At 44.5% G+C, this 143172-nt stretch overlaps 5 protein-coding genes and 1 long non-coding RNA gene across 10 annotated transcripts; 3 read left to right on the forward strand and 3 right to left on the reverse strand.

Moving 5' to 3' along the window:
- The first annotated feature begins 22944 nt into the window (after nt 1-22944).
- On the forward strand, nt 22945-55213 carry itga5 (integrin, alpha 5 (fibronectin receptor, alpha polypeptide)). The gene is made up of 30 exons (XM_034590201.1): nt 22945-23381; nt 32236-32366; nt 36202-36302; nt 36824-36947; nt 37092-37153; nt 37622-37667; nt 37781-37906; nt 37994-38038; nt 38220-38263; nt 38490-38546; nt 39108-39160; nt 39320-39528; nt 39780-39971; nt 40069-40114; nt 40476-40589; nt 41886-41941; nt 42328-42485; nt 42625-42762; nt 45210-45277; nt 46599-46749; nt 46872-46964; nt 47588-47667; nt 47803-47883; nt 47987-48092; nt 48403-48561; nt 49338-49445; nt 52006-52119; nt 52729-52830; nt 52926-53048; nt 53514-55213. The coding sequence occupies exons 1-30, from the start codon at nt 23179-23181 to the stop codon at nt 53595-53597; spliced, it is 3174 nt and encodes a 1057-aa protein (XP_034446092.1). The 5' UTR covers nt 22945-23178; the 3' UTR covers nt 53598-55213.
- A 1204-nt stretch (nt 55214-56417) lies between these two features.
- Nucleotides 56418-78315, reverse strand: rapgef3 (Rap guanine nucleotide exchange factor (GEF) 3). Of its 5 annotated transcripts, none has more exons than XM_034590204.1 (30): nt 78207-78315; nt 76288-76331; nt 75599-75684; nt 70667-70711; nt 66650-66756; nt 66438-66559; nt 64556-64733; nt 64375-64459; nt 63967-64027; nt 63733-63809; nt 63501-63647; nt 63308-63414; nt 61737-61825; nt 61525-61603; nt 61026-61176; nt 60821-60903; nt 60667-60697; nt 60453-60528; nt 60157-60294; nt 59917-60014; nt 59711-59836; nt 59184-59365; nt 58455-58545; nt 58036-58086; nt 57847-57934; nt 57679-57743; nt 57522-57576; nt 57358-57429; nt 56968-57084; nt 56418-56823 (listed from the first exon to the last, which is right to left on the reverse strand). In XM_034590204.1, the coding sequence occupies exons 1-29, from the start codon at nt 78260-78262 to the stop codon at nt 56969-56971; spliced, it is 2706 nt and encodes a 901-aa protein (XP_034446095.1). In that variant the 5' UTR covers nt 78263-78315; the 3' UTR covers nt 56418-56823; nt 56968. The 5 variants fall into 5 exon arrangements, with proteins under 5 accessions (XP_034446095.1, XP_034446094.1, XP_034446096.1 ...); XM_034590203.1 differs by having other exon boundaries at nt 56418-56818; nt 56963-57084; XM_034590205.1 differs by having other exon boundaries at nt 56418-57084; nt 63314-63414.
- A 1506-nt stretch (nt 78316-79821) lies between these two features.
- Nucleotides 79822-82989, forward strand: slc48a1a (solute carrier family 48 member 1a). The gene is made up of 3 exons (XM_034590944.1): nt 79822-80396; nt 81354-81521; nt 81602-82989. Exons 1-3 carry the CDS (start codon nt 80267-80269, stop codon nt 81736-81738), a joined length of 435 nt encoding a protein of 144 aa, XP_034446835.1. The 5' UTR covers nt 79822-80266; the 3' UTR covers nt 81739-82989.
- Nucleotides 82990-83924: 935 nt separating this feature from the next.
- Nucleotides 83925-90179, forward strand: LOC117765045 (solute carrier family 26 member 9-like). The gene is made up of 21 exons (XM_034591271.1): nt 83925-84049; nt 84638-84777; nt 84933-85043; nt 85203-85378; nt 85459-85623; nt 85704-85856; nt 85985-86067; nt 86176-86323; nt 86399-86512; nt 86996-87073; nt 87164-87259; nt 87347-87453; nt 87563-87632; nt 87719-87811; nt 87914-87982; nt 88016-88081; nt 88179-88430; nt 89092-89146; nt 89294-89430; nt 89856-89915; nt 90035-90179. The coding sequence occupies exons 1-21, from the start codon at nt 83925-83927 to the stop codon at nt 90044-90046; spliced, it is 2310 nt and encodes a 769-aa protein (XP_034447162.1). The 3' UTR covers nt 90047-90179.
- Nucleotides 90180-99045: 8866 nt separating this feature from the next.
- LOC117764781 (transmembrane and death domain protein 1-like) lies at nt 99046-101656 on the reverse strand. Its single transcript, XM_034590853.1, has 5 exons — nt 101593-101656; nt 101109-101300; nt 100719-100838; nt 99718-99867; nt 99046-99289 (listed from the first exon to the last, which is right to left on the reverse strand). The coding sequence occupies exons 1-5, from the start codon at nt 101654-101656 to the stop codon at nt 99060-99062; spliced, it is 756 nt and encodes a 251-aa protein (XP_034446744.1). The 3' UTR covers nt 99046-99059.
- Nucleotides 101657-103920: 2264 nt separating this feature from the next.
- LOC117764527 lies at nt 103921-105244 on the reverse strand. The gene is made up of 2 exons (XR_004614406.1): nt 105120-105244; nt 103921-104290 (listed from the first exon to the last, which is right to left on the reverse strand). It is a non-coding gene; the product is annotated as an uncharacterized LOC117764527 (long non-coding RNA).
- Nucleotides 105245-143172: the final 37928 nt, after the last annotated feature.

Below are 143172 nucleotides of genomic sequence, written 5' to 3' on the forward strand. Positions count from 1 at the left end.
TTTTTTCTTTTCAGATATATTTGTTATTCAAAAGTGCTCCTGTGTAACTGTCACTGTGTCTGTTGTCAGGCCTTTGCAGTTTCGTTGTATGAATCAAGTAGGCTACCAGTAAAATACTGGATGGTTACTGGTGGTTAAATGTAGGTAGAGTGTAAGTAAAGTGAAGGAAACAAAGAAAATATCTTTACTGCTTCAATTTCACCCAGTTTGCATTAAAAAAATTCATTAAAATTCATGTCATTCATGCCAGTCACCTTGTGTGTGTGTGTGTGTGTTTCATGGCTCAGGAAACACAAACACCACACACATGCAGATTACCTCTGGAACCTGTGGAACAATTGTAGCAGCGACACAATGCTCAGACAACTATGCACCGACTGCTAAACCTTTCTGGTCTCTGCTTTTCTATTGTTTCACATCTGCAATGGCCGGAAGAATTCATCAGCCTTCAGCTCTCAGAGCTGATGATGGAGCAGATCAGGAGCCTGTGGAAAGACTTTAAAACCCCCGTCACAGTCAGGGGACAGAGCGGCTCCCACAGTCTCCTCAGAGCACGATGACAGATGTGCAAAATCACCAGCGTTACCAGAGTCTGACTGTTGTGACTGGACAGGAGAGCGACTGGGCATTAGGAGGGATGGGGTTGGGAGTGACGTACGGGAACTGGAAGGCTTCCACACCACCTCGCTCCAGTCTACTTGTCTGAAAGTGCTGCTCCAGCGCCTGGAAAGAATTCTCGCTCTTTTTCCCTCTCTCTCCCTGTGACGCCAGCGCCGTGGCATCATTAAGGCCCTCACCGAAACCAATCCCTTTTAAATGGCGCTATTCATAAAACTGGCTCACGGTGCTTCCACTCGTCTGCCCTGCAGTTCACGTGCTGGCTGAGACGTGGTGGGAAACCCAGACCTCCAGCAGAAAGTTCATTCTGTGTGCTCAGGAGGAGGGCTCACAAGTGAAATGATAAAACATCTCCCTGTGCTCATCTACACATTCGGTGCTTGTATCATAAAAATAAATAAGGTAAACAGATGCATTTCCATAAGAGTGTTATAGAGGCCTGAGTCCTGCAGCAGCTGCGGGTTTTTTGCTATGACCAAGGTGAGAATGGTGAAAATGCTTTATGTTTTATTCAATTCCACTTTATTTATATCACAACATACATTATTTCAAGGCACTTTACACGAGACCTAACAAGATTAGGGATAAGATAAGATAAGAAGTCCTTTATTAGTCCCACAATGGGGACATTAGCAGCAGAAGACATCACACAAGTAGCTTGCAGTACTTGTGTGAAGGAGTATAAAGAAATAGAAATATACAACAATATATAAAAAAACATAAATGTGATTAAACTGGTATACACAGTGTAACCCAACAATTCTTACAATGAGCAAATCCTTGGCCACTGTGGAGAGAAACAACTCCTGTTTAACACGGAGAAACCTCCAGATCCTTCCACCAAGTTTCGTGGAAAACTGTTGAGTTGTTTTTGTGTAATCTAGTTTACAAACAAATAAACAAACCAATAAACAAGTGGACATCAGGGGTGGAAACATAACCTCCTTGTGGTAGCTCATTCTATATCAAGTAGCAGATCTTTTATAACCGTTTCCATGACACCTTTGGTCCATATTACTGTTTCCTCAGTAGTGAGAACTGACAACACCATGATGACATCCTGTTTGAAAGAAGATAAAATCTAAACACTAGAGTCTGTTTGTTTTCTGTTTGTTGCATGAAAAACCTTGCAAGTGATTAATTTGTGACAGTTGGCTATTTAGCATTGAATGAAAAATAAGTTTGAACGAGCAAGAAGCCGAAACCTTTTCATTCAGGTCGTCCTCCTCTGGGTTAAAGATGGCACGGCCAGAACCAGCACATATTTTTAAAAAAAAGAGGAAACTGAAGCCTGGCAGCTCAGCAGAGTCTCTGCAGAACCAGAAAAACAGCTGTGTCCACAGTTGTGTGAAATATGTTGTGTCTTTACTCTGCCTGCTGGTCCCCAAGGACATGTCAGTCATCGCTGCATCCAAGTTCCCTAACGACAACTCTGACTTAACACACACAAGGGAAGTCACTGAAAAAAAACAACCTCAGCATGTAGTTTGTGTTGCGTGCATGTTTCCTCCTGTTGTTTTTTAATGTTACACGCTCTCGCTTCCTTTCAGGCCTGTAATAAAAACCATCCCGTTAGCTGAGCAGCTGGCCGCGTGCCCAGCTTTTCCTCGAGGTGGAAGTTTAAATATCTATATGATTACATCGTCTCCCAACAACAACCAGTGGATACGCTCATCTGAATGACTTCATATCAGAGGTATCTGGAGAAACGGGGGATCTGACTCAGGAGGCTCCAATTCCACTTTGAATCTGCGTGAACAAAACTGTTATCCGGACAAATTGGCTGCTGTTAATTTGGTAAAGGTGGTTTAGGGATTTTAGTTGTTGACTGTTTGTCCTTGTTTGGGCTTTTCATCACATCTCTTTGTTTAAACGTCTCAAACAGCAGCGGAATAATTGCAGGAGATGACGTGAGCGAGACAAATTGACGAGGTCCAGAGATCGATCGTGATGTCATCCCCCTGGTGTGGTAACATCATGTCATTAAAGATAATGTTTTCACAATATGACATGATGCTCTCACTCCCTAAACTCTGGTGATGGCACTGTCACGTCTTCAGTCGACCACTTTGACTTCTTACCTCAACTTTATTTGATGGATTTGTAGTTAAATATTCCACAGTCATGGTGCCCAGAGGCTGAATCCTGATATATTAGACGATCTCCTCACATTTTATCAAGTGACACCAGCAGGTGAAATGTATTCAGTGAAATGTTTCCACAGTAATTTGTGGTTCCTTGTGATAAGTTGCAGGATTAGGTTCTAATTCTCTTTAGGTTCAGTCGTCACAGGGATTTTGTGAACATGTTTATTATAGTCACATTAAGTTCTAGTTAAGTTGTAATTACCAATTGTTGCTATCAACATCATGTATAGAATCATTGCATGCTAACATGCTAACATAGCTCAAAACCCCACCACGCCGGAGGAGAGTTATTAGTGTTTATTTCATTTTGTGTTTTCATCCTATGAAACTGTATTAAAGTCTGACAATAAAACTGAAACTGAAGGAAAATTGTCGTGTTTTGTTTGAATTACATTTAAACAGATGTGTCTTTGTCTTGTTCTCAAATTGAGTTATGTGCTACGTTGCCAGGGGGTCTGTGGAAATTTTAATTTAATCTTTTAAAAAAAAATCATTATGATAAATGGGTATTCTGTGTTGACATGATGGAAATAATTTTAATAATCTTTCTGAGACATTTCTCTTAACTATAAGAATACAAAGCTACGTATAACAGGCTATGTCAAATTATTCCAAGGGACATAAACTGTCCTCAGGGCTATTTTCTGTCTCGTAGGGGTCCTCTGGTGTAGATGAGCTAACATGTTATTATCCTTCTGCTCTCGCTCTGTTCTGCTGTTGTTCCTGTTGCTGCTGAGGCCTCGGGCTAAACTGATCAACAGCTTGTTTGTGTGTGCGTGTGTGTGTGTGTGTGTGTGTGTGTGGGGGGGGGGGGGGGGGGGGGGTCCCACTTGGTGCTGTAGAGTTGGTGGGAATAAGAAGGACATGGGTCGTTTTGCAAATCTGAGAAAGGATGTGGAATCACTTCCTGTCCGTGTGCGTTTATTCCCTGATGGACGTTTCAGTGAATCATATAAAAAGTCCCAGCTTGTGGCGAATGTGTAACCCCCATCACGTCAGGCCGGGCGCTCCTCGGCCTTAATGAATTCCATATTCCTGCAGTGCTGTTTGTGTTTCCCTTTCTCTCTCCTCCCTCGGTGGATGGAGCTGGCAGCGATGGTCGCTCGCAGCAGGGGCCGGGCTGCGCGCTGATGTTTACAGTGGGCCCGCTCAGTGTTTAGTAGAGGTCTTACAACACAGATCGTTTTATCCAAATGACCTAATTTCCTGTAACAAAGAGTTTCACTGCTTTTACCTGTGAAAACAATGCTTCGCCCCTGCATGTCGTCTGCGTGGGTAAGAGTTTCCACTGTGAGCTTTCTCCCCTTCTCATCACCCGTGGTGTCATGGAAACATGAGGCAAGAGGCAGGCGTGGTGTGTGTGTGTGGGCGTGGTGTGTGTGTGTGTGTGTGTGTGTGTGTGTGTGTGTGTGTGTGTGTGTGTGTGTGTGTGTGTGTGTGTGCGTGTGTGTGTGTACAGATATCCTTGTCAGGACCATTTTGAGTTCAGACCCGACGGAGTGAGGACATTTTGTGAAAGTAAGAACATTCTGGCTGATCCTCACTGTCTGACCCACTTTCAATGGCCTGTTTGAGGGTTAACACTTGTTTTTAGGGTTAGAATTCGGTTAAGGGTAAAGTCAGGGTAAGGATTTGGGTGAGGCATTTATGGTTAAGGTTAGGGTAAGAGGCCTGTTAATGCATTATGTCAATGAGTGTCCTCACTAAGAAGTACAAGGGTGTGTGCTTACTTTTGTTACCTCTGTGGGACCTTTCCCCCTTTGTCCTAATGAGGCAAAAGGTCATTTCTGAGGTCCTGGTTAAGGTATCCTGGTTTAGGGATTAGTTTTTTTTTGGTTTAGATGTCCACAATGAATGGAAGTCAATGCAAAGTCCTAATAAGGATAGCTGCACAAACCTGTGTGTGTGTGTGTGTGTGTCAGTGGGTGGAGGGAACTTTCCATTTCTGTGGCGTAATCTGAACGGGGAGGGGGGGGGGGAGTTTACTCAGGAAATGTGGTGTTTAAGGTTAAAGGTGCAGATTAGTGCAACACGGATAAGAAATGATCTTGTGTTTTGGCAAAGTGCATCTTCTTCCCCCTGTAGAAGCTGTGATAACATATAAATGTTTACCTCGGTTGTCATGATAAACACGTTCAGTTTATTTAAAGGTTAAAATGTTTCCTCCTGGTTTGTTTAGAACACGTTGAACCTGGTTCCTGCCTTTGGAAAGATCCTGTTTTTGAGGGAAAGACTATTTTCTTCAATAAAAGAAACCAAAAAATCTCATAGAATATCTGAATTCTGTCGAGCAGAAAGATTATTTCTTACGTGCTCTGTCATCGGAGCTGATGTGTGCTGGGAGTCAGGGCCTGGTCTCGGGTTGCTGCTGGGAAAACAGGCATAGCATGAGTCCAACAGGTGATGGGCCTGATGGAGGGGCTTGTCATAACACTGCAGCGCTCCGTCACAGGGCAGCCCCGCCTGAAAATTAATTACACATCAGGGCTGACGTTCGGAAAAATTATTAATAGCCTCTCCCGGGGGGGTTCAGTGGAAAGGGGATCCCCTCGGAGAGAGAATGGATGTTTCCTCCAAGAATAAACCGCTCGTCTGGAGACTGAGCAACAAACCACGCGCCCTGTGGACGGAGCAAAGTGCAGCGAGGTCAGTCAGGGTTTGGCTCTTTGGAGAATCTGCTCTGCATCTGTGAGCTGATGTCAAGTTTGAAGTGTTAGCAATGAGTAACAGATAACGTCTCTGTTCAGCCCAATCAGCGCGAGGTTAAGCTCTCTGATGCTCCGGAATGCTGGCTAGTTTCAACTCAGTCTTCCCTCAAATGGGTCGTTTTTAAGGTTTATGTTTAAAATAAATCACTAAAACACAAAGCAGGTGCAGGACGAAGACTGTGCTATGTGTCGTTTTCACCCTCGTCAACCCTGAAAGAAAGATGAAGCTGCAGGACTCAGAAGAAATGGCGTGCGGAGTCACCTGAGCTGTGTTAGAACCGGCGGAGAGGGGGAGAGAGTTAGAGCCACAGCGGTGCTCAATGTCAATTTGATCTCCTTCTTCATCCTTTAATGGCCACTCGCTCCCAGCTGCTCCCAGAGATGTCAGGGTTCAGCACTTCCGTGAGATGTGACGGCCCCCCCCACCCCCCCCTGCCGGGTCCTCAAAGGGAAATGGACCTGAAGAAATCACTGGGGATCTTCATTTGTCTGGGGTTTTTTTTTTTTTTTGAAGAGACGACTGGAATTGACGAGGCGTTTCTGAAAGACTTCAGAGGCCTCCGCTGCGATCGCGCTGCAGATTTACTCGACAGCATCTGGGAGCTGATAAAATATTTGAAAAGAAACCCAAGACACCCCCACCCCCACCCCCACCCCCACCCACCCACACACCCACACACATACACATTCCCCTACAGGAATTAAACACCAGGGGATAAAAAGAGAGACAGGAGGAGAGATGAGGAATTCAAACTGCCACACATTCTTGGCGCAGCGACGTGACGGATTGGTTAATGATTAGAATATTTCCTGATAGGCCTCGTTTCACCCTGTTTCCCACAGGGCCCTGTTTTTCCCTTCATGTTGTTAAAACTCGTTACTTGGGCACGAAAGCTTAAAACAGGAAGTGTCTCCTTCCTGTGCGAATAAAAAACGAGTGAAACCTTTGCCAGTGTGTATTTTTGGTGTTGAAGGACCTGAGGAATGTGTGTTAGTGGGTACAGACTTCTCAGGGATGTTTGGGATGCAGACGACATGGCTAACGTCCCAGTGAGCAATGGGTGATCCCCATATTTCATATTCTTAGCTAAAGGATTTTTTCCGACTTCTTCCACCATGAGGCCATAAAAGCACTTTCATGTGGTTTCACGTATGATTTAGCCAAAGTGCCCTTTAAAGGGTTTGGTTCGTCCAGACAAAGTTAAAACATATTTTTCCCGTTTACCTCCAGTACTTTATCAATGCAGGATGTGTTTTGGGGATTTGCTCGTGAAGATAATGTAATATGATTTAATAAAATCAGAAGTTGGATCTCGAGATGAGACCGTTTTTAGCCAACAGCTAATTTTAGTTTTAATTAGTAATTTAATATGTTCTAATTGTGTTTGTCATGTCTAAATCTGTCTGGATATAGATGGAAACTCCTGTTACCAAAAAGGAGATTAGAAGAAATGTTTTTATGGGAATAATAAATAATCCTCGTGAATAGGTTGACATGATAGGAAGTCAGCTTTATTATGAGAGTCACATGAGAGGGTCGATTACCTCTTTCATATCTGTGTGTGAAGTATGAAGCTACATCCAGCAGGATATTAGCTTGAATTCGAATAAAGACCATAAACAAGGAAACGTTCAAAGTAGTTTCTGAATATCTGCAAACACCAGAACCTCAAAAATCCACACGCAAATGTGGTGCGTATTTACATTTACAACAATTTAGTGTTCAACATCTTGCACGGGAACACTGTGGCAGGAGGACTCGGGCATCAAACCTCTAGTTTGTGGACGACCTGCTTTACCTCCTGAGCTTGTACCTCGCCGATAGAGTTCCAGTCCATAAAACAACATCTCTGTTTTTGCAAAGATTCGACAAAATAAAATCAGAGTTTGCTGATCAGTACATATTTAAGATGCTTGTGGGTCGATTTAAAACATATATATTTCAATATTGCGCCCAACAGATATTGTCCAGGTCCATCTGTACGTCCGTGTCACTGGAGGGGAAGTTAGAAAAGATGTTTTTCGGCAACTTTGGTGAACCAAACCTTTGAAGAACACTTAATGCTGAATCATAAGGTCTCACACACACACACACACACACACACACACACACACACACACACACACACACACACACACACACACACACACACACACACACACACACGTGTCCGCCCCACTGTTGTCTGTGTTGATTAGACGGTTGTGCAGTTTCTCCCTATCACCAGCATCTGAGCCTTCAGGCCCTTCATTAGGCTCCTGCAGAGTGTGACCACCTCACCCAGGGAGGGGAGGTCGTTGGTCTCCCAGGTCTTTACTACTCCCCCCCCCCCTCCTCCTCCTCCTCCCCCCGAGCAGCCAGCCCCTCACCAGCAGCTGGCAGGTGAATCAACGCACTCTTTGTTGAATCACCTGAAGGTCTGTTTTTCCCCCCGAGTCAGTTTTTTTGCTGATTACAGGGTAAAAAGCAGTGAGTCAGAGAGGCAGCTCTGTTGGGTTTGAACTCGCGGCTGCTCGTAATGCATTACTTTTCATTTCTGTCATCACAGAGGAGCATTGTATGGTATGTTTTTGTGTGTAATGCGGTTACACATGCGTGTTCATGTTTAATTAGAATGAGCAATCCTCCAAATACCTGAATCTTTGCCAAACAAATCAATGTATGGAACAAGAACAAGTGATACACTGGAAAATCTGATGACATATTAATGAGGGATAGAGGAGGGATGACGCTGGATGGGAGAAGGAGGCAGAAGACGATGAGCGCAGGGCTGTGACAGACCTGATATATGGACGTGGAAGCTGCAGGAACCCCGGCTGTTACTGCTTTGGCTTTAAATCACGGTTACAGCAGGGCGGGTTCCTATTAGAGAATAACAGAATTTAGAGCGCCATGCTGTGCTAATGAGGGAACCCGGTGCCCGAACACAGCAGGTTGGCTCCTGCACGCAGAGGAGGTTGCGGGAAAATTGAGCAACGGAATGAGGAAGTCGACCAAAAGGCAACTTAGTAAAATATTGTGGAGGGGGGGCTCCGAGCACGTCCAGGTGAACCAGAGGTGACAGCTGAGAGTAGTCGGCCAATGAACTCTCCCTGGATTCAAAAGGCAGCAGCTGATCTGCCAGGGGAGAGGAAGAGACTGAAGAGACGACACACACACACACACACACACACACACACACACACACACACACACACACACACACACACACACACACACACACACACACACACACACACACACACACACACACACAGAGGACACTGGAGAATATAAGTTGAGTTGTTTGAATTTATGTTTTCACCTGTGTTTCAGAATTAAAAGATGCTGAATAGCAAATTGTTCGTCTCTGTCTGTGTTTGGGAGACACCGGTGGCAACGTCTCTTAACACAAATATGTTTTACATGATACACACAATAAGGATGTGATCTCAAACTGACTTGGACACAGGAAGAACCACTGCTGTTTAGTTATTTAATGATAAGGCACCAAAGATGTTGCATCATAAAACACTAGTATCTATGTTAAGCTAACTGACATTTAGCTTGTAAAGCCATGATGCACCGCAGTGGTCTTCTCATGCAATCCAGTCTCGTAGAATTTATATTGTATTTATAATATAATAATATCTAATGAAATGTATCAGATAAAGTAGATATTTGTCCTCATGGGAAAGTTTGTTTCAGCAGCTTTAAAGTCAGACGTGCAGTTTTCTGTCATGTTTTTCTCTGAGTAAACAAAAGAGGCTTCTCACTGTAACAACTCCAGGAAGTCAAAGTCACAGGTGGAGAAATAGTTATTGTGACTCCCTGTTAAACCGCGACGTGTTTGCGTTGCATCACCGACACTTGCGACTCAGCAGAACCTCATCCATGAACAGCGTCTCGTCGCTCAGACGCTGGAGATGAGTCGTCGTGGAGTCACAGACGGTCGACACTCACAACTTCCTCCTTCTCTGTTCCGGAACACTTGGCTCTCTTTAATGTTAGTGAAACCGAACCCCTTTAACAATGCATTCAATTGTGTTTTTAACAAATGATGTGACTGTAGAACCTTTTGTGTGGGTAACGTCAGCAGGGAAAGTGCCCGCAGATTAGTGGTAATATGATGAATTAACACTCCAGATCCCGGGAGTGGGGAACAATTGGCTGTTGTTCTCATGAACTCATTGTTCCAGAGAGGTTTGATGTGGGGAGAAGAAAGAAAAGTTGGTATCAGATAATGATTTCAATTTCTTTTGTTCCAGTGCTCCACAAGAAAGATGCACATGTTTGTCCTGGTATCACCTCGAATCATCTCTGACCACAGACCGGAGGTGGGAACACCTGGATGATCCAGGTCAGACGATCCAGGTGAGAGACTCGGCCTCCGTGCACGTGCTGCCAGGGTTTGAACCTTCAAACACCTGGAGTCTGAACACTGAGTTCATTCTGTTCCTCTATAAATATCCGTCTTTGAGGGTTTATCAGACTGACTCGTGTTGATAAGTGGGAAAAATAAATCTCTTATCCAGAAGCTTCCAGCAGATGAAACAGATCTAACTTGAAGCTTGATACTCTGGCAAATCTCTTCGTTTTAACATCTGAGTCCTTTCACAGATCAGAAAGCGGCACCAGGTTTTTCATGCAGTGAATTAAACTCATTTCTTTTTGGCTGAGTGTGCGGGTGACTTTAATTGGCTGTGGGAGGTTGTGGTCCAGGACGTACGGACGCCCCACGTGACTGCAGTGGAAACAGCCCGTTAAGAGTGAAGGAAAAAGCGTTACTCACAGAGACGTCTCCCCGGTTGTGTCATCGCCGTGTGGGGACTCTCAGCTGGGAGAATGGGCGCTGCACAGCCAGTAAATGACCCCACCCAGCTGTTCTCCGTTGTCCTGGTGCAGAACCTCCCCTCTCCACCTCTCACTAACATCATCAGTATGGCCCGCACCACAACTGAGAGACATGGAAGCAATTACAGCAGCAGGCACGGGAACATGCAGTGGTGAAGTCAAATCTGAGCGGCAGAGGAAAATCAAAGCCTTGCATGGTCATTTATTCAAAGGGAGCATCAGGACAGATGGTTTTATGAGAAATAAAACTATTTTTATGAATGTGTCGCAGCTGAAAATATGGGATTCAAGCATATGTTTGTATTAAAAAGACGATGATTTTATACATGTTCATCAGAGATCACAACTCTCTGTGGGGGAAACTGTTGTATATCGACTTTTGTTGCTCAGGGTTTTATAAAAAGAGAAAAAACAGCCCTGAACATTGAAACTGTTCTTACTTGATGTCATCATTACCTCATCACCCCAGTCTGTTGAAGCAAGATTACACAATTTCATGAGTTACCACGAAAACTGGGTGGAAGGGTGAAGCGTCGGTCCGGGAGCAGCCCAGTAAATGATGCTGCAGTTCCATGGAATAATTCCTGTTATTTAGGAAGTGATACCTATGAGTGGGTGAATTTTGGTGCAGCTAGTTGAATTTAAGACGACTGTTGGGCACTGAGCTTCCTTTCAGTTCTTTCTCTTATGACCTTTCAACTCCCATCGTAAGAGATGAGGACAAAATCCACACTTCTGGTTCCTTGCAAACCATTTTTTAAAATTTGAATCTATTATGAGGCTTCAGGAGTTTGGGTTAGAGAGTTTAAGTAACTTCCACAGTTATTGTAAAAAAGACTCAATGGAACACAACATGAACTTAGCCTGCTGAAGCCTAATATTAAAAATATATGTACGCAAATGTCCGAGTCAGTTGCTCTGGACATTCTCCGGAGTTTCTCCTGCCAGCGCGCTCACAAAAACTCTGGATAATGTCCGAATGAGACTAAATGAGAATTCAGCAGGACGGAGAACGAGATGTCATAGACGTAGAAGATGCTGAAGATGAGATGACGTCGAGTTGTGAAGACGACGAGATTCGAGAGCTTTCGGTGACGTGAATGCTCCGGAGATGATCCTGCTGTTGTGAACACGTCCGACCCAGACGATCTCCTGCTGCACTCTTCACATGTGAAAGGAAAAGTTTTCAGACATGAACTTTAAATGTCCAGACCTCATTGTCTATATATTTCTAACTATTTATTTAGATTTTATGTAAAGTCAAGGTTATCCCAACTTGCGAAAAACCTAAGATTTAGACATAATATAGATTTGTGTCTCTGGAGCTTGACTTTCCAACATAGCGCTTCCAAATTTTAAGATTTCCACTTTCCTGCAAAGCTATAAATCCTCTTTAAGAACAAATCAGAGCAGTTTAACCCGACTGAATCACCATCAAAAAAAGGTTTGTAAGTCTCAGTCTTAGTCCTTAAGGCTTGAAGTGAAGCTGCCTGTGACGGAAGCATATTAATCTAAGAGCTTGTGGTGCTGTGGTCCTCTGAGAACTTGTTTGAAAAGGGTCAGGAGGGATGTAAAGCACACGTAGCTTGTAGTTAATGGGCGATGGAAATACCAGGTCAAAGATATGGTCCCTGAAATCACGTTTTGTCTCTGGATCCACACCAGCGGCTTTGATTCTCACAGGATCCATGTAATTATTTCTGGATCCAGATGATAATTTTTTCTCACCACTTATTTCTCACTGGCTCATCCAACATGTCTCTGATCCTCCCACCATATACCAGGACTATATTTTCCTGCCTCCGCTCTTCCGACCGAGCAGAGGTCATTATCATTCACATCACATGGGGTAAAACAAGACAACCCCTCAGTGGCTGCGGTTCTGCCAGATACTGATTGGCTGAGGTGGGTCCGTCCAAAAGAGCCGGACGCGCCCATGACAGCAGCTCCTCGGGGAGTCCACCCCTCCTTGTTACTCATGGAAACCAGCATGCTAACACACTCACGTTCACTGGGAGACTCAAATGTTCCGGGCTGTCCGTGTCTCCGAGCAGCAGGCGTGGGACAGATGGGGGGGGGGGGCATCATACATGCTGTTTTGTGCATGTGTGTGTGAGTCAAAGTGAGTGAGACAGACTGAGGGACGGGGGGGACGGGGGGGCTGTGTTGTAAAAAGGGAAAATTTCTGCCTTAACAGCTCCCGTACCTTCGCAGAACGCACGCACAGGCCAACGCCAAATCTCTAATGGAAACCAGACACAGGAGGAGCGAGGCTTTCAATGCACAGCTCCGGAGGGAACCGGTGGAGGAGTGATGGGGGGGGGGGGAGGAGGAGGAGGAGGAGATGGGAACATGGGAAGAGAAAGAAATGAAGACAGAAAGAATGAATGAAGGAAGTGGATGGATGGATAACAAACTTTTAGCCGTTGTTTGCCCTCGGAGGAGATGGCACTGTTGACTCCCTGCGGTTTCTCCATCCACTAACAGGATGAGTGGACTGATAAGGGCAAAGCCAGCATTGCACTTAACTGAGATAAGCAAAAAAGCTGCTGTACATGTGAGAAAATACTCGGCTGCTTGACGTTTTATTGATTCGACACCAAACTACAAACACGTGCAGACACATATGTAGATAAAGCCCCGAGTCTCACCCTGGAGCTCACTGACAGCTCGTTGAGATGGAGCCAGGCAGCGGGTTGGAAAATAAGCAGGGGACGTATAGAAATGTGAAAAGTTGAGTTTATGGTGTTTTCTTTATCGTCGGACAAATTGTGTTTGGAATGGAACCGAGTGGGAAGAACTGGGAGAAGTTAAAGAGCGATGTGAGACATTGAGACGTCGGATGAGATGATTCATAGGGATTTAGTGGATCTGATGTTTTCTCAAGAGCAACGAGACCCTTTACCCTCTTCCTCTTCCTCTTCCTCTTCCTCTTCCTCTTCCTCTTCTTCTTTCTATCACATCATATCATGTCATATCATATCATATTATATTATATCTTATTATATTATATATGTTCCTCTACATTTAATCTCATCTCATTTAATCTCATCTCATTTAATCTCATCTCATTTGATCTCATCTTCATCTTCATCTTCATCTTCATCTTCCTCTACTTCTTCCTCTTCCTCTTCCTCTTCCTCTTCCTCTTCCTCTTCCTCTTCTTCTTTCTATCACATCATATCATGTCATATTATATCATCTTCCTCTCATTTCATCTGCTCTTATCTTCATCTTCCTCTTTCTCTCGTATCATATCATATCATATAATATTCCTCTACATATAATCTAATCTCATCTTCCTCTTTCTATCATATCATATCATATTATATAATGTTCCTCTGCCTCTCCTCTCCTCTCCTCTCCTCTCCTCTCCTCTCCTCTCCTCTCTTCTCCTCTCCTCTCCTCTCCTCTCCTCTCCTCTCCTCTCCTCTCCTCTCCTCTCCTCTCCTCTCCCTCTCCTCTTCCTCTCCTCTCCTCTCTTCCCCAGCTCCAGGCTGGTCATGTGTGAGACATCCAGCGAGTAGGAACAGAGGCTCCAGTCTCTCGCAGCCTGCGCTGGATGCCAGGTCACAGGCAGGGACAGTGAGTGCTATGAGAGGGGAACGTGCTGATAAACGTTACAGAGAAATACCCTGCCTTATTTAGAATCACACTCAGATGAGGGCTTGAGTCACAAGGCGGCGGCGGCACCGGTCGCTCCTGAGGGAATTCATTAACGAGGGTGAATCAGCATTTTAACACAAACATTACATGTTTATGCTCAGCAGCCTTTGGGATGGATGTATTACCATGAATGGTCAACTCCTTGTTGCAGTGAGACATTTAGTCTCCAGGTGGTGGAGATGAATCAGCAGTTAGATCCGTTCTGTCACTGCCCGGCTAACTGGAAACAGAAATGTCATGTCCAACTGGATTTCCCCGTCGAGCTGTTTGTAATGTAGTGAAGAAATAAATAAATTGCTTTGTCGTGTCTCTCAATACTTATCTCGAAACTGAAATCTTGGAATCTGGGACATGTCGCAGTTTAACTTGTGGGACTTTCCAGTGTGTGATGTTGTCAAGTTGCTGGTGTCAAAAAAAAGCAAAACAAGAAAGTGAACGGAAGAAACTGATTTGAAAACACCATCAGTAGCCAGGAGACATTACTGTTGTTTCCCACTGTTTATATGTGTTTTCAGTGAAATAGGAGCTCTGTTGTTCAAGATGTATATTTTAACATTTACTCCACAGGGAAGATGCAAACTGCTGCTGTGGTGTAGGTGGTCCCTCACTGAGCCCCGAGCTGTGTTACATTACCTCTTAAGAGTGGTCCTAAAAATTAATTTAGTCAACGCTATAACCATAATGCATTTAACATAATTACAGCAGTACTACACAAATAGCACGTTAAAGTAAATTTGTACTAATAACAGAAATAATGCTGCATTGTTTTTTTTATGGCTGCAGAAAGAGCAGACACACAAAATGGAGACATCGGGGACATTCGGTGTAATTAGTCCACGTTTTTTTTTATCAGAGCTCGATTCCTCGACACATACACGCAAGGAGACTGGGATTGTGATTATGGGATTGTTAGCTGCAATGTTTCACTGTGGGAAAATGGCACACGGCTAATTATGCAGCATGTGTTCCGTATAACATGTTGAGATTTAACTGATTTCTACAGAGCGACTGCAAACTAGAGCTCAGCTGCCAGAGTTTAACAAGAACCAACAGACGGGATCACATCGCTCTTGTTTCAGGATCTTACTGTCACACTGGCTCCCAGTATGTTGTAGAATTGATTTTAAGGTTTTGCTCACTGGCTCGTTTACCTTTAGATCCTCGGGCAGTGGTCGGCTATCTTATTCTGTTTATTATCATTAAGACCAGGCTGAAAATTAAAGAGGACAGAGGGTTTGCAGTCGGGGCCCCTGAAGCTCTGGAATGATACTGTCGGCTGAATCATTCATTTCTAAAGACACTTTTATCTGCACTGAAAATATCAAATTGATGGAGAAACAAAAAATGTGTTTAAATTGGTAACACACAAAGGAATAAAGATGATTTAACTTAACAAGTTATATTGAATCAATTAAAAAAAAATTGTAATTAATTTGTGTGTTACCTATAGGAGAAAATCTTTTAAGTTGGTAAACTCATTTTCACTGTGAGAGCCTTTCCTGCTTTAACTTGAATTTAAATTTCTTTAAACTCTCTAATAACTTCCTACAACTATTCAGTTATCATCCACACATAAGGCTTATGAGGACTATACGACCCAGTTCTGAGTTTTAAATGAGGGTTTGGATAAATCTACCTTTACAGAACAAAAGATGCAGGATCTATTTTTAGTCCAGAGGCTGTTTGAATCCTGGATTCCTCGCAGCAAAGAGAGCAGACACACACAAGCTGCTGCTGATTCAGTACTATCGACTGTCGCGAAGCAAAACAAAAACCCTATAAAAGATTTTCCATGGAGATGTCCCAGAGCTGGAGGCAACAGCAATAAAAATACCTGCTTGATAGTTTCTTTCCTACCGGCTATGGCTTGTGTTTCAATGAGCGTTTTGTTCATGTTATATACGAGTGTCTGCCGAGCACAACTTGTGTTGCCTCATCGGGTCGAAGGCTCGAATCATGTCAGCAAACAGATAAACTCAGAGAACAGGTGGAGATTCGGTGAAGATCCTTCTTGGTTATTTAAGACATGAGCCTTTAAGGGATGAGTCAGATTTCAAGAGGAGGAAAAAAAAAACCCTGCAGTTGAACCATAATAATGCTACTGACCTCGCAGCCCTTCATTAGAGGAGACACTTCACTTCCCCTCTGCTCTGTTTGCTTGTGTGTCTTTGGGTTTGTTTGGGATGTAACCCTATCCACGCAGAGGGCATGCTACGTGCCGAGTGCTGCTTTAACGGCCTTCATCAATCTTTACCTTCACCCAAAAAAAAAAGGAAAAACAGGCTAATACCAATGCCAATAACTTTCCCAGGACCCCCTCACCCTGCGTCCCGGTGGACTGGGACCCTTACTCATATAAGGGAGTGGAGTGAGCTTCACCAGCACCACCACCTCTGCATGTGACCTGGCTTTGACTCGTACATTAGCGAGATGACAGAGTACCCTCTGCGTGTTGGTTCACACCGGCTGATACGCCTGATCATAAACCTCCGATGGCTTCTATATAAGGCTGCGCAACTGTGTGTGACACCTCTGTGGTCTGGACAGCATTAATATCAACATTGACTTATAAGGAGGAGGAGCAGGACAGATTACAGGGAGTCGGGGGGGTAGGTGTAACTTTTTAATGGGCATTGTGACTCACCATCCCAAACATTGTTTCTTGTTGTTTACAGTAAGTGACACAGCTGAGGTATGGTACATTCTTTTGGGGCCGCCACATCGTTAAGGACCCGCTATGTTGTTCATCGACCTCGGCTAAGCAAAGTCTGGACAGGATGTAGCACACAATGCATCAGGAAGTAGTCAGATGGGAGATATTGGGAATAATCACAGTTTTTAAAACTGAGTCACCAGATCATGTTAAAAGTTACAGGTTGTGTAATCCGGTCCACCGTTTTGGTCCAGACTAAAATAACCTGAATGATGAATAGTTGAATAGGAGTTCATGGTTCCCAGTTAAAGAATACAAAAATTACAGTAACTCAGGTTTTCCCCCGACTCTTCTTCTGCTGCTTTAAACAGGTCAAGAATTTCATTGAATATCTCAACAGCTATTGGATGGATAGCCGTGAAATTTGGGTTAAGTAGCGATATAGATGATAGTTGTATGGTTGGATTCTTGGCGTCCTCAGGATGAAACATAACTACTTTGGGTAAACGACCCTTTCACTTTTCAAACGGAGCCATCATTGGGCGCAGCGATTGATTAATGAGCAAAAACTAAAACCAGCGTCGCCACAAGTGATTGATTACGAGCAGATGCTAGCATGCAAACAGGCGAACGAACAAGATCAACATTGTAGCCGTGTCCCGATTCAGAGGACGCGGTCAACAGTTGGACATAATTTAAGATTTAACGCCCCTTGGTTTTTAACATTTGTAACGTAAACTGTTGAAGTTGAAGCCTGATACATTGGAAATATTGGTCTTGTCGCTTGCCGCCACCATCATCTCATTGAAAAACATTTCAAAACCGAAACGCAATGAATCCTGGGATAGGTTTACCGAATAGGGATCCATCCACTGGAGCGTTCATTGTTCAAGGATGAAAGGACGTTTGACGGATCCTTCAAAATGGGACAGCGTAGTCGTGCCTCTGTGACACAACAGGTCTTCAAATGCAGTCCCTAAATTGGGACACAGCTCATATCTGCTAAATGGTAGTGGTGTGATCGTGAGCATGTTATTACACTGATGTTAGCATTTTGCTCAAAGCCAATGAAGGAGTGCAAGTGGCTGCAGACGCTTTACCCTGAATAAAAAGCAAAAAAAGATTCAGCACAAGCAGTTAGCGTGATGTGAGATAAATGTCAACTTTGACCACACTCTAAAAACACTGTGTTCTTACTGCAAAAACACAGAGGAGACATCATGGGAAGCCTTTGTGTCATCAGTCATCATCGTTTCCTCCGTCTCATCCATCTTATATGTGTGTGTGTGTTTAAAACAGCGCTGGTTGAATCCCGGCCGTGCTGTTTTTGCGACATTAATATCAGGAAGTAAGGTTAAAAAAAGAAAATGTTTATGTTTATGTCTACGAATAAAAGAAGACACTCTATTGTTTACGTGTCTATTTTCACTTGAAGCGCAGTTTGCTTTTGCCGCGGGAAGCCGGGTGTGACTGTTTTTGTTTTGCTTTGTGTCAAACGTCTTCGACCGAGGGGAGTGGGTGTGGGAACCCAGCGGAGACAAATTGGAGGGAATGTGTGAATGGTTATACGTGTGTGTGTGTGAAACAATAACCCGAGGCTCTCCAGTGATCACACTGATTCACTGCCCTCTCCTGCTGTACCCCCAGATCCACACATTTAACAGCCACATTCCTTCCCTGCGAGGCCCGGCGGAGGCCCCGCAGCACGCCCGCCTCAATAGCACAACACAGGAGGGGGTCAGGGGGCACGCCATTACTCCCAGAGACAAATAGGCCATCTAAATAAAACATGACACCCCGAACACGGGACCTGAATGCAAAACCGGACGACGGGCTGTGAACACACGTCTTATTCAACGTCATCTTTACAGCTTGAACGTCCCTGTTCACGAGATCTCGCAATGGAATCAGACCCCCTGCAGTTCATTTGTTACCCTCCCATCATGATAACCTGCAGCTATTCCCTGCTATGATCCAGCTCCAGTGTTTCTTAAAGGATTTTCTTTTGCTCCTTGCACCTTGAGAGCTTGCATCTTGTCTTGCCTCGTCAGCCTGGTCACACTGACCTGCCATTAAATGATGTCAAGCCTTTTATGCCTCCTCGTAAAACGATGTGTTTCTAAGAAAACAAATTCATTGAGGCAGGGCTGAGCGCCAGCTGAACACGCAGGCAGGTTGCAGTCACCGTGCAGGGACACTTGTGAGTGTTGTGAACTCAGGAATGACGGTGAAGGAGCTGGTGGTGGTGAAGGAGCTGCTGCTTTACTGTTCTGCTCCTTCAGTCCCGATTAGCAGATGTACATAAAAACACAACTGCTCATTTTCAGGCGTTTTGTGGCTGTTTTAATGAGCCAACTAAACAATGGACACTGTTTGGATCATCCTGCTCCCCACACACGTTGCTGCAGCGAGGCGGGTGATCTGCGCCTTGTAAAGAACCTCAGGGATAACTTTCTAAACAGTCTAAAACAATCATATGATTCACTCCGGCACTTGGTTGCTAGGAGCTTGTGTTGGAAACAATGGACAGTCCACTCAGCAGCAGCACGGGCCAGCTCACGACTTCCACTCCTGACAAAACTGTCATCCAGTGAGAAACGTCTCAGAGCGGCTGGAGCGATCAACAGCACCTCACCGCCCTTCCTCCTTGAATGTGGGGAATGTTGCAGAAAACAGCAGGGAAAACAAAATGTGCGCACGTATGTAGTTTGTGTTTGAGTGCAACAGAGACACAAAGAGTAGGGACCCGGCAAAACAGGAAGCACAGGCTGGCTTTTACATCGGAGAGGAATTTCCTGCCCGGTAAGATGTGTATCGCTCCGTTTGTACAATTGGGCAAAGACGGAGAGGGGACGAAGTAGGCAGGAAGGAAAGTTTGTTCTGTTATGGGCAAAAAGAAAGGCAGGTTTCAGACGTGAGGGGAAGATCAAGAGAAGCCATTCTTCTCTCAGTTATGAGCTGACCCTCCGTTTTTCAGACACCACATTTCCCATCATTAACCCCAGTTGCTTTGTTCAACAAGAGTTTTTATCAGCAGCTAAATTGAACACAAATCCGACAGGAACTGGCAAACTGCCCTCAAGGAACAAACAGCAGCTGAGTTCGGCTGATTGTTGTGACTGGTGACTCGTGTGTGTACAAACTATCGAGTTGCCTGTTGTGTCCTTTATTTGCTGTCTGTTCCCGAGTGGTAAAGTTGTGTTTATCCTGCTACTTAAAAGGCCAACAGTTGCCTAATGGCAGCCATCAGTGTGTCTCCCCACCCCGCCCCCCCCGGAGCCCACCAGTGTCGGCCCACTGTTTGTGCTACAAAGAGAAATGAGATGGGGAGGGGAGGAGGCCGGTGCCTCTGGGATTAAGGATCTTTTTAAGATGCTTCCAGACGAGCTCTGAACTCCGAAGATCCTCCGCAGTTTCTCCAGAGGAGCGTGAACGCAAATGTCCCAGTGAGAGCTTCTGGAGTTTCAACGTAGAAAGTCAGCAGAAAGTTTGCAGAAGTTCATGTGAGAACACAAACGGAGATACTCGACAGAGGAGCGGAGCCCAGCCTGTGGTTTATGCTAAGCTACGCTAATGTTGCCCGGCTTTAATTAAATGAAATAAAAATAGAGTGTTTATTCTCTCGTCTAAGTCTCCGCAAGAAAATTGATTTGTATTTTCTCCCAAAATGTCTCGATTATTTCTATCGAATGCATTTGCAAATGGCCGACATCTGTAGCCAAACCTGTTTGACTGACATGAAGAAAACGAAGAAGCTGCGAGACTCATTCACACCTTCAAATCTTAACACTACTGTGTGAAGATAATGTGGCCCTCAGCAAGTGCTATTAATAATTTGCTCCACTGTATCGGAAAACATGCTCAGTAACCAAAGAGCGAGCCAGTCCATGTACATGTGTGTGTGTGTGTGTGTGTGTGTGTGTGTGTGTGTGTGTGTGTGTGTGTGTGTGTGTGTGTGTGTGTGTGTGTGTGTGTGTGTGTGTGTGTGTGTGTGTGTGTGTGTGTGTGTGTGTGTGTGTGTCTTTGTGTGTTTGCATGAACCACATATATGACCGGTCTTGCAGAAGTGCCAATGTGTCAGGTCTATATTTAAAAAAGGACGGATCTAGAGTCCTGTGAAATGCTCTGTACGTGTTTTGCTGCACCTCAGATCTGTTGCCATAGCGGCTGAATGATGATGTCAAAGCAGAGGCATTGCAAGAAATCCACACCCCCCCCCTGTTTTCAGCGGAAATTACGGTTGCAGCGAGATGGAAAATACTATTCAGTTCGCCAGCAGAACAAGCTCTGGCCTCACACACACCAAATATGCTTAACGCGACACGTTTGCATGGGCGGACACCGGCTGGTAGTTTCACTTCCTACTGGACGACACACACAAGAGAGAGTGAGGGATTTAACAGTTGAGAGTAAAATATTTCTCCCGTCTCCTGGTCTGATCCTGTGAGAGGTCGGGCAGATAACAGCGGGTGGTTGGATAACACAAGAGCTGTGCTGCACTATTAGACAGACACCGAGGAAGACAGTGACGAAGAGCTGATACCTCGCTCGCTCCCCCTGGATGACTTCATGCATGAGGTCACTGGTCTATGTGTAGATAAGCTCAGGGTTCCAGAAGATACAGAAACACAAGTGTCGGGGGAAATCGTTTCAATTCATCTCTATTTACGACTTTCAGAGTTTGCAAAAAAACAAAATCATAACTTCAGTGGGAAAGTTTGGCCTCCATACAAACCACCGACTCTGGCTGTCATTCATCTACAGTCTCATCCCGACAGCCTAAAAACAGCATGAGGCCCGTCCAGGATTAGGGCTTTGAACCATCAAGTGCCCCCAACAGCTGTGAACTGCCCCCCCCCCCCCCCTCCTGCTGCCTCCACACACTCTGGATCCCTCCCATCAGTCTGGTAAAACCTCGCTCCCTTTGTCGGATATAAATACGAGCAGCACTTGACAGAGAGAGTTCATGTTGCTACTGCGACAGAGCCAAATTTGGCCCCCGTGTTCAATCCCAGAGGCCTCAAGTGAATCAGCTAAACCAACAGTCACTAATTCCAGCCGGTCTGGATAGGTTTATTAAAGGTCTCGTTTTCTGGCGAGCAGTTGCTTTTCACGGCCTGACCACGTTCCCTGGTCTCGTGTGACTCAGAGGCAGGAGCACCAAATCCTCCCACATCATCACCGCCGCCCCCCCAAGAACACATCGTGTGCCCGAATCAGATGTAACGCTGTAATTAGATAGAAATACATGTGGATCACACATTTAGTTCCAAGTGGAGCGTGATGAAGGTATAATTAGTGTGGAGTTGTGCAAATAAGTCGCGGCTTTGTTGTTCCACATTTGGGGCCGTTTATTTGAGGCGGATGATATTCCTGGTGTTGTTGAAGATGCAGAATATCAAAATACAAACACTGAACTCTGTTATTATCATTATTGTTTGTGTTATTATTACCTACGCCATGAAGTGTCCATTTGTGTATTGGTTGGTTTGTTTGCTTCTAAGATTACACTTCACAGATTTCCTTGACACTTGGGTGGAGGGGGTGCGGTATCGGGGAAGAACCCAGGAAATTTCGCTGCGGACCCAGGAAATGTTTTTCTAACTTTCTTCAACCTTGTGAGAAAGGGCGTTTTTCAACTTTTCCCGAGGGAATCGTTCGTGGAATCTTGATGAGAAGAAATCTCGCACATTTAGGGAACTGATGAGTGTGTGAAATTTGGTGCAGCCGGTTTGAATTTAACTACTTGAATGTGCTCTGCTGCCATTCTAGTTATTTGGTTGGGGTTAGTGCTATCAGTGCCCACAAAGGACAGACAGCGCTTCACAACAGTTTGAATTCCTGACTTATCAGTGAATAAAACCTCAAGGGAGAGAGATGCACACGATTATCAAACCATGGACAGCAGAGGCTTTTAAACAGCTATTGGTTGGACATGTGGAGATTCATTGAATCTCCACATGAACTTTCCATCACCTATAAAGCTGCCCTCTCTGACACCACTCATTCTCAGAGGGAGGGTCAAGATAACTGTGAGATAAAAGCAAAAGAAGGGTTATGGATCCAATGTTTTCCTTTGGTTAATAATCTCAGTGTTGCAGATAAGAAAGCCTTGGAAATCAAAACTGCAAATGTTTTTCACCTCGTTTAGTAAACACACACACACAGTCTGAGATAATGGATGAGAAGAGCCCTCTTCAAAGTTTTTTTTTTTTTTTTTATCCTTTCAGGGAATCACAGGCTCCTCCTCTCCCCAAACTTTGTCACGGCTGTGGGAACTCCCTGCTCCGTGTATCATGATGAGGGGAGCAGAGGAGGCGTGCGCCCTGCGAGACGCACAGAGCCAGAGGCAGAGTGAGGACGCACAGAGGAGCTGACGGAGCGTTAATGAGACACTGGCCAGAGTCACAGGGATGCAGTTTGTAGTCACACTCCACCACTGTTCTCAGGCCTGATCTGTGGACTCCAGAGCGCGGACACTGGGACCTTACCCCCCACCCAATTTTTTGTTTTACAAAGCAAACTTTTAGTGGATTTAATTTATTCGCAGAAATGGGATTGGAACGGTTTTGCGCAAAGACGCCGAGGATGGCGGCGCGTCTCTCCCGCTCGCTCCTTTGTATCGTCGGGCTCTCGCTCACTCTCTCTGTCTGCGACGCGTTCAACTTGGACGTGGAGAATCCAGCTGTTTACAGCGGTGCTCCAGGGAGCTACTTCGGATATGCTGTGGACTTTTATTTGGCCGATTCCTCCAGGTGAGTGTCTTTTACGCACAACTAATGTAAAGGTTCCTTGTAAGAAGAGTGTTTCAGCATCGAGCTCCAACAGAAGACATTTGTTTATGAATCCATCTGGGCTCCTCGGACCCGGTTGTACATAAATGTGAAACTTTCCATATCGGAGGGTTTATGCCAAACTGCAGAACATCTACAAATCCCCCCCTGTTAAAGTTACAGAGCAAGTTTCCAATAGGAAAAGGACGAGATGGTCTTTTCACTCGGACAGTAAATCAGGGTTTTGAGTGTTTACTCTGCCTTTTGGACGCATTCTTTACGCACAGCGCACAGGGAGTGTAACCCACTGTAATTGGATATATTGAGGAAATTGCATTTATGTTCTGAAGGACTCCTACATGAAAGCCGGGGTAATGCCAATAGAAAAGAGTGTCTGTTTCATCACAGTAAAGGAAGAAGTTAAAGAAGCTTTTGGAATGGCCCCCTCAAATCCTAATCCAATTTTCGAAAACGACATAATTCTGACCTCTTAATCTTCCCCTCGCTCGCCCCTTGACTGTAACCCACAGCAGTCACATCTTACTGGAATGAGACGTTGCTGCTGATTGTGATGCTTTCTGGCTCAGTGGAGATGGGATCCCTGTAACACTCAGTATGCTGCTACAATCCCAGCATTCTTCCTCAGGAGATTTTGGCACCAGTCGGTTTTTGGACTTTATATCATGCGTGACATGCCTGTGGTCAGGTCTAATACCCCGGCTGTCTGAGGAGAATATAATAGTGTGGGACATGTTGACTGTCCTGGGAGCATGTTGTCTTTGTACGAGCTGGGATACAGGGAAAAAAAAGCAAGGCATGGGTTAACCCAGTCCCTGACAGATTTGCATTTGTGTAGACTCTGGTGGGCTGTGGACCCAACCCTGTAATCGTAATAATCATTAAGAAAAGGTTATGCGGCCGCAGTCAAGGTTTCTCTCAGACACGATCAGACTTCCTGGCTGAGACCCCGTCTGCCGAGCTCTAACGGTGTCTCCGGCCCACCGTTTAACCAGCCAGCATGCTGGGCTTTGAGAAAGGGCTTTGTGCCGAGTGGGCCGCCAGCAGCAGCTCTGGTTTCCCCTGCTTCTCCTCCCTGCTTCCCTGGACGACAGCCTCTCAGACATGGGGAGATTTCCCCCCCTCTTCCCCCTGGCCCCCACTGTCTCTTTAAAAGCCTGCAGCCATTGCTCTTCATGTCTCTTGCCTGAGAAGCTGGGCCTTCAGGAGAGAGCGGTATGATTTAGTATGTGGGGCTCGTATGCGTGGACCCCACTTTTCTCTCCAACATCCCCCTCCTCACTTCCTCCCATGCTGATGTCATTCTGCAGAGCTTTTTAATTCATCGTTCCCCTCGACCACCGCCACCCCCACTACCCCATCATCTCTCTTTGTCCCATTAAGCATGAGGCGGAGTGGACCTCGTCTTGCTAATGACATAATGTGAACTTTTCTACACTTACACAGGAGGAGATGAGACAATGGTTTGTATGTGCAGACTAGGAACAGCGTCTAAATGTAGCGTCCTGCCCTGTAATTTCCCTGTGGATGATATGTATTCAGAAGTCAAGTGTCAAACAAAACAAAGAACGAGAGAGCCGATTTCAGAAGGTGAATCATGGCTTTATCTGCACACCGCTTGTACGTGACACTTTTCATCCACAGCTTCCTAGAAAACCTATCGGTGGAGTCCTGAGATGAGTTTCTGTTATCTGCGGGTTTTTGCCGTCACATCATCATGACCCACGCTTTGGAGACATGCACGGGGAGGTGGGGGAGTAGCTGGAATCCCAGGGTGAGGTCAGTTTGAGGGAGTTTATGAGCTGCTGTGAGCTTGGCTCCGACCCCGTGAGTAAAAACACTGTTGTCTAGATCACAGGTTAGACCGCAGTGTTGTTTTACAGAAATGAGACTGATGGTAGATATAGATGCAGAGACAAGGGAGGAAAATATACTTTCCCCTCATCCATAAATGGCTCTGCCTGCAAACACAAAGGCCCCCTCTCTCCCGCTTTGACATTCATCTCTGACAACTGAGTTTGTATGTGTGGGTCTGTCGTGCCCTTCGGCCCGGCGTAATAAAATTAAGTTTGGACACTGGCAGACGGCCCACCGTGGAAGAACGCCCGAGGACAGTGTCTGTGAACCGCGTGACGGCCCCTGTCAGAAGCACACAGGAAGGGCAAGAGGATATATGGTCCCCTCTCGTGTGTGTGTGTTATTCCACATTGAGAGATGATGAGCTGCTTAAAGTCAACAGTCACTCACACCCTCCCCTGCGTTGAGGGGAGAGCTCCGTCTCCCTTCAAACGCTTCATAATCAAACACTGACTGACTCTGCCATGACTTTCTCCGGTGCCAGGCAGGGATGAGGGAGCGGATCATGCCGAGATAGAAAGGGTCAAAGGTCGGGGGCTGTAAATAATAACAGACCTCGCCTGGTGTGTATGAGAGGATGAGGCAGCTTCTGACAAGTGAAGGCGGTTATGTTGTTATGAAATATGCCTCAAAGCTCCCCCAGTATTTTGTTATAACTTACATTTAAACACCCTTTGACTTTTCTATCTACATCACTGTGAAATGATGGAGGATGGTCTGATGGAGAGAGTTACATGTTCCAGTCCACGCACGTCTTGGACCGACATGTCTCTGATGTGCATTAAGTCACGGATGGTTGGGCCATGACGAGCACATGCTGAGGTCAGCCGGTCCATGTAGGTCACCCTCCTGAAGTTTACCCTCTCAAACAGGGTTAGAGTTGAACTAACATTGACATTGGGACTGGGGTCTCCTTTGGCCACTAAAGCAGCCGTGTGTTTTCTCTGTGTCAACACCGAGTTCCCTCTCCATATATGATCAGTCTCGTTTCTCTTATTGTTTTCATTGGTGTCCTTTTCCTGGGACCTTTGTCTAAGATCAGACCCCTGAAGTGTCCGAGCTGCAGGGGCGCAGCTTGTATATTTGGACGAGCTTTGCTTCATCCAGGTTCTATGTGTGCAGACAATAGGGCTCTTTGTCTGATGGCAGCAATTGTTGACTGTTTTTAATTGGAGGAACTTCAATAAAGATTCTTTCGTAATTTATTGGCCTTGTGAAAAGCTGCTTTAATTATCTGTTGTCATACTTTGTGTGCCGCCCTGACGGGTTTGAGAAGCCTGTAGGTTGGGAACATTAGTGTCTGTTGCTGTAAAGGTCAGTGAGGATAAACTTAGAATGGCTATACTGCGTCTGTCTCAAACATGGAGTGCCTGTCTAACTGTTACCGGTTTTAAATAAAGAGACTGTGTGGGTTTTGCCTGAAGAAGACGTCAGTGTGGATGGTGACAGTGTGTTTAAAGGGCTTGTGAACCCTGCTGTCACATCAGTGCAGTGCTGGGTTGGGAATGCCCGCAGGACGTCATGTCTACTTTGGAATGGAGTGGCCCATCGGTCAGGGTCGTCCTGACTCATACTTTGCTAGATTTAATCTATGACTGCCAGAAGGCCTGGTTTGCTTTAACCCCAGGTCAGAAAATGACTCACATCCACGGTAACTTGATAAAGGCTTTTCTTTATACACCAGTAAGCGTATGACGCCATGGTCCAGTGGCGCACTACTGGCTGAGATTCAAATTTGCATCACTTCTCATATTTGAGATGGAAATTGGAAGTAACCTCCATGAATGTGTGTTTGTATGCATGCATGTGTGGGTGTGGCTGGGGATTCTGGGTGCACAGACAAAGCGTCTCAACAGCTGCGTCAACCCCCCACCAGCACATTTAATACAACGGCCTCTCTATACGGAGGTGAGAGGTACGGACCCCCTGACGTGGGCATTGTGGAGGGAGGTGTGAACCACCGGCAGTTAAACTCCCTGCAGGAGGATTTTAGGGAGGCTGGGGTGTGAAGGGGTGGGGGAGAAGTTCTGTATGAGAAAACACATAGAAACAAGTCATTCTACAGCAGCAGGAGGATGCTTCATTTTTTTTACACTTGCTCTTTTCTTAGTGACATGTTGGTTTTGACAAAGCTGCTGCTGGTTTTCACACATTAGCTGTAAAACATGCGATGATATAATACACGTATAAAAAGGACTGTTACTTGCTGAAAGGTTGGAAAAACAACGAGTGCAGAATCCGCAGGGTCTCGACTTTCTAATTCATTTACCAAACTCCGAACCCCCGCTGCAGAGTCATGTAAAATCCTCACGTCAAAACTGTGTGACGATAAACCACGGTATTTGGCGAACCAGGCTAGCAGCACTTTTATTTTGCAAGCCACCTGTTGCCCTAACTCTAGATACTGAGGGAATGTAGATTTATATTAGATTCAACGTTTTATCTGTTGATTGATGCTGATTCAAATCTCCTTTTTAAAACCCGCCCCTGGCCTGTGGGAATTCAAATCTATAAATTGTTCTAAGACACGTGACTTGCTCCAGGCCTGAGGAGCAACATATACAGATCCTTCTCTGTGACATACAGTACCATCTGAAAATGTGGCTTCAGCTCAGCACAGTAGACCGTCTGTAGTCAGCACACGCCATCCCAGCAGGCACTGCTACTCTCATCATCTTCTGTCTCCTGGACAGCAGCACAGAGAACACGTGTGTGTGTGTGTGTGAGCAGACGAGCGTCCATATGGCAGCCGTACGGAATCAAACAGCTCCTGTCTGGCCTTGGCTCTGGGAGGACATGCGACTGTTGGTGTGGCTCCATGTGGTCTAGAATAAGTCATCACATACCACTTGCACTTCTCATTTCTGTCTTTCAGCTGATCTCACTCTAAGTGCCCACGCAGGCTTTGAAAAGTCAATATTGCCGCTGTTGGATGATGTCATCCTGCAGCATCAAGCCGTCCATTAATTTGCTGAACATGTCAAATCACCGTTCAGCTCCACATTTCCACTCTCAGCGATCCAGGTGTCCTATAATTTTGTTGCTTAAGTGATTCCTCAGAGTCAAACGGGGGGGGGGGGGGGTATTTGGCTTTATTCCGGCGTCCTCTCCTCTGCAGGAATGGGCGCGGTGAAGGTCAAGAGCTGCCCGTGGCTCCTATCAGGTCCCTGCATCCGAGTTCCTTTCACTGATATGGAACCACTTCAGTGTTTAAGCATGTGTTGATAGCTCCGTGTAAACTCCATGGGTCAGCATACATGTTTTTACTTAGGTGTTTCGGAGGATTGACGGCCACTACTCGGGTATTTCCCCCCAGCCGTTTCCCTCTGCGCCTGTGCCGTATCGTTCGCTGAGCTGTGTTTACGACTGCAGATGGTGACTGTAGCCAGCACTGGCAGGCTGAACAAATGTGCATGTGATTTCCCCCCCCCCCCCTCTCTTTCTAGCGTGAAACATTTATAATAGTGTTCAAGTGACATCAGCTTTTGCAGCTGGGTGGAAGACAATTAAATGTGGAATGGGGGCGTCGAGGGAGTGGTGTGTGTGTGTGGGTATGAACAGGAGGGGGTAACAGAAGAATTTGCCCCCTCCTGTAACCTCATCATAAACTGTATTAGCCTTGGCCACTCAACATAGCGTCACATCAGCAAGTTCCAGTGCTCTGCATCGGCCCTAATTTCTCAAGTCCACATAAAATATGGTGAGAGTCTGGCAATTATGGTGCGCTGAGGGATTTCGTCCTCTTGATTGCCTGAGCTTCAAATAAGAAGGAAAAAAAACCCCAGTCCTCCACTGTTGTTTACACATTCCTCACTCGCAGCCCAAGTCACTTACTGTATCTTAATTAATGTTTAATTGTGAGCCGGGTGGTGGAGGTCATTAGTGGCTGCTGAACGGCAGCTGGTGGGGTCGACCGTGCGAGACATGGTGAAGCCACTAATGCTTCTCATACTCCCCCTCTGGAAGGATATTGCTCAAGTGTATTGGGTAATGCATTTGCTATTTGTCCGTTGCAACATGACAACCGAGCCCAAGCAGCCAAAAACATTTCAGTGAGCAGTGCTGAAGTATTGAGTAAAGTGTCAGACACTAGCAGGCCACAGCCACTATGTTTGAATAGGAGGTTTTCAAACTAAAACAATCTCTGTTCGCAGGAGAATCTTGTCTCCATATAAGTTTGAATTCCCGTCCATGCTAACACGCCTGAAAAACGCACATCACATGACCCCTCACATACACTGCACATGCTGCTGTACACAGGAATTACTGCTGCATCCTTGTAAAATGCAGAATTTTAACAGTACAACAGCTGTTAGCAAAGACAACAGTGCTTGTAATTGAGTGTCCACATTATGTTCTACACTGGTGGCCGAGGCTAATGCCAGTTGTGGGTCATGTGGTCATGTGATAGGAGCCTGACGAATCAGCGAAGGCTACGTCGTGACCAAAGATATGTAATCGTTTTCAACAATCTGAAATGGGGCATGGCAGCGTTTCCAAACTATAAGTAGCAGAATCGATATGCGTTTTCAAATGTATGCAGTCGTACAGATGCAGAAGAGATTTGTATGATTCTCCCGTAGCCAAAACATTCCCGTGAGCAGCGCTGGAGTATTGGTGTGTCTGAGAGAATCAGAAGAGGCTTTCCATTCCTTTCCATATACACACTGAGCTACATCTGTCAGCAAGGCTTTCCTTATCCCCGCCGTGATCCCTATCAAACCTGCGATGGTGCTGATTTCACTCCCACCATCAACAGCCTTTTGTCTAGAGACCCACTTGGTTCTCGACCCGACGAGCACGTCTGTCCTTCAGCTGAACAGCTGAGTATTTCTCACCCCCTTCTAATTACATATATTTGCATACCCAGCCCCGGAGGCCTTACTTTTACAAAGGAATTTGTTATGCAGCACTCAGTCGACTGCAGTTAGAGCTTCATTAAATGCTAATGATACTAAAGCTTCTACCTTTTCAGTCCAGCAGATAAGGAGAAGGGGTGGGTGGGGGGGATGCCAGCTAGAACTCGACTGATCCTCACCAGATAGAGACCCATTAAATGCTAATTCCTCCACATTCACAGCACTTTCAGATCGCTATCTACGCACGTTTGTGTGTGACCGTGTCTCCCCACATCTGCATTTGTCTGTGCAAGGTAGTGAAAATCTGCCTCGACCGCAGAGTCGCTGATTAAAGCGCAATCCGCTTGTTTGGTTATTTCCTGTCTTTCTTCTTTTTTTGAAAAGCCGCCATGGCCAACTCTGTCTGGCCTCCGTTCAGATCAGATTAAACAAAAGATGCTGCGGCCTCCAATTTCCTCGGCCTTTTTATTGTGAACATGCTGTTTATTGCGTAAATGTGCTTGCCCTCAGATGATTTTTGAATTTCACCATGGAAACATCAGCTGAATCAAATGTCGCAAATTCATCTTCAAATATATTATATTGTGAGCTTCTGGGTGATGAGCGTTTTAAGAGTGTGGTCTGTTGATTTGTTGAATATTTATTGTCTGCCTGGATATTTGTGCATGAACGTTCAGGGATAGAAAGAAGAAGATCCGGAGCTGAAGGAAGCCTCTCTGTGATTTAGATTATCGCACAGGTGGAGCGCCGCTGCTCCGCTGGGATATTCCTGCATGCGTCTGCACATGTGGTCAGAAATAAAAAGGGGGGACACTGTCTGTTGCTTTCCAAGTGAGACCGGTTTGTTTCTCTTCCTCCCTTCCAACACAAACCAGGAGTTTCTGTTCCACATTTGGAATTGGCATCAGACTGTATCTCTCCTGAGGTATTGAGGCCACGGTGACGGGGTAATATTAAACTAATACCTTCGTCTCTGGGGCCTTTGTTCTCCCACAGATGTGTGGTTTACAAACCGTGGATGCTGCGATGATGTGAGAGCTTTGTCCGGACCACCAACGCACCCTGGGCCATTGTTGTAACATTTTATTTCCACAAGCCATCTCATGATGTCTTGTCATACGAGGTAATAGATTGGTTCAGTGGGATTAACTATTGTGGATTAGGAGGCCTTGGATTTGCACGGTTTAATTGTTGGACTCATGTTGGCTCGTTCATCTTCCTCTGGACACTGCTGGGTAATCACCCTTGGGGGCGGGATGCTAACTAGCCGAAATGTAAACTTTTATGCCCTATTGGAAGATCTGGGACAGGAAAGGGTGTGCTCTTCCTGTCTTGGAGGCCCCTAGACGATCTCTGGTCTCAATGGTTCCATGCCTCCTTTACCCACATCAGTGCCAGCGACTGTATCTGTGATGCTTGTCAGGTCAAGTGGTTCCAGAATGAGGTAATGGCAAAAAAAATCCGCTCCAGTCAAATTATCCACTGGGGGATTTAACCATACCCAACATCAATGTATAATCGCTGTCTGCCTTCCTCTCTTTCATCTGTGAAGTACATCCATGTTTTTAGTCTTGAAACGCACCTGTAACCTCACTGGTTCGCCTGTCTGTTGAAATGGTTGGTTGCCCTTCCTGTAGCTGTAACAGAGCAGCTCCAAGGACATGGATGTTTAGTGTGACAGCTGTAGAAACAAGAGTGTGACTCCACTTAGCCCGTCTGCTTTCTTGTTTTCCTATTGAATCTGCCCCACAGGGGCTGCATGTGTGACTGTGCAAGAGTTTCTCCATGTGTGTCCGACTGCACTCCACTGCACTGAGTGTGTCTGTGAATAAACCGTGCACAACATGTCAGAGGCGCAGTTCATTGTTTGCTGCAGTAATGTTTGGCTCCTGAGTCCCAATGAAGCTCGCTGAGCAGGAAAATGTGCAAACTGCATCATGTTTGAAGCTGTTGAGTGGAAAGCATGTTTTAATTGAGGCCAGGCTAAGAACTAACAAAGCTGAGCAATGGTTTCTTAAAGAGACTCAGGTTTATAAGCGCCGGGTTTGTGTTGTAATGTTTGATTCACAGCACGTTGTCTCTTTGTGTCTCTTCCCTCACAGTGCAAGCGTGGTGATAGGAGCTCCCAAGGCCAACACGAGGCAGGTCAATGTGACAGAAGGAGGATCTGTATTCTACTGTCCATGGATCCTCAACCAAACAGATTGTCACACCATTGACTTTGACACGAAAGGTAAGTCTCTTGTTTGACACGCAGACAAAAAGTGCATCCATGTGGTGTCGGGGAGTTGTGACCTTTGGGGATTTTTAAGGCCACTGGGAAATAAAAACGTTATATTTAACTCTAATTGTGCTTCAGGACAAATACCACACAAATGCTTTCTTTGTGACTTCTGATCCAACTGATAAGACCCGGATACAGTCTCATTACATGGTCCCTTGAGAGGGTTAGAAACTGAAGATGGTGTTTGAACCCTCTTGAAATGGCTGAGCTTTGTTTTCCGCTGCTCTGTTCACTTCTGAAGCCATCGGAGCATTTCCCTTCGGCTCCTTTTGTCAGCAGCAGACCTGGATCAGGCGTCAGTGTTCCACTCCACTGATCTGTTGTTGGCTACATGGCTCCTGGACTCGGGATGATCCTGTCTTCCTGTTTGTGTCTGCTTTTTTGGGGATGAAAAGGATAATGGGCTGTTGAAGGTTTTTTTTTGATGGGTACTCCTTCCTTCCTCCAGGTCGTGTTTGTCTTGCCTCTGCCCAGGAACTATAGTGAGATAAGCGAGCAATAAACAAATATGTCAGACAAAGAGACAACCTGGTGAAGCAGCTGACAAAAAGGATCCAGTTGGGTCGGATGTAGGTAAAGTAGTTTTGGGGAACATGAGGAAGTGCGTGAGGGTCTAATGAGTAGATTCTTGTTTCAGGGTGTTGACAGGGCGTCTGTCAGCCTGGTCTGAACAATGGTGAAGTGAGGAAAGGGGCAATTGGAAGTACAAAGACTTCGTAGGAACTGTCTTTTAGATTGAACATGCCCTGAAAACACATACTCGCACACTCGCGCACGTAAGGGGACATTAACCGCACCACTTTTGGCGTCTTTCCTGAGAAATCAAAAGTTAGCGCTGCGAGGAGCCAACTTAAATTTACAATCCGTAATGTACAGTGGGGAGAAATATTCCACTGAGTGTTTCACAAGCCTGGTTTAACGGCGTTCCTTCATTGGACGCCGCTGCCTGATACCTTTTTTTTTTTACACTGTTTTCCTTGCAACATAAAATGTGCTGCGCATCCCTCGGCGTTGGCTGGAGGCTACGAGGAGTGATGTCATGTGCGAGCAGCGCGGCCCCACGGGGAAGGTTAGTCCCCCGGGTTGTCAGACAGCGTCCTTCATATTTTCAGGGCTTTGAAGCAGCTGATTAGAGTGCCAGAGCTGGTTCCAACATCTGGATCGTGGCACAGCGGATGAACACTCAATACACGGACATCTGCATGCAAATGTGCCCAGTGCCAAACAGCTGTTAAATGGATGATATTTACTGCTGCAATTCATTTACTGTAGCTGTGACGGTTCTCTTTGCCAGTCCTGATAGTAAAAGCAAGAGCAATAAAAAAATAACATTAAATGATGATGCTGGCGGTTACATATTTTTAAAACTTTTTCCACGCTGGATGCTCGAAGAAACGAGTACTGCTACATTACTTTTATCTTCCACCGGAGTATCGGTATCTAATATATTGCTAAAACAAAGTGGTGTCGTAGGTCTCAGTATCTGTTGGTGTGTTTGAGCTCTGACCCGCAGGCCACAGACCCTCTTAATTAGCCGGTCTAATTGGGTCAAAGTGGCCAGAGGCCCCCTCCCATCCACTTCCTCTTCCATTGAGATAAGAGGCTGTCTATGGATCTGGGAGGAGGAGGAGAGGGTAGCGAGGGCGGTAGGGAGGGTGTGAGAGGGGCACATGCAGGATGGGAGGAAGGGAGGGAGGGTAAGAAGGCCAGAGGGAAGGGGGGGGGGAACCAGAGCCCTGTTCCTCCGCTCTGTCCCACTCTGGTCTCCTGCTGTCAGTACTCCCACAGGGGCGGCTGATGTGATGAGTGAATTTGGCCATTTGTCTCTTTCCCCACTGACACACACAAAAATACACACACACACACACACACACACACACACACACACACTCACTGTGAGAGGCTCTAACCCCGCTAATGGCTGTCCTCTCACACACAGTTCAAAGGCGGGGGTGAGTGTATGGATGCAGTCCAGACCCCCACGCTCCTCTGCTGTGTCCCACGGGAAACTGGGCCCTGGCACCGAGTCACATCGGCACGCAGCGCCGAGCGGCCTCCCAACGGGACGTCCGTCTGACGACATGTTGTCGTGGGCCCGTCTCTGGCTTCCCCTCCTCTCTGTTTCCATCCCAGAGCCTTTCACGTGACTGCAGTCGGCCGCCTTCAGACAACAAACAGAGCTTTTCAGCTGCATTAGAGTGACACAGAGCTAATGCCCGAACTAATGCTGCCATGTGAGAACTTCGCTCAGCGTCTTTGGGCGATTACGTCAATGCACCCCCATGATTTTATATAGTGAGATGACTAATAACTCAGTATGAATCACAAGATGACGTTTCTGCTGCCGGTCTTGGTTGCATCGCTGCAAAGTCTTAAAATCGGCACAGTCACTGTTCAACTTCTACCTTTCACCGGCAGCTTTACATCGGCCTTATCCAAACAAAGACCCCTGAGTTAGGAAAATATTAAAAAGGTGTATGCTTTAAGAGAAAGTATAGCTCGCTGCTAAGGTAGATTAGTTAAGGTAACATGATTATAAGGAGTCGTTTGAAGCGCTGCTCATGTTATTGCCTGTATGGCTAAAGCACTTGTTTTCACACATGGACTTACCGCGTTGGGGGCAGGGCCGGCTGCTGTTGGACCACGATGAATAACTTCAGCAGGAAAGCCCAGACATGGAGATTAAGCAGAAATACAGGCGGGTTATTAAAAAACTATAATCTCTCTGCTTACCGTCTTGGGGCGAGGGGAGGCCGAGCTCCCTGAAAGCAGAAGGAGGGAAAGCGTTGTTTGGACATGGAGACTTGGGCGAGATAGTGTAAGAAAAATGAGTAGAACGACGGAGATAATGTTGAAAGTGAAAATAGGGAATGAGAGAGAGAAGTGTGTGTCTAAACAGAGATTACTGGGAGGTTGCTACGAGGAAGCTGAGGCCAGAGTGTGTATGTTTTCCTTGGACCCCAGCCTCTCCGCTGTTTCCATAAAGACAAGGAGCAGCCCCTTCACCCCCAGCTCCAGGCTGCCTAGTTGGCTGGGAATAAAGACCAGGGGCGGGCGGTCATGGAGAGGGGAGGCCTGACGCACAGCCCGCTTTCTTCACATCCACGCAGGTCACGATCTCTTGCAGCATATATCAGGCCCTGGGAGATGCTGCCCTGCTCTTTTGCAACACACCCGTGGTTTGCCGGAGTCTAGAGGGGAAACGTGTGTGAGGACTGCACAAAGGTCAGGGAGGAGTGGTTCCTCAGCCCTCACATTTGCACTTCCTTCACAAATGCCAACTGAAATGTCAGCCCTCTGTGCAGCGTGGGACGTAACATCCTTGCCAAATCAATTTGTTTGGATTTCGTTCTCCGTTGCCGCACAGATGTAACATCTGTCTTCCAATAAAGTTGCGTTTAAACCGACTCCTCGGACCATCTGTCACGTCACCTGCTGCTGTCATACGGTCAAGGAGGGAGATCAGTGTAAGTGGCCAGGTGGTCAAACAGAGTAAGGGGTCAGCGGGGTTAAGCTCGGCCAGTCCAAACTCCCTATCTGCTTCGCCGTGGCAGTGTAGCAAATACCGTTCTGTTCAAATTCTCACTCTGATCTTTGCATGGAAAATCGTCAAACTTCGGTTTTACAGCCTGCTCTCTGCCAACTGTCCAGATGTTTCCAAGGACTCGGGGAGGGAGGGGAAGGCAGCATTAGGATACTGAACGTCCAGCTGAAGGAATGCATGTTTTATCAGAGCTGCTATAAATCACTCATTGTCATTTTCCTTGTGTCTTTTTTCCTGCAGGGGATCGCACTATTTCACTCCAGGACACAGAGCAACAGGTTGATTTCAAGTCCCACCAATGGTTCGGCGCCACCGTGCGTTCCCACGGTGACACAATCCTGGTAAGGGGACCCTCGCCGGGATGATTCTGGGGGTTGGGAAGGGAAGGACTAGGGTTTCGGTTCCACTGCTGCTCCCCACTTGTTATGATAAGGACTCTCATTGAAGTCTGCTCTCTGACACACGGCTGTGGGAAACCTCCTACCTGAACAGACGTCTCAGGAGGAATGTGTACGCTCCTCTGTAGAAAGTTGTATCTCACGTTACCGTCTACCTACTGTACAGTTTTCATCATTAAGAAATGTTTAGTGCCCCCCCCCCCCCCCCACGCCCCGCCATGACATGAAAGTAGAGCTGCCGGTTGTTTAGCCCGATGGTCCTGGTTGTGACCTGGGTTGAGTTATCAGTTACCTTGCTCCAGATGTACCACTGACCCCAGCCCGGGTGTCCTCCTGAGTTCATCAGGGTATTGTTGCAAGTGGAAAAACATCACCCACCTAAAAGCTCACCCTATTTATCATGACTTCTCCTCCCTCCCTCCTTTCCTCCCCGTCGTTCTCCACCTCCTCTCTGTGTACCCCAGGCTTGTGCCCCTCTCTACTCTTGGCGGACTGAAAAAGACACCCCCCACTCTGACGCTACAGGAACCTGCTACCTCTCGGTCCATAATTTCACCAAATTCGTGGAGTACGCTCCCTGTCGCACAGGTAACGTGTCACCTCCTCAAATCTGAGCTTAAACATTGATCAGTGATTCCTCTCTGAATTATCGACAGCTGTCCTCTACATGGGAGATTGATAAGAACATTTTTAATAATTCATGGGGCATTGCTCCAATCTTTTTTCTTTCAGAGATCAGTGAAGCTGGGGGACAAGGGTACTGTCAGGGAGGATTCAGCGCCGACTTCACAAAGGTAAAAACAATCTTCCTGTTTGCGAACCATCAACCTCGGAGCCCATCGGCTATCGTCTGGCGACAAATAAGCCTCTGGGGGCAACGGACAATATTTTGTGGCTTCTGGTGTTGACAGCAGATATCTGGGCTAAGACTGCATCACTTTTTACAGTCCGACTAGGTTCTTTAATCACATGAGTCGAACATTTCTTCTCACAATACACACAGTCATACTTTTCGTAGGTGTTTTAGGTCCAAATGACATTAAGGCTAATCTCCATTAACGGCTCTTTTGCTCGCACCTGCAGGCAACAAAACTCAAAACAAAAACCAGAAGGCTTTCGACCCCAAAAAACTTGTCCCTCGCCCACAGATTCTTCATATTTACATGTAGCTTCTGTTTATAGAGGTTAATCACAGATACCAGGACAATCTTGTATTTATTTCATTATAGTAATTTGCTGGATTTCTTTCTCTAATCTTTCAGGATGGCAAAGTGGTGTTGGGCGGGCCGGGCAGCTACTTCTGGCAAGGTAAAGTCTGGCACACTAACCGACCTTTTGAAAATCAGGAAATCCAATCCACGAAATGTCCTTTCAAGTCTATTTTCACATTCATACGTTCTGTTTTTCTGTTTTTACTTTAGGTCAGGTGATTTCTGCAGCCAAGGAGGACATTATCAAAGCGTACTACCCAGGTTATTTCATGCAGTCTGTGAAGGGCCAGATCCAGACCAAACAGGTCCAGGTCCAGCATGACGACAGCTACCAGGGTAAGAGATAAATGCATATTGACGTACTCCTCAACTTGTTTGCCGTGCAAGCTGAAGATGACCTCGGTGCTCCTTCTGCTTTTACAGGCTACTCTGTTGCTGTTGGGGAATTCAGTGGCGATCAAGTGGAAGGTAAGTCCATAAAATATGGAGTTACACAGCAATGCAAATATTACAGTTGGAGTAAACACAAACCAAAGTCATTTGCAGTATTTTACATGATTATTGAGCTGGAAATGTCATCACTACAGGAATTCTGTGCCGTGTATTTTCCCTCCTAAATCTTTGCTTCGTCTCTCTGTGCACCTTTCAGATTTTGTGGCCGGTGTTCCAAAAGGACTCATGCTTTATGGTTTGGTAAGAAAGCTTCATCATCACAGTTTTGGCTTTCATTTTGGTCCTTTTAGAATGGGAGACCTGGGCTTTAGACTTGGGACCGATGCAGGAAAATAAAAGTTTGAAAGCAGCCTTAGTGGGGTGATCACAGTGGGAATTATTTGTGCAGCGAATTCCATACCAGAGACTGTGCTTATATTAGAACCAATAAAAAAGATGTTCACCACATGTGGCTGCTGTCCCGCAGGTGTGTATTCTGAATGGTACAGATCTGAAGGCCATGATTAACTACACTGGCGAGCAGGTGAGTCTGAGAACTCCTCTATCTTCTCCCCCTTTAAGAAATCTCCTCCATGCTTCACTCCCTTTGTATTTACTTTGCTCAACTCCTCCTGAGAGCTCTTAATTTGTTGAGTCGGTTTAAGCAAAATTAATTTCCTTTGCCTCGTTCTCTGTGCTTGACTTTGGTCTCTTTCGTGGTTCGCTGTGAAGCTCGGGTTTTTTTGGGGGGGGGGAACGTGCAGATGTAATTTTGTACAAATGAGTCTGGGAATAGAGAAGCGCTGAGCTTGTTCGAACAATCATGATTTACTCAGCTGGATAAATAAAAATCAGGAGTGAATCTGTTGCAGTACACGCTGCTTCTACAAAGTTTTTTACAGTGACTTTCATGACAGAGCTGGAACAAGCACAGAACCAAACTGGGGCTAACCTGTAAAACCCATCAGGCCTTTATGTTTCCTTCCAGCTTTGCTTTATTCTAGTAATGCAGAAAGCACGTCTGAAGATCACAGCACCGTGACTATTCTTTATGATGTTAATAACTTTTCATTCGCTAAAGTCAAGGAAACACCTTTATTTTCAGATGGGGTCATATTTCGGCTACGCAGTGGCAACGACTGACATCAACAGCGACGGGTGAGTCGTCCCTGGGCCTGTTTTTCTCACCCTCTCTGTATCTCTCTGAAACAATGAGTCGACTGAATCCAGATTGGATGCCACCAACAACTCATTACAGCTGGAACCATGTGTCCGATCCTAAATGAGTTTGTGTGACCTTCCTCTCTGGTTTTTCAGGATGGCCGACCTGCTGGTGGGAGCTCCCATGTTCATGGTGCGGGGCTCTGACGGCCGCCTGGAGGAGATGGGCCGGGTCTATGTTTACCTGCAGCGTGGGCCCCTGAGCCTGGAGCTACAGCTGCCGCACCTCACTGGCACCGAGGCGTTTGGGAGATTCGGCAGCACCATTGCACCACTGGGAGACCTGAACCAGGATGGTTTCAATGGTGAGGATGACGAGGGACTGATTGAATTTATGAAATAAATCGAATTAGAATCATGATCCATTTGCTTTTTTATATAACTTCTTGCATGTGAATCCATTTTTACTGAAAGGAAATGGTCAGGCTTTTGCCATTATTATTTTTCCACAGGAGAAAGATCTTAACAAAGATCTTTACATCAGAGACATGTGGTAGATCCATGAAATCTAAATTTAAAAATCGAATACGTTTCCTGAACTTTTGCGCTTTTGCAGACGTGGCCATTAGCTGTCCGTTCGGAGGGGACGACCGGCGGGGACTGGTCTACATCTTTAACGGATACTCAGAAGGACTCAGGGAAAAGCCATCTCAGGTGATCACCGGCCAGTGGGCTGCTGGAATGATTCCCGCCAGCTTTGGATTCGCTCTCAGAGGTGCTAAGGACCTGGACATGAATGGATACCCTGGTGAGGGACTCTAGAAGTTTTTTATGACGATCATAGACTTTTTTTTTTACCTTTTTTTGTTTGTAAATTTTCTAATTCTTTTCTTTTGTCTCCTCAGATCTCATCGTTGGAGCTTTTGGTGTCGATAAAGCAGTTCTCTATAGGTATGTTGATTGAAATATATATTTAAACTATGCTTTACTGCCTCTCTACACTGAAAATGAACATTGTGCTTCCAAACGAGGATCTTAACTTAGCATAAAGACTAGAAACGGGAAAACAGCTAACCTGGTTTTAACAGCACCTTTAAAGCTCATTTTCTAATTTATACATGGTATCTATTATTATTAATCTGTTTAAAAACAGATGTGATGGGGTTCAGGATGAGAGCGTGGCATCAATCTGCTCATCTCACCCTCAGGAAGCGAATTGACATGTTTCCCAAAATGTAGGAAATGCAGGAAATATGGAAATTAACACTTTGACCACCGAGCCTTCAATCCACATCCTTTCCGTTACCCACAGATCTCGCCCCATAGTGAACACCAGTGCCTCTCTGACCGTTTACCCCACCATGATCAACCCTGAGGAGAAGAACTGCATTGTCACCAGCGGAAACACCAGCGTCCCTGTTTCCTGGTGAGTGGTCGCTACCCACCACTCTGTATTTGTTTTATCCAACTGCAAAAAGATCGGCTTCCCCCCATACACAAACACTGCTATCCTGGCAGGAAGCCCCGATAAGGAATATCCTTTCCATCGGCAGTCACGTTATTCATTTGCTCTTATCTGACCTATTTCCAAAATGTCCTCATATCACAATGTTTCTGTTGAGGCGCAGAGAAATAACCTGCTGAATAGCAGCATTGTCGGCCCCATGTCTTTTGGCGTCTCCCAAATGTGCACAGTGTTTGATTCCAGAAGAGGGGAGAGGAAACAGATGACTGTTGCTCGCTGCTCAACATGGTTGACACTGTGCTCATGTGTCTGCCCCCCCCCCCCCCTTCTCCAGATCCTGATCCATAAAGGAAACTCTTGTATACACATGTGTCTTGATTATGCTACGTTGCCTGGTGATGAGGAGTTTTTTGGGTGGGGGTGCAGGGAGAGCAGCGGGGATAATGGGAGAGAGTGTGGGAGGGGAGGGGCTGCAAGGTTTTTCGGAGTTGCTTTGAATGAGATATTGTTTGGTGGTGGAACACAGCTGGGAAACATCAGGACACGTAGACTGTGTGAGCGTGCGCACACAGCTGTGCAGAGACAGGCTGACACAGGAGTACACAAAGTTTGTACTCAAATGGAGTCCTTGTATTCTTTGTGTCTTTCTGTCTCGTTTTTTCACTTCTCTTCCCTTTCCTGGGTTTTTTTCCCAACACACTCCTGCTTTTGTTTTCCCAACTCTCCCAGTTTCTGCTACTTTACTAGTAAAAGGGACTATGGGATTGGGGGGGGGGGGGGGGGGGGGGGGGGGGGGGGGGTTGCAGGCTTTTGGACAGTGTTGTGCGGCTGATGTCATGGGAGCGAGCTACAGGCTTATATAGACAGCCATTGACTGGTCAGCACTGTAACCCGAGTCGTTGCCCAATTTCACCCTTCTTAACTCTGCTATTCCTTTGTGTGCGGCGTGGTCGCCGGGTGGAAAACGGAGACGCGACGATTTATCTGCCTGGCTCGGCGAAAGCATGCAGATGCCAGCATGTCTCCGAGCATTTGGCATTTTTTTCATATTAATCATTGTATTCCCATTACGCCCCGTGTCTTGTAACGTGAGCCATGTAAGGAGCTGACACGGGAAAAGTAGAGCAGGAGAGAAAGTGGAGAGAACAGGCGAGGGCAAGTGAGGTGTCTTCTGTGCGCGCTTTGTTTATACTGAATCTCTGCCATCAAACGAATATGCTTCCCTCATCATGTCCTTGTCCCCTCCGTCCAAAACAGTGTCAACCTGAGTTTCTGCATATCGGCAGATGGGAAGCACCTTCCAGACGTTCTAGGTGAGCCAAGAAGTTTCCTGCATTTGCTCTTTATTACAAGTGAAGAAACCTGTCAAATAATAGCAACACCGGTAAAAACACTGGTGATGTTTTAAATCCACAACGACCTGTAGGTTAATATCTACTGTGATCCACCTTAAACGATCCAGCCTCTCAGTTTCTTTCTCTATCAACAATCCCCCGTTATCATCTCTGACTCCTTCCTCTGTAACAAACTGTTCCCTGTGTGATTATGTTAAAGTTACACTGTGAGTGCTTTCGGGTATTTATGGAGGTCAGAGTATTTATGGGGGTCTTTTCTTTTCTTTTTTTTAAAGCTGTCATTAGGGTACTCCAGTACATTCATCACGCCATGAATGCTCATTTGTGTGTGTTATGTGTTCCAGATTTCCAGGTGGAGGTGCAGCTCGACAGTCATAAGCACAAGCAGAAAGGTGCCGTGAAGAGGGCTCTGTTCTTGGACTCCCAGCTGCCCACGCTCCAGAGAAGTGTGAGGGTTCGCCACGGCGAGCGTGTCTGCAACCACACAAAGATCTACCTAAGGGTATGCCCCCTCTCTGGCTAATAAAAAAGCCTCAATGAATGTGATTATACATTCTGTGAAATAAATCAATGGCTGTGGTTGTTTTCCTGGTAGTTTTGTTTTTCTTAAAACCCTGATCTGTGTGTTTCTTTGGCTGCAGGATGATAAGGACTTCAGGGATAAGCTCTCCTCCATCTATGTGGCCGTGAACTTCAGCTTGGATCCGAGCGCTGCGGCCGACTCCCGCGGCCTGCGTCCCATCCTCAACTATCAGACCACCAACGTAATCGAGCAGAAGGTACATTCCCTCCCTCTTCTATCCAGCACGTTTTTAACTGAACCCAGGAGTGATGCACAAAACTTGGATCACCATATATAGTGGAGCAGTGTTCCTCTGATAATGAACATGTGGTTCTTTGATTGCTCAGACTCACGCTCTCTGAGCTGATGATAAGAATATCCGTCACGTTGAGTAATCCCTTCTCACATCACCTGCCAGCGACTCACCAACTCGCTCCTGTCCCTGATGAAAGAGTCAGCCTGTTCTTTTTAATCTGCATTCTGAACCACTCCACTGGGACCAGGTCCAGACTGTCTGGAAATCGGTTTCCAAAATGAAAATGTGAGGCATATGTACGGTGGAGTGTTTCCCTGTACCAGCCCTCATTCCGCCTGGCTGCGTAACGGTACGTAGGTGAGTCATTCCAGAGCTGGGGTGGTGGATGTTTCAGGGTGGGGCACAGCCGGGCTATTTTCCCATCTGGTTGAAATCTTTTGGTAGTCCGCCGGGGCTCCTCAGGCAGCGAGTGGAGCTGGCTCAACATGTGGGCATCCTTTCAGCTGTGGCACAGCGTGCACCATATGTGAGCTCAGCAACAGCCACCGGCTCAGAGCATTTGGGAAACGCAACAGCAAAGTTTTTACCCCCGCCCGTTCTCTCTATCTCAAAACTTCTCTGAATCCTGGTCTCTTTCTATCTCATTCCTGCTGGATCAGAACTGAACCCGACCATCGATGCCCTTCCTAGATATTTACAGCTGTCGGGCCTCCAACAGATGTGGTTTGTTGCCGAACCGAGACCTTGAGATGAGCCTGAGCTAAAACATCAGCCTTAAATTGCCCAAAAAGAGTGCAAGCAGGATCTGGTATGTGTGTGTAAAACCGGAGTGGGAGAAATGTCCGGCTGCCAACATATTTCATTAATCTTCCTGTAGAATGTGTGAATGTATCAGAGCATAAACAGACCATTATATCACTGGCCTTGATCAGACACATGATGCCCTATTGATTTCCACATATGCTGTGAGAAAATCTGTGGCCGGCCATGTAACATTTCCGTGACTCTGCCAAGGTCTTACTCTCTTCAAGCTGCAGTGAGAATGAGATATGGTTTATGTGCTCGACACAGCCTCGTTCTCTCTTGATGCATTCCACATGTTTCTATGGAGAGTTATGGCATCACGACGGCCTATTAATTGCCTCGATTCTCAGAGGAGATGCGCTTGTTGCAAAAGCAGAAACGGTCTCAGTCGTTGTCACATCTTTGGGAAATTTGAAATGGCTGAAACGGCCTCAAAGCCCCCATTGTTCTTAATATAACAACATCCGACCAAATAAGTGGGACTTTGATTAATGGGCACACGCTTATTGGCAAGTTAACATGTTGATTCCACTGCCTGATGCTTGCCCTCATTTTGTCACATGTCGATATCAGTGGTGATGTTGTTTATCAACTGCGATGGGCCTGCGCATGTTGTTTTCTTGCCCTGTGCACACGCGCATGGACCCGGGTGCACATGTGGCCATGTTCGCGTGGTGGTTACCGTGGTGTCCATAATTAGAGCCCCTGGATGGTGTAATGACAAGGGGGGCGTTCGGCTCTCTTTAATCTCCTCCTCCATTTCTATTTATTATCCTCATCGTCATGAGCATCATCGCACTGTGACAGTCGCAGCGGGATGCAATTTAGCGATCCGCAGGGCCGTCCCCCGCCGCCGCTCTGCCACACGTTCAGCGGTCGATCCACTTATCCGCCAGTGTTTCTTTTTCTTCCTTGTCTTTCCCTCCACTGTAATCTCTGAGCCTCCGCATCTGATATTCAGGTCAACAGAGAGATCCTGTGTCTCAGAAAGTTCCTCTAGGATGCAGGCTTCCCCTTTTCCATATGATCATACGCTGTGGTTCGCTGGGGGGCGTAGCGTGTGGTGGAAGCGTGGTCTGCCACACGTCGCTGTGATGTGGGGCGCTGAGGAGAGCTGGCAGCTTTAGGCTCAGCTCAGTGCGTCCTCCAGCGAGGACTCAGGCTCGGACGCCGTTCATCATCTCCTTCTCTTACGTCTCGAGTGCGAGCGAGTGTGTGTGTCTGTGCCGTGGACAGCTGGCTCAGGGTTCAGCGTGTCTGCGTCTGGCATGACCTCACCGATTCTGTCATTGTCCCCCTGAGCCATGACATTGTTTTGTTTGACGTGCAGGGATGATGTGTTGTAAATAAGAGGGAGTGCGGTGCAGGTGTGTGTTGTGGGTGGTTATCAGGAGGCCGGGGGTCGGAATGCATTAGTCATCGTACCACATGTCGCATCTTGCTACACACATCCTGTTGTCACCATTAAACACACATCTGATTTATCTTGTGTGCGTAATCTTTTTCACATGTGAAAGGAGGCTGTTCTCAGTCAGAACCCACAGTCAGGTCATCAGGGTCTGCAGCCCCTCTTAACTTTTATCTCCCCCAATTCATTCTCCTAGGCTCAGATTCTGTTGGACTGCGGAGAGGACAATATCTGTGTTCCTGACTTGAAGCTGTCAGTTCAAGGGTGAGTCTGTTCACTTCCTCATGTATTCCTAAAAATCCCAGCCCACGTGATCACGGTGAACTCTTCACCTCTTTCTATACAGATGGGACCGTGGAAATTGCAAAAGCATAAATACATCTGTTTTTGTTGTTCTGTTGCTTTTGTTAAGTTTAGCAATGCAGAGGGGGGGGGGGGGGGGGGGCTGTTAATAGCCCCAGTGCTGCAGCAGCGTCACTCTGAAAACAGGACGCAGCTCTGCTCCACAGGTGCCCGCGACAAACAGCTAGAGAGGAAAACACAGAGAGAGAAGAGAAGGGATCGGTTTGTAAACTCTCTGAGAGCCGAGTCCCAACCTCGCCTCGCTTCTGAAGCCGTCAGGGGAGCTCGGCCCGCCACACTTTGATTCAAGCAATCTGTTAGCATTTTCCTCAAACATAACAGCCTCCCTGATACTCCCTTTCTCTGCTCTGTCATTTCGATCTCACATTCCTATATTTATCTACCATCTGCCCCCATTTCTCTCAATGTATGTCTGATCCATCACGCGTAGAATAACCTGCTGCGAGCGTTGCGTCTTTCCCAGAGATTGGGATTAGTGCAGGTAAAATAAAAACTGGATGTTTCCGTCTGCTCTGTTGCAAATTATTGAAGCCTAATAGCTTTTAGGGGAGCTGATGGGATGGGCATGATTTAATGGAATTTCAGTAAAAAACGTATCCATCATTCCTGCACTGTTGATTCTTCTATTCCGCTGCCAAAGCACATAACCTTGCAGACCGAGCGTCCCTGTGGGAACCTTTAAGGTTTTGTGGTGTTTTCTAGTTTTCGGCCTCTGTTTGGTTTAAAGAGTGCACTGCCAGTGAGAATCAGACGAAGGTTGACTGTCGGGCCGGCAGAGGATCAGCTTCAGAAATCCTCCCTCGCTCCACTCTCCTGCTTTGCTTCATGAGCTGTAATTAAAAGCGTCTGTGTGGCGCTGCACATGGCGTTTCTCATTGTTCTGAGCAGAGAGAGGTGCAGGCAGCGAGAGCAGGAAAGAAAAGGGAGGTGTTGCACAGTCCTGTATGACTTCATTACCACATTGGAAAAAGTTTGAATTTAATTGGGGGAGCTTTGTGAAATGGATCCATTAGATAATTAGCACGGCTCTAAACAAAATAGTTTTAAAAGCCTGAACATTATTAGTTTCATTAACAGTTTATTGCCAACTGCGACTGCCAGCAAACACAAACAAAGAATATCATTGTTTCCTCATTATTCCCTTGTTTGTCCGAGCAGTCCTGACACTGTTTAACCTGATAATTGGCCACATTAGTGATCACCTCTCTGTCTGGCTCCTCAGGGACAGGAAGGAAGTCTACCTGGGTGACGACAACTCGCTGACCTTGACCTTTAACGCCAAGAACGAGGGCGAGGGAGGCGCTTACGAAGCCGAGCTGTACGTGGTGCTGCCTCCTGAAGCTGACTACAGCGGAATTGCTCGCAATAATGAGGTGAGTAGAACTGCAAACAGAGTGAAAAGCTACAACTTGCAGGTCGTATCTTGGGAATTTCTGTTTCCCTGATGTTTTTTCCACTGCTGTGGTTTGACACACGTGTTCTCTTGGTTCCCCAGAGCCTGACGCAGCTCACCTGCAGCTACGAGACTGAGAACCAGACTCGATACCTCAGCTGCGATTTGGGAAACCCGATGAAGTCTGCTACCAGTGTAAGAACGAACACCACTTCCTTATTGTTATCGTAGTATGTGACGCTGAATTTAAAGTGTATTTTGAACTGATTTGTGGTTCGACGCCCCATCATGGTTTCCTGCCTTGTTGGAAAAAGTCGGTGTCATCCTCTCGCTTGGTATGAACAACACAGGAAAAGTCAGTGTGTGTCAGGAAGTGTTGTGACACGAACTACAGACGCCATCTGTGCCCTCAGCTCCCCGCAGCGTTTCCCTTTTTAATGATGGAGTCACGAGCTGGCATGTGTTTAATAGGTCTGTAAAGGAAGACTGTCAAAGACGTGTTAACTGACACATTTATCCCATTAAAAAGAAACTGGTTGTTGTCACATAATCTGCTCAGAATTTAGTATTATTCATCTTAATTGACCTGAAAGGTAAAAGCAGAGAGATTTAATTAATTAATTAAATGGAGACAACTAAATTATAATGCAGGATTTTGGAACACACCTATAGAGTATCCCATCTATGTCATAAAAATCTTTTACAACCTACATAACCCACTCGAGGAAAGTATGGAAAATATTACTAAGACCTTTTTTCTGATGATGACTAATAATGAAGGATTATTAATAATGAATGTCTGATCTTTGTCTTTGCAGCTGTGGGCGGGTCTGCGCTTCACGGTGCCACGGCTGAAGGACACGCACAAAAACGTGCAGTTCGAGCTGCAGATCCGCAGGTACAGCTTCACGCGAACAACCGAGACGCTAAGAGTTAATGGGAAAACGTGTGGATTCCGATCCAGCTGTCCTGACCTCTCATGGCTCTCGAATGTTGTGAGCTAATCAGAATCTCTTTCACTTTGTTTTCACAGTAAAAATGAGAATAATTCCCACAGTGAGGTTGTACCCTACAAGCTGGAGGTGGTCGTCCAAGCTGAGGTCATTCTGCAGGGGTGAGCTGAGGTTTCGGATTTCCTCATTTGAACCGAGGGAACTTTATCGAGTCTCCCGGGCCACTCGATACATGTTGTCACACCTCCGCTTCTCTTTCTTCAGCGTGTCTCGACCAGATAAGGTCTTCTTCCCGCCGGCCAACTGGAAGGTGACCAAAAACTACGGGGCGGAGCAGGACGTGGGGCCCGCGATGGAACATGTCTATGAGGTAATCAGCCAACGCTGTGCCGAGTCATTGGGTCTGAGCAGATTGTGTTGGGAAGCAGATCATATATACTGTTCATAAAGTGAGGCAATTTCTCGAGACAGCAGCGAAAGGAAAACTAGTCCAGTGTGATTTATTCTCAGGCTGTGTCAAATCCACTTTCACCCTGGTGACGATAAACAGTGCTCTGCTTTAGAACAGCCTATTGGTAGAGTAAACGGATATGTCAGATTTTAAAGTTTCAGCATGGGGGGGTGGGTGGAAACTGCAGCTCACATGCCTAACTTTATTTGACCTATTTCCAATTTTCCAGTTGGTGAACAACGGGCCCAGTCGGATCAGCCACACCCTTCTGGAGCTGCGCTGCCCCCTCAGTGTCCAGGGCCACAATCTCCTCTACCCGCTGGAGTTCTCCACTAAAGGAAACATCAACTGCACCGCCGACAAGAACATGAACCACCTACACCTCAAAGTGAGTAAAGCAGTTTTCAGACATTGAACTGCGCAGGATGTGTCGCACAACTGGGTCTGGACTTTCTCCAGAGGGAGTTTCTCTTTAAAAGCTCTCTTGACATCTGTCTTTAAACTCTGGAGAAACTCTGGAAAGAGCCCGGCTGCTCTCTGGAGTTTAACACATTTCTAAAAGCAGCTTAATATGCAGATGTGCACAGACGCTCACCTCTCAGGGTCGAAATGAGGCAAAATCAGTCAGCGAAGGCCTCCCACTGATTCCCAGTCGGACGTATGATTAACGGTTCGCTCGCTGCTGGGTCCACACCCACCTCCTCCTCCCAGCTTCACGGCCCCACCCAGGACACTTACCCTACCACCGCTTTGAAGCTGCAGATCTTCCCTTTTTTCTCTGCACAGCTTGATGAGCACACTTACTGATCTTTGACAACCCGTGATGCACCCCCCTTTTATACCAAGTGTTATCTTTAGGATTTTGTGGGCAGAACATACAGTTGTTTGTGTTTACTTTTGAAGCCTGACAGATGTTGAGCGGGGGCCGTGAGTGGTCATCCGTCTTAGCTAATGTTTTTATTTTCCCCTGGTGAATCGCTAAGTACGGCGTATTTCCACGGGAATCCATGCGTAGCCGGGCTCACATGCTTCTGATTAATGACAAAAAAGTCTCAGGGTCACGCTAGCATTAGGCCTTATATTGACAGAAAGGGTGGTGTGCTCCTCTGCCTGGTGTGTGTTGTCCTAATGGCTAACGTGTTTTTGCTCTCTCTCTTCCCGTAGCTCCAGCGCACGTCCACAGAAACTCCGATCCTGGCTCTGAAGGCCCCGGAGCACCGCGTGGAGAGGAGGGACGTCCACAGGAATCAGCTCGCTCATTTGACCAACCTGGTGAGATGCTCACAAAAGAATTCTCCCAGTCTATGAATAAAGCATGAATAAATGGTGTCGGGCCAAAAGGTGAAGTCTAATGCAATAGGTGACTGATTGGAGACTTGAAAGTGAGGGAATAAGGAGCTTGAGTTTACAGTTTAGGGTGAATGCTGTTATGCTGTTAAAACCTTTTTGTGCCACTTACACAGCAGATCGAGACTCGGAGTTAAACACAGAAGCAGAAGGTTGAAACGATTTTAATGCAGTACCTTAAATCTGCAAATCTGGACCTGACATTAACCCCCGCACTTCCATGAGGCCCCTGGGATTGGCTAATTAGGTTATGATGTCATTAAAAGGGAGGGGTCAAAGGTGACACAGGCTTGTCCCTTTGTGGTGATTAACATTAAAGAGCCTTGAGTAGTGGTGGCGGAGGGGAGGAGAGGCTGAGGAGACGTCAGACATGCAAGGCCTTTTTTGTCCGTGACGCTCTGCTAGCTTTGCAGACTGCTCTCTAATTTTTTGGCCCTGGGTGTTGTGGGGGGCCCCCGGAGCCCTCGCACACTGGGGCCATTGATCAACCCACCTGCACGTCGCCGCTGCCTCTGCCTCCGCCTGTGGATACCTGCCTCCGCCAATGAAGTCTTTGTCCGCGCGCCCGTCGCTCCTAACCGCGCTCGTTTGTCAAGCATGTCCAACGGCACGTTAGCATGAAGGAGCCCATTCTCCTGCGTCCACTGTGTCTGCACTTTTTCTGTTTTTTACGCTCAGCGGGACAAGCCCCCCCCCGGTCAAAGTGTCTCCTGATTAAAGTGTGTTTGTGTTTTGCAATGCTTGGGTGACGCTGTCGGCCCATAGGTCATAGTATGAGAACTCAAAATGACCTGCTCAGGCTTTGAAGAGCTTAGCTGTGCAGGGAGAACAAAGAAGTGGCTATGATGGACACTAAAAATGGACAAAATTATCACTAGGATACTTTTCAATTGCTGTTATTTTGCTGTCCTTGAGTTATTTTTAAATACTTATGTTTTGGCCATTGCTGTTTTAGAGCAAGTGATATACTTTTTAGTGCTACGTGATAAAAGCTTTGTAAACTGTAAGTACTGCAGAGTTTCCGGGCTGTGAAAAATATCGTCTCGCAGGTGTTTGTCCTGCAGCGCGACACGTCTTTTTTATCTCCTTCATTCGTCCGGACCATGTGATGGACCACCTGTTGTAAAACCTGCAGAGAATCTGCACCAAAGTCTGTTCATTAGCAAATGATTAACACATGTAACTGAAGCCGTGACAATTTTTTAGAAAGTGTGAATCCCACAAGTATTTATGAAGGGAAAACAAACATGTATAACTGCATTATTACAAAATACAAAGGATTAACAGCAGTCAAACATATTTTTACACAAGCTGTCAGAGATGAGATGCTTGTTAATTGCTTATGAAGATTTATAATGCATTAGTTAATGTGTATTAATCCTTTATAATTCCATTCGCTGCAACTATAACCTCTATATAAAGGATGTCCTATCAGACAGTGGTACCATATATTTTAGATAGTAAATATATTTCCTGTTACTTATAATTTGTGGGTTTTTTGGGTCCAAATTAAGTAAAGTAAATATACAAAGTTATAACTTTACTTTACTTTGCTGGCTTGTTTTACAGAATGATAGTTGATCAGTTTCTTTACGTGTGAACCTACACAGACTGTGTGCGTGCAGCAGCTGTGTCGTCAGGCCAGACTGGGATTTTATGTAGTTGTGGGAACAGCTTCCACCCCCCCCGCCCACCCCCCAGCTCCAGATCTTGACCACGTAATTCCACCAGGGAGGATATGTGGGTCTTTAGTCTGAAGCATCTTTGGCACTGGACCATGTTCATGTCATTTCCACAGAAACCTCTGTGGCCCCACTGCCCTGGGGCATGGAGGAGGTCTACCAGGAAGAAGTGGACTGATATGCTCCCTGACTGTCTGAATACCCTCATTAAGTCCGTCTAAGACTCAGCCTGGAGGAGCTGGGAGGGCACTCTCCCCTCTCCTCCCCTCTCCTCTCCTCTCCTCTCCTCCTGTGTTTGCCCAACTCGGTGTAATAAGTAAACTAATGCACTCCCGCAGGAAACCCGCTGAAACCTCTCAGTCTGGGGGTGGTCTGGCTACAGCCCCGGCTCTGCAACACAATGTGTGCACGTTTTAAAAACCTTTTAAACCCAACCAAGCGGCATTACGAGCACCTAATTAAGATTGTGTATTCTGCAGTCTTGAGAAAAATGGGCCGGTTTTAGTGGTTGGACAATAATGTGGAGAGTGGTGCATGTTGCATTTTTACAGTCTCATGACATTCCTTCAATCTAATTCGAAGCAGGCGTGGAAAAGGGATCATAACATTGGACTCTTTGTTATATTTATTCGACCTGCAGCATTAACAGGGCTGTTATTTGTCCCTCAAGTCTGTGCTCAGACAGTTTTCACTTGTATTTCACCTACATTTAATTCCTTTTTTGGATATTATCTTTGCAGAAGAATGCCTCAAAACATATTCATCATTTCATTAACACTGTCCTAATGTCTTTGTTTCCACAGTCGTGCTCTAATGTGGAGTGCTGGTCGCTCCAGTGCAAAGTGGGTCTCCTGGAGAAAGGGACCACTGCGATCGTCAATGTGCGATCCCGCGTCTGGGCCGAGACCTTCATGGAGGTTTGTGGGAGAAGACTCTTTTGTTACACACTCACAAGACATGTCCCTTTCATTAACACACAGTCACGGCAGAGGGAACCACCGCAGACTATAGATCAGTGAATTTTGTAATGTCGTGGTTCAGTTGGAAGTAAAAACATTGAGAGTTAAAACCTCAAATGTGCTGCTAGAACAGACAAATGGCTGCAACATTCCGTCTCACACACTGGTTTGTGTTGACGAGGCATCTGCATCGCGCCTGAATCAGTTCGCAACGCTGCCAGTTCGCCTGCTCTCCCATATTTGCCTTAACAAATGGGATGACAGTTGCTAACTGAGCATGATGATCGCTCCAGACTGGCGGTGCAGACTGTAGTTTCTATCAGTTGACATCACCGCCTTCCTGCCATGTCTCAGCTACACACACATTATTTACCACCATGCATCCGCTAACACAAGGCATATGTGTGAAAGTATTGAAAATTCATTATCTGGTCGTCGCGGCTGCTCATGGGATCGGAATGCTGAGAGGATTTTTCTCTGCTGGATGCATCCGGTCTCTGGCGCCATCTAGTGCACATGCATGCGTTTTGAATATGATGGAGTAACACTTGACATTCCGTCCTTCAGAGGCCCTACAAGCAGTATGTGCTGGAGTGCCTGGCCAGGTACAGTGTGGAGAAGATGCCTTACGCCATCCTCCCCAAACATGCACCCAGCGGACACAAAAAGGTACGAAACATGTCTATTCATTCTATGGAGGTGTTGTCTTACTATAATTTTTTGGGTTAAAGTGAGTTAACGTCAACCTGCGCCCTCCTCCTCAGGTGGTGACCCCCATCGTGTGGAACAAGCCAGACATCGAGAACTCAGTTCCTCTGTGGATCATCATCTTGGCCATTCTGGCTGGTTTGCTGCTTCTGGCGTTACTCATCTACGTTCTTTACAAGGTCAGTGCTGCCGAGAAACACAGGATGCTCTTTCAGTTTGTCAGAGCGTTATATAGAGTGTTTTGTGAAAGGTCTAGAAAGTTTAACAAGCCCAAAGTTCTTCTGCATCACTGTGATTCTATCTGACAACACTGGTTAGTAGGAGTAGTGGCCGACATTTCCTACGGTCATTGGGATTGGTTGATCAATCACAGCAGACTGGGCTTTATTGGGGGGGGGGGGCTTAAAGAAACAGGAGCTAAATCTAAGTGTTTCAGACAGAGGCTGATAAGAGGAGCTGCAGCAATGGACAGTCTGAAGAAAGTGATGTGTTGTCTGAACATTAGAGCGTGTAAACCTTTACAAGTAATAACCCAGATTAAAATTATGAACCTGTATATGAACTTAAGAGTCAACCTGAGAGTGTCTGTGCATGTTTTAATTTTCTGCCTTTCTGAAAACATCGTCCTCTCTTTTGTTTTGCAGTTTGGCTTCTTTAAGCGATCTCTACCTTACGGCACCGCCATGGAGAAAGCACAGCTGAAACCGCAGGCTGCCTCCGAGGCCTAGAAGACTCCCCAGCCTCAGCAGAACCACAGAACCTGGCCGTATGATTGCAACAGACGGACACAATGGAACGTGGAACGTGGATCAGGAAGCAGACCACTGGAACTCCACTGTGCTGCGCTAGAGAAAAGACAAAAAGAAATCCAAAGATCTTCAAACCAAATGAATGTTTTTTTTTAATTTATGTTTGATGGCAGGTTGGGATTGTTACCAAATAGGACTTGTCCTCAGTTCCTCGAGGCGAACATGAGAACGTCAGCCTGCAGATGCAGCGAGATAGTTTCCTTTTGTGGACTCTTGCGACCGAGAGTTCAGTGATTCTTGTTAAACTGCTTTATTTTGGTGCTAAGGATGTGACGTGTTCACTGCCTCTGACAGGATATGTCCTCGTGTAGCTTGTGGCAGCCGGGAGCTGTGAATTGCTCCGCCCGCTGAGGCCTGAAAGGGTTCTTCTGATACGTCCAGAACATATACACATATTTCCTTTATTGGCAGAAGACCACGAAATAGGTTTCAGGCAAATGCAATACTTCAAACCCAAATGTCGAAAAAGCTAATCTGTCCGATAGCTTTGTTGAAAGATTCTTTTTAGATAATATAAATCCTGACCTGTCTGAGACGTTCCCCTGGTTCCGTTGCTGGGTCCGGCTCCAGCAGCTCGCAGCCCGGAACAGGGAAAGCGGGTATTGAAAATGGATGAAATGATCTCTCTCTGCCTCAGGCTGGTGGACAGCGCTGGGTTGAGTTGGTTTTTTTTTTGCACTCAAAGGAAATCTACTGATATATTTCCAGAAAAACACACCAGAGACTCACTGATTGACCTTCCTTTGAGTTCTGACTCCTACTGATCACTTTGTATGAAGCCTGTTTGTCGTCGCTCAGAGTTACCAGTGCTGCCATCGTCCTCGTTGTTGTGTAGTCCACTGGGATGGGACTGGAACCACCACGGACCTGTGGCACCTCGCGTTAGGCTTGAAGCAGTGTGGTGCTTCTGGCAAAAACTATTTGCCAAAGAATACATTTTTCTTTGCTGTCTTCACTCCTGCTCGGTTTGGGTTAAGCTCATACAGCGCGGGGGGGGGGAGTCAGGTGTAAACGATGACTTGATCCAAAGACGTGACAATCAGCAGCGTTGTAGCCTCGACAGATCACAGCAGGATCGTCGCTCTTTGCGTGTGTGTGCGTGTGTGTGTGCGACTGTGCGACTGTGAGTTACTGTATTTGTGATTTGTCTCTTTGAGTAAAAGCTGCCCCCTGTTTAGGAAGAGAAGCGGCTCGAGTCTCCCCACAAACCAAACGACTACAGGGACTGAACATTTCAATGCTTTGTATTGGTTTCTTGCATTTGTCCTGTACATAGATGTTACGTGCCTTAAATGTAAATACTAAATGTCTGTGGGTGAGAGTTAGCGTTGCGTGTGTTCACGTGTGACTTCACGCACACATGCATTTGTGTGAATGGTGTATTTATGAATGTTTGTTTCCTGTATGAGTCGGTTAAACCTTTCCCACTGCCTCGTCCTGTTTATCCCTGCCGCCGTTGTAGCTTGAGTTCATTCAGGTTAAGCATATTGAACAATGATAATTACACTACACATCCAGGAGAATAACTTTTGATCCACACACCTGAAGCTTCAGTTAAAAGATTTATTTGCGAAACATCTCGGACAAATGAATGAAAATTGAACGTTTTGGCAAATAAATCCTTTAATGGGAGCTTCAGGGGTTCAGATTTTCTCTTTTTCAAACGTTTCATGACTTGTTTAACAGCGCAACATGAATTTAATCATTTATAACCTCACAATAAATCACAATAAGGCTGCCGTCCAGATGTTAGCATCCTCTTCTGGATGTGTTGTACCTCTCACGAAGGGATAACAGCTCGGCACTGGGAATTCTCTGTTGTCTGGAAGTGCAATATTTATATTCACTCTGTTTTTTTTATTTTTAATATTACAGTGCTTTCTTTTGTTTTATGTATTTGTTGTGGACTGACTTGTGAAAAACCAGAACGTTGTGTGTTAAAACATGTGATAAGCACATCGAGTGTTCTGGCTTTTCACTTTCACTTGCTTTTCTCACTACGATTTTATTTTCTTTTGGGACTTGAGATGTATTCACCACTCGCTGGACCACTTTCCAGATTTTCTTTTTTTAAAAACCACCTCCAGGACATATCTGAGTTGAACTTGGACATGTTGACACACTTTGGTAATTTATGTGCTCTGCTGTTGCACCTGTCCAAACACCCCCCCCCCCCCCCCCCCCCATTATTCCAACCATGTGTTTTACATTTGTTTGCCTCATTACACTTTCAATATGCCCCCCCCCCCCCCACCTCTTATTGGATAGCGATTTACTATTTTTTCAACTGGGCCATGAAATCCCCCATTTGATAATTGATTTAAATCCTTTAACACCGTCTACGTGAAATTTTCTTTTCTGAACAGGTCGACTCATTATTTATAATGACAGGGGATCGTTTCACCACGTCCTCCACGGTGACATCAGGAGAAGGCACTGTGTGTTTTTTTTGTTGTTTTTTTTCTGTTTTTCAATTTTCTCTCTCCGGGACTTTCAAAAAAGAAGTTGTACATATTTAAAGATGAGGAGACTAATGAATTCAATTGATAACTGATTTGTTGTGAATTTTTCTCACCCCATATTGGGGGGAACACTTCTGTCGGGTGGGGAGGACGGGGACGATATGGGGGGGGGGGTGTATTTGAAGATCAATTTTTACCTGTTACAGTTTGTACTTTAAATAAAAAAAACATTTCTCTTTTTAAGACATTCTTGTGCTTTCATTGAATACACACGTGGCTGAGAAAATAATTTATTTAGAAAACAACATTGTATGAAATTATGTGCAAAAAATCCTGATACAACACTTTAATGTGAAAATACAAGAGCTGACCTGACGTGATTAGTCGTGAAGAAGATGTGCAGCATTATGAGTCTGTTGTGGAGCCACCGGTGTGGTTGTGGACCAAAGACGAACATATTTGTCAAACTGTAATTGTTGTAACATTGTGTGTGTGTGTGTGTGTGTGTGGGTGTGGGGGGGGGGAGATTGATTTCCACAGTGGCACATACACTAGACATATTTACAGGCTGTGAGACGTATTGAATAAAAGTGTCGTGAAAGTCCAGTGGGTGGTTCAGGATTAGAGGTCATTACTGTGCCGTCTGCACGTGTTCGCTCTCTGTGCACAAAGCTTCTCCGTGAACCCCCCCCCCCCCCCCCCCACCTCCAGAGGTCCGGCTCATCGAAAGAGAAGCGTGGAAACATTTGTTCATAGATAGAATCCCTTCTTCGGGTTCAGATGCGTGCTACAGTGTCTGCAGTCTGTGTGCGTTCGCAGGCTCGTGACCTATTCTAACGTTCTCGATAGCTGTGTTAGCGTGCGCTGGTTGTCGATCACCTTCAGGTTCTGGATGTGGTGTCGGATGTTGCTGGGACTGCGCAGAGGGAGGGCGTGGTCCGAGTCTGGATCAGAGGAAATGAATACATATAAATACACAGTGTATAAAGATGGACGATATTAAAGCTCCCACAAGTGAAGCCAAATCATCTCAATCGCCCCCTGGTGGCTGACGGCAGTAAAGGTCATAAACCACACCTCCTCCGTGATTGCAGATGGGACATGGACCCAAAGTCCAAGTACAGGTTAAATAAGTAAACAGGTGGAAGTGAAAACACAATTTATTTTCATAAACAGTCAATGTTTTGTTGAAGTATGAAAAAAGGGAACACGCTTACACGTGGATATGCGAGTAGCAGGTCCTTCCAGAAACATCCGATCTGCGAGGCCCCTCTGCGGAGACGAAGGCACTGAGGACGAGAAACTGAAATTAACCTGATATCTACACATGCTTCACTCATTTTTTGACTTTGGGTCTGCTAGTTGTCCGACAAGCTCTCACCATACGGCTGGCTTCTGCATCCGCGTACTACTTTCACCGTCTTGGCGATCATTCGCTGTGGCGGCGGGAGGAAAAGGAACCATGTCACATTAATCTCACACTGAGGAGAAGACGAGTGAGAATCATCGAGCTGATAAGAAACATTCCTCTGTCTTACCATCTTCTCAAAATTGACCAGTTTGTCTACGTAGTTGGAGTTTCCCTCATGGATGAAAGTCATGTCTGCGCAAAGACAGAAGCAGAAAACGACACAGTTATCTGATAGATTTATATTTTACATGATATCCACATGTACCAGCTGTACCAGGTACAGTTTCCCAGTTACCTTTGAGCAGCAGGGGCATGAAGGGGATGTACGGAGGCCCGAGTTTGGCCACAGTCAGTCTGTAGGCCCTGTGGTTACGTGAAGGATCCTAATTAACACACGTTAGAATATAAGATTAACTGGAGATATCGCAAACTGTGACTGTTAAGAGGCAGGAAACTGTAGGTGATAGAACATAATGCAACTTACCATCAACCTCTCGTAAGCACAGTAAATTCTTTTCATTTTACTGGATATTCTCTGTGTCAGACAAGAAAAAAAATGATAAATGAGTAAAAGATCCAAAAGCTGATTGATATTATTGACACAACTTTCATCATCCTCCACAGACTTTATATAAAGATGGACGACACGATGGCTCAACTGAAAGTGAAGCCAAACCATCAGGATCCCCCTCCCCCTGGTGGTTGGCTGCAATATAGGTCATGAAACCCAGCCTCCTCCATGGTAGGGGATGGGACATGGATCAAACTAAAGTCAAATTTTATTACAAGTGCAAGATGGCCGCCCCCGTATTTCGCCTGAATGTTTTAGCTTCACTTTTGTACATCCATCTTTATTTAGAGTCTATGTCGTCATCATGCCTGCAGCTTTCGGGGGCCTCTCACCTCCCAGGTCTTGTAGAGCCTCTGCACGGCACTGTTGCTCAAACCAAACATCACAGCAAAGAATGAATTGAGATTCTTCTGCTCCTTCAGGCTGCGAGAAAGACGACACATGATTAGAAGTGATTCTTTTGAGGTTTTAAAGATGGCTACATGCAAACACCACCACAGTCTACATTCATCAGACCAGCAGCTCTAAATGGCTGATGTCTGACGACGTTTACCTGTGTTTCCTTGTGTTTGTGTTCAGTTGTTTCTTTCTGAGTTCTGTGTTTCCTGTTTTATTTTTGAAGTTTTGCTCCTCGTGTGTTTCTAACTTGACTTCCTGTCTTTGTCCTGTTTCCCGCCCCTGTGATTGTCTGCACCGGTTCCTCATGTGTCTCACCTGTGTTCACTCACCCTCCCCTGTGTTTATAAGTCTCTGTGCTTAATAATACTCGCCATCTGAGTTTATTGTCTTAGACTGGCTAATTTGCACTGTACAGTTGAGGCTGATGGGAATGTCATTAGTTTTGCAGGTATTTTGTTCATAGACTATATAATCATAAACGTTACCACAATTAATCCTGTGGGGACAATTTATGAATCAAAGTGTCAACCTCATGGTGGCGCTAGATTGACAGTCAGACAATTACCAGGTCAGTATAGGCTTCAATTGTACAAGATGTAATTGCATCCTATCCAAAAGATGTTGAGATATTTCAATGCAGTCTAAAATCGAGGTTTTCTTACACTGCAGCAATCTTGATGAACTTCTTCAGCAGAACGGCTCGTTTCACCAGTTCCTCACAGAGGCACAGCTCGGTCACCACCCAGTACTGCATCTCGTTGAAGCGACGCACGAACCTCTCCAGGTTCGCTGTGGTGGCACCGGGGAACTTATGGCGGCCGAATATGTAGTAAACAAGCTCCACCTGGAGAGAAAGAAAACAGTGACTCACAAACCACTGAAATAAAATGCAGACTCTGCGAAGGAGACATGTTGGAATCAAAGCGAGGCCAGTTTTTACAGGCGGCTTAACAGACGTGACTGAACTCAGAAAACATGTGAAACATTCAGGAAGTGTTCCATCAAAGTTCCAGATGATCTGACGGCAAAGCTGGTGCCGTCAGATAAAAAGTCGTGTGACTCAGGTACCGTTTCATCAAAGAGAAGAACCCTGCTGAGGCACTTTAATGTGTAGATAATTTCCACTTTGTTCTGCAGTGATTAGTTTTTATGCTGTGGTCAGGAAAAAGGGTAATATTTGCGGAGCTACCTCATGCATGGCAGTGAACAGCTCCCAGTCGTAGTTTGTGAGCTCATTGGCGATGTCTTTGGAGCCCATCTGTTCCAGGACGTCGGCTGTTCCTCGCTCCGGACCCTGCTGCTCCCTCAGGGGCATCTGAGAGACGGAGAGAGACAATGAGCAGAGAGAAGATGCTGCTGTCGTTCTGCTTTGAACTGAAGGCAGCAACTCCTCACCAGTTGTTCCACTTGGCTGCTTGTACAGATGAACAGTCTCTCATTGAGTCCCAGGGCGGTGTAGACTGCAGTGGCCTCCAGCTTTAACTGAGCTCTTTCTGTGTGCATTGATTAAAACAAAAAAATAATATTCTGCATCAGAACCAACCAAGTACAGGAGCAAATTAAACGCTAGAAACTGTATTTATCCTTTATGATGAAATACAATGATATGATGTGTCATGAATAACTGAGTCCCACCTCCTGAGGAGTTCATCTTGACCAGGACGTGATCTCCGCCTGGTTTGACAACCGCCGACATCACATCCTGCACTGACGTGTTCACCGGGAGCATCAGAGTGACAGCTTTGTTGTCGGGGCTGCAGATCTCGTACAACACTGCACAGGCAGACGACAGCAGCAGAAAGGTACGAGGTTATTCTGATGTGATGCTTGATGATTCACTCGTGAACGACGCCCGCAGATACTGAGCATGTGATATCGATCAAAGTGCTTTGACTGATTTGATTTGCCTGTTTCTGTGTGGCCGTGCTCACCTTTATCCTGTGCTCTGATTGGCTGTAACCTCCCCACGGGATCCTCACAGTTGGAAAACCAGTCAAAGGGCTGGTTCTGTCGACAGCATCACAGTGAGTCAGTGAGTGAGACACATGCAACTGAAGCAACTTCATTTTATCACTAAAACCTATAAATCAGATATTAATAATGTTCATTTTCATGCAAACACAAACACTATGTGAAGATGCTCACCCTGCTCAGTGACTGATATCCATTCTCCAACCTGCCGACGTGACAAAACACTGTTATATAATATGCTGCAGTATTTATGACTTGATAACTGAGAATTCTGTAGAAATAGAAACACATTTATAATTAATAATAACTATATAATGTTAGAATTTACACTTTTGTTCTCCTCCTTTCCCTAAATTGTTCTTTCAGCAGGCTGGACAGACGGAAATCACCGGCCACCTCCTTCTTCAACCTCTGCATCAGCACAAACATGCAAATAAAAAAAAAACAGGAACATGATTATGGATAAATTAAATCGATGTATTTTCTTAAAAAAGCAATGGAAATATTCCAATATCCACAAATTACACAGTCACCTCCAGAAAGTCCAGAGCGAATGGGTCGTCTTTCAGGAGAAGGCCATACAGCACCACCCACTGGCCGACCAGCTTCACTACCTTCTGCTTGGTGTTGAGAACGTACGCAGCTTTCTCCTGGTCTGAACCCTCAGAGAGCTCAGCCCGGTAGGTGCAGTGACGTCAAGGAGCATAACGTAACAGAGAGTCTGAGATATGACCTCAGTTTATCAATCCATGAGATGAAATCTACGTATTTATTCATCGTATTCACAAATCTCAATTTGCCTCACAGGGCTTCAACGTGAGGAGAAACTCCAGAAACCTTTCCAGAGGTGAAAAAGACTCAGTATAACACAGAGATATAACAATGTTTAAAGCATTTATGCAAAAACAAATAGTTTACTGGCTATTGGATGTTTTGTTTGTTTGCGCTGTGGATGTTATCATCAGAATCACCAGCAGCAGAGTCGGTTCACACCATAACATCATTACTGTTATCTAGACCATGTCAGGATATTGGTGCTGCAGCGAAGGACACAGTTGGCTGGAGGGCATGACAACTTTGTGGGTGAGCAGGAAGTCACTCACGCAGGGATCTGAAGCAACAACAACAACAACAACAACAACAACAACAACAACAACAACAACAGAGTTTAACTTTCAGTCTGGTTATCCTGAATCACTAATTTACACAAGTCATAATAGAAAAAGATCCTCGCAGGCTCCCACCTATGGCGTCATTCCCATTAGAATCCAACTTGACTGTTTCCAGTAGATGTTCCAGGACTTTCTCAGGTGTCCCTGACATGACTGTGTATCTGCACAGAGCAAAATAGAAGAACATAATATCACTGTGGTTCATAGTTAGTGTCTTAAATCAGGGTCCGATAATGATTTGTTAATGTTAAATAATGAAGCTAACTAGTTAACGAGGGCCGCGGCTCAACCACACTTCTCATCACCTGCCGACATTTATCCAGTTTGTCTCAGATTTCTCCACCAAGCCTTTCCCTTCATCCTTTCACCCCTTCTCATCCCTCCCTCTGCTCATCCCTACCCTCATCCCTTCATCCTCCTTCCTTCATCCCTACCCTCATCCCTTCATCCTCCTTTCCTCAACCCCATATCCATTCATCCTCCTTCCTTCATCCCTACCCACATCCCATCATCCTTCTTTTATCCTTCTTTCCTTCATCCCTACCCACATTCCTTCATCCTCCTTCCTTCACCAATACATCCTCCCAGACACATCTTCACCTCAACACCTTCCATCAACGTCCATTCATTTTTCCTCAACATCCAATATATTGATTTCCATTCAAACCTTTAAATCACATATTGCTGTGTCATGGACCTTGTGAGACTGTGAGACTGTATGTACTTAGACACACGGGTGCTTTGGGCTAAACGTTCACACAAACTTCTTTAACATGTTCACATTTTCTAATGATTATATAACTGATGGCTTTCACAGTCTTAGTTAAATAAACAAATGAACAAAATATCACATATCCTGTATTATTAGTTCTGTGTCTAGACGCTGAATGATTAAAAAAGCATCAAAAGGCCTTTGACGTCACCGCTGCATAGTTTGTCCAGCAGACGTGTTGTTGTTGCTGCACTCTGAGTGTTGGCAGCCGAGTGGACTGAGGAGTTCTGCCCCGTCACACACACACCGTGCAATTACTGTTCTCACTCGTCACACCTTGTTCTTTCAGAGCAAACTATGTGTTCGTCATCACTCCCTCAGAACCACACGCGAGGCCTCCCTGTCTAATTACATCAGACCAAAATGTGATGTTGGCTCAGATAGTAAATCTTCCGGTTGTTTGGTGGAGGGGAGAGAACGGGAGGAGATGGCTGAAGTGTGTGTGTGTGTGTGTGTGTGTGTGTGCAAGTCGAGAGAGAAACAAGGGAGAGCAGGGTAAGTGTGACTCGAGGGAGAGGTCGGCATCAAGTTAATTCACTTCTGTGTTTGCTAAAACACTTCAGGAGTGATAACGAGTCATTCAGCCAGGCAGGGTTGAAGTCCATTTCTTTTCTGGCTGTCAGATAACAGTCCATTAAAAATGATTCAGCCACAATGGACAAAAAGAGAAATCCCTCAAAAACCAATGGCAGTGCTTGTGTTGTTGGTGTGATACAGAATCTGCTCACACCCATGTTAAGTGTCTTAATGATTGTAAACCTGCTTGTGAAGTGGCCGTGTTGCCTCAGAGGTGTGTTTGTGTGTGTGTGTGTGTGTGTGTGTGTGTGTGTGTGTGTGTGTGTGTGTGTGTGTGTGTGTCACAGTTTCTCACTTGCTGTTGTTTCCGGTTGCTCCCTGCTCGGCGGAGGCGGCGCTCTTCTCCAGCACCAGCACGGATTTCCCATGCTCCTCCAGTCGCACTGTGTTAGCCTCCACATCCTGAAGGGCAACAAACACAGATCACGACCCCCTGTCAAATACAGAATCGATTTGCAAATCGCCATGAGTGATAAAACCAGGCTCACCTTGAGGATGCGTATGAAGTCCTGCTTATCCACACGGAGGAAATGGCAGTTGTCCTCTCTCAGGATGATGGTGGCAGCGCGAGGGGCGTCGTTCAGCAACGCCAGCTGCCCGAAGTCCTCACCCTCATGAAGTGTAGTTACCAGTCCCTGTGAACACACTGTCAGCATCACATTGGGCAGTTCACGAGGGACGATTCTCAGCCTCATTGTGCGGATTTGATTGGATTGTTACCTTCCCGTGTGTGATCACGTTCACGGAGCCTTTCCAGATGATGTACCACGACGTGCCTTTGTCCCCCTGACTGAACACTGCAGCACCATAAACACAGTCAGCGGCAACAGTGGTAATAATAAGGTCATGGAGGTCACGTTTACAATGCTAATTTATTATGTTTCTATAACTTCATATTCAGGATTACTGTTGCTGCAACTCTGGAAATCTGAGAAGTCAGAGAAGTTCACTCACAGACTGTTCCGGCCTTGGCATGTGATTCAAAAACCAGCACCGCTGCCAGCTCCTTACGCACCTACAGGCACAACACAGCAAGAAAGGAGACTCAGCTGAATTCATTACTCTTGTTTCCATTACACTCCAGTTGTTCTTGGTGCATTATTTGTCTGATTCTCTGATATTAAGCCGCTGCTATTATCGCTAATGAAAGAAAACGTGAGAAACGTTACTGGGCAGCTATTATGTTTTAGAGCATGTTTCTTTATTTAGCTTTGAATGTCAAAGGTTGAATCTGTATTTGGAGAAGGGAACAAACTTAAAAAACTTCTTCTGAACAAAGTTTTAAAATAGAAAAAAGTAATGTGAGGAAGTCTACTGATAAACCATGAGGTGACAGATTGTGCAGCAGTGAGAGAGACTCACTGAGGCGGAGAGATGAGCGGCAGCCTTGACGTGGAGCAGCTCCTCGTAGATCACCTCCAGATCCTCAGCACTCCGGTGACTGGGGCTAAACACACAGGGGGGGGGGTCAAGAACATGAAAATACGACATACTGTATACGATAGGTTTTCATGATTCTTATGTAGATGTTCAGCGCACTGACCATTTGCGTAGAATCATCGTGAGCAGGGCGTCCGGGCCGAGCTGAGACAGCAGCGACAGACCCTCCTGCAGCTCGTCCTCCGATTCCCTCTCGTTTGTTGTTTGGTTCAGGCCAAACTCGGAGTCTTGGAATCGGTAGAACTGAGTGTCCTTGTCATGGAAGTTCAACTCGTGTTTCACTTGATTGAGGCAAAACACACGAGAAGGAAAAACACAGAGTTAAATGTAGAACCTGACCTATTTATCGGTTGGCCGTCAACAATCGATTCATTATTTTCCTTTGGCTGTTGGAAATGTTGTCATTACGTGGTTTGTCCAAAGCAGATGTGGTTAGTTATTAATCTTATTATTATTTGTGCATGTACAAATAACAAGACATGTTTACAAAGCAGAAAAGAAGTTTACATTTGACCTTAAATATGTTTATTTTCTAAATGCTAGTTCAATATATTTGTATTTTCTTTATATTTATAGTTCTTAATAGTAAAGTTTATAGTTAAAATTTAAATATAATCCCTCAACTACAGACATTTTTCATAAGGGTTTAATAATGATATCTTAGAAATCATTGTTAAATTGACTTTGAATATGTATGTCAGCCAAAATATCAGTAACGGAAATGTTTTACTCCCTAATCCTAATATCAGCTGACTAACATTGACCTTAGCATCAACTTCACAAAACTTCAGAATGACAAGATAAATGGAAATAAGTTGCAAATCTATTCTGAGTGATGCTCTTCACTTAATGATGAGACATGTCCGTCCTGATTGCAGTCGTCTCCTCCAGGAAGACACTGACTCGTCCTGAGAGCCAAAGTGTTGAGTGAACACTCGACTGAGACGGAACAGAGCCGGATTTCAAACTGCTCGAGCACTTCGCTGTCTGAGACACTATAATCAGAATATATTGATAATAATTGTGGAATTGTTTCCATTACAGTTCCTTCCAGGGCATGAACTTAACTAACACTTGACAAATGTTATGTTGATATATTCTTAAATTCGGCTAAAGGACAGTGAGTAGAACTGTCTGGTGTGATAAGCACGTAAGACAAAAGGGATTTGTGCTCTTTCTTTCTGATATTTTTGGGCCTTAAAGCAAGTGTTGGTAATCCTGGAGAAGCTTAAAAAAAATGAAACTGCTACATCCGACCCCTCACATCAGTCCTCTCGTCAAAGCTACGCACCCAGATCACATGAACATGCACTCTGACAACTGCTAGAAGTATTTTTTTCGTGTGGTGTATATCTTTCTGGTTGAAGACTGCGGTCATGTGCAGTGAGAGGACAGGCAGGGTGCGTGCAGACAGGCAGGTCGGTTAGTGACAGACAGGTATGCCACTCAGATAGCTAACGGATGTGGGCCACTTCAAGCAACGATCAGGAACTTCTGGTCTTCTTGTGGCACGCACAAAATGAATGTGAGCCGTAAGCTGCCCACTAGTAAAACAGCAAATGTGGTTAACATGCTGTGATCTTGTTAAGGTGTAATCTGGATGGCGGTAAATGGTGAACATGGCCCAAATAGCACATAACAAATTCAGGTCACCTTTGATTGACGCTAGGCGCTATTGCTATGGCTAACTTGAGGCCCATATCCAGCAAACAGAAGCGGACCGGGGATGTGGGATGTAGCTTTTCTTTTCTCTAGACAACTTAATTCATTGATGCTATGGGGACGTGAAGAGGTTTTCAACAGATAAGGTCAGAGATTAAGCTCGTGAGAAGGTGTAGATATGCAGTTAAGGGCCATAGGGTCAGAATTGAACCAACGGCTGCTGCAGAGGGGATTCAAACCTCCGTACATGAGGCACCGGCTCAACCAAGTGAACTGTTGTACTCTCAATCAAGAGACGATTCTGCCAAAACGTCAGTTCTTACCATGAACGAGAATTCCTTCCTCCACCAGGACCTGCCACATCCCAACGGCCTGACTTCTCCACTGGAGGCACTCATTTTGTTTCATCAGCCAATCGACGAGTTCTTTACCAGAGCAACATTGTCTGGGAGAGAAATTTATCAATTTGAATCAATTTGCATGTAATTTACAGACTCGTGACACTTTAATACGAGAGAAATCACAGCTCAGGTACCTGTAGGTTTTGAGGTGATACTTTCTATCTCGGATCAGACCGGCGTTCCTCTCCATCATGACGCTGAACAGTGACCTGCCTGCTTTCACGACGCGATCTGAAAGAAACTGGATGAACATGAAACAAATGTTACTGAGCAGTTCAACAATCTTCTATTTTTTTATCACTTTCCTGTTTTAGTTATGAATGTTTCATGCTGAGTTCCCCCTGAAGTGATGATGAGAAAAGTGTGAGAGGCCTGTTTACATACAGATGGATATGCAACACAGACTGTCCTGTTCACTGAGACAGCCGCCGCATGGAAATCATGTACGTCAACAGTTCCTTTGAACGCCCCCCCTTGGTTTCCCACTCACATTCACACACACACTCTCTCTCTCTCTCACACACACACAGTCAGGTCTGCTCAGGTCAGGTGTAAAAACAAAAGAGTGCAGCAAGGGGTGCAAAACCTGTCAGCCACTGATGCAGAAGCCGGGCTTACGTAACAAGAATGTGCTTTGTTCCTATTTCGGGCCCATTTCATGCTTTCGTGCTTTCTGCTTCGGTTTCAAAAAAACAAAATCGGACCCAAAGTACCGTCCGACATCATTTAGCGTCTTAATGATTGACAAAAAAATGTAACATTAATATTTCCCTCCTCCCTGTCAACACCCCCCCCCCCCGTCCTTCCTTCTCCTGCACCCGGTCTTGTGATTCCACGAGTGACTCAGACTGTTGCCTGTTTGTTCTTCGGATTTCCCTCCAGGGCACTGCTGTTTGTCCAGGGTGGTGGTCTTGAAGTTCACACAGAACCCAACGCACACCGTTTTTTCCTCCGTTCTGTCTTGATGAGCGGAGTTGTGACAACGTAATGGAGCTGGACGCAGAAACTAAACCTGCGCCGTCGGCCTCCTCTGGTCTCCTGCAGCTCAATCAGGTTATAAAACCCCTTTGACTGACCGTTGACTGACGCACGGACCCCACACCTTCGTAACACCACAACACTGGAGGCCCTGACACACGCTCGTTAGATCCAAGTTCACGCAGGTCTGCTAATTATACTATACAACTGTGACAGATGACTGTGGGTAGCACTGTGCGCCACACACTCCAACCTATCAGCCCCACATCAGCCCGTTCCCAGACCTGACATCACCGAAGTAAATGTGCCCCTAAGTGACTGCTGTGCCCCGCTGGAGTTATGTTGTCTAGGGGTCACAAGTATTCCCAGGGGCCTGTTTTCCCCCCCGAGACTCCCATAGTCCCGTTCTCAGGCACGTCAACTCCAAAACTTGTTTTCTTGATGAGGCAATTTTCCATGACCTAACCCGGTTCTTAGAAAAGCAATATCAAAAGCCATATTTCACTGAAGGGCTCGGCCTTCACAGGGAAAGCTGACAACGACGTAAACATGCAAAAAAACGGAGCATGTTTCTACAGAGCTTTTAGTGCCATAGAGGAGAATCAGTTAGCGCTGTCGGCTGACAGCAAGGTTCGAATCCCTGTTAACCTTTTTGGCATGTTCTCCATGTGTGTGTAGGTTTAATCCAGGCACTCCGGCTGTTTAAGATCATGCAGATCAGCGTAATCGTAAACTCTACATTGATGGTAGGTGTCAACATGGGTGTGGCCGCCCCTCGCCCTATCTCAGCTAGGATTGGCTCCACCTCCCCCCTGGACCCTCTAAAGCATTTACCTGTACAGATAATGGATGGATGGATATTTCATTAAAAGGCTAAATTGGTCCTCACTAGAAAACCTCATGTAAAATGCAAAAAAAGTGAACATGTTTTTACAGAGCTAAAGGCAGAACGCTGGTAGAGTGGGTCAGGTCAATCTGAGACTCTAAAGGAGTAACCGATATAGATAACAGATGGATTTCAGAGCTAACGGTGGTGAAATCTGTAGTTTATTGTCTGCGTGTAGGTTAGCTAATCATGTACAGGGACTATAACCCACTGGTGATTGTTCCTTTTGAGTCAAATTACAGCTCAAACAGTCAACGACATTAAACACTCAGCGTCTAGGTGTGGAGCAATGTGTGTAATGTTTTACTGTTGATGTAACTTTACAGTGAAGTGCCTATATTATATAAGACTAGTCTTAAGACTACTGTTTAAAAGTTTATCATCAACTCGATATTGGTTTAGACTTACATTGTCTTTTATATTCTCTTTACACAGCCTGTACAGTTTGTTCAAACACATGTCAGCTCAGCAGATGCTGGATATCACACAGCTGTGACATAATCCTTCTGTTGGAGAGATTATCTATATGACAATAATTCTCCACATTAATGTGCAGAGTTTTCTATAGATTAACTCAGGTCCCTCGCTGATAAACCTCTTGAAGTGAGTGGTTCAGTTTCATGTGTTTGTCTTGTTGAGTGGAAAGATTATCGAGCGTGTGTCTCCGCTGTGGGCGACACATTTTCTCTGTGGTGACCTTGTGGCTTCATCTACAGTAACATGCAGCTGCAGATGAAAACAGGGTCAGTTGACAAGGACCTTAATGCAACTCAGATACCCGAGACTAACAACCAATCACGCCGATAGATATTTGAGAATTTCCAGTTACTGTAACTCAACCATGCTTGTCTAACCTGCATGTTGAGGCGTAGCCGGGGAAAACCCATGCTGACATGAGGAGAACATACAAACTCCACACAGAAAGACCAAGCAGGGGTTCGAACCAGGAACCTTCTTGCTATGAGGCGAGTGCTTCACTGTGTGCAGGTCTAAGAAGAGAACCTGATCTTTTGCTTTAGCTGTCCCCCTTTCTCCTTTTCCTCCTCTCAATCCGACCGGCTGAGGCAGACATCCATCCTCCTCAGTCTAGAGATTTTTTTTTTTACACTGTCACCATGTGTGCTTGCTGATTGTGGGAACTGTCTGATTCCTCCATCTTCCTTTAAAGTGCCTTGAGAAGTATGTTGTGATTTGTCACTATACAAATAAAACAGCTTATTAAAAACAATCAGTCCTGCCCGGTGCTATGATCACGTGCGATGCTCATTATAGTGACTTCTAAGATCTGGAGCCGACTCTTGCTGAGCAACCAAACAAAGCAACACCTGCCTCCTGCAGACTCTATTACTCCATCCAATCTATTTCCTCCCTCCGGCACAAAAAGAAATTCTCAGGCATTGATTCTGTGGAGGCTGAAAGATGTTCTCTCTGCTTCCTCTGTCTGAGGGGGAGGGCACCAAATCCAAACAGGATTTACTTTCCATGTCAAACCCTATTATAAGTGCTTTAAAGGTTCTCTCCTTTGGGTGGTGAGGTTCTGAGATACAGAAGTGTGAGGGGCCAGGGCCGGGGCCAGGGCCGGGGGCCAGGACCGGGGCCAGGGCCGGGGCCAGGACCGGGGCCAGGGCAGGACCAGGGCCAGGGCCAGGGTTATGGCCAGTGGAGGTAGGGTTCAGGAGGGCAGGGGATGGTCAATTGACAGTGAACGCCTAAGAGCCCTTTAGACTCCTTGTGACTGCGTGTCCCGGGAGGAATGTGTTTTTTAAGACTCGCTTGAGTAGCACTGCAGGATATTATAGCAACGAAAGAACAAGATCAGCAGTTTGAGAGGATGCAAGCGCTGCAACCCTAAATGATAGCAAAGGTCAGTGCAGCTCTGAGCCACCGGAGGAAAAACAGAGGTTAATCAAGGACAAAGCCAACCAATGTTAAAAAGACTCACTAAAGGGACTGATAAACAAGTCAAGGAGCCGGCTTCTAAACCTGATATGACAGTATCATGGGGGTCTTGAATAAAAACCTCTTAAGGATATCACAAGATGCTTAATAATATTTAACCCTGATATACTGGCAGCTCTTTTACATAATAATTAGTGGGTATACGCCGGATGATGTTTTGTTTGAGACACTGTTATCCCTCTGACACTGAGTCTCTTCTAGACACCAGCAGGAGTTTAAAAAAACACCAGTGAGAACATTGGATTACAGTTCGCTGTCGGGAGGTGATGCACCAACACACACAGACACACACACACACAGAAACACACGCACACACACGCACACACACCTGTTTCATCGAGTCCTTTGAGTCCAGGGCCTCTGGCAGTGGAGTCTGGGAGAAACAGAAAGAGAGAGACGTTATCACAGCGGAGTCGTTTCTTCATATCTAAAACGCTCTGAAATAAAGCAGATAACTTGCTCTGCTACGACATTCCACAGGAACAAGCCGGACTGGTCGCTGATGATAATCTCACTGCAGTTTGCACCGAATAAAAACACACATAACACAAGCTGGACTGTGCAGATACGAAGAATAATCATTTTCTTTTCACTGGGATGAGGGTCAACACAAATACATTATCTAAACCTGTGCTGTGTTGCCATTGTGTGTGATGTAGTGTGGGTGGGTGTAAAGTGTGTGTAAAGAAGTGGGAGGACAGAGCACATAGACATCAGCACAGGCAACACACACAGAGCCTCTTAACACACGTTCCATTAAGTGAAAAGGTTGCTTTTAACCACAGACTGTGCTTTTCTTATGAAAAAGCATTTTGAAAATCCTCGACTCGATGCACTGCCACAGATACATCACTTTAATCACATGTTATTTCTGGAGATTCCGTGGCGTGAGATCAGCACTAACTTAAAAACCTGCTGGCAAGTACAAATATTCAACATTCCCATGTCTGCACTTCGGCCCAAGTCGTACTTCCTCTTTTGTTGCGTGGTTTTTATGTTTTTATGATCCCCACTGTGTACTTTTACTCCCAAGTCAATAACTATGAGTGAATATAATGCACAGATGTATGCAGACCTTTTTCAATGCAATTTATTATCTGTATGAAACATCTCTCTCCTGATCTGGTGGCTTATATTGCAAGAGCAGGATATTTATCACCATGAGATATGTGTTTCTTCCTTTATGCTGCATCAATAGCTTCCAAAGAAAACATTCACATATACAAAGTAACTGTGTATCTTTGCTTCACACCAGCAGATACAGTAGCTGACTGTGTTGACCAGGAAGCTGTGATCAATTCTTCATATCCCTGACACACTTCTGTGAGTGCGGCCCCTCTGCAGAAAGACTTTGAAGCGTGTGCATCACATGATCAATGCCTGAATGGAACATCGCCAATACTTTGAAGTTGCTCATAAGAAAACTCAATAACTCCCACTGTACGTCTGTTACCGTGGGCGAGCAGCCTGAAGAAACATCAAACTAAAGCTGAGTTTTCACTGATTATTTTGAAGGACTTTCCACTTCTCAAGCCTCTGTTATGAAGCACCGCAAAGATTTATCAGTTTCGATCGAACCACGAATGGCGTCCGCGCCCCCTGAGCAGACAAACAATGTGGAAAGACCGGTGTCCTACAGATACACAGTTAGGAACCTCTGTGCATGCGAGCTCCCGCTTTGTGTCCTCGTCTCCTCGCTGGTATGCAAAAGCACGAAGGACAGGAAGCACGATGCCCGGGCATCTACTAATGATGAGCTCAGCTCCGTCCCTGTTAGAAGTATCCGACTGTACGAGGCCAGAGAAGGAATTAGCTAATGCCTCAGAGCCTGTTTAATTGGGCTCATCATTGATATCACACAACAATGAACAGAGAGACTGGATCATACTTTTTCGGGGGGGGAAATACTGAACTCTCCCAACTCCCAAACCTGAGCTGTAGTTTAAAGTTATCAAATGAATCTCGTTCATGAGGCAGATCTCACAGCTGTTTGTGTCAGTGCACAACAAACAATGTGGAAAAGATAATCACGTGTTTGTATCATGTCAAGTCGGTGCATTTATTAATTTTATTGTGTTGCCAACACGAACTTTACACTTTTGTAAAAACCTTGTTAAACTGGCGAGGACGTCATGGTGGAAGTGCTCTTGTGTAATTTATGACACATAAGATATCCTGAATAAACACAAGCTCAGCAACTCTCAGTCAAAGCTGCTCCTGTGACATTTAAGAATAAACAGCTTGTTACATTAAAGTGATCGTTAAGCTCCAGGTGGAATAATTCTCATGTCTGCTTAGATCTTATTTATCTATTGATTCAATGTCTATTTTCATTCAGTTGCATTTACTACTATTGTTTGTCAGTCCCCTATTTATCTATTTATACTTTTATTTATTATTATTATTGTAATTATTTTACTTTGGATAGTTTGTATATCTACTTATATAAACCATACCACTCCTTTGGTTCTACTGTGCACTTGTCTTGTGTAAGTTCTGAAAGACAATAAAGTGAATCTGGAAACTTGGATCTTGATCGTTGTGAGTATTTAGTATAACCGACATCAGTCTCTGTATTGGTGTGTTGTATTTGTAACAGCGTGAAGTTCCGGAAACAGTCAGTGGAGATTTACAGTCATGTTGTGACCCACTGATGCTGAGAAGTCAAGTAAATTTAGCAGCTCCGAGCCTCAGCGCTGCTCGGTCTTCCTGTGACCTGCGCTCACAACCTCCCCTCCGAGCATTCCTCTGAAAAACTGGTGCTGGAGGTGAACAATAAACAATACGCTATTAATAACTGGACTTTAATAAAAACTTTGTAGCTTCGTTACCTTCCTGCGTCCCCACACCCGAGCGGCTGAGACAATAGAGAAATAAACTTTGCTCCTGAAATATCTGCAGACTTCTGTTTCGGAGGAGCCTGAAGTGTGTCACACACAGTGGAGGTGAGAGGAAGTGAGGTCAGCCGAAACCCTCTTTTAAACACACTGCACCTCCTCTGTGTCATCATCACTTTCTCCTCCTCATCTGCCACTCAGGCGGTTTTAAAGTTTAGATTAGATATCATTCGATTACACTTTATTGTCAGAATCTCTGAAATGTGTCTTGCATTCCAAGATGTCTATGGAACATAAGACATGAAGACAAACATATAATTACACAATTGAATAAAAAAAGATTTCTACAAACATTAAACACAAACAGACAACGTTGGATCGAACCAGTGGATGCAGTTAAATTCCTTTAACTTTCAGTGCCTCGACCACACTAAAGCCTGATCAGAGCTCAAACTCTGATTTGACAGAGGAACAAAAGAGTTCTTCAGTCCGTCCAGCTCGTGGGACTGTGGATCCTCTGTTCGATGGCAGGAGCTGATATTCCTCCAATACAACACGAGAGGGGTCAGATGTAATATTGTCGTCCAGAGACAACGTTCTCTTAGTCAAGCAGCTGACCCACAATCTTTGAGTCAGTTTATCACCTGCAGATGAAATGTCCTCCCATGGTGGTTGTCATTTTTTTTATTTGACCTTATTATGTGATGTACATTTTTTTGTGAAGCACTTTTTTAACCTTGTTGAGATAAATGCTTTACAAATAAAGTTCTTATTCTTATTGAAACACTCCCTAGACATATTAACAAATAGAGATTTGCACAATACTTTAAATAATAAAAGCCTAGTAATATTAAATTGTACGTCACTGCACCTGTCTAGACACTAAAGTAAAACCACGCTATAAAATCAGATTAAGAGACACAAACTCATAAATACTAATCAATATGCAACAAAAGAAAACAGTAAAACCAAGTGACAACTAAAGCTAAAGTTTTGTATTATTTTAGTCTTTCAGAGAAGTAAATAAAACACTTATATGTTGTCTAATTCAAGTAATTACACTTTAATTGTCATTATTTTGTGTTAAAGTCATTCGGTTATTATGAAAAACAGGCTGTGAAGTTCTGCTCTTTTTACACTTTACTCTCTATGATGATCAAATCAATAATGGTCTTCATCACTACTCTCATCTCTCCTCCTCCTCCTCATCTACACCAACTCTCTCTCTCTTTCTCTCTCTCTCTCTCTCTCTCTCTCTCTCTCTCTCTGTGCTAAACGCATCAGGTATTAGACCAAAACACAGAAGCAGCATTTACCCAGCTGATGCCTCGTATGGTCGGCGTCTCCCCGGAGGAGCGGTCCGGGAACACTTGGTAGTTGTGGCTCCGAAAGAGATGCATCTTGTCTCAGATCACAACAAACAACTTTCCCAGTCAGAAGACCCGGCGCCTCCGGACATAATTCACACCGCCACCGCCGCCACCACCTCCACCGGCTCCTTAAAGTCAGACGACGAGGCTGCACCGCAACTGTCTCAGCTCAGCGCTCCGCATGTTGTCCACCGGACCCACACAGGGCTCCGTGTAGTTCCTGAAGTGTTGTTGCTCAGTGCGGACGGGCTGTGTGACAATGTGCAGCCACCACCGCCCCCCCCCTTGCAGCACAGGCGCACAGTGCTGGTAAGTGTGCGGCTGTGCGCTCTGGGTGCGCACTGGACGCGCTCTGGTGCGCGCTCTGGTGCGCTCCTTGGCTCCACACTGACCGACGCCCCCCTCTGGCATTCACCACCGTGATGCCAATGGGCAGATGCAGTTTTTACATTGTACAGCACATCAGCACTGGGCGATTTGGATTTCAACACCTGTGGTGGCAAACTGTAAATCTTCTCTTTTAAAACACTGCTCTTTGATGTTAGCCCACTTCGCCATAGCTGGGTTTAAGCTGTTGCTGGCATGATAATAAACTACCTGTTTTCTTTTAACCTCACACTAAACCATCTCTTGCGAGTGTGTGTCAAGGGTATTTAAGGCGCCATAATGTTACATGCAGGTACTGTATGGCCACAACACACGAGCGGCAGAACACTGCACACACACACTTATCAGGTCGTCCAGCTGTCTGGCTCAACCGGGTCTGTAGAGGTGGAGATAAACTGCTTCAAGGGCACGAGGCAGTTTAGGTTGGAGAACAGCACCTGATCATCAGTTGTTTTTCTCCACTTTCAGTTTGAGCACACACCTCTACACGTGTTAGACTGTGACACATACCAATGACCCGCAGTATGGATCCATTAAACTCAAAACCCGATGGTGTATTTAGTTGGTAACAGGTCTATCACTGCTGTTGCTATGTTGCTATAACCTCGTCTTTAATATTATTCACTAACTTGATTCCTTTTTGTAGGAAAGAAGCAGATGACTTACTCCCCCCTTCTTTGATGTAGAGTTTCTCGGTGAAGAACAGATGGATTTGATCAATTTCTCCATAGAGAACATGGCTTGAACTGCATCTGTGTGAAAACAAACAGGGGAACAATTAGTTTCTGTAAGAGCCTGCAAAGAAACACCAGTTTGTCACTAATTGGTCAAAGCAAAGCAAATAGATGTGAATCTGCAGATGGTGAAACGTCGACGAGGGGGCGTCTGAATTTAAATAGATTTCCCATGAACCTTAAAACTGGATCGTGGTCAACTGTGTCTCGCAGGCTGGACATGTTATGGAAGACTTGTTTAAATACCAGCTATTGTTCCTGTGCAGGGCTGCCCTTCCTGTACGGACTTCAGTGTCGGAGTCAGTTTGCTTTCAGCTTTTCACAAGACATTTATTTTGCTTTCCAAGCTCTGGTTGGCTTCTTCCTCCAGCTGAAACAATGCAGGAGGGCGATGGAACGATAGAACCGCCGGGAGCTCCTTTATGTTCCCGCTGTTATAGACATGACTGATTCTATCTTGGCGAGTTCTCAGTGTGTGGAGGGAACTCAAGTTCAATTTCACTTTGAATCACAAGTCTCATTAATCTCAATTGCATAACAGAACCGAGCGTACATGGCCCTCGTTGTACTTTGAAGCTACTGTGAAGCAGAAGAAGGGTAAAAAAAACAGTGACTTCTTACCAAGTTTATTCCGGCGTGGAGTCATGAGGACGTTCCAATCCCAGCTGTCCCAAAAGCCAATGTTAAAAGTAAGCAAGCAATCAAAGCAAACAGGGGAAAAAATAAATCACTATATTTAAGTGCTGCCGATTAGCTTCCTGTGCTCTGGCTCAAGTTGTGTGACTCTCTGTTTCCTCCAAATGCCTCACAGGAACTGTACGATTTCAAATTAAGAATGTGCACGATGAAAGAATGCAGTTTTGCTTCTCGAAACCTCCTCGGGGGGAATGTGAAGACGATAGTTTTGCTGATAAGAAAGAGCACACAGCTAACAGTCCTTTGATAGTATCTGACACAGCGAGCAGATTCAGATCATGAGAAGGGGGCTTGTTTCAAGGTGTTTAAGGAAGTCGTGTTTCAAATGTAAAAAATCTTCAGCCACAACTAAGTAACAGATGAATCTACAGTGGGTGGAGACAATCCCGTGATTGATTTCTTAATGGAACCAGGAAATGTAAGAGCGTTAATTGCTTTTATGGCCCTGGGATTTAAATCAAAGCTTATTAATGCTGGTGCCTTGTTGGATGACCTTGTTACCAGCCAGTGTGTGTGTGTGTGTGTGTGTGTGTGTGTGTGTGTGTGTGTGTGTGTGTGTGTGTGTGTGTGTGTGTGTGTGTGTGTGACATAAGCCACCTTTGGGGACAATCTCCAGTCTTTAATACCAGTTAATTGGGGTTTGCTCATCCAACTGAGGACAAAAGCTATGTCCAAGTGGGAAAAGGTTGATTTTGGGGTCAGTGTTAATGTCAGGGCAAGGACCTTAAGGAAATTAATGTAACCTGTGTTAAATCGCTCATGTCTTGGGATGGACGGTCACTTAATGTCTCTGGTCCACACTCATTTAAGTCGAGTATCATTGTATCCCAGTCTCAGTGATATTATCAGTAATGTAGCAATGACTTCTGAGCTTGAACAGGTGGGAACATCCACCTGTGAACGAGCACTATGGCTGGAAAGTTTCCACAAAGCTCCATCACACAGGGGAAATGACTTTTGTCCTTCCCTCACTTTGCTTTGGATGTGAGGCCCTCACTTCCCATCATGCTTGTCTGCTATTCTGAAAATATATGCTGCCCTCTACTGAGAACTTCAATGCACTGCAACCCTCATCCAGGGAAGAGGATATTCATGTGAGCCTCATTCACATTTTCTCATAAATCCTGATAATGTTATCAGAGCAAAACATCCCATATTAACTGGTCCACTTTTTATATAGAGGCCTTTAAACAAAGGAGATTTGTTCTATTATGTGAGTAAAATAATAATGTGGTTTGTGTCTAAATGTGTGTCCCCGTCTCGCTCCCTCTGTCTAAATGTGTTTATTTATGTGTGTGCCTCTTTTTAGATCCTCGGGGAATGGGAGTGGGATTTCCTGCGACACATCTACGCCCATGGAACGGGTACTTTGCCAACTGCTTTTGTTGTGCCTGCCTGCTGGGTACACACACACACACACACACACACACACACACACACACACACACACACACACACACACACACACTGACAGACACGCACACACACCTTTTCCTTCCTCTCTTCTGGCCTGTTAGCAGTGACATGGAGAGACATGTTTTATCTGTTTGACCCCCCTGGTCAAATGAGGACTCGAGCAGAAAGTGAAGCAGCATCGCTCTCACACATCCTGCAACATCGTTATAAATACTAACACAACAACAAAACAACTTGGACTTGTTTTATTTGCTCAAATCTGATGAAAATAAACTGCTAATAAACTCTCTCATAAAACATATAAGTGTAATTGGTCATACAAGACAACAACTGCACGGCATACCATATAAGAATAAACATGAAGATGTACAAAATGTACAAAGCATCATAATAAACTAGCCTGTTGAATTAGTTTGAGAGGAACTCACCTCTTCAGTCCGTTGGCGTCCACCCTTTTTGTTTTTCCAGTCTTTGCTCCCTTCATACGTGTGAGGATGATTTCTCTGTCAGCTTCTGTGAGTTGGGGGGGGTTGCTGGTCACAGCTTCCTGTATCTTTCCCATTGGTCACAAGGAGAGCGCTCCAGGGCCCGGGCTGAGCACAGCGGTGAGACACAGTGTGTGTACTTGTGTGTGTGTGTGTGTGTGCGAAAATAGAATCAAAAGCAACAGCACAGTCTTTAGTGCTCTGAGATTTGCTTTTACTTCACAGCAGTAAATAAACACTGTGGTTTTCATCAGTCACATCGGTGACTGCAGCAGAGCCATGAGTGACCACGGACACTGCCTGGAAGCAGAGTTTTCCACACTCTGCATTTTGTGTGGCATTGCCGTTTCATAATGAATCTGTAAAACATTGCTTCCAGTTAATAATAATATTTTTCTTTAATATTTCCTGCAGGGAAACTATATTCTTGCCTGATTTCATCTACCCAGGGTCTTATTCAGATGTGATATACATACATATGTTTCAAATTGTGAGTCCTTAATTTTTGTCTGTCTTTTGTTTTCTTTCTTTCTGACTGACTGTGTCATGTGTTTAAGGAAAATGCTTTGATGGCTATTTATGGCCTCATGAGTGATCAATTAACATCCACTCTATAACTTCATGGTGCTAAATTAACTCCTGCAGTGACCCCGAACATACAGTCAGTCATAAAAAAGTATCTCCTTCAGCAAAGGGTCTGACCCACATGGAGTCATGAAGAGACAGGAGACACTGTGACATCCTGAGTACAGAGGAGCTGTTCTCCAACATGCTACGATCAACACGCCTGCAAAGGACCGTGGAAAATGCACAAATGAACCGAGGAGAACTATAGTTCTGTTTAGAAGGCAAATGATAATTTGATTTATAGGTTCTATGAAATGTTTCTAAATCTAAAATATCATATCTATACGTGTATGGCGTTACCCCATCGCACCCCAGTATGTTTTACACATATCTTTATCAACTTCTTTATGTCACTGAAGGGTAAAAGGGAAAAGGTTTTAAAAGATGTATTCATCCATATCCCAGTCTTTCTCTTGTTTAGTACATTGACTCCTTTTTGTTGTCTTTGTTTTTTGTTTAAATCCCTTTGCTCTTCATTTTTTTTTATTTAATGTTCCACCTCATTGATATATTTTATTGTATTATACCACATTGTTATCTCTACCATTGTGGAATGAATTTTGTGCATTGCTGTTTCCTTGCTCCTAATGTTGGATAATAAAGTTTATCAAACATATTATTTGTTGTGTTTAATGCATATTGCATGACGTTTAATACTATATAATAAAAACTAATAGTGAACTTTGTATGAAGTTAAATGTTGAATAATAAAAACTAACTTGAACACAACCCAGGCTCAGAATGGAGCGATGACCTCAGAGGTGTGACATTACATTTCCCCTTTTCCTCCACTAGGGGCGATGTTAAATTTAGAAGCGGGTTTCCTGTGAGCAAAGATATCAAAGATGAAACAGATCGATGCCTTTGAGGAAAAAAAGCCATAAAACACCACGTCAGACTAAATAATTTCATCATAACATCCTTTATATTTTTTATTCCATGTGTTTAATAAGAATCAAGCAGAATTAATCACAAATAACATAAAGGAAACGTGATTGTTGCGATGTATCTTGTCGTCGGGCTGCGGACCGGAAACCAGCCCTGTTGGCGGTGACTCCTCTCGTGTCCTCTTGTCATCTCTGAGGCCCATGAGATAAACAGCTAGCTTGATGTGTTTGTAGCTTCTTCGTTAGCCGGAGACTCGAATGGTTCCTCTTCCGTTCGATTCCCGTTAAAACCACACGAACCACGGGTCAGCTAGATATTTAAAAAAAGCACCGTGTTTTTACCTCCAGCTGATCCAGGACCTTCATACGGTTGTTTCCCTGCCAGGAAATTGCATAACAATGTGGAGCTAACCCGAAGAATTAGCTTAAAACATCGTCCCTTTTTAACAAACACGTATTTTTTAACTCCAAGCGAAGTTATATGTGACGATGGGATTCAACAGGATCTACATCAGCATCGGGTACGCGACCTTCGGGGCCCTGGTGGGTCTCTCCGCTTTCCTGGTGTGGAACATCGCCTACAAGCAGCCGTGGACGGCGGCCATGGGAGGCCTGTCAGGTACCTCGCACACAATAACATGGAGAGAAGTGTCTCGTGTCTGTGTTTCTTCTTTGTTTAATGTCCATCATGACACGAGACTCGTTATAACTTATGATTTATTGTGTCAGTTCTTTGTTAGTGTCCGTGTCAGCAGCTTTAAAAAAAAAACCTGATGGGCTGCAAGGTCACTTTTATTCATATGATCAGGTGTGGGGTTTATCCTCCTCTTCCTCCTCTTCCTCAGCATCTGTCGGTTAGTGACACAGAGAATGGATCTAACTCTGTTATGATTATTAAAGGTAATAATAATGTGCTTCGTACTAATACAGCTAATGTGGGGCTGGAGGAAGATGGTTATCTGGTCTAAACTCTGGAGAAACTGAATTAAACACCATGTCAACAATGTCTCTGCTGTTTTGAAATGACAAAACTTAAACTAGTTTAACTTTTCTGTCCTGTTAGTTATTGGCCCACTCAATAAACCTATAAGCACATTTGCAATAAGACAGTGTTAGTTGACATATCGCCATGGCTACATGTAGACATTTAATCAGTTTGTCTAATAATCTGCAAGTTTGTGTTTTATTCATGGATCAATGATTGTAGAAATTGTTCCAGAAACTTTTTCTACTCGAAGCTTCTCATCTGAGCGCATTAACAAAACAATCAAGGAAATCGCTGATGGATTTATTGTAATGTGATTTAGTTTCAGGTCCAGTTTATTATAATAATAATAACTTTATTTGTATAGCACTTATCTAAACGAGGTTACAAAGTGCTTCACACAAAGGTCCATGGCAAAATTAAGATTTGATTGTAATGAAAAATTCTGTTCAGTCCAATTGAAGATCATAACTTAATGAGGTCAAGACCTTAACTTTATAGCCAAACCCAACAGTTCCCACAGTGGTTGATTTACAATTGGCTCTAAATTAGAATAGGATCTCATTGCTGTGTGTGTTTGTCTCCTGACAGGAGTTCTAGCGGTCTGGGCTCTCGTCACACACATCATGTACCTGCAGGACTACTGGCGCACCTGGCTCAAGGGGCTCAAGTTCTTCATTGCTGTCGGCGTGCTCTTCTCAATCCTGGCCCTGACCGCCCTCATCACCTTCCTCACCCTCGCCATCACACAGAAGCAATGTAAGCCCTCCCTTCCGTTCTTCCTCGTTCATAATAATAAGAGCAGAGTATTCATCACTTGACTTTTTCCCGTCCCACAGCTCCCACTGACCCGAGGAGCCTGTACCTCTCCTCCGTGTGGAGCTTCCTGACTCTCAAGTGGTCCTTCCTCTTGGCCTTGTACTCGTACCGATACCGCCAGGAGTTCGCCGACATCAGCATCCTCAGCGACTTCTAGTCAGGATGGATTTTATAGACTCCGATGGACTTTGAGGGGTTTTAGATTTTCCGGCAGGAGCTGGTCAAAGAGCTTTTTGTAACAAAGAGGAGGAAAAAAACCCAGACGTGGCTAGATTAAAAAAGTCATCTGACCTTTTTTCCCCCACATGGAGTTTCACCTGTTGCTCTCGCTTAACAAGTTCTGTATTTGTATTGTAACCCGTTGTCCTACTTTTAATGAGCTACATATTATATTCCTGTCGTCGTCATAAATCAGAACCTCTGAAGAATGGAACTTATTTTTTGCGTGACTTGCTGAAGGCTATTTATGAAGAGATTTTCAGACAGATTTTATCTTTTGGATGTTTCAATCTTAGAAAATACTAATATGTAAAAGGAAACCCCCTTCCACAACAGGTTTTTATTTCAATAGGCAGTCGTTAAAATGAAAGTACTCTCCGAACCAAAACTAAAACCACTTACCTGAAACCACGCTGATGATGCTAAGTTGACAGTGTGTGTTTGGAGTGCTTGATTATTTTTACCCGTACAGGCATTTTCATAGCTCCGGCCCTGAACCACAGAATATTCACGTGTCCAGACTGTCTCTGTCGTTCACTGTCTGTCTGATATTCATCATCAATGAAGCAGTTTGAAGAATTGATATATTTTTTTAATTCAACCACTGATTTAGACGGTTTCTCTCTCTCATGCGTAGCTTTTTAAAGATACTAACCCTGTTACAACCCTAAGGAGGAAGCGATTCTTCATTTCCTTACTTTATCCTCAGCTTTTTTCTTTCATTAGATTTGAAACGGTGGAGAAAAGGCATTCCTGTGGAATTTCTGCTTTTTCATCTTTTGTTCCACCAGGGGGAGCCCTGCTTTTTCCTGTCTGCAGTCCTGAGACATTCCTCTAGAGAGATAAAATTGATTTGATAAATAATTGCACTTTAGTCTTTGGCCCCATTGTTTTGCACACAAATCCTGTTACAATGGGCAAAAAATACAAATGTTTTACATGCTATCCTTCATGTCTCACCCTTTTTAATGATGAAATACACTATTTATACACTATGTATCATTTATGTTACACCTACTATGATTTGTGTAAGTTATACTAGGCTTTGTGAGTAGTTTACTTCCGGCTGTAACGTTCGTCTACCCTCTACCACAAAACATGTACATTTGTATTTTTGTCGATGGGAGATTGAATGTGAGAAATCCACGTGTATAGAAACCAAACCCATTAAAGATGCATTTATTGTTAATTATATCACGTTGTCTGCTGAGTTTTTTCAAGCTTTTCATATACGCTCCACCTACAAGGTGAAAAAGGTCTTTAGCGCAACTTGATAAGAAATCAAACCAAGTTGTGTTGATACACACGTCTGAGCCAAATGCCTTCAGACGTCCTGCTTCAACAATAAGGTGCAGTGCTGTTTTCACACTTTTACTGTTATTAATTTGACATTAACCAGTGTTTTCAAACTGATATTGTCGTAATAGTGTTGAGACGGATGTGTAGGAATTTGACTTTAATTATTTTATTGATAAATGCAGGTGAAGACTGGTTTGTGGGAATCAATCTATAACCTATTGTCTGTTGTGTTTTAGTTCCTATAATTCCTGAACCCTGACAATTAACCACTTCTAACAGTGTTGGTGAAATAATATGTTTTCAATTTCCAATTTTCCTTATTTCTTATTAATAATTAATTTTGTTCTGAAATATAAAACAAGGTAGACTTGATTTAATAAATAAAAATGTTATTCTCCATGTGAAGTGAAGTGTTAATGAAGACAAAGTGAACTCATGCGTGTGCTTTTATTTACCTGCTGTTGATCAAATATTTTAGCAGCTATCCGACCTGTTGCCTTGTCCTTCATCCGTCAAGGTCAGATTAGGCTCTTAAATGAAAATGACAGAGTATGAAAAAAAAAAAGGTTTTCTGAGGTCACTCAGACTAGGAATTAAAAATGCACTTCTTAAAAAATGAGAGTCAGGGATAAATTGTAACTTACATATTTTAATTTTGTTGAAGAAATGTAATGATGATGCTGCCTTGACTTAGTTTGCAGGTTTCTAGCTTTGATATGAGACTTTAACTGATGAATATGTTTTGTGTGAAGATGTATTGCATGTTATTTATGGTAATTCTTTGAATTTCATAATGGTTTAAATATGAATTTATACTCTATAGCCATGCACGTCGACCGCCCACGTTATGTGATTGACAGGCCGGCGTATAACCTCCCAGACTTCGACAGAGAGTTTGACAAGAAGAGTCGACAGTTTCCTGTTGGCGAGAAAGTAAAGAAACTCTTCAGGTACGGAATCACAATGTCACCACACAGTCACCGTGAACCACACAAGCCCTGACATACACCCGGTGTGGGTCATTTTCAGCATATAACAAAAACCTTGTGAGAAGTCGGTGACGCAGTATTTCTGGCAAATCTGGCCTATTTGAAATCCACCACAGCAAATGGCACTCTGATTGGTTTATTGCATGTTTCACCTAAAACCCACCAATGGTTAATGAAGAGATAGTGTCCAGCACTTTTCAACCATGCACCTGCAAGTTCATCAGGTTTCTGTCGGTCACACAATCGCTTTTCCGCTGCCTTTAGACAGCGATGCACCATCAATGCACCTGACGACTCATTTTAAGACCGACCAAGTGCTTTTGTCACTCAAACAACAGGAAAATGGCAAATGTGTTGGTCTGAACGTAATGATTTGAGTCAAGCGTTGCACCCAGTGAGGGATCGAACCCAACGTCTGACAAGATAGTTGTGATCAAGCAGTGAAGAGCCCTGCAGCTGTGACTCCACACAAAGTTTATACAACAGTTTCCCAGTAGCAACAAGAAAACCAGAGCTTTTCAAAGAGTTTCTCCCATTTGTTTCTGTCAGATGCTCCAAGTCGAGACTGAGGAGCCTGTTATTCCGACACCTGCCCATCCTGAGCTGGCTGCCCAAGTACAAAGCAAAAGACAGCCTGCTGTGTGATGTTATCAGCGGGGTCAGCGCCGGCACCATCCAGGTTCCCCAAGGTCAGTCAATCCTCTTCTTCTTTCTGCTGACGCGTCTGTGTAATACCTGTCGCCCGCTGCTAGTTGCATCAGCGTTACCATCCAGTGTATAACGCAGTCTTCGTGCCTCCTTGTGATTTATTCGACAGTTATAAAAAGGTTTCTGTTCTCTGCAGGCATGGCGTTCGCCCTCCTTGCAAATCTCCCTCCCGTCAACGGCCTCTATTCTTCTTTCTTCCCCCTCATCCCATATTTCTTCATGGGCACCGCTCACCAGATGGTCCCAGGTAAATCAGAGTGATTTATCTGCTGCGATTTGGTGGGATGACAGTGATAAGTTGCCAGAGCTGCACAATGCAGATCAGCTGCACTCGGCCCGACTCGGCCCTGTTTGCAGCATAAGGGCTGAAGGAAATTCGATGTGACTCACTGCTCTCTGTGTTCAGGCACTTTCGCCGTCCTCAGCATTATGGTGGGAATCGTGTGTCTCCAGCTGGCCCCGGAATCGGACTTCAGTCATTTCAACGCCACTCTTAACGCCACAGTGGTGGACACGGAGATGATGAATGAGGTTCGTCTGGGGATATCTGGCACTCTGGCCTGCCTCACCGCGATCATACAGGTACGAGTTCCCCTCGAAGTCTTTTCAACTGAAATGAAAGAGGAATCAGTTCCATCTAAAATCGGCTCTTGTCCACACAGATTGGCTTTGGCTTCATGCAGTTTGGGTTCGTTGCCATCTATCTGTCAGAGTCCTTCGTCAGAGGCTTCATGACGGCTGCGGGGTTACAGATCCTCATCTCCGTGCTCAAGTACATCTTTGGCATCAAAGTGCCGCCGTACAGTGGCCCCCTGGCTGTGGTCTATGTGAGTATGTGTTATATAGTGAATAAAAGACAATCAAAATGGCTTTTTCGGTAATATGTAATTGTAATTGTTTGCCACAGACTCTCACAGATATTGCAGCCGGCCTTGCTGATACCAACGTAGCGTCGTTGGTATTTGCTCTGGTCAGCAGCGTGGTTCTGATTGTCGTCAAGGAGCTGAGCGCACGTTACCGCCACAAACTGCCCTTCCCCGTCCCCATGGAGATCGTTATTGTAAGTAGAATATAGTGTGTTCATTTCTCCAAGGACACAAAAGTGCCTCTCTTCAGTTTTGTGTTCAGTTTCATCAACCAGGTCCATCAATATGAAGGTGATGGTTATTTCTCCCTCCTCCTGTTCAGGTGGTGGTGGCCACGGCCATCTCAGGCCCGCTGCACCTTCCTGAGATCTACCACATGGACATCGTGGGAGAAATCCCTCTGGGGTAAAGCACATGTCAGCAAACTCCTGATCAACGGCTGCTTCTTTGATTTAAATTACTCCTGCGATCCATGACAATCCACCAAATGGATTGCTTCTCTTCATTTTCCAGGTTCCCGGCTCCGATCCTGCCGACAGTGAGTCAGTGGCAAGACATGCTGGGCACAGCGTTCTCCCTGGCGATAGTTGGGTATGTCATCAACTTGGCGATGGGCAGGACTCTGGCAGCCAAGCATGGCTATGATGTGGATCCCAACCAGGTAGAAAAAAAACAGCATCTCTTTTGATAGTTCATTAAAAACAAAATGAATGAAAGGTTGCACGTTGCTCTACAGGAAATGTTGGCGCTTGGCTGCAGCAATTTCCTTGGGTCCTTCTTTAAGATCCACGTGATCTGCTGCGCTCTGTCTGTGACCCTGGCTGTGGACAACGCTGGGGGGACATCACAGGTGAGCGCGGTCAGATTCTACTGGTCACTTTTAAATCCCTACATGGTCTGGATCCGCTTTGTACTTCAGAGCTTTACTCCGACACCACAGGATCAGAAAATGAACTACAAGTCCCACGATCCAGGTTTAAAACAAAGTGGCCTCATGGTTTTAAGGTCGTAGCTTCGACGCAGTGAAACAAACTCCCCCTCAACATCAAACCTGCAGAGTCAGCTCCTCATTTTAAAAAGCAGTTATGAACTCACCTGTATATAGGAAGACATTTGTATAGTTTTTTAACAAATTAGTGTCTTGTTCTTTTATCTGTTTTGTTTTTGCATTGCTGAGTTGTATCTGACTTTTCTATGATTTTCTAACTTTGCACACTGACTCTGGTCTTTAAAAGCACTATAGAAATGTCATTATTAAATTAACATGTAACAGTAATTCAATTAATAAGTATCATGTCAAATTACTAATTACTGCACATGTGTCCTCCCGTAGTTTGCTAGTCTGTGTGTGATGCTGGTTGTCATGGTTACCATGCTTGCATTGGGAGCCTTCCTGAAACCACTTCCCAAAGTAGGTGTGACATTATCACCTTGAAACATTAAACACACAACAGTTTTGAAAAATGTCGTCGTGATTAATAATTTGTGTTTGATTGCTCAGTCAGTGCTCGGAGCCCTGATCGCCGTCAACCTGAAGAACACGCTCCTGCAGCTCTCGGATCCCTATTACTTATGGAAGAAGAGCAAGTTGGACTGTGTAAGTTAAACATATGGGTTGTTTGCATTGTTGCAACACAAAACAATATGTTTTTCTCCTCACTCGATTGTTCTCTCTCTCTTCCAGTGCGTGTGGGTTGTGTCGTTCTTGGCCACCTTCTTTCTCAGCTTGCCGTACGGCGTCGCCATCGGGGTGGGCTTCTCCATCCTGGTCGTGATATTCAAGACACAGTTGTAAGTAAACTCCATAAAATAAGTTATGTAATTGAACCAACAATTAATAATACAATGAAGCAGAGTAAATATTAAGGGAAGATTTATTTTATTACTTTGTTCCTTGTAGTCGTAACGGTTCGGCAATGGTCCAGATTATGGACACAGATATCTACATAAATCCTAAGGTGTACACGAAGGTATTAAAACTATTCTTTTGATATTTTACTCAATATATATTTAATGTTGGTGATCTGCATTTAACAGTTTTGTAATAAATCCACAGGTCATGCCAATAACGGGGGTGAAAATAGTCAACTACTGTTCACCGCTCTATTTTGCAAATGCTGAGATGTTTCGGCAGAGGGTCGTCAAAAAGGTGCCGTGAGTTAACGACCTTTTTCTGCTGCCGTTCACGGTTCAGCAGGTTTGAATTGAATGTGTTGAGCAGGAGTGTTTACACAGGCATGTTTGTGTCTAGACCGGACTGGACCCCGGCAAACTGATTCTGGCCAAGCGGAAGTTCTTAGAGAAGGAGATGAAGGAAAAATTAAAAATGGAGAAGAAGGACAAGAAGGAAAAGAAGGACAAGAAGGACAAGGAGACGAGGAGGAGGAAGCCCAGCTCGCTGGTGAACATGAAGGTTCAGGTGGGACCAAGAGCAGAAACGACACCTTTTCCACATTTCATATTCAAACTGTGAAACGTTTCCACCTGTGACCTTCCTCTTTGTATTTCCTCCACAGACCATATCTCAGCTCGAGCTGCAGAACGACTTTGATATGAGCGACGGCAGCGCCAGCTCCCCCGAAACTCCCACCAGCTACGTCAACTTCCACTGCGGTGACATTGAGCTGGGCGAGCAGACGTCCGAGCCGGAGCCGTCCAGTCCCTGTGCCGTCACCCTGGAGTCCCAGCCCATGCCCTTCCACACCCTCGTCCTGGACCTGGCAGGCGTCTGCTTCATTGATCTCATGGGAATCAAAGTGCTGATAAAGGTCATAATCTTGTTTTTTGGCAGCACTGACACATTCACTCTGAGAATGAGAGGTTTGATATTATACATGTTTAGGCTCTGTATTTTAGGACAGTTCAGTTGAAGGGACAGAAACTGAGCTGAGATGAAATTAAGAACTGAAACGTTTATATTACGTAGCTGTGTATCTGTTAATTAGATTTACAGGATACAATTTAAGAGCATAACAACACAGACTTACACAAGCATTATTACATTGGTATATGTAATTTTACAACTTTTAGGCAGATGTGTAATGTTAATAAAATGGAGAGTTTGAAATTGCCTTTTTTTAATAATGTTTTGTATTTATGTAGCAAATGTTTATATTGAATTAACATGCACTAACCTTACAGTTCATAATTTCTCATTTCTGACGTTAAAATATTCATGTTAAAGAGACAAGAGAAAACAGGAAGAGAAGAGAAACATCTACATTACATAGACAAAATATAATAATGTATATTCCCTTGATCGTAAAAGGCTGTAAAAAGTTTTAATATTATAAAACTTTGTGGGGGCAAAAGATTCTTTGTTTTTGGAGAATAAGAGTCATGATTTAACCTTTTATGATTCTGTGGATACAGTTGTAGTTTGTTCCGAATGTTGATGAACAACCTTCTGTCTCTTTATTTCCCTCTCAGATGAACTCAAGCTATTCGATGCTGGGGATCAAACTGTACCTGGCTAATGTTCAAGGTAAAATCTCAACTCAGAGTATTTCTCTTTGCAAACATGTAAATATATCTATCCTTGTATTTGTCTTTATACCAAATGAACATAAGGCAGAGTCAGTTTGGTCGTGTGCAGCTCTTTGTTTGATGTCTGCTGTCTGTCCGCCTGCAGCTCAGGTGCACGAGGAGCTGGAGGCCGGAGGAGCGTTTGAGGACGGAAACATCGCCCGCGGTAATCTCTTCCTCTCCGTCCACGACGCCGTTCTGTTTGCTCAACACACCTCTGGAGAGAGGCGCGTCTCCCTAAAGGTCGGCCCCAGCTGTATAAAGCAACTTTATCATACAAATCCTTTTTCCACAACATCACAAACAAACACCTGCTGTTCAGAGGTTTCAGCTCAGGGCTACAGGGAGAGATTAAGACGACTGTAACACCATGATTTATTCTCCGAGAGGGAAATTCCTCTATTTAGTGCGGCCTCTGTCGCCTTATCTGCTTCGACGAGGGTCAACAGAATATCACGAGCTGTAGGTTACACCAAGGTCAGGCCACGTATTAAGTGCTGCCGAGTGCAGCTGACAAAGCAGGTTACACACATGTGTCACAGCTTTGAACTGGAAAATAAAGCGGCTCTTAAAACACATGATGTGATAGTTAAAAATAAGAATATTACACCAAGTCATGTCTATTTTTTATAACATCACACTGTGTATGTGTCCGTTGTTGGCTGCAGGCACAGAACGCAGGAGAGGAATTCCCCATTGATATTTATGAGGAGCTGGATTTGGAACAGGTATGCACTTGTTTGCCTGTTCAGGCCGATACACTGTAAAATGACAGTTACTTCCTTTTTATATTCATCATGAAGCCATTACTCTGTTCTGTAACTAACGGTACTTTCACCTCTTTTAGGAAATGTTCTGAGCTGCGCTGGAGATGAGCAGAAGAAATACGACACAAATACCAACAATAATCTTCAGTGTCGGTCTAATTTATGGAAATGTATTGTCGCCCAAAATATGTCCCGTGCATGGATTGTTTTTTTTGCTGACTGTCAATTATCCAAATACATTTTTTTTTTTTTTTTTACAATGTGGTTGTGCAGAGTAATCAGTACTTGACTCGGCTGACAGGGGGTGGTACACACCAGCACAACACACGACCAGTAAGTGCTGAGCAGATAATGAGGGGGAGCTCTGAGTCTCAGCTCAGCCACCCCCTCACAATAACTGGAGGGGAACCTGCTGACTGCGCAGTCATACAGAAGCGGGCCTGTAATTAACTGAGAGCGCGCCTGGCCGCAGCTGAGGGCCGCAGCCAGCTGAGCAGTTTGGCCGAGTCCCTGTGGAGGGGAAGGCGTCGAGAAAAAGGCTAAACACAAATGAAAGGAGGAATCTCCACGGGCGTCAGCAGTTTCGTGCTTTGTTGTGTTCCCAAAACTCTATTAACTAACACAGTCTGCATCACTGTCCACACGGCGGAGTGAAGTCCCCACAACCAGAATAACACTTGTAGTCGTCTGCCGGTCGTAACGGTGGAGCGAGAAAGAGAAATACCTCGGGCCCTACAAAGTTGTGTTTGTGTAGCAGGTGCGTCGAGGCCTGTGGTGTGGAGCCGAGCCGCCTGCTGACAGTGGTGTGGTGTGTGTGTGATGCATGAATGGATTTATGAAGCTATTAAGAAATCATCCTAAGGTATCCTGGCACACATCTGCTCCTCTGCTCCCCTTCATCTCCGCAGCAATTTGGCACCACCAGTGATTACAAGGTTTCTGTGGCCATCAGCTTTAATTTGGAGCTCTGGGAAAGTCTCTCATCGCTTTTGTGTGTCTGTACGTGTGAGTGTGTGTGTGGTGTGTGTGAGAGAGAGAGGGAGGGAGTATGTTGTGTTTAATTTCATCACCTGCAGCTCATCCCTCTCTTCATTTCTCCCTCTTTGTTTGTCAGACCGTCTGTAAACACCTTTTGCTTGAGTCTGATTTAATTATATGAATCTGGGAAATTGAAATTTTAAATAATTTGTTTAAATATCTTCTTTTTACATTACATGAGCTTCTATGGCACTTTTGTCCTTCTTTTCTTTAAATGTTTAAAAGAACAAAGAAGAGCTTTACTGTCCTGTGGAAGCTACAACAAGTATCTACACACTGAAAACTACCTTAAAGCAGGTTTTGACCATGAAATGTGACAAAAATCAAGTACATCAAGTTTTCATAAATTCACATACTCATAAATATCACTTCCCTTAATAAGATCCATAAAATTATTTCCTGGGATAACCGTTGAAAAATATTGAAAAATAACATGAAAACACCAATAACACTCGCCTGCTCACATCTGGAAAACACCCCCCCCCCCCCCCCCTTTGTTACGTCCCTGCCTCTCATTACATGGTGCGCTGCTTTTTATTGTTTTCATTTATCTAAATTCACTTTCAGCTTTTGCCTATTTAGCTTTTTATTTTAATTTGACTCTCTTGATATTGTGTTATGTTATTATCCCTTATCAGCAGAGCTGTAGGTTGAGAACCAGCCCAACCTTTGCAGAGGTCAGCCGGTGATTACATTGAATTATGAAATGCTTCGAGCTAAATCCCCTTTTTCAACTGAGACACAGTTACACTGGGCCATAGCTTCTCAATCCCCGTAATTGCAAGTTCACATAAAAATTAATTTTACACCCCTTGCACATTCATTGACCATGATGGTTTAATTAACAAGGTCCCTTTTAGAAATTTGAGACGGAGAGATTTATGTATTAAATTTGTTTACACGCCCAGTGGTTTCTTACTATTGAGACTAATTGCGTGGTTTTGGAGGGAACCCCCCCCCCCCCCCCCCCCCCCCCCCCCCCCCCATTGAGTCACAATGCCCTGTCATTTAGTGCTTGCCCCGCTTTTATGAAGCGCCCGCCCCGGAGATAATATTCAGCTCTGACCTTTCAGAATAAAGATTTCAATTGTGAACGCCTTAATAAAGAGCCAGGAAGCCAAATTTGATTAAAAGACTCTTCCTCAAATATGCGGAGGGATTGTAAGTGTCAGCCGAGGAAATGAGGATGATATAGAGCGACCGAAACCACTCCTGGAAATTTAAATAATGGCTGTTTGACATTGATCAAGTGACGGCAGTTAGTGCTTTGCATATGCATTTTATAGACCCGTGTTTGGGGCTCTACTCTGCTTCATTAACACACCGCTCTGCAGCCGGAGAATCATAAATCTTGATCGTTCGATGTCAGCAAATTGTCTTCGGACAGGGTTTATTTACAGAGTCCACGAGGGCAAACCTGACCACTGATAACTGTTATTAATTCATGTTGTGTGTTGTCTCATTCCAGCAGTTCAACAGCAATTAAATGCGCCAACAATGGAGCGTTCTCTGGTGATTAATTAAGGCATGAAATTATTGAGTCTGCATCTCTGACTAGACGATGGTAAATTATTTACGGTTAAATTAAGCCACAGCTCCACGTCTGAGAGAGAAAACCGCTCAACCCTGCTGCCATTTTTGTTTTTCTCTTCAGCTCTTTCCTTTCACGCAACCATTTTTGCATTAAAAGTCCATCACTATTATAAACTTTACTATATTTAAGGGACGATGTGAACTACAAACAGCCGAAGGCAGAAACTGAGAAATCCGAAAAAACCTTCAAGGTTGGTGTTTTCTTAATGTCAGGGAGGAGGGAATTAATTTAAACTTCATAAACAGTATCACAAACCGAAGCTGAAAGAAGAAGATAAAGCAGTGGAGAGATAAACAAATTTCACTTTCCCTCTGAACATGGCATCAAGACAAAGGTGGATTGCAGCGATTGGTGTCGGACAGATACGCCCGTCATCAGTGCAGCGTTTTATCTTCCCATCCTCTCATTAAACAGGAGCGGCAGGTACTGTTTGCTCTCCTGTCTTCTTATTAGATGGAAGCGGCAGCGTGATGGCTGCAGATAGCGGCTCCTCACTGAGCCATTCGATATCAGCGGGGAAATTAGACAAGACAATGCAAAACAGCGCAGTGTGGTGCAACACTGAGGGAACTCATTAGAAGAGTGCAGCGAGGGAGGAAACCACAGGATGCTCTGCAACATGTCATCGGGGGTGTTGTGAGTGTTATTACACAATCATAATTTGATAGCTCGCGCACAATTGCTTTATTAATTTTGAGAGATAAACTCACAGGAACGAGGGCGTAAACGAGGAAAAGCTTTGCTGCAGCGTGAAGAATCAGACTTCAATTGATATGTTCTCAAGATTTCATATTTCCAAGGAAGGATTGTCTTTTGGTGGTTTGTGTTGTGGCCTCACAGGTTGCTGGTTTGAATCTCCATGTGTCTCTGTGGGTTTTCTCCAGCTTCCTCTCAGTCCAGAGGCATGCAGACTGTGGAGCTCCAGCCCCCCCCCAATCCCCTGCGACCCTCAACAGGATAGGTGGCATAGATGATGGATGAATTGCCATCTCATGTTTGGGCTTTTCTCTCATGCACAGTCTTGAATCTATCTTTCAAGGATTCCATCTGCACAACATTCATGGCAGCATTTTTTTGCTTGTTGTCTGAAGTGATGATTGATCCAGTCAAGCACATGAACAGATAAACCCAGATAAAGTGCTGCTTATCATTTCTTTCACTAAATTTCCATTTCAGTTCTAATTCTTTAAGACCACAGTTTACTGAAAGGTGTTTAAAAGCTTGTTTGTCACTGTTGTGAAATGAAAAGCATCAAAGGGGCGATGCACATCCTCAACGTGCCCTGAACACACGTGTTCCTATATATCTGTTATTGAGCACTAAACATCATTTGTGTGTATGGGTACTTAAATAAATACTTAAGTACTTAGAATATGTACCACTTACTGCAGCAGCCGCCCCTCAAACCGTCCGCTCCTCTGCAGCTACGTGCTCACACACTGACACACGCCATTAAAGTCCCACTTGAAGAAGAGAGACTTAGGGAACGGAGACCAGCTGAGTCTGACTGTCTTCAAATGTCTTTAAGATTGAGCCGGCTGAGACCATTAGTTAAATTAACCTCTGCTTCAGAGTCATTAGCACAAACATTAGCAAACTAACTTTTCTGAGAGCTCTACATGAAAGAGGCCCACGGAGGTTTACACTCATTAACCTCCAAACACACGACGCTAAGAGAGAGAGAGAGAATAAGGGAGAGATGGAGAAAAGACAAAATTCCTGGACTTGATTCTCAGTGAGAACGTTCTTCAGACATGTTTGTTTGCTCTGTTGTTGTGTGACGTCCCCTGAGGATCCCTGCTGGTCCCCGGTGCAGACGAAACACACCTGTTTGAAGCTCACAGGAGAAATCTGCAGGCTTTTATCTCCACAGACAGAAAATCAAACAGCCAGATTTTTAAAACAGATTTTTCTTTAACTCTCACCGTCACCAGGGGAATTTAACTGTGGTTGTGTGTCTGGTTTATTAATTATTTGTAATTAAGAGCTCAGAGTCGTTGGATGCATGAGGATTGTGAAACAAAATGATAAAACAGGATGAGTCCTCTCTCTCCTTCTGGTTTGAAGTCATTAGGTTTATTTGCATCCTCACCTGAATTTTTACTTTTTCCTAGAAGAGTCCTGCACCAAAAGATTTCAAACGGAAAAATATATTTCTAAGTGAGGGTGCATCGGAGAAACCAAACATTACTGAAAACAAACCTGAACGTGTTTTCAATAAAAACTTATTTTAACACGTGCTGCACATTTACGCTCATGCAGGTGCCCAAGACATTACACTCGTGTCTTTAGGGCATTTAGGAGTATGAAGCGTTTTCCTGTTATTGTGACGACGCCACTGATCCTCAACAACTGTCAATCGACAAGGTGTAAATGTTTCTCTAGTATCACATTAACAATCCACAACAGCACTTAATTCTTCCACCAAGGCCAAACAGTCCCTTTAAATTCATAGAAGCTGCACCAAATTTCACCCATTCATCGACATCAGTTCCTTTTAATGATTTCTTTAATGAATTCCATGAATTATTTCCTGGAAAAATGAAGAAAATGTTGACAAAGGTCGTACCTCTGACCCACGTCCCATCCTCCCATCCAGGTTTCATGTTAATCTGCCCTGGAGTTTTTGTGTAATATTGCTTAAACACATAACCTCATAATATCTAATAGCAATAGTACCTGCTGAGTTTCCTCCAGGAATAATCACGTCTCCTCTCTTTTTTTTTGAATAATACATTTTATTGCTCTCTCTCTCTCTTTCAGCTTTTTACAATATATTATCCACACTATGAACCACTCACATAATCCTCTGCTATTACAGCTCACAGGTTCATCATAGCCATTTAAACTCGCTCTTTAATAGAACCATTAAAGCAAAAGTATAATTCCACTCTTGTTGATTGTCTGCTGTAACGACCTGAGCCGAACAGAGGAGGGCACTGTGGCTTTGTCCCTGAACCCCCCCCAGAACCGCTCTTGTCTGATCAAGCACTGAAAACTTTGAAGAAGTCTCAGATCCCCCCCCCGAAGGATACCATGAAAGACAAAGTTATGAAAGCTGGAGCTGAGGCGATTAAAATAAAAGGAAAAAAAGAAGTCTGACTTTAAAAGAGCTGGTGTTGTGATCTTGTTTCCTGTGATCCATATATATTGAGCAAACGTAGAGTGATGGCTGAGCGGGGACCGCGGCGCCTCAGTGGCCCTGCAGATGAATGAAGATGCAAATGGAGGGAGGGGGAAGTTAAAGCCTTCAGTGGCACTAAGCACACCCGAGAGGCCGCGGTGCAGAACGCTCAGCCTCAGCACATGGAGGACGTGGCCCCTCTGTCTGAGTGTCCCCTTGGCACGCATCACATCCCGTCCATCTACATTCTCATCCAGACGAACACTTGACTCCTCATGCCGAGCGCAGCCAATGACAACAGACAGATGTGCCCTCCTCGGAGAATAGGGTTTGATAAGCTGCTGCTCTGCAAACTGTTAAATAACCCAAAGAAACCGCCGTAAAAAGAAGAGAAGGAAAAAAGGCCTATTTTACATGAGAATGGAAATGCCTGGAAACCATATCCTCACACGTCTGGCTGTAAATGTCAATTTCATGTCTTTCTCTATTCATCCATGACGTCTGTGATTGCTTCAGCCTTTTGCATGAGAATGGCCTGAGATGAACATTTGCCTATTCTGGCGCTCAGTGAATGAAATGCATCTTAAAGGACCAGGTTGCAGACGATCACGTGGTCAGACCTACGCTTCGTGGAATATGAGATTGTGTACTGTGCTGTGCGGTCCGGAAGTTACACGGTGCGCCCAAACAGGCCGGAGGTGCTTTCTGCAGTTTCCCTCATCCGCTACCAGAGAAGCTTCCTGGTGGGACCTGGGCGATGCTGAGGAGTGTCACAACCATGATGCAGGCCCCATGTGGCGTGTTGTTTCTGTGAGTTATTCATGCAAACGGTACGCTGGCTTTCCTCTCCACTGGTTCCAGGAACACAGGTGAGCCCGCAGCAGGTGAAGCTGTCACAGTCGGCACCTGCAGGATCCTCACAGCCGGCAGGGAAACCGAAAGGACGCGGGAAGTTTTATCGTGAAGAGTTCTGCCGCCCGGGAGGTTCGCTGATGAAGGTGAAACACAATGATGTCTGAAGACACACGGAGCGAAAAGACTAACTGTTACAACACGAAGTTACTATAAATAGAAAGGACGCTCTAGAAAAATAATAAAGTCTGGTAGGAAGAGTTGCTTCCCATCAAATTACAGGAAAACAAAAACATAGATTTAAAAAGAAAATGCAGATACAAATACATACCTTTTTGTGTTTTTATATATAATTAAATTAAAATGTATATTCAAGACCATTCAGCGATTGAATAACCGTAGAGAAATCTATAATTTCCCATTAAATTTATTTACAAATTAAAGCTTTTATTTAAATTTTAATGATTTCAATATAAGTTATTTACTGTAGTTAAATGGTATTTACATTTAATTTAGAAAAAAATAATATTTGCAAAAAATATTTTATAGTGTATGTTTCTGTTTTTATCTTAAAAAAAATATTTTCCTTTTAAAAATGAAATGCGAGCAAATTGGTTGATGCACCAGAGTATTAATAAAAGTCCAAATCAAAAAGAACAAATATCGCAGCCTGATAGAACATCGTCATGTGTCACGTGTCACATTATTAAAGTCATCGTTAGTGAATAAATCAAAAATCCAATCCACGGCCTTTTGTCCTTTCAGATCGTTGCTCACACGGCTTTGCTTTGCATTATAATTTGTTTAAATGTTGATTTATGAACTAATTGTCTGTAATTGCTGCTTAGTGCCACAGTTAATCCAGGCTGTCTGCCTCCTGGAGCACATGAGGCCACATTTGTATAATGAAGTAATTAGTTCAATTATGAAGAAGAAAGTGGGGATAGTGTAAGAAACTGGGAACAAGAAGCTAGAAGATACACCGGCGCCACGAGTGTCTCGCTATTGTTCTTATTAAACTGTGTCTCAGCAGAGTTAACGTGAAAAACACCCTCATGTAAGCAAATGCGTCTCTTAATCGAAGCCTGTGAACGTCACCGGAGTCAATTTGAATCATCTGAAGCAGACAATTTGATTCTGTTTGGTTTCCAGTGACATTTTCTGAACCTACATCGAGTTTTCTCAGCTCGCTAACAATCCTCGCTTATACCTCACACCTTTAAAAAACAGATACATAGCTCCGTGTCGTCTATTTGGCTTCCGTCGGCCGCCAGAAGCTCCCATCACAACCAGCAGCGCTCCATTGTCTGCCGGCGTTGTCATTGTTATTAGTCTTTTCGGGCTGCCTGTGGAGGCATCGGCCAGGCCCCCGGGAAGCAGGCGCCAGGCTGGATAATTAGTTGTTCTCCGATGCCAGACGGGCACGTTGCCGTCACTTGGAGGGGAAATGGAAAGTGGCATCGCTATCACAGTAACACCGGAACAACCTTTGGTGTGAGGGCTGGGTTCCAAAGCATCTGTCACACCACTAGTCGTCCACCCACTGGCAGGACTGGAGCGCTCACCGGTCCAGCTCCACACAGCATGGATAATTACTTCATCTGAAACGGCATTATCACTGTCCTAGTTGACCTGGTGTGGTGGAATCAATATGATTGAGTTTCTGTATTGGTTCTTCTGCGGCTCACTGTGGACATCGGAAGTTTAGGCATTTAAAAAGAATGCATGTGTTACTTTAGTGTGATTTAAAGCCCTAAACCTCCCAGGAGCTGCATCCTACAAGTTAGCATCTCCAACCTGGGTTTGGAAAGAGAGAAGCCAGTGACCCTGGTGGTGATGGTTCTGTAGGAGATGAGGAGGATGAAGAGGAGGATGAAGAGGAGGATGAAGACGCCGGAGAGCAAGGTGCCACTGAGTCCCAACAGGACGTCGTACAAGACGGGCAGAGCCATGTCCAAAGGTCCCTTCAGGTGCTGAGGGATTTAATCATCTAAAATCCACTATTACAACTATAACTTAATGGATAATGCCGTAATAAAAATTTATTTACTGTTTTATTATCGCATTTAAACTTAATTTAGAAAGAAAACTAAAATAATACAATACATTTCTGTGAAAGAACCTTTTTTTTACAGTGTGTGTTACTGGTTTTACGTCAAATGTCAGATCTTCCTTCTGAAAATGAAACGCGAGCTCATTGGTTGATGCACTAGATTATTAAGAAAAGTTATATTAAAAAAGAAAATATACAGCAGCCTCATAGGACATCTGTTTGGTGTCAGTCGACAGGCAGAGATTTGTGATACTTGAGTTCTCATATCGGTTCCTCTGCTGATCACTGTGGACGTGGGAAGTTTAGGTTAATTAAAACCTTAATAAATAAAAGGGAATGCATGAGTAATAAATGCGATGCCAACTTTATTTAAATGTCATTTTAAAGCCCTGAACTGTTTGTCTGACTTCACAGGAGCTGCATCCTACATCTGACATCTTAGCATCAGACCTTGAGCTTGGAGCGACAGCTGCCAGTGACCCGGGGGGTGGTGGCTCTGCGGGAGACGTGGATGGTGATGAGGACGATGGAGACCCCGGCGAGCAGGCTGACTCCGAAGCCAAGCAGGACGCCGTACAGGACGGGCAGAACCACGTCCAACGGGCCCTTCGGGTACGAAGGGACAGGAGCCACCTCCACAACCAGGTCCAGGTCACTCCATGACAGATCCTTCACTAACACACACACACACACACACACACACAGCACAAAGACGACAGACACACTTACAATCACACAAGGACCGTGGGAGCATTTTCTTTGTCAAGTCTTAACTTGAATTAAACGCCCGGGAGGATTCAGAAAAAAAAATGGACAGGTGATAATTACATTTTTGAATTTCAAGGTGTCCTGGGAAATACTCCTCATACAGCGAGAGTGTTGATGTGGAGGAGTAATGAGTTGGAAGCTTGCCCACGGCCACCAAATCTAATCCAGCATCTCATCTAAACACTTAATAGATTCATGGTTCAGTGAAACATTACATAATTTGTCATTCAGGCGGCCTCCAGAGGGGTAACCCCGAAAAAATCTCCTCTCCACTTCAGTAGCCCAAGATTAAGATTCACTCAGTCTATTCTTCTGCGTGAGACTTTTTCTTTACCTTTTCTCTTTCTTTTGTGACCCGTGTCCCGGTGGCGTTTTGCATCCGACTGGACTGAAGGGACGTGTAACGAGCTCACGTACTTGTGATAGTCGTCGACGTAGCGCTTCAGGTTCGAGGTTTTGTCCTCGTTGATGTTCATCCCCACTTCTGTGAGAGCACAAACACAAGCAGGGCCAAGGTAAAAGAGTATTTCTCTGTCACTTCAAGTGCTCTGAGCGCTTGTGTTCCATCCCCATAAAAAAGGTTGTGAATTTGAATTTAATTGTTGTTTTCTTGCCATGAACATAATTAGTTCTGGCAGGAGAACAACTGCCATCCTTTAGTTCGGAATAAAACAAAACCAGCCACTCAAGCTCCGACGTATGAGTGGATCTCTTCAGAACTGCAATCAAGTGCAGGGTAATTGCCGCATTCTGCATCCAAACAGCTTTTATTTTCATGCACTCTCCCTCCTCACGTCTTATAACTCATCTCTTCCCATCCTCTCCTTGTCCCCTCTTTTCCCTCCAAAGCTGCCGATGAAAGGAGCAGATGGTTTGTTCTGTGGCTGGTGTCGGCTCCACTGAGTCCTCTGTCAGATCATTTACACCTCCCTCTATCTGACACCGCTCGGCTGCCGAGTTGCGCGCACACACCGGACTGCAAACACATGCCAACGACTGGCAGTGTGCAAAATATATGCCACTTTTTGAAGTTCCAATTAAAACAAATCTCAAAGTAATGAGGCGATTACACACCGTCGTTAGTGGCACGGAGGCCTTCTTGACCGAAATAAACCGATTCCGAGAAACACATCCACGTGAACCCAAATCGGGCTTTGTTCCAATTTGCATTTCGAGGAGGGACATGCTGAGATGTTTTGCTCCAACAACGTTTCACCTCCTAGTGGCCCTCCCACACAAAACTGGTGTATTTAAAAATAGATCACTGGGCTCTGCAGGAGCCACGTGTCCCCCGCTACCCCCCCCCCCCCCCACCCGCCTCCGCCTGTTTCTCACCAATGGCGATGTCGGTTCTGCCGATGTGCATCAAGGCGCGGGAGAGCTTGTCGTAGTAGATCCGCTCGCCGTATCTCAGCAGCCAGTCTGTCAGGGCCGTCCGGCACTCAGCCTCGCTATCTGGTAAACACACAACATATGGATCTGACACAGACAGGCCTCTGACAGTCAGACAGACACTCACCAGCAGGCGGAGACGGAGACAGGTCCCAGGGTGGACTTCTCCTCACGTCTGACTTATTACAGCTCCAAGTGAGCGTCTCCTCTCTGTTATCTGTCTTCTTGCCCTTGATATCTGCCCTCTAACTTCCAATGCATGCGATAGACCATCTATGAACCCTGTGGACTAATGTGCCAAAAGTTTCAGGTGAGACATGTTTCGGTACGAACCCTCAGAGGAGGACGTGTCTCTCTTGGCTCGCGGTTTGAGATCCAGCTGGTTGTTCTCTGGTGAGAGGCGCTTGAGATGCTGGAAGATGTTCTCCTCCCGGTGAGAGAGGGTGACCAGCAGGTCCTCGCACTCTCTGTGCGTCAGCAACTCCACCAAACGCTGCAGTTGATGGACACCGACATCTTCTGCCACTAAACACAGAGAAAAACAGAAAGAGATGCAGTTGGGCCTGAGTCTGTTTTCACCGGCCACATTAACAACAGTGTAAATCTGATTTAACGAAGCATCCGGCCGACACCGTAAACAACATTTCTGCAGCATGGTTGCACTCTCAATTAGCAGCGGCTGCTCCAGTCAAACTGTCACCGTGAATAGAGACCGAACAAACAACATTTCACCACAGAGAACAGAGCAAATCAGCACATTCAGACTCCAGTTGAGTCTTCGCAACGCGCCGGCTGCTGTGGGAACATCTGCTCTCACCTGTGTCCTCTCCGAGCGTCCCACTCAGAAGTGGACAGATGGAGAGGAGACACAATGTCCACATTTTCGATTACAGCTGAAGTTGTGTGAATCAAACCAGGCTGCAAACAACTGATGAGGTTTTATAACTGACAAAATGATGTAGAGTTGAACCAGTAACAAGCCAACTGACAGTGTAACATTCTGTTTTAATTTTTTTGAAACAGCCAATCAGGATGCAAAAGATATTCTGTTTGTTTTTCAAATATCATTGTTGTTGTTATTAAGCTGTCAAGCCAATAAAGTTTGCTGAATTGAACTAGTGCCACAGAGAATCTGTTTATGAATGGATTATTTTTCTAATTTGTGAGAAATTGAAGAATCCATCAACTGATAATGAAAATGTTTGACACACTTATATTCCTGTTCAACATTTTAAAAAGTAAAGTTAGTTAGTTTGTTAGATAGGTTTTTACTTCAAATTTTTTAAAATAGAAATATCTATGTGAGCAAATAAGAAACCTGGCACAACAAACATGTGAAGTTTAACAACAAATGTTGAAAATAAATAAATCAGTTCCAATAAGGAGTTGTTATTAGTTTTTAATAGTTTTTATTTCATATTTCATCAAAACATTTTGTGAACAGCCTAAATATTCTAGTTTTCACCATAAACAGCTTAATTAAAATCAGTAAACATAAATGTCTATGAAATGTTCAAATCAAATCAAAAGTTCAATGTTTCAAACTGTTATGTTGTTGTCTGTGTCTGTTTTTTTAAATTTTTTTTAATGAATTTTATATTTTCTCTACGTAGGATTGGCTTCTTTGTGAAAACAATATGACTTTTACATGTAAACATGAATTAATGACATTTCTATTAATAATAAACATTTTCTTATTCAGCTTTCTGTCCTTTTTTCATAATGCTTATAAAATGGGTAATAGTGAACTATTAAAGGTGGATCACATTTGACTCAGGGAACCAACAGGTGACATCATCATCATCATCATCATCATCATCATCATCATCATCATCATCGATCACCTTCGTCTTCTCTGCTTTTTGGATCATCTCTGTCCTTGAGAGCTGATTGATTATGTCCTCGTTAGTGAACCAGACAATCAGTTTAGTTTTTCAGGGACAGACTGTATCTACCATTAACTCTGTCTGACCACTGCAGATCACATGCTACATCTGCTAGTTTATCTGTATGTAACTTCAGGAAGTGCATATTTCCCCCGGTTTCCATGTAAGTTGATAAGGATGAGATATGGGTGAGTTTAGGAACTTCTTTGATTTCACAGTCTTGATTCTAAAAAAATCTGACACGTTTAGACGACTGATATTTATGAACGTGTGGTGCGGATCCAAATAACAATCTGGATCTGATTGAAATGGGGTTAGATGACATTCTGTGGTGTTTGCACATCCACCGCAGGTTGTTAACCCGACCACACAGAACATTCGGGGGCATGTTCCTCGTATCCCAGCACATTGTTTCCTCCGCCTGCCTGTTTTCCTGTTGTCTCAGAGACTCACGTTGCTCGTAGCGATGCACTTCAAAGCCTGACATCGCTGAGTTACTAAAATACATTTAGAAGCCATTGGGGGGGAAAATCCATTCCGTGCCATTGAGACAAGGAGGGGTGTGCGTTTATATTTATACGTGCTCACATACATAACCATGGGCCAACTGCATGTTCCTTTGCTCTTTAGTGTTGTTATTATTTCATGTTTCTAAAAGGCCTCCGGAGGGAATTGGTTGTCAGTAACAACACAGACCTCGGCCAGTGAAGGGCTCACACACACCTAAATGCAATATGCTCTGTTTATTTGTAATTCCACTGAGCTAAAAGCTTTACCCACACGGTCTGGATGAAACAACCTGCACTTCGACACGCTGAGCTTTACAAAAACCACAAAACCAATAATCCCTCATATGGAATCTCCATCGCTTGTATTGTAAAGAGTGTGATGCATTTACAAAGTGAAACTGAAGAAGACTATTATGTTAGTCCTTCGCATCGACGTGCACGACCGCAGAGAGAAGAAGTGCTGGGAGGAGTTGAGGTGCATCTCTCCAGCCGCTGAGAAAACCTGTTTAATGATATTGTTGTGTGTGCTACAGTGGGGGCACGTTCTAAATTGTTAATAAGCTTCATTTGCCAAACAGTAAAGGTTGTTTGTGTGGGCTGAGTCTCAAACTCTCCTTGTTGGCTATACTGGAAAAAAAAACAGAATCACGCTCTGGGGCTGAGAACCACAGAAAGATTTTGGAGTGGGTGGTATAATGGCTCAGTAATGATTTGAAATGTTGCACTTGCAGAAAATATTGAACACATGAGCAGGAGGTCAGGAAATTTATTCACATTACAGAGTTGCTCAGTACATTATCTTATTGATGAGAATACACACATGGCACATTTTATTCTATGCATCACAGGAAAAGTACACAGCACCGTAAAGAGCAGGATTTCATAGGAGAGAAAAACTAGTTTCCGTCATTGAAAATACAACCAAAGGAAAAACTGCAGACACAAACTGAGTTATTTCCTCGGCTTGTGACTCGGCTGCCGTCTGGTGTTGTGACTATTTGCTGGTGAAGTCATATCCCCATGTCTCTTACACTTCACACCACTGAAATCTGGTTAACTGCAGATACAGACTCCGGTGGAATGAAGGATAGAACACATGGAATATTCCTGCCGATGGCGTCTGGGGGGGGGGGGGGACACAACATATTAACATGACAAATAACAACAATTAAAACACAACCTTATCTCCTCTGATACCCTACAATGAGTTTTTACTGGGGAAAGTAACATTGAGGAAAAGCCCTAAGCTTTCACTTTCAGTGTTAATCTGCAGGATGGAGGCGCCGTGGCACCTGGCGCCGAGCGGGGCGATTGGGACTGTATGATTTATGAGGACGCCTCGGAGGGTGAGGGGGTGGCAGATGAGTGCGGCAGCAGTTGGATGCCGGCCTCTCCCTTTTTCCTGGAGTTGGAGCCCGAGTCTGAGCGAGACCAGGCCTGCCCTGCTCCGCTCGTGGCTCCAGGGTTTCAGGCTGCTGTTGAAATCCTGGGCTCTGGCACGTTATCACAGGCCTGAGCTGAGTGACTGTCTGCTCGTGAGTGATGCAACCCCGCCACAGCCACCCCCCCTCCCCCCCTCCCTCCACCCCCGAGCCTCCAGTCCCACTCCTGAGGAAACACAACACCAACTGAACACTTTGCTCGACCCCCTGAAGCACCTGAAGCTTTGTGATAGTCACACTTTCCCCTCTTTTATGCATTTAGACCCATTCAGACTTTTTCCCCTCAGTCCTTCTCCCGTACTTAGAAAATCTTGGTTGTTTCTGCAGAATCTTAAAACAAAAACACCTGAATCCCTCCGGGTGATCTTATCATTTTAACACATTGACTACAACTGCTTCTGCCGTTGGTTGTGATAAAGCTGTAGCTCTTGACAACTCTGCTGTCTGGATCAGACTTGTTTCTGTGCACAGGCGTTTCCTTACCTTGTTCGAAAAAGCATCACTCACCTGATTTGCTCCTTTAGTTCCCCTGTGATTCCTTTTGTTTTTTCGGTGCAAATCAAACAGCGGAAAAACGTTGAAAGCCGCCTGCAGGAGCGACTGAAGGTGCGACTGACTGGGAGCTATCTGTGTCCTCTCTGGCTTTTTTCTCTACCTGATTCAGGTATTGGGGTTTTAGAGACCTGCGCCGACCAATAAGACGCTCTCACCTGAGGAGGACCGCCCATTTTCTTCCCGGTCATAAAAAGCCGCCACACCCTGATATGTGGCGTGGTTCTACTCCCAAGAATCGAGAAAGGGGCAGATAAACAAAGTGAAGGTGTATTCCCAAAGCCTCGGTGTCCAAACAACAATATATTAAAAATCATACTATTAACACAACATATCATCCACGTCAAAGGCTTTGAAAGAAGAGCCTTGAACTTACAAATGGAATAAAGGAGTTTCATGTAATATTCATCAAATAAGGGCCTCGCGTTCGTTATCTGATGAGTCGCTGCTGTAATTTTCTCATTTTGGTCCTGATCTCCAGAGTAAACTATACATTCTTCATTAGGCCTGAGCATCTCTGAAGTACTTCACCAGCCCCCCCCTCCCCGAACCCATTTTCAGAAAGATAGTTCAGGGATAACTCACAACTGAGGCGAAAAAAGAATCGCCTTTGTAGTCAGTTAAAGACGTAGCTCTACATTTCACCTCCTGAACATCATCCAGCCCTAAAATCAGTGTACATAGTATTTACATGTGTGTAGTTTGCATGAAGACACGTCTCGAGCCGTGTCCCCCCTTCTCGGCCCTTAAATGAAAAACAAGGCGACACCCGACATCCCTCAGTGTGAAAGGACTAACTTTTTGAAAAGCATTCCTTCCCCATCACAATGGCAGGGTGTTTTGAGGGGGGGGTTGGGGGGGTGAGTGGGTGGGGGGGTGCAGGAGGAACAGCGCCGGCACATTCCTGAGGTGCAGCGCCTCACCTCAGCTGACAAGATATTTCTCTGGAGAGCACATTCATTTGAGGCCAATCTTCTTTATATGTGATTTTATTGACAAGGACACCAATATCTCTGAGTTATGAGCTGTAGTTCTCCGGAGACAGACTGTGCTCTTACCTCTGTGTTCTGTGTGGGCCTGACAGCCGTGGACAGTGTGGCTCGTTCGGGTTGAGGGGTGGGGGGGGTGGGGGGTGGGGGGGTAATCTTTTGGACCACTGGAAGGTGACAGCTGAAAAACGAGCCTCTGAAAACTCTGCACTCCGGCTTCCCAACCACACTGAGAGAGACTTTGCAGGAGAGTTTTCCTTTCGGCTCCACTGGCTGCAGCGTGAACTGTTTGAACTCCCGGGCGTTGCTTTGTTTTGAAAACGTCTCACGCAAACACACACATAATATACAACCTATTTGGCTCCACGGCACTGACAGCCTGTATCACTGTGCATCAACTGCATGAACTGAGGTCCCCTTGAAGTCTCTGACAAAGGTGTGAGCATGCTGTTGTTTCGGGGGGGGGGGGAGCTGGCTCAGATGAGATCAAAACGCTCGGTGTTAAACAGGAAGTCTCCACAAACGGCATTGACGCTGCAGCATTTCTTTATTGACGTATTAAATAATATGCAGAAACATAAACATGAAGCGCTGAGTGAAAATAAACAGGCTCCAAAGTGCCTGTTTAACAAGCTCCGCTGAGTTCATCTGATTGCTGCTGCTCCCTGACTCTGACTCAGAGCAGGTCTGTCTGACATCATTTCACTTTTACAAACGTGTTTACGCTTAATATCCTTCAGGTGTTTTGTCTGCAAAACAATCTCATCACCGTCTTTGTGTTTGCTCAATATTTCATGGTGTTGTGACTCAAACGTGTTGTTGTCTCCAGCCTCTGACAGCCTGGTCGACGGCGCACCCAGTCCTCAGGTTCAGGGGAGAAAAGCTGCACCTCCATGTTTTTTGCTGCAGTGAACAAGCGAGGTTGCCGGTGGAAACACGGCCATGCAGAGAGGCTTTTTTGGAGATGAGCGCTGACCCTTAGACGGAGAGACCGAGCTGAGGGAGGAGGTGTTTCCAGCTGCACGCTCCCTGAAGGCAGCAGTTCACCGGAGTGGAGGCTCCGTTGGAACACGTCACTGTGAGGAATGTGAGCTCCAACACGTTCAGATTCAACGGGCAGATTAGCCTCGGTGATGACACCTGTGTGTGTGTGTGTGTGTGTGTGTGTGTGTGTGTGTGTGTGTGTGTGTGTGTGTGTGTGTGTGTGTGTGTGTGTGTGTGTGTGTTACTGGGATCCTCCACACATGGCTGAACCCCTGTGTTGGTTTAAGATTAGATTGAAAAGGTTCACTGTGATCAGGAGACAACTGCAGCATCATCAACACGATTCACTTTTTGACATTTGACACAAGTCGCCTCTTCACCCCCGACGGGACGCCAACTGGTTCCAACTGGTTCCAGTCTGGTTCTGTTGGAGGTTTCTTCCAGTTAATGAGGGAGTTGTTGGGTTTCTCTATAATATTGTGAGGCTTCGACCTTATTTGGTGCCTTGAGATAATGTTTCTTATGATTTAATTGAATATATCCCTATAAGCATATGGGCGAGTTGGAATAGATTAGAAATTCAAGTTTATAAGCTTAATTTCTCTCTTATTACCTTTCTTAAATAGTAAATGCTCTTTTTATCCGACACAGTATTCCTTAAAATCTTTGCCAGAACTTCGCTGAATGACCTGAAGTGCTTTACACCACCAAAATAGTGTTGGCAATAATTTTGCTCGTTTTTGCATCTCATGTACTCATGTACTCATGTGTTATGAGTCCATCTGCAGGAGCCGGAATAAATCTCAGTAAGCATTGACTTTTACTTTAATCCACAGGAAACAGATCATTTTAATCCAAATCTAATCTCAAAGATCAACATCCAAACTGCAGTATCTTGATGTAGGAGTGAACCATCACTGCACATCTGCATCTACGTTAAAACACACACTTGGTCCACACTAACATCAATTCAGAATTGTCTTCACTAATAACATACGTGAATGTTGCACGATCATATCGCAGATGCTTATTGTTTATTCATGTATGTAGAACATGCAGAACATGCAGCATTAAGAGTCTTTGTCTGCCATCATCGCTTCATATTCATGCTCTGCACCTTCTCTCATATGCACGTCTGTAAAAATGCACATAGTAATCTTACCTATTAATAATCACACCCAAGCTCTTCTCATGTCTAATTGATGATGTTTGATTCAGAGCCTTTCGACATTTATTGCAGCTTGGATGTTTTTGTGAGAGATTCCTGGGTGTCGGCCGTGTCTGCAGGCTCTGCAGCCCGAGGCCGCCCAGAGGTTTTCCCTCCACCTTGATTCTCCCCTCGTCTCTTTTCTCGTGTCTATCTGACGCCTCATTGGCTGATTGCTGTCCTGACTTGCCTGGGCAGGAATGCACCTACCTTCTAATGCACTTTTATGTTCAAGCAAATTGACAATGAAGAGCGCCATCATCTCGCAGCATAAATATTTCTCCCCCCATTTGGATGCAGATTTGAGGCGTCACACCCAGAATACAAATGGGCTTTCTCTCCCGTGGAAAAAAAAAAAAAATAGGAGCCTGTGTGAATTTGATTTGTGTGAGTTCTATACAAATATGGTGCAATGTGATAAGGTCTTCTGGAGATCACTTAGACTCTGCAAAAAACAAAACAATAATAATAATAAAGTCTGAATCCTAATCAAATTCCAGTTTCTGAGTATTGGCAGGACCGGCGCGATGCAATTAACCGAATGTCCAACGTTTCTCTACGGTTTTTTCAAAATGGGCTTTTTTAAAGCTGGTCCTGTCGCTTCTGTCTGAAATGAAATTGATAAAACAACATTGACAAGCTTCACAGAAAAATAGTTTCAGGCAGATTAACTGAGTTCTCAGAATCTGAATCGATACGTGCAAATTCCTCGGTTGAGTCTTTTGTTTATACTGGATTGAAGTGTTTGGTGCTGAGTGATCCTGGGTCATTGTGTTTCTCAGAAAACTCTATTATTGTGAATGAAGGGTTATTTCAATGTGTCAATCAAAACACGTTATTATCTGTGTTTCGATTTAAATTAGGTTTATTCGGTCATGTACCAGACCTCGTGTTCGAACTTTACTGAGAACCTTTGCTTTAGTTATTTGATCATTATGCTTTATGAGCATTACAGCTGTAGTTTTCATGTCAATCAATTGTTTTTAAAATGGAGATTTGGATGTTTCAAGGATAATCATCACTTTTTACAGTGTCTTTTGCTACTTCTACTGTCATAACAGAATGTTTTGGCCACTTGGGGCATTTGAAACACTCATTTCTACCTTATCAGTTAAAATACTGAATTTGTCAACATGCAGTTGCTCGAATATTGAGCTCGCTTTTGCAACACCACACATTTATACATTTAAGCTTTAAAATGCGCTGCTCTCTAGCTACTACGTTCAAGCCTGCCGTCCACACTAGCCCACTCGAAAAGTGGGCAAGTTTTCACGCTCCAAAATGGAGACTCTAAGTTTGAAAACTGCAGGATTCCATTTTAGTGTGGACAGACAGAGATTTTAAGAGATAATGAAGCTACACCCTTGTTTGCTTCTTGATTTGGTCGTATCCGTTCCTGATTTGTTAGCTTGTATCATGGATTGATTCGTCATTGCTACTGCCACCTACTGGTCCCTCACAATCCCCTTCCACATGAAAGAGAAACCTGTGGCAGCTTCAGTTGTCATAAAAACTCAAAAGTTTTAGTTTTCCAGTTTGGGCTACTGTAAAAAAATGGCGGCCTCCGTAGAGACCCGGCTCCTGATGATAAATATAAAGTATTTAAATATAAAGGACCATTCTAAGGTGATTAAACACTAGTGAAAACATCAGTAGGATTATTTCATATTCATTTCTGCCATAGATCATTTTCACATAATCTTTAAAATAGTTGAATTGCCAGCAGCGTCATAAAAGGAGAAAAGTTGCCTTGCAGGATGAATGTGTCGGGGCAGGAGGGAGCTGTAAATCTCCCATTCATGTGAGAGACAGGGGGGTCTGTCAGTACCCTGTGTTTATGTACTTCTCTCACTGACGCGTGTAATGGAACAGCGGTAATACAGTGGAGGAACGGCATCGCAGCGTGAATCACTGAAAAAGCTCCATTCTGCCGCAACATTGTGCCTTATCTGAATATTACTGGAGCGTGAACGGCTCGTCATCGTCATCACCGCGGCGCAGAACGCCGCCGCATGGTTAACGTTGTCTGAAAAACAGCAAGAAAAGAATAAAAAAACCCTCCCTGTTGCCATGGCGATTTAACACATCAAGATGCAATAAGAGGCTTTTGTTTCATTACGTTTGGCTGCGTTAATAGTTACACTTTTGCAGAATCGGCAACATTTTCTCTGCCAGTGTGTATTTTCTTTCCTGTGAGAAACCAAACACACAAGCTGCCATACACTCCCATTTCTTTATTCTTTTTTTTTTTATAATGGCGCTCTGCAGCCCTGACTGCTGAATGAGTCTGGGCTTGTCGTCGGCTCAGTAATACCTGTCTGGTTCCTCTTCTTTAGAAACTGGGAACATTCCAGGTGGCCGGAGGTGCTGATTAGTGCTGGTCTGTTTGTGTGCGGGGGCATCGTGTCTGTGTTGTGGGAGGGGGGCCGGGGGGCCGGGGGGGGGCCGGGGGGGGGGGGGACGGCGTAATTGAGAGGTCAACACTCGTCTATTGACAAAGGTGAGACGGACGCGACCAACAACCTTTGATTAGCTAGTCCATTAGTTTAACCGGTCACACAACAGCACACGGATCACCGGGGGTCAATATCAACCCCCTCCGCAATTTTGTTGTCCAAAAGGTCTGAATGATAATTAGTATGAGACTCAGGCTCATATGAGTGTGTGTGTGGTGTGTGTATATGATTGTGTTCTATACAAAGAAGTGAGCTGTGTCTGTCTCACATGAAAACGATGCAGTTTCCCTCGTCGAGACCTGATCCCTAACTCCTACATTAAAGCGCAGGTTATTCAAGGTATATTTTTCTGCATCCCTTCTTTTCAAATTCACAGATTCACTGATGGATTGATTTTCTTCTTCTTCTTCTTCTTCCTTTTCCCCGCTAACCTCAGAGCGCAGGGTTTAGGCACCTGGACGCAGAAAGTCAATACGTTGTCTGAGGGGACTGGAAGGGGGGGGGGGGGGGGGGGGGGGTGGGGGGGGGGGGGGGGGGGGGGGGGGGGGGGGGGGGGGGGGGGGGGGGGGGGGGGGGGGGGGGGGTCACTGACAACCAATTTAGATTCTTCAGCTTCCACAGTCAAAAGTCAATCCCCAGACACAACAAGCTGCAGGAAAACTGTGCGAGGTGTGACAGGCTGCAGGCTGCACGGGTTTGTCTCCTTGTTGAGGTTATTCGGTCAAAGAAACTACAAACTACACTTTTAATATGTCAGTGTCGTAGCTGAATGCTGCACTGGAGCATATCTCAATGTTTCTCAGCCCACTGTTGCTTTGCGTCACAGCACTTTGGGCTGCAGCGTTTCAGAAAGGTCTCTCGGATGAGGAGACAATACAGATGTAGAATAACTATAAGCAAATAAGTGAAAAACTATAAGCTACTATTGTTTTGGTTTTTAAGTTTCTATCGCCAAATGTGAACAAGCTCACTGAGTATTTGATGGATCACTGTTGTAGACTTTATCGCCACCTGCTGGTCCGGAATCCTTGTTTGTACGTTAGTTTTTGGATTATCTTGCTAACTACTGAACAAACCCAGATGAAAACACAATCTCCTCAGTGAATTAACATTGTATTGTTTGTTTAATCTGAGGTTTAATATTGCTCCAATCATTTTGATCGAGTGCTGGACCCCGGCTGTTTCCTGCCTTTATGCTAAGCTAAGTTTATAGCTACTGGTTTCTGCTTTATATTTATCCAACATATGAGAATGGTTTTGATTCTTATTGAACTGGGAAAAAGTCCCAAATTAACAGATTGTATCTGTCATTGATGATCAGCCAGTTGGGAAGCTGGTCTCCATGTAACACTAAAAGACAACCACTATTTATACAATGCTTGTGAAATTCTAACTTCTTCAACAATGTTGCCAGATCTTTATTTGAACAACTTTATAGTGACACAGATGTCACCACTTATTCGTGTTGAAGGAAACCATTGTTATTGATAGAAACCTTGCAGTGGTAGCTCTTCATTTCTTAATTGAATCAACACGCACGGTTTCACTGTGAAATGTGTAGGAGGTGAGATTGTGAAATAACAATTTAGTGGCAGAATGTTCTCAGGCACATACAGCACAGTCTCACCTGAAGGTATTTAAAGCTTCTTCATAAAAATACCACACAAGTGTTGTTATGGACGGATATAGGCACAAAAACACAAAAACAACAACTCTTGTGGATCCTGACCAACAACCAGCACTTGTATGTTCTTAATATTCAATACTGCTTGAGAAATTTCTGTCCATTTCCCAATGTTGAGCAACCACAGAGAAAAACTGTATTTATAGATCAACAGCACGAGAAGCGATCATGCGATAATAACACGTTTGCTCCCGTGACGAACATGTGAGATGTGCGGCTCCCTGTGGGATGAGGCGAGAAGTGTTCAGTCCATCCGTCCATTATCTACACCGTCTTTCCTTTAAGGGTCGTGGGGGGAGCTTGAGCCAATCCCAGTCGACATTGGGTGAGAGGCGGATACAGGCTACATCCATACCACCACCTTTTAGTTTGAAAAAGGCGTTTTCAAACTAAAACAATCTCGGTTGACACAAGGCTTTTGGCTCTGTGTCAGATTTAATCCCCGTCCAAACGAAAACGCCTGGAAACCCATATTTCATGATCACTCAAGTAAACCGGGCGTGTGGTTGCAGGTGTTCGCAGGAAGACAAGCTCATCCCTGTCAACTGTGTGACTGTCAAATGCAGTGCAATAGGTTCATCAACGCTTTGTAATTGATTCTCCTTGTTGCGTTCTCCATTAAAAGCCGAGGCTGATGTCGGTTGTTTTTATTTTAAAGGGGGGATCATGTGACAGGAGCCTGACGAATCACTGAAGGCTACGTCATGACCAAAAGACCCAACGAGCAAGAGTTTGTGAGCGTTTACATCATCGTTTCCTAACTTCTCAGCTTCTGTCCGTCTCTACTAAAATGCTGCCTCAGAGTTTACTCTTTCTGTAGCAGAGTATGGATGTAGAACCATACAGAGAAAACCCACAGTGACACGGAGAAAACATGCAGACCCCACACAGAGAGCCCCCTGGGAATCGAACCAAGAACTTGTTGTGAGTCGACAGTGCTTTTACCACTGAATACTGAATCAACCCCCAAAATAAACAGCGTCCTGACTGGTTGATTTTAAACCCAGAGATGATTTTGCTACATCACTTTATTTCTCGAAGCCATTGGCTCTAAATTGAGACTTTAAAATCTGCCGTTTTTCTATCCGCTGCTTATCTGAATAGAACCTGAGGAGCAGAATGAGTTTTCTCAGTTGAAAATAAGAGCCACAGCCGCCGGCTTTACATATTCATTCTGCAGCAAAGGTTGGATTTCACAGGTGGGAAACTAAATTATGTATCAACATCTAATGGTGATTTCTCTCCACAGGCCAAGCGCTCTATGAGGAGAAGGACGTATAGCTCTGCAAGTGTTTATTTATTAGCAGAATAAACAGGGCCTGCTTCATATGTGGATAAGAACAGCGCTGTGGGTTTGGGTTTTGATTGAAAGCTCTGCTATCTAATCAGTGATAAATATTCATCCCGTGGCCTTTTTTATTCAAGTGTTGTGCAGCCCAGAATTAATGGGAGTGTGTTCGGTCAGCTCGGAGATGTGGGGCAGCGTCCTGACATTTGGACATCTCCTGTGTGCGGATGCTTTGCAGTCAGGGAGCGGGTTTCGCATTGTGACCTGCGGCGAGTCACAACTATGCAGATTAAAAGCTGATATCTGCTTTGTGGAATCATCCAAGGAGGAGAGATTTATCTTCAAGTCATTTGAGGGATGCGTTTTTGTCTTTTCTTTTTTCCCGTCCTTTCAAATGCGCCACCCCCTCCTTTCTCCGCCAAGGAATTTTCCAGAAGTGTTTCTGCAGAACGGTGGAATGCTGACAGGATGGAGCATGTCTGGTTCTCGCATTGTCTGCAGAATATGTCCTGGAGTGTCTGTGCGAATGAGCTCAGACATAAAAAAAAGAAAAAGTTCCACAAAGTGACAGCAGAAAGTTAACAAAATGTTTTTTCCTAAACTTTATAATTTGAATATAGGCCCCTTGTTATTGAAATTCATAGAAAATTACAATTGATGTAGATATTTAGATGTAGATATTAGATATATGATATTTAATGTAACAGCAATTTAGGTGAGGCAGTTGTGAATGACTACAGAGAAGGGGCAGACGTGTAGGAACCTTTTCTACTTGTTTAACATCAACATCATTATCTGCTGATGGACTGATTGGTCTCCTCAAGTCCTTTGTGTCCGATGACTGAGGACAAACGACAAACGTGAATCGTAATCCACCGTCATTGATCCGTGATTCGTGATTGATGCAACGCTGCTGTGAGAAGAGGAAAAAAAACCAAGTTGCAGACTGAGGATTTACCTCAGAACCCAGACACAGCTCCCCGTGTGCTTTAGGCTGACTCACAAATGAATGTTTTGCCTTCACCTCCTCCTCCACCTTCATTCCTCACACACCGAAGCATCCTACTGAGGTTACTGCAGGAATTTGACAGAGGGTAGGATGCCTTTATTTTCCTCCAGAGCGCTGCTGACACAGGGCAACATGAGCCGCAGCTTTGTAACGCTCCTCGCCCTCTGTGATCAGCTCTGGTTAAGTCACTGGACCTGGCTGCCTATGAAACCTGATCCAGTAGTGAGATTTTCTTTGAAATGGAAAAGTAATACAGTTTGGCTGCCTCGAGCGAAGATAACAGTTTGGTGCTTCTCCGCTCTGTCTCTATTATGTGGGAGTACCATCAAAATGCATCAGTGCAACACATCTCCATGCACGTAATGGGATCCGAGTCCCTGATAATGATGTACAATTTGAAAGCTCATTGAGTTAAGCTTTAACACCCGCAACGCTTGACCGTTTTCTGCCTTGATTCTGATGGAGATCTGGAGACAGAGCAATGAATTAGGGAACCAAGACGGAAATGTCCTTCAATAAGAAAAACACTTAGCGGAGATTCCTCCCCGGAGCTACCCAATTTATTCCACAGGAAAATGAAACTTAGTGATTTGCAAAAAGGGCAATAACAATCTCCGCGGCAGAGCTTCACTGATGACCTGCAGGAGGATCATCACGTGTTTGTTTGGTCGAGACACTGGAGACACACTTGTGCGCCATCTACTGAGGCAGGGAAGGAAGCGTGCGTGGGCCAGAGCTTCAATTCACAACAATCCATAACTGGGTTTTCAGGCAATAGACCAACTCTACAACAAGTAAAATGCAAGAACATGGTAAACTTTTGACTTGTGGAAATCTTAATTAGACAATAAAAGACACTCTGAGAATGTAGGAGTGGAAATATATGAAAATTACTCAAACAAATATTTGGAATACTTGGAAAATGCACGTTTCATGTTCGTGACCCAGACTGATGAACTTTTGGACTGAAGCCACCACAAAAGTGTTTTCCTAAATAATTCTAGAAGTTTGTCGATTAACAGACGAAAAGATTGAATAGAATAGAATTAGAATAACTAAATGTAGACAGGAAAAGAAATCAATCTCTCATCCAAAATCTGTATTCTACCATGTTGGTTGGAATAAGTAATGTGCTCTTTAGCTAAATAGATTCCTAATCTTGATTAAACTAGATTTACAAATATTGTTTTCTTAGCCTGAATTTGTGCACAATCAGGTTGAATAAACCCTGAACTTTCTTCTCTTCATCAGACTCGACTGTCGGCTGATACAAATCTTTGAGTTTATTTGAAACCTGACATCCTGTGGAATTTGACTTTTATACCCTTTCTGAGTTAATATGAGAAACTCTCCTGGACTTTTCTCACCCACGCTGCCCGGGGGCCTCACTTCAATTTTTTATTTGATAACCACAGAATTTCCCGGTGTGTCCGTCCGCGGTGCAGAAATGTGAAATGATTCCTGGTTTAAAAGCTTTCGACTGCTTCCTCCTTCCTCTAATTTTATTTGCTCTTTAACTCACCCTGCACTTGACCCAGACTGTGAACACATTTTCGACAAAGGCTCCTTATTATTGTCATCAAACAGAGGGAGATGGCAGCCTGTGGTTTTTCTCCATTCAGAGACTTGAAAACACAATAACGTCTCAATCCACACACAGAGGACGTGACAGTTTGACATATTATCAGCTGTATTTTTATTGTAAACTCTCATTCACATGCAGCACAGTATACGAACCAGATGATTTATGGATGTGTGTGGTAATTGTTAGGGTCAGGGAGCTGTTGAATACAATATTTAAGCCATGGCTCAGAATATTTTACTATCTGTCTCACTCAGTGTGCAGCCTATTTCCACTCCTGATATTTCCTTTCGCTTCTGTAACTCAGAAATATGGATTTTCTGGAGACACGTGCCGAAACTAGATTTTCGTAACTTTTGAAAGTTACAAATGGTTTGTGCAATCTCTTTTCTCCATATGAGAGTGGGCGAGGTATTTTCTCCAGCTGGGGGAGACACATAAAAAAAGAGCGCCGGCAATATTATTTCTGAAACCGAGTTGACGTTATTGCAGTTTTATGTGTCATGGGAAATCATTGTGTCCTGGGCTGCAGCAAATGATTATTGAGAGCTAATAGTGTGCGATGTTTAATATAAGGGAGAGAACAGACAAAATCGCTCATAGCACCTCAGGGAATAAATTAAGGGTGAGGAAGAGTGAGGGCGGGAGGCATTTTGTGCAGAAGGAGAATCTTTATTACCACCCGCTTGGCTTTGTGTTGTGTCATTACTGGGACACAACACATTTCATACTGTACATCTGCTTGAGAAACTCTATTTCCAGACTCAGCTGGAATGCGCTCTGTGTGAGGACTGCAGTATTTACTGAAGCCAATACATCCAGCAAATATTGACCTGTGAAATGTGGCGGGGAGCCGCGGTGCCGGCGGACTCCCGAGGCAATCCGCAGCATTACTTCAATTTCTTTTGCCATATGTTTGACTTAACAAGTCCACTGTCCTTTCATTACACACCTCGTGTTCTCAAGTGTACGGAGACAAACAAGGATGAATCTGCCGTCTGCAAACTAGATCATACATAATTTACTCCTTTAAGTTGTCAGAGCGGCGCAGCCCCGGTGGTCTGCAGTGCCAGGTCATCGAGTCGCCTCCACATCCCGCTCCCAAGGCAGAGTTCTCTCTCATTGACCTTCTGCAGGGCGGAGAGCGGCTCATGTGTTGTGGAGGGAAGCAGCCCGGTCTCAGGAGGCCTGCCTGCGTCTGTGTGCTTATCAGCAAGCCGAAGAAAGAAGCTATTTTCCCCTCTATCCTTCAATGAAGGGCACCTGAAGAAGCTTCTGCAGAGGTAGAACTAACTACATGAGGCTGCCAGACTCAGAGAGACAGAGAATACATTAAACCAGATGATTAATAAGAAACAAAACATGATCGTTAATCATGTGTTTGTAAAATAAGGAAAGTTAAACAAAATGTTCTGTAATGAGCAGATTCAACACTGGAACAAAGTCAAGGTATGTTGAGTATGTATTCTCTAATTATCAGCTGGAGAACGTCCCTCTGTTCAGGTTCAAACAGGCGTCTTGTTGTGTACAGTGGACTGAGAGGTGTTCATGCATAGCCAGCTTTTAATAAAAACCTGTGGGTTGCAAGCAGCTGAATTATCTACTCTCCGTCTTTCTCTTCTCATGCACTGGAGGTTGCAGGTCCTGCCTGTCGATAATCTGAAAAGTTAAGTACATCCATCACACATCTCTATGCACCTAAATTCAATTTATAATTAGCCTGTCTCTGTCCTAGCTAATCAGTGTTGTCATCAATTTGCAGTTGTGGTTGTGTCAGTGCAATCTGTAGCTTCTGTCTATTTTATAAAGAAGCCTCCACTTAATCATAGAAAAGTTAAAAACAGAAATGGAAATAACAGGTTAATAGGTTAATATACACAACTGAACAACCGATCGGCCAGTCACACATACGCCAACGCGAAGTGAGTATCACAAGTCAAAGTCGTATTCCACACAAAGCTATGTTGCGATTTGGCTCTTCACAGCAAACTGTTATATTCACCACTTACACATTTGTGTACTGTGACCGGGCCCTAGTGGTGTAGGAGAATCTACGGAGGCCACCAGGGGATATAAGATATGTTTAAACTATAAATAGCTAAGAGTCAGTACAGAACATGCATTAAGTACATTATCACATCTAAACTTTAGTCCTTGATGCATATGGTTCTATGACTGTGCTTTATGATGATGTTTTATATTAATTTCATCAATAATTAAACCTTTTGCAAACATTATATACTAACAATTCACTATCAAACATTTAGTTAAAGGTCCAGTTGTAAGATTTAGGTGAAAAGGATCTATTGGATATAAAATAATCCTTTATGTTTTCACTGGTGTTTCATCTAAATTGTCTGTGCAACTTCACCACTAGATGTCACTAATCTTACACACTGAACCTTTAGCTACTAAAAACTTAGTTTTAAAAACTTACAATAGTGTTTTAAACAATGCACAGAATAAGTAGAAATGTGTCTGAGGGACTTGTTAGCTTGGCTCCTACATGGCCCACGAAGGCCTCTGCATCATCTCAGCGCTGGAGGTCTCAACACAGCGGCAGTGGAGCGAGTGGTGATTAAGTTGGAAGGTCAGATGGAATTGATTTTTTTCCCGTTGGTACATCCTTGCAGCACTTGAACTAGAACCGAGTGCCAATTTGTTTTGGGAGCATAGGATCAGTGTGGAGATGCTCCCCTCCTCTTCCTCTTCCTTTCTCTCTCTCTCTCTCTCTCTTGGGGTTTTCTCGGCTCTTGCGGACCCTCTGGCGTCCGCCCTCACTGGACGACTCGGCTGCTCGCTGGAGGTCAGACGGATGGTGGTCGGACTCTGGGAGAACAAGGCGAGCCCTTCAGAGATTGGCTTAATTGCGCTCGATTACTCTATGAGATGGCAAACTCCAACCCGGAGTGATCTCTTCTAATGATTCATTAGTGCATTAATCACTCATTTCACTAATGGGAATAACCCTCTGGATTTTAATAGCTGCTACAAACAAAAAGCCTTTGCCCTCAGTGTGCGAGGCTTTTCCTGTGTGATAAGAACATCTCACAACTTTAGTGCAGCTGCAGCTTCTCTTGATCAAGAAGCAATATATAATTTGTCACTCTTTTTTATTATGTTTGTGTATGAAGACGTGTGGTCTGTGCGGAGGGGAAACAAAGGCAGGCCTCGTTTATTTCATGTCATGTTTACAATATCTGAGCAGCGTGAGCTTCAATCTGACAACGTTTTCCCTCGTCTTCATGCCTCATCAGGAAGTGACAGCTCGCTGTAATTGTGGACCGAGCCGCTGGTTTTGATGGAGCTGACTGACAGGAAGCCGGCTGCACACGCTGCTGCCGTCAGTTATGAAGCCACCGGCTTTGTCTCCGTGTTCATCAGGTTGAGCTGATTTCACAAGACACGTGTTTCACACAAAAGCACCGAAAAATAGACATCTGTGGACATGGTCGCTCCAAGAAAACTTCTATCAATCTATCAATCCATCCATCAATCTATCATCCTTCCCCCCTCTCTCTAGCTCTCACTCCCTCTATCAATCAATCAATCAATCTATCTATCTATCTATCTATCTATCTATCTATCTATCTATCTATCTATCTATCTAGATAATAAATAATTGCATTGATTGTCTCAGATTGTTTGTGTGTGTGTGTGTGTTAGCTAGAGAGAGAGAGAGAGAGAGGTCCACCGGGACTATGTGTTTTTCTTTCTTTTAAACAATTCATCCTTTCCCTGAGCCGTAGCTGCGAGTCGGCTCGGCTATTCCCCCCCCCATCACAGGTGGTGATGGAGGAACTGTGACTGTGAAGAACGTGTGTAAACCGCGTGGCCGCTAACCGCCTCTCCACACGTCCCCGGGGAGACGCAGGCACTGCACTCTCCCTCACCTTCCCCGGCTCCATCCGTGGGACATAGGAAATGGGGGAAATGTGGGGAAGTGGTGAGGTATGGTGGGCGCGTGCCGGGTGGGAGAGTGGGTGGGCCGAGGTTTTTGAAGAGCAACAAATGCAATCATGACACAGGTAGTGGCTGCTCGGAATAGTAATGCTATTATAATGATTTTAGGAATGTCTTCATAAATGCCTGCTCTCTGGGGAGGCCGGGGGGGGGGGCGCGGGGCCCTCGTGCAGACGGCCCTCTTTTCACCATGAATAAATTCATGTCCAGTCCGGCGTGCTGCTGCAGCCTCTGTTTGCTCATCTCGTATGCAGCTGCGTCTGCGGCCCGTCCCAGGAGATGAAAGTTTGTAAACATGAATAATAATTAGCAGCAGGTCGGCGGGCAGGTAATCTGCATGTGGGTCCCAGAGATGTGCTTGCCCAGTGTGCGGCCGCTTGTGTGGCCTTCCATTAGCATTTAGTTTGCACAGAGGCCGATAACGTTTGATCTCTGATCAAGGCAAACAGGAGAGATGTCATTTCTAATTGCTTTTAAAGGGAGTTAGACCTTGTAAGAAGAAGTGAATGACTGGCGAGTTGGGTTTTCTAACTTTTCACCACACTGTGTTTGTGTTACCACACATGCAGGAGACAAACTGGGCCTGTCTTACCATCAGGACTCATATGCACTGCAGGTTTATGCATCACAGTTTGTGCAGCAGCATATCTGTCCCATTTAGTCATGATATTCAGATGTCGTCAGGCTTCTGTGTTGGAAAGTTCAGAATTGCATAAGAGCCGGCTGGCGAGCATCTGGGGGACAGCTGAATTAAGACTCATGGGTTTTATGGATTTGCTGCAGAGCCTCTGGTGGCACCAGGTTCCTGCTTGTTAATATAATGACAGGATGCTAATGATTAATTAAGAACCTGATTTTCATTTTTTACTGTGGCAAGAGAGAGGTTTGATCTTGAAGTGACTTTGGAGCAGGGAGAGAAATGGAGGCTTTAGCTGTTCTGCAGTCATATACCTTCTCCTGGCACTAACAAGCCCCTGACAGCAAACAAATCTTTGACAAGTCCCCCTCATCGCCCGTCCCCCTTCTATAGATAGTCTTAAGACTTTAATCCGGATCCAGTGACAGACTCATCCCCAGTCAATAGGGTAAAGAGAAGCTCATGCGAGGGATGTGTGCACTTGTCCAGAGGCCGGTTCCAGTGCACATGCTCCGAATCTTAAACCGGAGCTCACCTCAAACGAAGGGTATTGAAGGAGGAATTGACATTTGTTTCATGATTGATTTTTCTCAATTCTGTAGAATTTCATCTTCTTGAATGTCAGACTTTGAAAGTGACCAGTACCATAACCCTTACTAAATGTAACCCATCTGCAGAAACTTGAAAAAGGATGCTTTTATTTACTAATCTGTTAAAGCGTATCGCAACCTATATACTCTATTCCAGAGGACTTGAGGATATGTGTCAGCTGCGGGTAGAAGTAGTCAAATGCTTTTTGGATTATTCCCTTTACTTCAGTTGGTCGTATAGCTTTTTCTTTGCATGTTAAAAGTCTGTTAAGGTACAAAGTCCAATTGAGTTTTTTGGAGACAGACCAACAATAAGAGGAGAAAGAGGCGCTGCAGCAATGATACAGTTCATTGTGCTTTACATTTGACTGATAAGCTGAAAATAAGACGAAACTAATAAAACTGTTTGGCAAAGAGACGCCGTAAACATACACCCTAAAAACTATAATAACAATAAGACAAGCAATATCACACAATTAAAAGAAAAGTCAATGAAATGGGACAAAAACAATTAACAAACAGTTAGAACTGCATACAATGTACAGATTCAATAAAATCAGTTAACTATCCCATACCTTCAGCTATGTCCTATTTTTTCTATGATAAACATAAATACTAGATATGTCCATTTATTCAGATCAACACAAAAAAATGTCAAAGGTTCTTTCCTGACCCATCATGACCCTTTATAATCCTGTTAACCAACAGACAAACAAAATCAAAACAACCTCCTAGACGAGCATAAATAAATGAACGTCCACGTTGACAGTATTTAACAAAAAGCCAGACTGAAGAGCATGAAAACTAATTCTGATAGAGCTCAAGATTTATAAAAATGAACCTGTAAATGACAGTTTAAATGAACTTCCTGTCCACTTCAACCTTGTACCTCCTAGTGGTCCATCAGAACTTTCAGAAATACATACGGCCCCGTGCACGAGTCCCCCCGTGTTCCCTGTGTGTGGTACCTCCGTCCTGTCGGCAGCGATCCATGCACAGTCACATTTCAGAGCGTTAAGCTGGAGTGTATGAGAGGATCTGCCCTGCAGGTCCCACTCTGTCTTTGTTAGGCCCGCCGCGTTGGCCTATCACGCCTGCCGCGCCGAAGACGGATCACCGCCCTCTGCACCAGCCATGTGCCGCAGCAGCTAATATACACGATTCACATGCACTTTGTAATTGTCACAAGTGGCAGCTTTGCTCTGTCCCGTGTGTGCGGCGGCGAGACGCACCTTCACAAAATACCAAGCAGGTTTGAGATGTTCTTGGATAATTGAAGTTAAATAGGTGAATAACTAACAAAGTCGATGTACTCCGGAACTGTACTGGTGGTACTACAGTATTTCACTCCACTGATTATCTTACAGTAGATATTTTGCCTTGTCACAGTAATAGAAGTAATAATACTCAATCTTTAGGATCGTTGGTTTCGTTTACGAGTCTCTTTGTCGTGACCAGCACCAAATAGCTGAGGGGCAAAGTTCATGAGCATCTAGTAGCTAAAGACACAGATCTTTCCCAGACATTGGTGGAGACCAAAAACAAAGCTAAAATTTGTTTTACTATGACATGATGCCAAATAAATGCTCATGTTGTTAAGAGACAACTGCCTCTACCGCCCCCAGGTGGCCAGAAAAGTGTCATTGCAGGTTTGTGTTGATCTATTGTAGTATTTTCTGAGTAATTTTTCCCTCTTATCAAATACCGAGACATCTCAATCTTTGCAATATCTCTGTGTTTTCACCTGACTTTAAAGATGTATCTTTTTATTTTTTACTATTTACTTTTGGCCATTTCATGTGAAAACGAACCAAAAGTTAGATTACAAAGTTTCCCCACAGCAGCACATCTAAACCTTCTGTTATTTATAGTTCTGACTGAGAGGCTGCATGTTGAAAGTAATACTTACGTCTGGATGAATCATTTTCCAGCCGTCGCTCATTGTTTGAACATAAAGCTCCTCTGCATTGACTAGTTGCTAACTTGATCAGAATGTCAATAGTCATTATTGTTTATCCTGTCTTGATTATCCTCTGAGCTATAGAATCAATTAGGCATAATCCAATTCCAATCCAATCCGAGTCTGCAGGTCAGAAGTTCATACTGTATGATTCACTGTACAGCCTCAACCTCCGTGTGTGTATGCAGCTCTCGTAGGGAACATTTCCTCCCTTCTCAGTAGCTGCTCGTGTTCCTGTTTGCGAGGATAAATCTAATCTGCTCAATAATGGCTCCGTTTTACCTGTTCCTCAGCGGGAGAGAACAGGTCACGCGATGCTAATCACAAGGCTAATAATGTTTGATACAGAGCCGCACAGGATGGCCGTGATCAATACAGATGAGCCAGTGTGAGCGGAGCAGCACAAAGTATTCAGCGCAGGGCGTCCGGGGTGAAAGGTGGACGACGTGACCTCGCGTTGTTCCGCAGCTCACACGGGATAATTGTGAATTTCCATATCCAAGGACAGATTCGCACACTTCACATCCACCGCGGCGATAGAAACATCTTCACGTTATTACTCCGTGAGCTCCGTGAATGACTCAGTCCTCCCTGCGCCTGATTACATGATTAAATACCAAACTGACAAAAAGCAGTGTACAGTAGAATAGAAGTACACCCCCCCCCCCCTACAAATCCAATTCCAACTGCATATCGTGCCTGGATGTTCATCCCTGACTGAGTTTGATGGGAACCTGTAATAATGTGGGGCCATGCCTGAGATAATGCAAAGTGACACTGCATTGTTTTGCACATTTCTCTCCACGATGGAAATCAATTTGATTAAAACAAAACATGTCGTCTAACGGGTTGTGATAATTATGCGGATACGTCCATAAATCAATGTGTTTGTCCGGCGTAAAGAATAAAACGCAAAGTCAAAACAAATGCGGCCGTCTGAGTAATCAACAGACTGTAGCTTTCACGGGGCGGCGAGAAGCTGTAACTTATGGGGGAGTCGTCCCGGCCTAAGCCCTCCACGTCTCTGGATCAGAGTACACTAATTCGATTTCACGACATGCCGCTGAAGATGCATTAATCTTTCCCAGACCATCGCATGCCCCCGAGCAGCCGGAGAAGAGGGAGAGTGAGAAACAGAGAGCGAAGTGGGGTCGCTGCGACGTGACTGCCATGCTAACGATGTTCTCCTGCCAACGGAGGCGCATCCCTCCAGGCAGCCTGTGTAAACAGCACACGCCATCTCTAAATCACACTCACACCCTCAGAGACGTCCTGGGCTCGGTGTCCCTCTTCATACCTCGGCTCCTTTTGTCTGAGGCAGCACGGTCACTCGGCTCCTTCGGCTCGGTCCAGTAACAAGTCTGCTTTCTGTTTGTCACTGTGTATAAAGACGGTAGAAAAGTGAAGAGTCAAAGTGACACCAGCGCATCTTGATTGGCCCCCTAGTGGTTGGCAGTATAGGTCATTTACCCCGCCTCCTCCATGTCAGTGTACTGGACATGGACCAAACTAAAAAGTGATTTTAAATATTTCAAATGCTTCACAAGATGAAATTATAAAAGCAATTAAAAACCAGATGAGAAAAAAATCAAGTGGGGCTAATTATTATCAAAAGCCAAGTAAAGGAAACTTATTTTAGATGAATAAGATAATAGGGGTTATATGAAAGCCATCATATATAAAAAAGGATCAAACTAAATTCAGCCCATGGAAAAGCACATTTAAAGTTTTTAAGAGAGATTTAAAGGAGGTTAAGGAGTCAGCCCGAACAGAAAAGGCCCCGTCACTCTAAGTCATCAACCAAGAAAGTGGAACGGCGAGCAAATTCTTGAAGAAGACTTCAGGTTGCGACCTTAAATATTATTAACAGTGTCTTAGATTAATCCTGAGGTTCACCAGGAGCCAGAGAAGTGATACTTAAATCTCTCTTTTTGTCATGTTTTTACATTTTAAGTAGTTGTTATCACACTGATAAGTTCTGTTGTAACAACTGGGTCAAGATCATGATTGACAGCTGAGACTGACTCACGATTGTCAAATATATCTAGGACCTCAACACTGCAGCTCCATCGCCCTGATTTCTACTCACGAGATTGGCACAAGATGGCAATGTTCGTGTTCGGGATATTTTGGCTTCGTTTCTGGATAGTGGGAGAAAGTTGAGACCTGTCGTCCATCTTCATATAATCTCTGTAAACAGATTCAGCATTTCAATATGCAGAGTCTGATAGGTTCTGGGGGCTGGAGGCCTTCTGGTTTACGTCCTATGGCTTTGCCAAATCACGTTTGAGGAGGCTGTGGTTGTCATTAGCCAAAAAAATCGTCTGGACCTAAAACACCTGCAAAAGTATCACTGTTTGTGTTTTAACTTGTGTGATAAAAGAAAATAGTCGGACTGCAAACACGGAAATGGAAGATGGAGTCTTGGCCCGGAGAGTCTGCACCAGAAGCCCCAAAATAATGTCCGTTGCCTCAAAGGCTAATTCATTATCAGACGATATCGAGACAGTCGATGGTTCTTCTGGAGTCAGAGCTGTTTCTCAGTAATTGTGGTGCTACTTTTTTTTGTGTTTAAAATTTAAACACAACCTCGACCAATCTCACATAGCGCTCCATCTGTCCAACATGATTTGAATTCCGTTGAACAATCAGCGACTTATACCGACATTAGTATTCCGTGCACCGCACCTCCACCTCCCACCTGCAGTCCGGACCCTGTAGGTCGGCTCCGGATCACAGCTGATCCACGTCCCGAATCTCACTTTGGAGCAAAGTGAAAACAAAAGATCCATCGACCGCAAAAAGTCCCCAAGTTGAATTTTTGGTCAACACGAATCAAAGAGAACGAGGAAGAAGAAAGAAGAAGAGAGCGACGAGATGAAGGGGACCACCGCAGACTCTCTCTCAATGTTAACCCCCCCCCCCCCCCCCCACCCACCTCCCGTCCCATTGGCCTACCCAACTGTCATCTCACTCTGGGGCACAGCGCAGCTCTGCCGGGCGCTTTCTTGTCGCGTTCCATTGATCCATTCTAACACGCGGCGGTGAGCGCATCAAACACTGCGTGCCATGGATCCATAACCCCCCTGCCCCCCCCCCTCCGCAGCGTTCAAAGGAAATGATGAAGGGTGAAAATATGAAAATGCTCTTCACAGGGGTCTGTGAAGGAGGCAATTTCCATCATGCCCATGTCTATTTCCTATGTAGAGGAAAATAACACGTTTCTGTGATGTTGCTGCACACAGAGCAGCAGTGACTCTACTTCTGCTGGAGCTAACAGAGAGGATATAACAGATTGGGGGGAGTATTAAATCAGGAGGCTGACATTTATTTTAAACTCTCTATTTGGTTTACACCCCTGGGGTATGTAATCATAGCCACTGCGAATCCTTGGATTGGCTTATTAGCATATTCATATATATCCTGAGTTATTTGTTCGCGTAAAAAACTTTGTGGCTGTACTTGATAAGCATTTTTTAACTGGTTGTTTGATTACAACACAGTGGTTTGTACTGTACACAGAGGATATACGCAACAATGTGCAGGCTGCATAAAGTAGTCCAGACATTTTATTTCCCTATTTCTTGCAGGGAGGTTTAAGAGATGAGAAAAGCACGTATATATATATATATATATATATATATATATATATATATATATATATTTACAAAAATCTCACAGTGGAGATAATGTTTATATATTAAGATTTGTGTCGTTATACCGAGTTAAAGCACGAGATTCATCCTGAGCATCCACTTCAATGAAGAATTTAATGAGACCTGTTTACTCCACCAACTTTTTTCACCAGGTAGTTTTAGGACATGAGGCTTAAAACAATGTTAAATCCCCTCCATGCTCATCCAGCGCGATTAGTCACTTTAAATAAAACAGGGCCAAAGAGGGGTCCTGGTATCGAGGGGGGGGGGTGGGGGGGGGGGTTGGTGGAGGTGTTTCCAGCAAAGAGCCATTTGCATGAAGGAGATGGGCCCTATCATAATTTGATGAGCTGCACTTGCTCGGTAAATAAATGAATTAATCCTGTCTATTGTCCTTGAGATTTATTCAGCCGTGTCCTCACAGGAGAGTAGAAGTTAATTAAGATCATGGTTCTGTCGACTCATAAAGATATTGTGCTCGAGCGGAGGAGCAGTCCTTGGGCTGTCTGCGACGCACACACACACACACACACACACACACACACGCACAACACACACACACGCACAACACACACACACGCACATACACAGACACACAACACACTTTCCTCTCTATCAGATTCTCTCCTTTATTTTGGAGGATAATTGTAACCTGATTGAAATGATTGAATTCAGCGTCTCCAAATGGAAATTGGAGCAAAATAGTCTGAGCTTGAATCAACAGCAGCGCCGCTGTTATAGAAGCTTCCAATCAGAGTTCATTTACTGGTTTATATCTATCACCGATATCTGGTGTGTTGGTGGACAAACATTCATTTATCATTTCACCTGAAATTAGTTTTTATTAAAAAGTTAACTATTGGAAATGTGCAGGTGAACAGGATCTGATAAAAGGATAATATCCAAACTTTTAACTTGGGAAAAATACCTCCTGGGATTTCAGTGTTTCTATTTGCTAATTATGTAATAATAAGTTTGTGTTGTGCTTGATGTGATTTTCAGAGTTTGAGACACTAAAAAAGACTACATTTCCAACATCTCCTCCACAAAGGAAGTTGTGTTTTCATCTGCGTCTGTTTGTTCGTCTGTTTGTTTGTGAGCAGGTTTTCCATTAAATTTGTCTCTAACATTGTGAGTTGAGGGTGTTTGTCAACATTTTCGTTGATTTCTCAGAGAACAGTTCATGAATCTTAATGATAAAGATCAATGTTTAGGGGACTGATATTTACGAGTGTGTGAAATTGGACGCAGACCCAAATAAAGTGACTTTAAAGGTGGTTTCATAAGGCGACTGTTGAGCCAATATGCTCTTTACTGACTGCCATCATTTTTTTTATTGTTATTGAATTGAGCGACTGACCAGAGAATCTGTGTCGAGACTGTAAACCACTGATTTACCACAACATTTACTACAGAATCAACACACATCACATGGCTGCCGACAGTTTCCTCAAGACAACACTGTAGGAATTCATATGCATCTACCTTCACACACTCACTGGTCCAACAGGGATTTATTTTATCCTTAAAATAAATGTGCATGTTTCAGTTTGAATTTTTTGGATGACAAGCTCTGAATGCTTTTCTTTAAAATTAGTTTAAAAATGAGTTCACACAGCAACATTATTAATCTTCCAACGCCGTCCTGCTGTCAATTCTTATCAACACAAAGATATCTACAGTAAATATGACAACTCGTAAAAGAAAACATGACGTTCCTGCCTCTGAAGCAGGTTTAATATACTAACGTGAATTAATTGGTGCATGAAGAGGAGAAAACAACTTCTTTGGTTATTTAAAAAAACTGGAGCTGCTTAGAAACAGAGTAGGCAGTAAATTATGAATAATTAAATGGACAGAACATGCAAAACCATCAGTATGATTTATCTGAAATATCTTTTCCCACCTCATCGCTGCCTTTCAGCTTGAGTGAAGGTAACAGACTCACATCTGCCCCAGAGCAACTCCACTGAACTCCAGGGAGCTGACTCCTGAATATATCAGCAGCATTATCACACCCTAGAGCACCTTCACTCAGCTTATCCCAATCCCATCAGCAAATACTCTATTCTCTGCTTCAATCACTAATTAAAGGTTCACAGTTCGTCCTGTTCAACATTTGCCCCGCGCTGCTTTTTAAAGTGCACCCCCTCACCTGAACGCTCCCAGGTTCCTGTGCTGTTGTGAACGCGTCTGAACCTGAGAACCTCCCGCTTCGTTCTCCACGTGTGAAAAGACAAACTCCAGAGAAAGTCTGGATCCAGTTCTCAGGTGTAATTCTCATCTGTGTAAAGTGCGAAATACATAAATATTCCTAATCTTACATGTGGTTTAGGGACAATGTCAGGGACCAAACAGTCAAAGGACAAACAAGCACTTTCTCAAAACGTTATCCCACCACAAAAGAGCAGGTTAAGTAGATAATTGAAATAAATTAACCAATCAGAATCATACCGCTAAACAAAACAGGAAGTCAACTCCAACAACTGACCAAACGAATGAGACAAAAGGGAGACATGTAAACTGCCTGATCGGACAATGTAGAAACGAAAAGGGAAAACTAAATAGACAACAAATAATAATACCCCCCCCCCCCCCCCCCCCCAGGCTGATGCAGCACTTGGTCTGGCCCAATTTACTGGATGTCTGTATTTAAGCAGGCTCCACCCCCTTTTGGGCCAAACCAGGAAGGAGGACTGGAGCAGCAGGCGAGGTAACGCAAACACAAAGAAAAGTGATTTAATACAAAGTTAATACAACTAACAGGGAGAAGACAGTGGAAAATAAATGCGCGCGCCTCATTCTGAGAACAAGGTTGTGAAAAAGATCTGGACGTAAACAAGATTTTAACCAAAAATTTAAAAGTTATGTGACTGCAAAGAAAATAACAAAACCAGAAATTGAATTCTGTGGTGAGGCCGAGTGAACTTTACCACATTGTATTTAAACTGCGTGACTGTGGATACGACCGTCACAGACAATAAATGGAATACAACATAGACTCGTTCAGACTATTCCTTCATGACACTTATATTGTGTAGTTGCTGAGCTTCAATATATTAACATAACATAACAATGCAACCATCCCAACACTGTGGATAAATGTATCAGCATCTGCTCTTTAAATTACCAGTATGATGCCATTTTCTGGTAAAATGATCCGGACTGAAAGTAAGAAACATATTTTTGGCCTGATTAAAAGTTGTAATTTGATATATTACACAATATATTTTTTCAAATTAATCACCCATTGAGATATGAGATTGGTCGCATGTTCTTTATGGTATTTATGTTTTTATGAACTTCTATCTTCAAATTGATGCCACTTAAGTGACACAAAATTCATGATACTTATGCAGTTAAAATATCCAAAACCTAAAACCTCATGGCCCCATATAGATCCTTATTACTACTGGATTGTATAGATGTCTTGTTTTGGCGTTGCCTACGTTACCGAGCCCAAAGCAAGATGTTGGCGCACATTGCAGTATTTTTAAATCCTTTTTACTTTTTCCAAATATCCGTCGGCTGTGGTCCCTGCAGCACCTTTTTACGAGGCTTAATGGCGGCGACTGTAGCTGTGTGTCTTCTCTGTGTACTTGTACACGCGGTAGAGGCACAGCAGTGATTGAAGTGACGCCCTTAGCGGTGACAGTTGGTAGCCTTGATATTAATGGAAGCCCACGTAATTGCGCATGCCATTAAGGAAGTGCAGATGCTATCAGGGAGCGCACACATCGTTATTTCTCGGTGTAACACCTCATTAATATTAGTTTTTTTAATTTTCTTTCACACTCCACCTCCCTCCCACTTTGTGAGGAGGATGCTGTGTGGGTCAGATAGTGACAGAGTGATGCATCTTCCTGACTCCAGGCAGCTGTTTCCTGTTCAGCATTCAAATTGGAAGACACGCCCTCACATGAGCCTACACACACACACACACATGCACACACACAACACACACACACACACACACACACACACACACACACACACACACACACACACACCTTGGAAACATTTCTGATCATCCCAGATTGGGCATCTCTGTCATGTGTCTGGAACTTCCCCAAGTATTTAAAGGTCAGATGCTGAGAGCGAGGTGTGATCTATTCAAAGATGAGGGCAGGAGCGCGGCGTCCTTCTCTAACCTTTTGCTTTCGCGGGACGCCGGTTGTGTTGTTGTGGACCTGCGGGTCGTCGTGGCCTGTGGAAAATTGTCCAGCACCAGAGTTGAAGTGTAATATGTCATGGCTATAATTCTAATCGTGTTAAATAGGATTTAAAAACAGTTTGAAAAAACATTTATTGCTAAAATTTACATTTAATAAAATATAATTTTATACAAAGCATGATTTGATTGCTCGTCGGTCGCCTCCTTAATTTATCGTAAAGCTGTTTCCTATTCCTGAATAACGTCTTTAAGAAAATCTATATACTGGTACAAATAAAATGATGGAGCCCTCAACCATCCCCCTGACCTGGGACGGGTTTGGATGTAAAACATATTCCCCCTGGACTTATTTTACACCCTGGTCCCTGTGGTGGAAACACAAGGTTTTTAGTTCTGGGGGGAAAGTTCCTGCTGTCAAATTGTGGCTTGTGTGAACGTTTTATAAAGGCACCATGTTGCGTATAGTTTGGCTGATAGAAGAACTCGTCCCTCATAAACGCCACCATTCAGTTATAATGGATGCATAAGGGATCATCTGCAGTCCTGCAACACGTGAATAAACCTTTTATGAATTCAAATGCTGATAAGTTTCCTCTTTTCCTTTTGATTATTAACAAAAAATGATATTTTTCTATGTGAAGACACTGAAGTTCATTTTCCTTCTGCAGCTGATTGAAACCTCACAGCATCATTACACTGTATCCTGACCTCAGCTTTGGAATGCACTTTCTAAACCAACGTTTCCTGGAGAATCCTCTGCTGCGCTGCCTTTCACACCTGACGTTCTCTTTTCAGCTTATTGTTATTCTTTAATATCTACTCAGAGTTTAAAGGAATCATACCAGTAAATGTCATTGTTACACAGCAAAATCTCATCAGGTCTAATCTGTATATATGACATTTTCAGTCCTGAGTATAAATCTTTCATCAGCAGCTCCTACAGAGGAGGAGCAAGCGCAGGATCTTGTAATGTGGAGGATTTTTCTTCACTGCACCTCCCACTGGTATTGGAGGACGAATGCGTCGTGGAAGTAAAAGTCATTGTAATAGTCAGTGACTCTCTGTCATGAAGATTCATGTGAATGAGGACAAAGGCCGCCACTGCCTGTTCTTTTACTGATGGGGTTCTTGGTCTCTTTCTCCTCTTTACAGGACATTGTCTAGACAAAGGTTCAGAATCAAAGGAAAGGCAGATTCCTCCATACGCCAACGTACAGTATGGAACTTTGGCCAGTAGAAGTCTCTCCATCAAACTAAAACCTGGTTTGGCAAGATCGTGAAGCAGTGTGGGATCATGGGAGTTGTTGTTCTCTGCACCGTTGTAGATGAAAATCTATTTGACGTGACTCGGGTGCAAACTGCGAAAATGAAAAAGAAAATGTCAAACAACCTCCTTATCTTGAAATATAAAAGAGAAAATCTTGCATCGGCGCCTTTTGTCTGGATCCATTCGTTCTTTCTTGGCCCATTTTCTATCCTTCCATCAAGTTTTGTGGATATTTGCTTTTGTGTAATCTCAGCTGAAAAACACACAAACGGACGGGGGGGGGGGGGGGGGTGAACACATAACCTCCTGGTGCAGTTAACTAAGTCAGTTTGATTTATGTGAACATCCTCACGTTCGTGTCCTCTCAGGCATCTTAAAACAAACTAATGGTTAAACCGCATTAATACACTTAAATGGACACGTCACCAGTGGACAAAACCGTTATACGTGTGAAACACAACACGGGGACTACAATAATCGTTTCCCCACTAATGACCAAGTTGCAGAGGCACAGACACAACTTTCACCGGTAATAACCCCAGTTTGGTGCCTGTGTGGTAATCCCACACAGCAACATTACTGTAATATTATGGCTTTGTTTACAGTTAGATAGCCTTAGTGCCACTGCAGTTATTCATCTCCACCACCTTATTACTGTTATTTGCAATGAGGTAACAATTTCAAGGCAATTTCCCAGCGTCTAACTAGACCTACTGGGAATATGTTTGTCGAGAATGATATGACTGGGACACATCACCATCACTCCTCCCCGTATTACTGTCGTGTTATGGTGCTCCAATATAATTACTGCATATGAATTATGCGGCGCAATATCTCTCTCTAAACGAAGGAGGCCATAAATTGGCCCCGGAAGGAAATCTAAGTCGTTCAAATTGAGAAAGTATTTCATGAACTGGTCGAAAGTTTTATATTATTTCTACTTGCAAAATCTGGTTTCTCTGTGAATATGCACCTTGATGACAATTCAACTCAGTCCAGGACATTTCATTGTAGATGCTGTTGACTGTAAACACTGTGAGCAAATATAATCAGTTTGTTTTCATTCATTCATCAGTAACTGGATTCCAAAACCTTAAATACAAGGTTCAACATGCATTACATGAATTCTTTTTTTTTTTTACTTATTACTGGATTTAAGTCATTTGTACCTAATGGTGATAGCAGATGTATTTCATTTCATTTCATTCAGTTAAAAAATGGATTAATTCAATTCCATGCACGATTAGAGATGAAAGTGTTATAAGAAGTCTATTTGGCGCTTAGACCCTTTGTGATGTCATTAAGGTTGAAAGGGGGTGTGTCCAATCTATGCTTCTGCGTGGAAGCTACGCTGTCGACATGTAGCCTACGCCGTACCCTGACGTGCACCTCCCCAAAATGTATATACGCTTCCAGGTGCATCGGACCGCGTGAGAGCTGTGATTGGTCCGTTTGGTAGCTCCGCAGTTCTGGCAGATTCGCCGCCATTTTTGAATTGAGTTGAAGGAACGAACACGGACAACGTCTTTCTTTTCTTCGTTGCAGTTCTTTACGCAAAAATCACTGCTCTTCAGCATCTGTTATCTGCTCAGTAAGACTCACCATTGTTCTAAAGTAAACAGAGACACCAGAGAATGTGTAAATAAGCGCACCAGAACAAGAAGACACTCAACACCCCCATAGAAACTCTGCTGCCACTAGTGTTTCGGCGGTGTAATTGCAGCGCGACTCACACACACCTACACACAACTATGAATGCTTGGCCCTGTATATAGGCTACGTGCGTACCTATGGCGTAGCTTCGACACATGCAGAAGTGTGAATTGTGCCTTAGTCCTCCCACACTACAACCACATGCAGGTTTCGGTAAATTAGTGTCTCAAATTGACCGTGAATGTGCATGTGACGGGTTGTTTGTCTATATGTCAACGACTGTGATGGACTGATGACCTGTTCATGGTGTCAAGTGTCAACAATTAGCTCCAGCGCCTCCGTGACCGTCAGAGGATAAGTGGTGTGGCTAAAGAATGAGCAGCTCATCCAAGGACCAGCAAGTGTTTGGCAAATATTTATACAACCATCCCTGCATCACATGAACCCCCTGTTCGGTATCTCCTGCTTTTATTAGCTTATTATATGGAGTCAGCTCATCATCATATTATTCTCCTTCAAAATGAGAGAGTAGCTTCTTCTATTGTGAGCACAGGCACCGTGTCCCCAGAGGAACCACAAGCCTGGCCTAATGGTTGACTTTGAGATAATTGCTGGCTTTACTGTGCCAGCCAAACTATTTAAATTGTGTTATTTTAAAACGCACGACTCCCTAAGGGAGAACCACACCACCTGTGACTGCTCCTCATTGCCTCAAACCCCTGCGGGCTGAAGCCTTCTCCAAACACGGGCCAGTGAAATGCAAACACACAAATGAGGGATTTATCTACTTCCCTCCTTTTGACTCATAAATCCCAGCCCCACTTGTGCCCCCTGCATTAGCATAGTTTTTGTGCACAGTGAGATCTTAATCCATTTGTGTGTCCTTGAATGTAGCACAAGGAAACTTAAAAGTAATTTTCTTTTTTCAACCACAGCCAGCGCCGAAATCATCCCACTGTTCAGTAATCCAATTAAAATTATCCGTCAGTCTGATTCAAATGAGGACCCTTCCCTCAGCACTAGCAGCAGATCAGCGGCGCGGGAGGCTGTTAAGCATGTATTATTCACTGTGGGTGGTTTGCCACAAAGAGACAGCGAGACCCCATCAGAAGAAATATTATACTGTGCCTTCATTTCCCCTCTGGACCAGCCAACGTTTCCCACAGCTAATAAGGGGAAATACTTTTTGGTTTGACACAAATAATGTTTTGCTGGGATACGAACAACAACAAAAAAATCGCTGGTGGTGACATGTGCTTCCTGCAGCAGCTTCATTTAAAAAAAAAAAGAAAAGAAAGAAACTTCAATTATCATCTTAGAATAACCCACATGTGAGCATCCTGAGAGGGGAGGATGAATTCTCACAACAATCATCCTAAATATCTTTGCGCTCTCCATCCATTTCCTCTTTCTCTCCCCCCTGCCCAGTAACTTCCCCCCCTTTTTTTCCAGAGATCCAGTCGTTCTAATTGGAGCTGATGAGGACGGGGAGTTCATTACCTGCTGGCGATGAATTATTATGTGGTGTAATTGGCCCTCCAGTCCCATAGGAGGTGCCCTGCCCCAGCTTTCACTGGAGGAGGCTCTGCAGGTCCAGGTGGACGCTTTCGTACAGCTGAGCTCTGACTTTAACGCTCGGCAGCCGCTCCGCTCATCCCTCGCAAAAGGCTCCTGTTGGAATCACTGAATTCAATGCATTGTAAATTTAAATGGGTTTCCAACAGATGCTTTATTCATAGTCTTGCCCATAAAGCTGATGCTGATTGAAATATTTCTGTTCCATAATCACGGGTTAATTAACGTGTTAATGAGTTCTGAGATGCTAATTGAGAGCCAGTGTTTACACCACAATAAGCGGTGCATTCAGGCGGCGGAGGCGAGTTTGCGACTGATGTATAGCCGGCGAGAGCTGCGTGGTTTCTTCTCGCTCCACGACAAACACTCAATAAATCATGTCGTCCTGTCACAGACACTGATAATTACCCCCAAAAGATCACACACTGAAACATTTCTAAAGAGAGTCTCAAATCTTCTGTTTCACTCATCACAGCCGCCGCCGTCTCTCCTCTCTCACTCTCAGCAAGTCGGAATGCTGTGTGGTCTTAGGAGGAGGGAAAAAAAAAAAAAAAAAATGTTGATTGCTAATTGAAAAATTAGAAAGTCAGTTAGAGGCTAGAGATCTAATTAAACTGGAATTGAAGGGAAATCTTGCTTCAGACTCAATTGCTTTCTCCAATTTGTAATCTCCTCAAGGCTCCGATTTGCCCGGTGAGGGACCGCAGCTGTCCTACGTGCGGGGCTGAGACGCAATTGGCTTTTTCCAGCGTCGTCATCCCACAGATTGATTTGGATTCCACCGCGGTCCCTTCCCCGAGTGCGAGAAAGATGAAAATAATAATGTTCAGTCATTACGTGGATGGGAAGTCTCTAAACAAAGCCGGGGCCGGTGTATCTGCCGCTCCCCTGAGAAAACCCTTCTGCTGAGACCTTTTTCTAATTCAGGCCCGGAGCTTACAGGAGAGCGTGAGCGGCGGAATTGGCTTTGAGCTGCCGCTTCAAATGTCTCACTTAAGGGCATCGCGGTTATTCTTCGAGGAATTGGAGGCAAAATGAAGATGTCACTCATGACAAACACGTCTGTGTGCACAGGCCCGCTGCTCATCACTTACGTCGTCACACCCCGAGCTTCGGCCGTGTCTCTCAGATCTATTGCACCGGAGTAACACCGTCTACCTCATGGAAATGTGTGGGCAAAAAATTAGTTCATTTTAAATAACACGGCTCCACGAGATAATGTATTGACGCGCCCCGGGTTCTGATGCATGAGAACCAAACTACAGTGAACGGTGGGAGCTCTTGTGAAAAATGAAAATTGTGTTGGCAAACTAATCTATAGTTTTCTTCCGCTTCATTGTGTATTTTAATGTAATGTGTTATGGGATCTGATGGGTTTTGCTGAGTGAAGCAATTTTTTTTCCTCTGCCGTAAACATTTCTCCCGCCTCTTAATGAAAACACTGGAGATCCATGAAAATGATTGATCGTTGGGTTTGAAATCTGAATAGACGGGAAAACAAGGCAATTAAAGCCAGATGTGACCGTTGTGTGAATAAACACATTGAGGTTGTTGGTTCTTTCTACTTCACAGGAGAGGAGCCCTAGTGTGAGATTTATAAATGTTGCATTTAAAGATGCAATATGATTTGCACCTGAGTCACGTCAGAGAGATTTTGATCTGCAACGGTGGTGAAGACAACAACTCCCATGATCCCACGCTTCTTCACAATGTCATCCAACTAGATCTTTTGTCATTGTTTTGATTGAGAGACCCCTACTGGCTGAAGGGGCATGTTGTACGTGTAAAGCAACACTACACAAACTTCTGACCTCGAACCAGCAGCTTCAAAATGAGTTTAATGGCTCAGTTTCTGTGAATATGGAGAATGTTTCCTCCTTCATTCTCTCTCTTCACCCTGAATGTCTGTTCTCTGTAACTCTGGTGAGTGGGTTCGATCTCCTGTGAGAAGAACTGACCGAGAGTCACAGCTTCAACTGTCACAATCAGGTCCAGCAAGATGAAGAGTGAAGCTGAACTGTGGATCAGTTAAAAAGAAATTATTAAAAAACAGTATTTATCTCCAATATTCAGCAGGAAACCTTTAAAATATATAGAATTCTAAACAGAGTTTGGTGGATTTGTTACAGCAGCAGCTCTTCTGGTTCAGGAAGCCGGGGATTATGGGTAATATCCACCATTTCTGTTTCAGTGGGTGGGACCACGCAGTGAGAGTGCTTAGACTTTGTTTTGTTTTTGTTATTTTATTTGAACGTTTGGACGCGGAGCCCAACAGACTCAAACACCAGGTGTGGCTGCAGGGGGCGCTGTTGCTCAGTAACAGCTACATAGTGTTGCTTTTAGTTTGGAGGCATTTTTAAACCAGGTTGAAATATTCAAACAGGTTTTAGATGGAGTGATGTGAAAAAGACTTTCTGAGTCCTTAGAGGATAAATTCTATTGACTTTGGTGATTCTGGTCCTTGTTGGGTTCGTTATAAGTTGTATTTAATGTTGATAATTCACTAGACTAAGATGGTGAATCATAAACATCGTACCTGCCGAACATCTGCATGTTTGCACGTCTGCGCTCTGACGTTCTGTGCACGCAGCCACAAAACGCTGCTCTGTCTTTAACTGCACGTGTCACAGAGACACAAGTGAAGCATGACATCCTCCAATTTATCTGAAAACCATGAAAACAGCTTTTCAGTCGACTGCAGAGATGTGTATAAATACAAGGTTGTGCTACCCTGTAAAGATATCACAGGGATGAGTAATATAATTCAGATACCATCTAATCCCCAAATGGAGCGCACGTCTCCCCTCTGTGCTTCATTATGTAAAAAGCTCCGTACAAACAAACTGAACAGTCATTTGTTCAGTTTGGGGTTGGCGCCACTAAGCCATGTCTCCTCTTCTCATTATCTGAGGCATCCTGTCTCACTGACGGGAGAAGACAAGGACGAACGTTCACCTTCTCTGCTTGATCTCGTTTTTCCTCTGAGGCTGACAGAGATTGCTGCAGGAGGACAGACTTGATTCTCTCTGCAACATTTCTTTGTAATAGCCCAACACTTTGTCTTGATGATGATGAATTGGTCTCCTATTTGAAAAGAGGACTACAGGTTCTGGCTGTAATATATAATTTCAAAAATGCAGATTCAGATTTGAACAACTTCTCGGCTGCAGAAATTTAGTTTCTGATCATGAGCTTGCTGCACCTTATGAAATCTGGATTGCAGAAATGCTGAATTTAGGATAAATGTTGTTAGAATTCACAGAATGCTTATACATCTGCGTGCATGAGCACATTATTAGGAACAGCTGTATACCAGCAATTTAATGCAAGCAGTGCAATTCACAAAATTAGATCAGCTAGAGAGCGAGAGTCAGATAGACAAAGAGAGAGTTTCAGTTAATTTTCACGTCAAACACCAGAATGAGGGAAAGGATGTGATGTGACTGCCGATGCCAGATGGGCTGCTTTCACTGTTTCTGAAACTGCTGATCTCCTGGGATTTTTTCATGCACCACAGTCTCTGGAGTTTACTCAGAATAGTGCAAAGCTGACAGAACGGCCGCAGTAACTAAAGATAACCACTCTTTACAACTGCCGTGAGCGGTGAAGCATCTCGCAAACATGTCGAACCTTTAGACGCACGAGGGGGGGAAAAAAACGGCAGCTGCGGCGAGAGTGGAAGAGTTTGAGACTGGAATAATGTAGCCTGGTCTGATGAATCTTGATTTCGGCTGAGGCGCACAGATGGTCGGGTCAGAATTTGGCGTCGGGAGCATGAATCCGTGGACCCAGTCTGCCTTGTGTCAACAGTCCAGGCTGCTGGTGGTGGTTTAATGGTGTGGGGAATGTTTGCTTGGTACATTGGCCCCTTAATACCAATAAATCATCGACTACCGCAGCCTAATTGGGTGTTGTTGCCGACCGTGTGAATCCTTTTATGGTCACAATTTGGCGACTTGCAGCACGATAACATGAAATGTTCTGAAAGTCTCCGATTTCCAGAAACAACAGTGACTTCAGTGCAACATGGCCTCTTAAGTCAGATCTGAATAAAAAAAAAAACACCTTTGGCAGAACAGCAGATTTGTAGCATCAGTTTGCAGCTGATGACGAAATCATGGAGCAGAATCTCAAGAGGAAAGTTTCTATCATTGAAGAACACGGGGCCTTACGCAGCATTAGAGTGGTGTTCCTAATAAAACGAGTGTATATCTCCCACTCAACGCATTAATAGATGTTTTTTCTCTACGTGAAAATGACTTAATCGCTCAGACACAAAGCCCAAAGAATCAATCCCCACGAGAAGCTGCAGAGGGCGCTGTTGTTACAGTGTTGCTTTACGCTGAAGGAATCTTTAAGGAATTTTTAAGCGACGCTAAAATATTTAAAAAAAGACAATGAGAAGCAATTTTGTTTATGATTTATTCTTTTCTTATAGTTTATGATAAAATACTTATTTTTAATCATAGCTATTAAGCCGAGGAACAAGCTTAAAAAGTCAAATTGCACATTAAATAATTATTTCTTGTGAAAGATGGATTCTGTTTTTTTTCGTATTCCTTATCACATTAATGCATGTTCAAGTGTTCATCATTGTGATAAGTTTGAAACGTAGTGAGACGTCGTGTTTGACGGCTGAGACTGGCTCACGATTGGTCGAGCTGACTCACGATTGGTCGAGCTGACTCACGATCCCGACTGTGCAGACTCCAAAATTGCATCGTAAATCCAAGATGGCAGCAATTGCAGATATTTTAGCTTCATTATTATTCAACGTGACGAAGAGGAGATGCGTCGGCCCTTTGTATTCACAGCCTATGTTGGGAATACGTGCATATATGGCTCCTCCAGCTCCTGTAACATAACAGTGTTTTATCTTCCTCCTTACAGGAACTCGGTGTTGAATGAACTTCTAAGAATATTTTATATTCCGAGCACTTCAGCCTCTTAGTTTGACTTGTGGCTATTATAGAAAGAAGTAGCGAGGGGCTTTCTGTAATAGTCCTTTAAGAAGCTATTAGGCAGTCAACAGTAATAAATTATGAAAAGTACTTTAATGATATTGCACAAGAGGAACCCCGTAGAACTTATTAATAATGACTGGTCACAGACACTTAATTTAAAGCATTAGGTCTTGATTCATTTGTTAATATTTATCAGAACGGGGGAAGCGGGGGGGGGGGGGGGGGGGGGGGGGAAGTGTGTGAAAAATGACTTGGAGGAGCTGAAATGTTATTAAGCCTGAAGCGGAAATTACTTCCGCTGCCTTTTCAGGTCTGAACTCTCCTGCTGCCGTGCCAGTAGGAGTTCGACCTTATCCGTCGCCTCGCACTGTACATGTGCGTCTGCGAGGGCGACAGGGAAAATGAGAGAGGAAGTGAAAAAGAACGTAAATGTCTCCGAGGGTGTGAGCGTGACTTCCATAACCTTGGCGGGGCGGCGGGGGGGGGGGGGGGGGGGGATATATGGCCGCACGGATGACCTGTGGACAGCTTGCGGGAGGCCGGTGGAGTTCCTGAACATTCAAATCATTTATAGAGCGTGAAGTAAGGAACTGGGAAGAGTCGGGGGGGTTAGAGAGAGAGAGACACCGGGGGTTTGAGTCTCACTCTGCTCCCTGGTGGCACATCTCCCCCCTGTCTGTGTTTCCTGTGGGGTTGAGCAGCCTGCCCCCCCCCTGCTGCTCCGTCCCTCCAGCTGTGGCTGACAGGGCCTGGAGAGAGGGATCGAGGGGGGGGGAAGTCACTCCCATCTGGTACAGTCAGATCAGCGTGATCTGAGGTGGGGGCATGGGGGGGGGGTCATGTGTCCCTCTGCATCAGTGACAAGGCCGCTCTGCCGGTGATAACACTCCGTCCACTGGGGGATAGACTGTTTTCTTCTCTTGACAGAAATGGGACAAAGGCTTTGTTTTGAGGAGCGTTTACTTCTTTTTTGCCAACATAATAATAATAATAATAAAACAGATTTTGAGCTGGTTTGATGGGACAGTGAACCACTGATATCATCCACTGGGCACTTGCACATTTCCCCAACGTTTTTATGATAAAGAAAAAGAAAGTTTTTTAGGTTAAAAGTCAAAACATTTACATCAATTCTCTCTTTTTGAAAAAACTGGATTACTCTCCATCAGAATATCCATGAGACTGTTTGTCTTTTTCAAATGGTCCCACAGTGACTCAGCGGGTTTCAGGTCTAATGACTGTGGAGGTTAAAAGTTTGCAGGTCACCAGTGATGCACCTTTAGGATCATTGTCCTGCTGGAAAATACATGAAACACACATTAAAGACGACTGAACGAGCCTCACATCAAATCCAGAATTGGTGGAAAATCTTCCAGCAGTCGTCTAATCTTTAAACTAATTGGATTAGTGTGGCCTTCGCAATTATCGCTGGGATTTGTAATTATTAAGTAACAGCTCTCTGGGGATTAATTTAGGGGATGAAAAGTCAGACTACAATGAGAGTGACACATCTTCTCAAAGGCAAAGAGAAATCTTCGACACTGATATCGAGCGAGACGCTTCCTATTTGCCCTTGTCTGCTGGGTTGCTCTACCTCCGTGTCCAATCCCTTTACCTTTGGTGATGAGCCAGTCGGTAATTGCTTGATGAGATGTCAGAGGAGACGAGTCACAATTCCACCTTGTTTCCAGACGGATCCCGGTGTGAAGGGCACAGACGGAGCCTAGAAGGTGACTCAAATGGCTAATTGTGCTGTGTGCATGTTAGCTGGGGGTCAGTGGAGCGTGCCAGCTCTTCCTGCCCTCTGCCCCACAGCCACCTCGGCTGCTAATCACAGCGTCACACACAACAATTACTTGGCAGGACTCTGCGTTCAGTTTTTATTTTGAAGGGGAAATGGATTTGCAGGATGACGACCAGTTTAATGACATATTAGCAACACATTCTGTCCAATGTGTTACACTCCATTAAAATCTCTAAATCTTATATCCAAGAGTTTAGGAAAGTCACTGTTTTTAGGGACGATGACGACGGTGGTTTCTTCGGTGCCATTTCGAATAGATGTCTGACTTTTCTGCGCGGCCAATCCAGTAAATCAAAGTGGATAACAGTGATGAAAGTGAACAAATGAAATCAAATAAAACAGGGTCACACATCACTGGAAGGGCAACAAATGGGCACCGAGCTGGAAGTAATATTTTATCCCTTGTGTCTCGACAAAAAAATGGAGGAAAAAACGCCATCAGCTCTGGTCAAAAAGCAAGTTGTCATTTTGCCTAAAGCACGGCTAACCGCATGAAAAAAAGAAATATAGGTCTGTGTGGAACTTTGTATGACAGTGGGTGGGGGGGCTCGCTCATTTTAATATAA

Source organism: Hippoglossus hippoglossus, chromosome 7 (genome assembly GCF_009819705.1).
Source record: "Hippoglossus hippoglossus isolate fHipHip1 chromosome 7, fHipHip1.pri, whole genome shotgun sequence".
Lineage (NCBI taxonomy): Eukaryota > Metazoa > Chordata > Actinopteri > Pleuronectiformes > Pleuronectidae > Hippoglossus > Hippoglossus hippoglossus.

Excerpts from the sequence above, each read along its gene's own strand:
- itga5 (XM_034590201.1), top strand. The coding sequence starts at position 23,179 with ATGGGATTGGAACGGTTTTGCGCAAAGACGCCGAGGATGGCGGCGCGT. Across the intron at positions 49,446-52,005 it reads TCGCTCATTTGACCAACCTG|TCGTGCTCTAATGTGGAGTG; the intron begins GTGAGATGCTCA and ends TTGTTTCCACAG. Across the intron at positions 52,831-52,925 it reads CACCCAGCGGACACAAAAAG|GTGGTGACCCCCATCGTGTG; the intron begins GTACGAAACATG and ends CCTCCTCCTCAG.
- rapgef3 (XM_034590204.1), bottom strand. The coding sequence starts at position 78,262 with ATGAAGGGAGCAAAGACTGGAAAAACAAAAAGGGTGGACGCCAACGGA. Across the intron at positions 61,604-61,736 it reads TAATGGGAATGACGCCATAG|ATCCCTGCGTGAGTGACTTC; the intron begins GTGGGAGCCTGC and ends TTGTTGCTTCAG. Across the intron at positions 57,577-57,678 it reads TGGTCAATTTTGAGAAGATG|CGAATGATCGCCAAGACGGT; the intron begins GTAAGACAGAGG and ends CCGCCGCCACAG.
- slc48a1a (XM_034590944.1), top strand. The coding sequence starts at position 80,267 with ATGGGATTCAACAGGATCTACATCAGCATCGGGTACGCGACCTTCGGG. Across the intron at positions 80,397-81,353 it reads GGCCATGGGAGGCCTGTCAG|GAGTTCTAGCGGTCTGGGCT; the intron begins GTACCTCGCACA and ends GTCTCCTGACAG. Across the intron at positions 81,522-81,601 it reads CGCCATCACACAGAAGCAAT|CTCCCACTGACCCGAGGAGC; the intron begins GTAAGCCCTCCC and ends CCCGTCCCACAG.
- LOC117765045 (XM_034591271.1), top strand. The coding sequence starts at position 83,925 with ATGCACGTCGACCGCCCACGTTATGTGATTGACAGGCCGGCGTATAAC. Across the intron at positions 87,812-87,913 it reads GGCAGAGGGTCGTCAAAAAG|ACCGGACTGGACCCCGGCAA; the intron begins GTGCCGTGAGTT and ends GTTTGTGTCTAG. Across the intron at positions 87,983-88,015 it reads AGAAGGAGATGAAGGAAAAA|AAGGACAAGAAGGACAAGGA; the intron begins TTAAAAATGGAG and ends AAGAAGGAAAAG.
- LOC117764781 (XM_034590853.1), bottom strand. The coding sequence starts at position 101,656 with ATGTGGACATTGTGTCTCCTCTCCATCTGTCCACTTCTGAGTGGGACG. Across the intron at positions 101,301-101,592 it reads GACGCTCGGAGAGGACACAG|TGGCAGAAGATGTCGGTGTC; the intron begins GTGAGAGCAGAT and ends CTCTGTGTTTAG. Across the intron at positions 99,290-99,717 it reads TCACAAAAGAAAGAGAAAAG|TGAAGGATCTGTCATGGAGT; the intron begins GTAAAGAAAAAG and ends TGTGTGTGTTAG.